The sequence below is a fragment of the Salvia miltiorrhiza genome, chromosome 7 (assembly GCF_028751815.1).
Source record: "Salvia miltiorrhiza cultivar Shanhuang (shh) chromosome 7, IMPLAD_Smil_shh, whole genome shotgun sequence".
Lineage (NCBI taxonomy): Eukaryota > Viridiplantae > Streptophyta > Magnoliopsida > Lamiales > Lamiaceae > Salvia > Salvia miltiorrhiza.
In genome coordinates, this window is record NC_080393.1 from 9,883,452 (window position 1) to 10,024,009 (window position 140,558).

General features: G+C 34.9%; 17 protein-coding genes, 2 long non-coding RNA genes and 2 other non-coding genes across 28 annotated transcripts in view; 10 read left to right on the plus strand and 11 right to left on the minus strand.

The window, feature by feature from the left end:
- Positions 1-10,858: 10,858 nt before the first annotated feature.
- Positions 10,859-12,221, minus strand: LOC130992453 (ethylene-responsive transcription factor TINY-like). Its single transcript, XM_057917090.1, has one exon. The coding sequence runs from the start codon at positions 11,846-11,848 to the stop codon at positions 11,150-11,152; it is 699 nt and encodes a 232-aa protein (XP_057773073.1). The 5' UTR covers positions 11,849-12,221; the 3' UTR covers positions 10,859-11,149.
- Positions 12,222-14,513: 2,292 nt separating this feature from the next.
- Positions 14,514-16,169, minus strand: LOC130993799 (uncharacterized). The gene is made up of 5 exons (XM_057918834.1): positions 15,937-16,169; positions 15,735-15,813; positions 15,299-15,607; positions 15,100-15,207; positions 14,514-15,021 (listed from the first exon to the last, which is right to left on the minus strand). The coding sequence occupies exons 1-5, from the start codon at positions 16,167-16,169 to the stop codon at positions 14,653-14,655; spliced, it is 1,098 nt and encodes a 365-aa protein (XP_057774817.1). The 3' UTR covers positions 14,514-14,652.
- Positions 16,170-16,285: 116 nt separating this feature from the next.
- On the minus strand, positions 16,286-17,354 carry LOC130993800 (uncharacterized). The gene is made up of 3 exons (XM_057918835.1): positions 17,236-17,354; positions 17,066-17,159; positions 16,286-16,987 (listed from the first exon to the last, which is right to left on the minus strand). The coding sequence occupies exons 1-3, from the start codon at positions 17,325-17,327 to the stop codon at positions 16,286-16,288; spliced, it is 888 nt and encodes a 295-aa protein (XP_057774818.1). The 5' UTR covers positions 17,328-17,354.
- A 2,572-nt stretch (positions 17,355-19,926) lies between these two features.
- On the plus strand, positions 19,927-22,947 carry LOC130992454 (uncharacterized). Its single transcript, XM_057917091.1, has 3 exons — positions 19,927-21,967; positions 22,052-22,151; positions 22,237-22,947. The coding sequence occupies exons 1-3, from the start codon at positions 19,932-19,934 to the stop codon at positions 22,945-22,947; spliced, it is 2,847 nt and encodes a 948-aa protein (XP_057773074.1). The 5' UTR covers positions 19,927-19,931.
- Positions 22,948-32,234: 9,287 nt separating this feature from the next.
- LOC130992455 (uncharacterized) lies at positions 32,235-33,383 on the minus strand. The gene is made up of 2 exons (XR_009091292.1): positions 33,172-33,383; positions 32,235-32,551 (listed from the first exon to the last, which is right to left on the minus strand). It is a non-coding gene; the product is annotated as an uncharacterized LOC130992455 (long non-coding RNA).
- Positions 33,384-40,680: 7,297 nt separating this feature from the next.
- Positions 40,681-42,752, plus strand: LOC130992456 (uncharacterized). Its single transcript, XM_057917093.1, has 9 exons — positions 40,681-40,918; positions 41,152-41,228; positions 41,304-41,532; positions 41,615-41,769; positions 41,854-41,899; positions 41,974-42,065; positions 42,172-42,268; positions 42,371-42,427; positions 42,497-42,752. The coding sequence occupies exons 1-9, from the start codon at positions 40,778-40,780 to the stop codon at positions 42,587-42,589; spliced, it is 987 nt and encodes a 328-aa protein (XP_057773076.1). The 5' UTR covers positions 40,681-40,777; the 3' UTR covers positions 42,590-42,752.
- Positions 42,753-44,302: 1,550 nt separating this feature from the next.
- LOC130992458 (uncharacterized) lies at positions 44,303-48,407 on the plus strand. The gene is made up of 14 exons (XM_057917095.1): positions 44,303-44,638; positions 45,018-45,437; positions 45,544-45,632; positions 45,787-45,945; positions 46,044-46,381; positions 46,516-46,634; positions 46,712-46,784; positions 46,851-47,074; positions 47,147-47,203; positions 47,279-47,420; positions 47,489-47,593; positions 47,676-47,846; positions 47,916-47,975; positions 48,066-48,407. Exons 7-14 carry the CDS (start codon positions 46,779-46,781, stop codon positions 48,171-48,173), a joined length of 873 nt encoding a protein of 290 aa, XP_057773078.1. The 5' UTR covers positions 44,303-44,638; positions 45,018-45,437; positions 45,544-45,632; positions 45,787-45,945; positions 46,044-46,381; positions 46,516-46,634; positions 46,712-46,778; the 3' UTR covers positions 48,174-48,407.
- LOC130993801 (uncharacterized) lies at positions 45,123-46,719 on the plus strand. The gene is made up of 7 exons (XM_057918836.1): positions 45,123-45,437; positions 45,544-45,632; positions 45,712-45,945; positions 46,002-46,270; positions 46,332-46,381; positions 46,516-46,634; positions 46,692-46,719. The coding sequence occupies exons 1-7, from the start codon at positions 45,123-45,125 to the stop codon at positions 46,717-46,719; spliced, it is 1,104 nt and encodes a 367-aa protein (XP_057774819.1).
- Positions 48,408-48,931: 524 nt separating the features above from the next.
- On the plus strand, positions 48,932-55,016 carry LOC130992457 (tRNAse Z TRZ4, mitochondrial-like). The gene is made up of 12 exons (XM_057917094.1): positions 48,932-49,506; positions 51,289-51,378; positions 51,785-51,829; positions 51,926-51,980; positions 52,118-52,161; positions 52,239-52,643; positions 52,738-53,006; positions 53,097-53,241; positions 53,346-53,393; positions 53,470-53,834; positions 53,916-54,537; positions 54,658-55,016. Exons 2-12 carry the CDS (start codon positions 51,304-51,306, stop codon positions 54,973-54,975), a joined length of 2,391 nt encoding a protein of 796 aa, XP_057773077.1. The 5' UTR covers positions 48,932-49,506; positions 51,289-51,303; the 3' UTR covers positions 54,976-55,016.
- A 200-nt stretch (positions 55,017-55,216) lies between these two features.
- TRNAN-GUU (transfer RNA asparagine (anticodon GUU)) lies at positions 55,217-55,290 on the plus strand. Its single transcript has one exon. It is a non-coding gene; the product is annotated as a tRNA-Asn (tRNA).
- Positions 55,291-55,442: 152 nt separating this feature from the next.
- LOC130992460 (photosynthetic NDH subunit of subcomplex B 3, chloroplastic) lies at positions 55,443-57,906 on the plus strand. The gene is made up of 6 exons (XM_057917097.1): positions 55,443-55,769; positions 55,839-55,949; positions 56,330-56,386; positions 56,511-56,573; positions 56,709-56,771; positions 57,674-57,906. The coding sequence occupies exons 1-6, from the start codon at positions 55,488-55,490 to the stop codon at positions 57,755-57,757; spliced, it is 660 nt and encodes a 219-aa protein (XP_057773080.1). The 5' UTR covers positions 55,443-55,487; the 3' UTR covers positions 57,758-57,906.
- Positions 57,907-58,376: 470 nt separating this feature from the next.
- Positions 58,377-59,714, minus strand: LOC130992459 (aquaporin TIP2-1). The gene is made up of 3 exons (XM_057917096.1): positions 59,394-59,714; positions 59,052-59,302; positions 58,377-58,931 (listed from the first exon to the last, which is right to left on the minus strand). Exons 1-3 carry the CDS (start codon positions 59,518-59,520, stop codon positions 58,563-58,565), a joined length of 747 nt encoding a protein of 248 aa, XP_057773079.1. The 5' UTR covers positions 59,521-59,714; the 3' UTR covers positions 58,377-58,562.
- Positions 59,715-67,390: 7,676 nt separating this feature from the next.
- On the minus strand, positions 67,391-72,097 carry LOC130992461 (uncharacterized). 2 transcript variants are annotated; one of them, XM_057917098.1, is made up of 14 exons: positions 71,954-72,097; positions 71,778-71,844; positions 71,502-71,643; positions 70,705-70,919; positions 70,355-70,392; positions 70,206-70,285; positions 69,718-69,785; positions 69,095-69,503; positions 68,800-68,930; positions 68,660-68,725; positions 68,298-68,388; positions 68,107-68,171; positions 67,857-67,894; positions 67,391-67,730 (listed from the first exon to the last, which is right to left on the minus strand). In XM_057917098.1, the coding sequence occupies exons 1-14, from the start codon at positions 71,977-71,979 to the stop codon at positions 67,544-67,546; spliced, it is 1,623 nt and encodes a 540-aa protein (XP_057773081.1). In that variant the 5' UTR covers positions 71,980-72,097; the 3' UTR covers positions 67,391-67,543. The 2 variants fall into 2 exon arrangements, with proteins under 2 accessions (XP_057773081.1, XP_057773082.1); XM_057917099.1 differs by having other exon boundaries at positions 68,800-68,912; positions 71,954-72,096.
- Positions 72,098-75,499: 3,402 nt separating this feature from the next.
- On the minus strand, positions 75,500-78,502 carry LOC130992463 (protein JINGUBANG-like). Its single transcript, XM_057917100.1, has 2 exons — positions 77,759-78,502; positions 75,500-76,409 (listed from the first exon to the last, which is right to left on the minus strand). The coding sequence occupies exons 1-2, from the start codon at positions 78,332-78,334 to the stop codon at positions 75,678-75,680; spliced, it is 1,308 nt and encodes a 435-aa protein (XP_057773083.1). The 5' UTR covers positions 78,335-78,502; the 3' UTR covers positions 75,500-75,677.
- Positions 78,503-81,307: 2,805 nt separating this feature from the next.
- LOC130992464 (uncharacterized) lies at positions 81,308-82,306 on the minus strand. The gene is made up of 3 exons (XR_009091293.1): positions 82,018-82,306; positions 81,682-81,724; positions 81,308-81,441 (listed from the first exon to the last, which is right to left on the minus strand). It is a non-coding gene; the product is annotated as an uncharacterized LOC130992464 (long non-coding RNA).
- A 4,569-nt stretch (positions 82,307-86,875) lies between these two features.
- LOC130992465 (uncharacterized) lies at positions 86,876-90,665 on the plus strand. Its single transcript, XM_057917102.1, has 4 exons — positions 86,876-87,280; positions 88,094-88,538; positions 88,686-88,801; positions 90,087-90,665. The coding sequence occupies exons 1-4, from the start codon at positions 86,941-86,943 to the stop codon at positions 90,506-90,508; spliced, it is 1,323 nt and encodes a 440-aa protein (XP_057773085.1). The 5' UTR covers positions 86,876-86,940; the 3' UTR covers positions 90,509-90,665.
- Positions 90,666-91,057: 392 nt separating this feature from the next.
- Positions 91,058-93,518, minus strand: LOC130992466 (auxin-responsive protein IAA27-like). 2 transcript variants are annotated; one of them, XM_057917104.1, is made up of 5 exons: positions 92,681-93,518; positions 91,899-92,125; positions 91,677-91,815; positions 91,434-91,495; positions 91,058-91,340 (listed from the first exon to the last, which is right to left on the minus strand). In XM_057917104.1, the coding sequence occupies exons 1-5, from the start codon at positions 93,139-93,141 to the stop codon at positions 91,303-91,305; spliced, it is 927 nt and encodes a 308-aa protein (XP_057773087.1). In that variant the 5' UTR covers positions 93,142-93,518; the 3' UTR covers positions 91,058-91,302. The 2 variants fall into 2 exon arrangements, with proteins under 2 accessions (XP_057773087.1, XP_057773086.1); XM_057917103.1 differs by having other exon boundaries at positions 91,058-91,495; positions 92,681-93,447.
- Positions 93,519-96,283: 2,765 nt separating this feature from the next.
- LOC130993802 (uncharacterized) lies at positions 96,284-107,938 on the minus strand. The gene is made up of 6 exons (XM_057918838.1): positions 106,816-107,938; positions 106,483-106,671; positions 104,724-106,264; positions 104,316-104,597; positions 103,296-104,239; positions 96,284-96,293 (listed from the first exon to the last, which is right to left on the minus strand). The coding sequence occupies exons 1-6, from the start codon at positions 107,936-107,938 to the stop codon at positions 96,284-96,286; spliced, it is 4,089 nt and encodes a 1,362-aa protein (XP_057774821.1).
- A 4,351-nt stretch (positions 107,939-112,289) lies between these two features.
- TRNAS-CGA (transfer RNA serine (anticodon CGA)) lies at positions 112,290-112,371 on the plus strand. The gene has a single exon. It is a non-coding gene; the product is annotated as a tRNA-Ser (tRNA).
- A 12,134-nt stretch (positions 112,372-124,505) lies between these two features.
- LOC130992467 (transcription factor bHLH68-like) lies at positions 124,506-128,844 on the plus strand. Of its 4 annotated transcripts, none has more exons than XM_057917105.1 (9): positions 124,506-124,989; positions 125,079-125,388; positions 125,741-125,815; positions 126,011-126,076; positions 126,443-126,508; positions 126,631-126,687; positions 127,229-127,270; positions 127,584-127,628; positions 128,507-128,844. In XM_057917105.1, the coding sequence occupies exons 1-9, from the start codon at positions 124,829-124,831 to the stop codon at positions 128,630-128,632; spliced, it is 948 nt and encodes a 315-aa protein (XP_057773088.1). In that variant the 5' UTR covers positions 124,506-124,828; the 3' UTR covers positions 128,633-128,844. The 4 variants fall into 4 exon arrangements, with proteins under 4 accessions (XP_057773088.1, XP_057773090.1, XP_057773089.1 ...); XM_057917107.1 differs by having other exon boundaries at positions 126,631-126,695; positions 128,507-128,611; XM_057917108.1 differs by having other exon boundaries at positions 124,557-124,989; positions 126,631-126,695; positions 127,584-128,844.
- Positions 128,845-135,578: 6,734 nt separating this feature from the next.
- Positions 135,579-140,558, minus strand: part of LOC130992468 (probable CoA ligase CCL8) — a 5,264-nt gene continuing 284 nt past the window's right edge. Inside the window, exons 1-18 of one of the 3 annotated variants that reach the window (XM_057917110.1) lie at positions 140,521-140,558; positions 140,312-140,397; positions 139,635-139,804; positions 139,172-139,345; positions 138,737-138,893; positions 138,566-138,654; positions 138,201-138,272; positions 138,037-138,087; positions 137,812-137,919; positions 137,634-137,732; positions 137,450-137,542; positions 137,276-137,353; positions 137,101-137,199; positions 136,912-137,002; positions 136,540-136,613; positions 136,251-136,430; positions 136,029-136,146; positions 135,579-135,831 (exon numbers count right to left, since the gene is read on the minus strand). The exon at positions 140,521-140,558 is cut by the window's right edge and continues 70 nt beyond it. In XM_057917110.1, coding sequence (XP_057773093.1) covers positions 136,048-136,146; positions 136,251-136,430; positions 136,540-136,613; positions 136,912-137,002; positions 137,101-137,199; positions 137,276-137,353; positions 137,450-137,542; positions 137,634-137,732; positions 137,812-137,919; positions 138,037-138,087; positions 138,201-138,272; positions 138,566-138,654; positions 138,737-138,893; positions 139,172-139,345; positions 139,635-139,784 — 1,614 coding nt within the window. In that variant the 5' untranslated portion in view covers positions 139,785-139,804; positions 140,312-140,397; positions 140,521-140,558 and the 3' untranslated portion in view covers positions 135,579-135,831; positions 136,029-136,047. Of the gene's footprint in view, positions 135,832-136,028; positions 136,147-136,250; positions 136,431-136,539; positions 136,614-136,911; positions 137,003-137,100; positions 137,200-137,275; positions 137,354-137,449; positions 137,543-137,633; positions 137,733-137,811; positions 137,920-138,036; positions 138,088-138,200; positions 138,273-138,565; positions 138,655-138,736; positions 138,894-139,171; positions 139,346-139,634; positions 139,805-140,286; positions 140,398-140,520 lie in introns of those variants that run through there. The other 2 variants (XM_057917109.1, XM_057917111.1) reach the window with 2 other exon arrangements.

The window sequence follows — 140,558 nt, forward strand, 5'->3', positions numbered from 1 at the left end:
TGATAAATTCAATTTGAAAAATGATAATTTCTTGTATGAATTGAATGCAATGAACTCTATATGGAAAAAGAACAAAATTGACATAATTAATATGATACTTTGATCATTTTCATTGATCCATAAAATTAAATAATTTGAGTTTATAATTAACATGTGGAGGAAAGTTCTCCTTGAATCTTTTTCATGACCAATAGTTAAAGCATAATTTATCTGGAAAGGAAGGAATGTACATAAGAAAAGAGAACGAGAATTTCGTTTTTCAAAAGAAGGCTCGACTTATCATTTCCTCTGCTTTCCAAGCAACCCTTTTCTTTTTATTTTAGTATCCATCCAAACAATTGTCCTTTGTATTGCATTTTTAGATTTTGCATATCTTTGTTTGTTTGTTTGTCTTTCTTTTTTTATTTTTTCTTTTCTTTGAGTTGAAAATGAGCGGGCTGATAGAACGAGTGGTATGCGGGTTACTTGAATATGAATTGTGGGCATATATACGGCTATTTAATAGTTGCATAAGCTATACTAATAGTTATTAATAGGGATGTCAATTGGGTCAACCCACCGAGTTTCGGGCCAGCCTTATCGGGTTCTGGGTTAATCGGGCTGGGGATTTTTTCGGATTATAAATCTCCAACCCTAACCCTAAACGTTCGGGTTTCGGGCTAGTCCATCGGGCTAATCAGCTTAAAGGCGTAAAAATAAAATAATCATTTGTACTTTGTTATTTTTAATGATCTAATGTATAATGTATAAAACATACATATAAATCAAAGATATAAATTATATAGCAAGCATTAAATGCAAAAATATGAGATATTGTAAAAAACATCAAGATTACAAAACATATAAAATAAATTGGTAACAATAAAATATTCAATTTTGTTAAAGAAAAAATAATAAAATATCCAACAATAGTTTGAACTCATAGAACCAAATCATCTCAAAAATAAAGAAAAGTGAAATGATGAGACATTATAGTATTAGTTTATCATTTTTTTTTATTTTTATATCTAAATATTCTAAGTTAAGTACTCGGATTTCGGGCTAGCCTATCGGGTTAGTCGGGTCGACCCTATCGGGTGCCGGGCTAATCGGATTGTAACTTTTATTGGGTTGAAAATATTGAACCCTAACCCTTTCGAATGGCGGGTTAATCGGGCCATCCCACGAACTTCGGGCTAGATTGACATCCCTAGTTATTAATTGTTCAAATATTTATTATGAGCATATTTGATACCCGAAAATTCATTGAGCCTTTGTCCATTATGTGGTTAACGGGTACTTGAACACCAAACAATTTGGGATTAATTATGAATTATTCAAAACCGTATTATCACCCCTAAAAATGTGGTTTGTGATTTGTACTCTGTTATGAAATTTTTATAATTATACAAGGTTTATGATTAGATTTTTCGTTTATTTATCGTATCATGTCTTTAAGTGGTAGCATATATGTGTTTTTTAATGTGTAAAAACAGAATGACATGTAAAATTAAAAGGTAACGAAGAAAAGGGGGATCCTTCTGGTAGTTTCAATTACACTATTACAGTATTCCAAAATTTGTTTCTATCAATTTAAGGTGTTACCTTGCTAGTATTAAATTACCCTTGGCCTTAAGAAATGTGAGTAAAAGACAAGTAATATTTCTCAAATTTGTGAGAGTGATTGCCACAAACAACCAAGACGGAAAATGAAATAACACTGATAAGGTCAATTGAGTTTAAGCTTATGTTTTCTATATTTCAAATATTTTGTTTGTCTCGTAAATATTGAAACAGGGGTGGCTCCACCTTTGATTCGTCCCGCTAAATCTCGATACGGTAACAACTATGCATGTCAATTAATGTAGAATTTCAATTCCAATTTAAATTTCAGCAGAGATTCTTAGTATCTTACATAAGTATATATTTTCAATTAGTTACCTTTTTTTTCGTTATATTACAACACCATATTACAAGTAACATTTTTTTATTGTAAATTATTAAAAAATTATGTAAAAATTATAAATGTACCCACTACAACAAATTTAGGCTGTGGGGATGCTCATTTTGGATATCTCACAGGTAGAGATGTCAAAATCGACCCGGCCCGATGGGCCGGCCCAGCTCGCCCGGGTTAGGAGGCGGGCTGGGCTTGAAAAAATAGAGCCCAAAAAAAATCGGGCCTAAAAGCCCGGGGTTTTTGGCCCGTCGGGCTTATCGAGTTTCGGGCTTTTAAGCCCGGGGTTTTCGGGCTTTTTTGGCCCGCCCATTTATTTTATATATATATATATATATATATATATATATATATATACATTAAGGAAACTTTAAAAGACTAAATTATCTCAAGCTGGATTACAAAAACAAAATTTAATTCATGTTTATTTATATTTAACAATGATATGATTTATGATTTTTTTTTTGTGAGAACTATCTTGTCGATTAATAATGCACTAATTAAATACATCATTTGTTATGAATTTTTAATTGCTCCATTTGTGTAGAGCAGCAATGCAACATATGGTGTATTCTAGCTCAAATTTGAGATGTTTGTGCCGAAATTAAGATATAAGAGCCCAAGTTTATTAATTTAAATTTGAGTTAATTTTTTTAATTTAAATTATTTTTTATTATTTTTGTAAAAAAAATAATATTAAAAAAATTATGGGCCGGTTTAGCCCGACCGCCCGATGGCCCGAGAGGGGCTGGGCTGGGCCTAGAATTTTGTAGCCCGATCTAATTTCGGGCCGGCCCGACTCGGCCCGAAAAAATCGAAAGCCCAGTGGGTTCGGGCTGGGCTGGCCCGACCCGTACCATTTGACATCTCTACTCACAGGGTAAGCATCCTACTAGAGCATTTAATGGGACGTTCATTCAAATTTGTCTTATTAGGATCATAGAGGCCTTTTTAAATGTTCCTAATTTGAAACTAAATATATTAAAAATAGCTTTAGAATTAAATTGGATTTTATTAAAAAGAAAGAAAAATCTACGAAAACCCTTGCAAGCACAAAGACGCGGCTAAGGGCCGAGCCTCGTTAAAACCTCTGTCAAGCAAACCCGATGAGAAAATCCTAATAGAGGAAAAAGAGTATTCGTCTAAAGCAGATAGCAAAACAAACAAACCAATTAAAAGAGAGAGATTGGCATGACCCGAGCTTCGAACTAACCATCACCCGGAACAAAGTCATCTCATTTATTAAGTAACAAAACTCAAGCCACTCGTGTGCGTGTGTTGGCTAAGCGGTGCCGGTAAGGGGTTAATGCCTAAGGCCAAAGGTCTTGGGTTCAAGTCCCCTGTGGTGCGGCCATTTAATTTCTTTATCTAATATTGTAAATTTATAAAAAACCCAAACCACTCATTCATTAAACTTAGCTTTAGAAACATTATCATAGAATGGTAAACCTTTCGGTATTCATTTTGAATCAACGAATAAATGTTGCATATTCATGATAAGTCATGGCTCACCCCCATTAAGTCATTAAGAGGGTGTTTGGCTGAGCTTATAAGCTGCTCAAAACAGCTTATAAGATGTTTAAGAGCTTATAAGCTCTTTCAAAGTGTTTGGCAAAATAAGCTCTTAAACAACTTATAAGCTCCCAAAATAAGCCCCAAGAGCTTATAAGCTCCCCAAAAATATAAGTTCCTCTACCCCAACTTATTTTTTTATAATCTCATATGCAACAATCTTTTTACAAATATTTTTCAACTATAATTTATTATTTTCATCATATATCATTCAAATTCATTTTTCTTCGATTTTCTCTCTCTAAAAAAATATTTCTCTCTCTAGCAAAAAAATTATCTCTCTAGCTTATAAGCTCAATTATCCAAACACTTTAATAGCTTATAAGTTCTTAAAAATTACATCTTATAAGCTCTTGAAACATTTTATAAGCTCCAAAAACTTATAATCTCTTTAAAATAAGCTTAGCCAAACACCCTCTAACTCAAGTTGCACACCTCACGGATCATAAAATCTCATGGTATTATTAAGAATAACTCATGGATAAAAAGTTTATCTATAGCACATGTATTACGCATGTGGATAATTGCATGATTTCTCATTAAGCATATTGGAGTATATGTTTTTTTAGATTTATTTCTCATTGTTTTTTCAAGGTATGGATTTATGGTGTTGTCTCATGTGTTTAAGAGAGCTTCCCCCATTTGGTGTATCGTATATAGTAGTAATTATTATTATTTTAATTTATTAAAAGTAGGGTGTCCCTCGAAAGCTTATTGCCAGCATTGTGAGAACGACTGATTGAGAGGTGTACGAATGAACTATTCACATTAAAGAACATTTAAACTATCAATTAATTTATTTATTTTCAATATATATCTCTATCGAGTAGAAGAATATTCTTAATATAGAGTTACTTACCTTACATATTCGGAATTCTAAATCCTATTAAAAAAGCCTACATTTTGTCTACGTCATTATTTTTCATTGGTTTATTATTGTTATTCTTTTCGATCTTTTTCTGACAAATGAAAAAGATAGGGCAATCTAGTAACTATAAGATGATATGATGATGAAAATTCCGAATTTAGTAAGACAGCTTTCTGAAAAATAAATCACTATTTTATTTTTATTTTTCATTAAAATGTTGTGCGGTTTCAACATCAATAATTAAATATAAAGCGTGCGTGTTTGAGTTCGATCTATTTTTTATTTTTTTGCGAGATTCATGATATGTGGATTAAATCAATCCCCATTATAAATAATGTGTTATTATATTTAAATAATAATATAGTACTATAATATATATACATATAGTTCCTAAAAGTAAATTACTAATCCTTCTAAACAAAACGAGGCACCGCATCCTTTTTTACAAAAAAAAAATAATAATAACAAAAAAAATGTGACATATTTTACTGTTGTGTCATCATACTTATTAGATTAAATATAAAAACAGTACAAGTAAATATAAAAAAGTATACGAACGAATGGATATTAAGTGGAGACTGTACAAAATATGAGATGACATTCAAAATTAATTAGTAATGTCGTGTCCAATAGAAGGCCACATGTGTAAGGCTGCATGTGCAAAAAATTAGTGGCGATGACTGTATTTTTTAAATTTGAAATTCGAGATTTTGAGATTGTATTTTTCTATGATTTTGTTTGATTATGGGACTTTCGTATAATGACTCACAAAAAAATCGGATATTTTAACGATTTTATAAGAAATACTTGTCCATAAATGAAGCAATACTTGTCAAGTAATAATATCTTTTAGGGTTAATAGCCAGAAAATACACCAACTATTTTCAGATTTGCATATTGCACATGACCTTTAAAAATAGCCACAGAATACATCACTTTTTAATTTAGTTACAATTTGCACATACGTTGACCATCCCTTAAATTCTAGATGACGTGTCTCCCGGAATTTGCAGACGTGGACGCACCGACGATGAAATAAAACAACGTCGTTTTTGTAAAGCTTTTTTAAATAAAAACAAAAAAACAAAAAAAAAACATGAAATCTGCAAACGTTGTCGTTGACCTCTCTCTCTCTGTGGCCCATCCCTCTCCCCCTGACTCATCTATCTCTTTCTCGACCAGACTTGCCGAAGGCTCCCGCCGCGCTCCCTCTCTCCTCTGCTCTGGCGAGCAACCAGCCGGCGTCACCTTCCCCGTCTTCCCTCTCTCGTCTCTCACACACAGACACCTGAGAACTCACACACACAACGCACCACCTCAGGCCACCGCCTCTCTCTGAATTTGGCGACGACACAGCCACTGGCCATGTCTTCGCCCCTAGATCCCCAATCCAGACGCCACCCCTTCAATTCCGACGATCGCGGTCTGTGGCTTCACGCCACCACTATCGTGCTCTAGCTCCTACCTCCCTCTTCCCTTTGCCACCGGCCATGTCTCCGCCCCTAGATCCCCAATCCAGACGCTATCACCGGAAGAAATGAGAGAGACGCAGCGTCGATGTCCAGATCTGAGACGGAGGTGGTGGTCTGAGGTGGTGCGTATCAAAACTCTAGTGTTTAGTTCCCTTTTTCCCCAAAACTCTAGATCCCCAAATCTGGTGGAGGGCGGCAGATCGTGGGGGAAGAGGAAGTCGTGGTGGCGGGGCGTCAGAGCGGGGCTGCTTCGGTGGCCTCGGATGCTCGGTGGTCGGGAGAGGAAGTCGCAGCTACGGGGCTGCTTCGGGCAAGAGATTGAAGAAGAAGACATTTTTCTTTATTTTTTTTCTCCCTATCAAAACGACGTCGTTTTGAACGCGTGGCTTGCCACTGTGTAATAAATGCCACGCGTAATGCCATGTAGTTTAAAATAATGTCCACGTAATCGCCGGTCAAACATGAGAGTGGTCGAAACTTCTGCCGGGTGCAAATTGCAACTAAGCCAAAAGGTCATGTATTATGGAGCTATTTTTTAAGGTCATGTGCAATATGCAAATCCGAAAATAGTTGGTGTATTTTTCGGCTATTAACCCTATCTTTTAGGTGATGTCTGGTTTGCAGGAATGGAATTAGAAGGAAATAGAACAGATTTTGGAATGGAATGAGAATGAAATGAAATGAAATATAGGATTCCTATGGACCTATGGTTGGTATTTACAAGGAATGAATGGATAGGAATGAAATAAAACTAATATAATAATAATAAAAAATTATTATTATTGTTATTATATTTTTTAGTATTTATTATAATTGTTTTACTATTATTATCATTTATTATTAATTTTACTATTATTATTATTTATTTATTATTATATTAATAATATTAAATTATTTTACTATTATTATTATTATTAAACAAATAAATTTTTAATATAGAGCAATCTCATATCCGTGGGAAAAAATAATATCATCGGGGAGCGGCGGAATGACTAATCCCACATATTCATGGGAATAGGCATTTCATCGGAAATGACGTTTCCCATTACAAAAACAGTACTACCAATCATAAGATTGAGAATGGACATAAGAACCACCATTTCATTCCTGCATACCAGCCATGCCCTTAACGCTTTAGTTTATTGGACATGAATGCTACATTCTTTACAAAAGTAATAAACCCCGAAATGAATTAATATTACTTGATACGTACAGTTATTACGTTATAATTTCTTAGAATAGTAATACTAATATCTTAACATTACTTCAATATTTATTTTCAATTGAGATCTATATTTAATTTATAGATGTAATTAGTGTACATAATTTTATAATTAATGCAACTGAAAAATGATTTAATTAATTACAAATGTAAAATGAGAAGGGAAGCAAAGGAATTGAATCGAGAGGTAAGTGATTATGCAAAGAAAAAGAATATAGCTAAGTAGGAATGTAGGATGTTAACCACTTTCATAAATGGTCATTGACTCGAATGTCACTTCAATTAATAAAATAATACTACAAATTATCGGCAGTGACTAATATGTAAATAGAATAAAAGAGGGTCATCTACAAAGAAAGCCAGAAAGGAAAGTAATTACAAAATGAATTAATATAGGTGAAATGCAAGTAATTAATCATACATGTAATTATCTCAAATTTTCAATTTCTTTCTTGTATAATGATATTCTATCCTACTAAATGAGTACATTTGTAATGTTTACTGGTGCATTCATCATTGTTAAGTTAATTAAATTTGTAAACTAGATACAAGGAAAATGTTGCAAATGTAAATTAATTAATGTATATTTATAAGGACACAATGACATTCCAAAACAAGTCCATTTAATACTAAGCGACCCTTTCTCGCTCACTCTTTAATTTCCCCAAACTCGTCCCCCACTTCTTTTATCACATCATAAAAATAAATATATATTCAATGAAATAATTAAGTTAGTACAAAAATATAGTAATTACACCAAATATCCAATCAAATGAAACCCGCAAAGACTTAATCAAGTCAATAATCTCTTGCAAGAGAGACTTCAACACTTCAACTTTGTTGCTCAGGGGCTAGGCCTCCTCGACCCACCTTACCATAGCCTAACCTCATTTAAGCAATTCAGACATATGATAGTATTGTATATACCAAGGGTTGAGGATTTAAAATTTATATAAGAAAAATGTACACCCTAATATATTTAGATAATTTAAAACCCTTAACATTGCCATAGGCTGCTCATGTACAAATATAATAGAATATGTCAAACAAATGGGCAATAGAAGATCTTAAATGCCATTTAAGAGTTACCCTACTTCACCCCCTCCTAGTTATTTAATTGGCTACCTAGCTATATGATATGTAGAGCATTTAATAATATTATTTAGGGGTGAAACTAGGTTTGAAATTCATAAAATTGCTTAGGAGGAGGTAGACATATATGTGATAGCCAATAAATAAGAGTGTTGAAGAAGTGTCTATATCACCAATAATGTTGACAGATAAACAAAATGTTTACGTGGCGGTAATTGGGAATGCCATGCCCACAATTATCACCCATTAGGCCTACAAATATTATCTTCAACCTCAAAAAATTGACATCTTAGAAATGACTATATTAATTTTTTTAACACTAACTTTTCTTTTGTTTTTAATAATCTAGCTCGTTGAAAAGGCCCCATTAAAAAAATGAGGTGATCTTGGGTACACCCGGGTGTACCGTACAACCGGGTTATACCTTCACTAAAATTTTGATCCATATCCTGATTTGAATCCGTATCTTGACCCAACCCATATAAATAATACTATTATGGATACGGGTCAACCCGGTTGTACGGTACACTCAAGTGTACCCAAGATTTTGTGTAAAAAAATTAACAGCAATTGTTTGTCCATGCGATTGAGTTGCATCCAGGGATCTTAGCTGTCAAGGTTAACTTGCAGATTTTCCATTGGTTGAATTTTATATCAAAATCGATTACTATTAATGCGGCACTAATATTCAAGGAAAATATTTTATTGTCATACGAGGATATATATAGTAGTTAAATGGGAGATATTATTAATTGTCGATAGTATATATAAGGTAAATATAATTGTTGGAACCCAATAATTGTACGTGAAACGCCAACGAGGCCTAGCTTTAATGGCAAAGTGTCTTGGGTTCAATATCGCTTGCGTGCGGTGATATTTTTCCACTTTAGATAATGTTGTATTCTCGTCTACGTGCAATGTCGTATTATTTGGTGTTGAGGTCCCACACGTAGGGTGCGGTGATATTTTTCCACCGTCTACATGCAGGTTGCATAATTGATTATATTCATATATCTCTTATAATTTCAAAAAAAAAGAGATATATAATTTCAAAAAAAAAAATTTAATCGTACGTGAAACTAGTTTGATAATGTTGACTATAATATGCTTCTACACATTCATATATCCCATGATTACAATTGGGTAAATGAAATGAATAAATGTATTACAATTATATTTATTTAATCCGTACTCAATTCAAGCCTCAAATTCAATATATTACTAAATGAAAAAAAAACGCAAACAATTGAAATAACACTCCTATTTAGAGAGTTTTTGGTAGTTTGCATTTGGTAAAGGTAAGATGGATTATATACTTGATTAATCATATTCATAGATGATCAACTTTGTTTCCTTTAATTTTTCTTTTTGTAAAGAGGCAGCTGGTAGTGTAATTCTCTGTGAATGGAATGTGACATTAGGCCTACATTCTTATTTAGTACATCGATCTGATAATTACTGACTACATGCACTTTATGTTACAGTAAATCTATATATGTATATCTAACCTCCTTTTCTTTCTCTTCCTTTTTCTTATCTTGTTTTCTTTAAACAAATTTATTAGTTAGATTCTCCATAAAAATCTATAATACGATATTCTCATATTTCTAGCTAGTTCATGGAATACCTATTTTACTTAATAATAACATAATTATGTTATGATTTTCTAACACTTTTAAATGTGTGTGTGTGTGTGTGAGAGAGAGAGAGAGAGAGGCCACAGAAGATAGAACAATACGTCTGTGTCAAAACAAACGGATCCTAAGAAAATGTCTTAATCTTGTGAAATAATAAACGTTGTGTGCATATAATTTTCTTGTGGCTTATTTCTTACTTATTTTACTTTTCACTGTATTCCAGCAGTCATATATTTTATTTTTGATCATTCTAACTTATTGAATATTGTATAGATAATATATATTACCAATTTACCACCTCAAGAAAAAATATTACCTATAAAAATGGTACAGAAAATGCACCATATATTTTGATATATTGAATAATCTGAATTTGTTGGATTTCCTAAATCAAAAAGTTATGTATTGTAAATCTAAATTATCTTCCAAAATAAACACATTGTGGATAAAACAAAATAAATGAAAGATAAATAATACTTACTCGCGCATGTATAATTAATCTTTTTTACTTTATATTGAAGAGTCTCACTGCTGATTTAATATCTTCAAAGGTATAAAATTTCCAACTTTTAGAAAGGGAGACGTTAGTAAGCACTTTTTTCAACATTATTGAAATAAAAGATGATAGCTATTTTCTTTAATATATAATTACAATCATTATTTATTATTAACGTTTTGCGTGTGAATCTTGTTAAATCAACTGAACTTTTTCCTAAACACGAGTGAGCATTATATATAGAGTATAAGCTAAAAAGTACTAAAGTCTCAATTCATTTACGTTTTAACATTTCAGGATATATTTTATCTGACTAAGATAAGTGTGGTGTGAATGAGAAGATATAGATTTTAAAAAAATATTGAAAAATGTGTATAAAGTGAAGAAAATATTATTCCACCAAAATTGATTTGTTAAGATAATTTTTTTAATATCATATATGACTGAGGGTAAAATTTTATATATATATATATATATATATATATATATATATTCTAAAATAGAAAATTTTAATTTATTGTGAACGAACGAAAATGATAAAAAAATCACATTTATTATGAACGAAAAAAATCACATTTATTATGAACGAAGGGAGTGGTTATATTTACAAAACTCATGTGTAAACTAACCAAACAAATACTTACTAATTATTTATTGAAAAGCAAAAAAAAAGTATACACTCATATTGACAAGGTGACTCTAAACCACTCGAAACTAGAAGAAAAAAAAAAATCAATGACAAAAAGTGGACATAAATTTGGGGGGAGAAAATGAGTAATATGTACAATATAGTGATTTTTAACCATCAAAAAACGAAAGTACAAGTAGAGAAGCACAAGGCACACCTCCTAAATTTAGCTTGTCCACTTGAGAGTCTCAAAGCTGCATGAGATCAAACTCCCACCACCACCGCCATCGCCACCGCCGTCGCCACCTACTTGGTCGTAGAAATAGTCATAAAAGTTGTTATCCGACGCCCACCACGGCGGTTGCAGCCACCCCTCGGCCGAGTCAACCACGGCCAACTCGCCCCCCGACTCGGTCGACTCGTAGCTCCCCTCCAAACTCGGCAACTCAATGATCTCGCCCAGCTCTTCCCCTTCACCGCCGGTGGAGGTCACCGTGGAGGACGACGAGGAGCAAGAGGAGGAGGAGGAAGACGGGCCGAGCTCCTCCATTGCCGCCGCCTTGGCCGCGGCGGCCTGCACGTCGCGGGGCGAGAGCGAGTCGGGCCGGGGCAGCGAGTCGCTGAGTTGGGGGAAGTTGAGGATTGCCGAGTTTCCCTTGATGCACATCGCCGCCACGTCGTGGGCCCTCGCGGCCATCTCCGCCGTGGGGTAAGTTCCCAGCCAAATGCGCGACTTCTTCCGCGGCTGCCGGATTTCGGAGACCCATTTGCCCCAGCTCCGCATTCTCACTCCTCGGTAGACCGGGTGCTTGTTTCCGCTCTCTTTCGCTGCCCTCTTCTTGCTGGGCTTGCTCTTCTTGCCCTCGCCTGACTCGCGAGTCGACTCAGTCATTGTTTCCGCGGCCGAGCGCGGCGGCTCAGTCATTGTTTACTTTTTTATTTATACTTTGATATATGTTAATTAGAATGACAATGGTGGCGGAATATTCTTGATCACATGTAATGGTGGAGTGTGAGGATTGATGAGGGTTTTAAGAAATTTATATAGTGAGGAAAGAAAAGAAAAGAGTGTTAGTTGAGGTGTGATAAGCGTCTAGTTTTGAAGCAAATTTGGGAAACATGATAAAACAAACAAACAAATTATACAGACAAAAAAATATTAAGTGTACGTTGGGGTGTGACAACGACGCCCCTAATTGCAAAATTTTGACAAAATTGTAAGGTCGCATTGCACGCGCGCGCGCGCACACACACTTAGAGAGAGAAAGCGAGAGAGAGAGAGGTGACATCTAAATTACATCACGGAGTTTCCATAAGTTTTGTCCAATTAAAATAATTCACGAGTTTACAAATGATGAAAATTATTACATTTTGATTTGAACTATTTTGAAGTATTCAAATTGATACACATTGACCAATCAGTTTGTTCCATATAGTAACTCCACCTTGCAAGTTTTGCTATTCTTTTTATTCATATTGTCTTTTTGTTCAATTTGCCAAATATTCTAGATAATATTCTTATGATTGTTGGTTGCGCACATAACAAAACAATGATGAACGCATATATAATAAGGGACAGGTGTATAGAAATTGAACCAATCAAGTTATAAATCAGACAGTTCATCCATTAGTTAAGTAAAAACCAATAACAATTTATTGTAGTAGTTGAGTTGAAATACATGATTAAAAAATATATATTTTAATTCACAATGCATTTTATCATTACTTCGTTAATATCTTTAAAAAAGATTTAAAACATTTTTAGATGAGTTGATCACGAGGAAAAGGAAATCACATTTTCTTTTGTAGCGAAGTATATATACAATATGCAAACTTTCGCATATATACTCTTTAATAGGACACTTAAAAATATCCTATTAAAATATTCTCTAATCGATGCGACCTGCTTTTATTACTTATATTAAATTTTTTACTAATAACAATAGACACCTTTATTATTTTTATAAAAGTGTCATTTAAGAAATATAATTTGTATTTAAAAAAAATCATTTTATATCATATTTTATGTGTATAATTTTATTTGTTATTAATAAAAATATTTTGTTTATTAATAAAATTATCATTAATATAATACAACTAAATAGAACGGCGACGAGGCTATGGGCTGCACCATGCGGACTACTACACAAAAGACCAATTATAGTTATATAAATGAATAATGAAATTGCACGCACGTTCATAAGAGCTAATTGGTTTAGTTAAATAAAGGTGGATTAATATTTTGTGAAAGAAACAAATCATACCCGTTTGGTAGGACGGTATTATCAAATAAAATTAATGGGCAATGTAAAAGTAATAAAATAACATGTAACCACTAAGGAGATGAAAATTCGGAGTATCCTAGACCACGTACGTAATATGTCCGTTGAGGTGTCAATTTATATAATTTATATTTGTCCGTTGCAATAACAGCACTATAAGTTTTTCAAATTCAACATGTTTGAATATGACTTATTTCTCCACCAATTTATTACTTGAATTGACACTTTTTAGCTCCTCTTTAGGGCCCTTTTGGTTTTCCTAACAAAGTAATAATTTCATAATTAAAACACATACCACTATATTATGATCTCTAAACACTTAACACACGGTATAAGCATTGTATGATCGACCCCATCTTAATCTGTCAAATTATTTGGCATTGAATTTCTTTTCTTAATTATTGATATTACATCGAAGTATAAGCATTGTATATATATGATCGACCTCACTTCGACCCGTTAGATTATTTTGACATTGAAATTTTTTCTTTTATTAATTATTAGTATTACACTGAATTGTATGACTTACCTCACCTCGACCCATCAGATTATTTGACATTGAAACTTTTTCTTTTGTTAATTATTGATATTACATCGAGGTAAGTAATGTAAAAATTGGTTGGTCTATAGTATATCACTACTTATTATGGTTGAGTAAATCGTGAATGTGAAAATAATATTCTTGAGTTGATATTGGTGCATTTAATTTTCTCATTTTCGCATTAATGTTGTGGATTTTATTCCCGCACTGTACTTAAAACTTTTTTATTGTACGATTTCATTAATTATATATGGCTTAAATTGAGTAGAGGTACTTATTCAATAATTAGATTAGCTGGTTACTAGTTAGTATCTTTTAATTATTATCAAGGAATTGTGTAAAACTCTATGATATACAACTAATTAAAACTAGCTAAATCAGTCCGTCGGTAACACCCAAATTTCCGTCGGTAAATGAAGATTTCGACGGAGTACCGACGTCGACGGCTCGACATTAAAAGACGCGTCGGTAAATAGTACACCGACGGATAAGTAGTCCGTCGTTCATTATCGACGGATCCACGACCGAAAGTCCGTCGCCGACTTCTCAGTCGCCGACGACTGTATCGTCCAGTTTCCGACGGAAAACCGACGGACGAATCCGTCGGTAATAATCGCCGGAGCCGCCGTCCGATCGCTGGAAAAGTATCGACGGAAGATCCGTCGGTATCCTTTTTTAAAAAAATGAAATTATCCAGATTTTGGTTTCACTTGTTATCGACAATTTACACATATTTTCGAAATCAATCTATTTAACAACAATGATAATTTAAATCAAACTAAAGTCTAATGATAACACACATCCAAGTCAATCCTAATAAGTTTTCACATACTACAATCCTAATAAGTTTTCACACACATCCAAGTCTAACATATTACATATCCAAAATAGTAATACACATCAAAGTCAAAGAGGCGGAGGTGGTGAGGGGGGGGGCAATCCCGACTGTGCACAAAAGCGAGTCAAGTACTCGTGTTGTGCTAGTAGGTGTGCCCTGAAGCTCTCACTCTCTTGTCGACGCTCATCTCGCTCCTTCTGCAACTCATTCTGGAGACCAACTATTGTATCGTCATAAGCTGAGGACCGAGCGTGAGATGATCCACTCGAACCATCACTCTTGAGGGTAGATGCCAGACTACCAACACCAAACAACCTCTTCTTCTTATCCAATCCACCTACAGCCTCATGGTATATTTTGGCCATGTCCACCTCTTGTGGCTCAGTAGATCCAACCACCGGCTGACTTTGTTGTTCCCTTAGCTCTTCAATTTTTCTCTACAATTAACAAACAAATTTGCAATTGCATAAGTAACATAAAATGTACTAAACAATCATAAAAGTTATATCACATACCCCAACTGTCTCAGATCTAGGGTCAGTATATGATCCATCTTTGTTCACGTGGAGGACCTCATAAGCGTCATAGAAGCACTGACTGGGATCAACGCCCTTCTTTTTGGCCTTTATATTAAAAATGATTGAAATTTATATTAAGTATAAATATGTGCAAACTATTAAAAACATTTAAATGAAAAATTAAAAAGTTACTTACAATCTCATCGGCAATCTGGAGAGTAGATTTGGAGCCTCCTTTATGCTTCATTTGTCCTGTTCCTGGACCTTCAGGCTCAGACATTCTGCACTTTTTGGCCGTTTCTGATTTCTTAACCATAGCCTCACTCCTCCAGTAACTCAACCAATCAGACCACTCACGCTCATGAATAAATGGTGGCCTTCCCTTCTTCGGATCATCATTTGCCATCTTGATTTCATATACAAAATCTTTATACCTACGAGCCGCGATCTTCATAAAATCCAACTTCACTGCCTGTTCGATACTATCATCCCACATGAAGTGCTTCTGCATTATTTGAAATAAAAAATGAGTAATATAAATATACTCCACTAACTAGTATCAATCTAAAGAATTCAGCAAATTCAAAGCTAAATTAGACTTCACTAAATAAGAAGGGACGTGAATAATATACCTTGAATTCCATAAAATATAAATTCTTCGCATCATCTTGTGTCGCCTTCCAGTTAAAGCCATTAGGGTTCCTAACTTGCCTGAAAATATGAGTACATGCTTGGGCACGTACTCGTATGGGTAGATCTTACTGTTATTAAATAAATAAAATGGTCATTGCAAAAGAAAGAAATAAAGAATATTATCAAATAACACAAACTTACCCCTGAGGTGTAATGGTCAACATAATCCGACCCGTACTCGAGTGGCTGCTGGGCACGGTATCTTCTAATGATGTCGGAGCGGATCCACTACCTCCAGCCAACTGTATCTGGGCAACTGAATCACGAATGCCCCCATCAGACGCTTGTGATGATGCCCCTGAGGATGATGATCGCCCTCTACCATCACCGCGCCCTCGTCTACCACTGTGCCCGTCACTGCTTCCTCTAGCCATCTGTATAAAATTAATAATGAAAGGATTAACAAACAAAAAAAAAAGATATTTGAAAAGATATAATGAAATCACATATAAGACTTGATTAAAACAAAACTTCTACATAAAACCTGACACTAAAAACTATCATCCAAGTTTCTATCTTCTTCATCAGTCAAATATGTGTCTTCTTCGTCTTCCTCATCGGCATCATCAATATCTATCAAACCACCACGAAGATGCACTATTATGGTGTCATCATCTATGTTAGGGTTTGTTGGAGTCATTAAGTCATCTTCTTGAGAAGGTTGGTTCACTACAGTCTCTTCCACTGCATTTGGAACTTCAACTTTCGACCTAGCTTTAATCTTACAAACTTCCCACCAATCCTTCCTATCACTTCTCAAACTTGGGTATGTACAATAATATACTTGAATAGCTTGGTCAGCTAGCACAAATGGTTCATAACCACCATATCTACGTGTATGATTTATTGAAACCAATTTGAATTGAGGATGCACTGATGTCCTACATGGTGATGGATCAAACCATTCACACTTAAAGAGTGTGATCGTCTTCAGTGGTAGACCCATATACTCAAGCTCGCATACCTCCAGCAAACGCCCATAATAGTCGAGTTCACCATTCTCATCTGAACCATAACATTCACCTTTTATGCACACACCACTGTTCATACTAGCCCGATTAGTCCCATGCATCATCGTGTGAAATTTATATCCATTTACATAAAATCCCGGGTAAGTCTTCACCATGACTAGGGGGCCCTTTGCGAGAGCAATTAGAAACTCATTAACCACGTGATTTGCAGGATTTGACACCTATATTATGAGATAAATTAGAATCTAATTATATGATTATGTGTAAATACTAGATGAATAATTTAAGTCTCATATTACATATGATCGGAACCAATCTGAAAATTGGATTTCCATCTGATGGTTAATATCAGCTTCTGAGACGTGTAATGCACGCAATTCAGCCACGAATAACCTAAATTAAACACACCATAAGTTACATAATATTTTATGATTATGAAATGAAAGACAATTTTATTAACTTAACTTACTTGAGATATGTTTGTGTCACTTCTTTGCAATTTAGTAGAACATAAGTATGAGCAGCGTGATACTCTTTTTCATCTAAGTATCTCGTCGTCATTTTTCCAAAGTATTGCTCAGGTTGCTTGAAAACTGAAATTCGATCTGGATGTCCATCAAAGTAGCTAAATGTTTACCTTTCCCATGTTGACATATTGTGCTATATATTGCAATATAGGTAAGAAAATCTCAAATTTTGTTTTACCTAAACGGCCCAATGGTGAATTCTTCAATAAATTTTGACCATTTTACAAACGTTAAAATTATTATTTTTTTAAATCGTATATCACCACTTTAGTATCAGCTAATTCAGCCGGCCGAGTCAAAGGTCAATGGCTGAACTATATATGCGCCAAGCGCTGAGGTAGCTTATCAAGATTATTAAATTAAATAGTACATGGCATCAAAAAATATGGAATTTTTTTAAGCTCAAATTCAACTCATAATCAAATTTTATTTTTTCCTCTGGATTATGCACAAAAGTATCTTCTCAACTCCGATTACAACGAGCATCACAACAACAAAATTATTCTCTAAAAAACTTTATATTCACGCCCGATTATCAACATGTACACTATGTTATTTTTTTGTGTTATTTAAGTTCTAAATTTATTTGTAGTAATTAAAATTTGTAACGTGGATTCAATTTATGCATTAACAATTTAAGTGATTCGAGTGTGTTTTTTCATTAAAATGAAAATAATTTTTGTATCCAAGGAGATGATTTATTAAGTTAATTAACTAGTTAACTTTGCGGCCGAAGCTCTCTATATTGGACGTGTAATCGGGTATACTGTGTTTGGTTAATTCATGCGTAAATTGAGAAATAAAATGAAATATAACAATCCAAAAATACACTGCCAAACTTATTGCTATGGCAGGTCAAAAGGGAAAAAAAAAGGTTATTTCGCTAATACGAAAATATAGTAGTAGTAATTACTAATTAGGTGACATAATGAGATGTCCAAAAAAAGCATTAAATAAGACTACAAGTTAAGTCAAGAGGCGGAGGCCCAGCGACATTTCTTTCTCTACATAGCAATGTGTATATTAACTATTAATTAGTTCATTATGTTATTGTTAGCCCAATTCACTACGAAAGCCTAATTCAATGCATTCAAATTTGTTATGATAAATTGAGAATTAAGATGGAGTATATAAATACCTAAATCTCAACCAACCCCACTAGTTAAATTCTAAATTCTAGATTCATATTTTTAAGAACATCAAAGCCCATAAATTAATTGTGAGAAGGAATTGCATTCTATTTTGGCTATAAAAAGTCTGGAAAAATAATTAATTGTACGTTGAACTCAGCTTGCATGTCGAAAATATCCTTCGTTAATTGCTTTCAGCCATCGATTCGAGTTCCGAAATATTCTTGCAAAGTATTTTGGATCTGTTACGAAGTAGTACTATTTTGTTCTCGATAGTATATTTTCAAGATGTTACACTACAAAAAAACGCGTAATTACCGGCTAAAATTACCGGCGGCAATTTTGCCGTCGGTAATTAACGGCGGCACGGCGGCGGCATTCCAGACGACCCGTGCTTTCGAAATTACCGGCCCGTTACCGACGGCAAACTTGCCGCCGTTAACTAGCGACGGCGACGCCGCCGGTAAGTTTCGAATATATAATAAAACATTAAATTAACACAATTACCGACGGCGTTTACGCCGTCGCTATCTAGCGGCGGCACTTGCCGTCGGTAATGGCCAATATTAGGGCACGCGTAACCTCCTTTTTTCACTTTTGCGCAGAACAATCCCCCCCCCCCCGCCGCTTCGCCCCTGCTGCTGCTGCCTGCTGCTTCCACCAGCCGACCACCGCCGCCGAACCCCGCCGCCGACCGCCGCCGTGCCCAGCCGCCCAGGTAACTCTCTTTCTCTCTCTCTCTCTCTCTCTGTATATATATATATATATAATTTTTAAATTTTGACTTATATTATTAATTTATTTTAGTTCGACGATTTCGTTTCGCCGCTTTCTTCACGACACCCGCCGAAAACCACCACCGTACGCTCTCTTGTTTAATTATTTATTTAATTATTTATGTATTTATATGTTAATTAAATAGATTTATTTGTTATATATAGTTTAATAATTAATTTATAATTGGCTTTGTTTATAAATAAATTATATGTAGCATGAATAATTTTAAATTATATCAATTGAAGCATGATTAATTTTAAATTATATTAATCAATTAGTATATGTTGTTAGTTTAGTTTTAAATTATGAGCATGATTAATTTTAAATTTTATTAATTTTAATCAATATAATTTAGTTTAAGTTGTTTGTTAGAATAATTTATATATGTTGGATAATATTGTGGGATAGATTTAATCAATTTCTTAAGGATCTTCTCCCTTTGGGATAGAAATTGATTATTTCTTAAGGATCTTCTCCCAACAAATGATTGTTTTTAATTTAATTACCATGATTTTTATTGCTTTTATTTGTATTGTATTATTGCTTCGATATTGGGGGGCCGGGTAGACCTAGTATAGGCTTAGTAAATTAGGACCACTATGGTCACTATAGTTGCTGGTAGAGTCGAGCACTTGGTAGTTAGGATAGTGGGGTTATGCTGTCGAAATTTTGTTAGATTTCAAGTAATTTATTATATTTTATTTTGTTTTTTTCAATTAGAATTTGCAAGAATGAGTGATAATCGTACGTGGATGTACGCGAGATACAATGATCGTACCGCATTTGAAACGGGGCTTGAGTTTTTCCTTGAGTGGGCGTTCAATCAAACGGCGTACACAGATGGACAAGGTAACATTAGGTGCCCGTGTAAGAAGTGCAAGAATCAAGCGTATTTAGATGTACCTACGGTCAGAGAACATGTTAGTAGGCGTGGATTTGTCCTGAATTACAAAGTTTGGGTTTGTCACGGGGAAGCACCGCTGTCTATGCCGAGAGAACATGCTATAATGAATGAGGATGATGGATTATACAATAACTACGAAAGGATGGTGCATGACCATGCTGGACCTAGTAATTATCAAGATCCTCCAAATCTGGAGCAGCCGCCCAATAATGACGCTCAACAGATTTATAACATGTTGGATGCAGCGGATACTCCATTGTACGCAGGATGTGACACGTACTCACAATTAAGTTGGATGACTCAATTCATGAGCATAAAGACTGAAAGCCACATGTCAGAGAGGACTTACAATCAGATGTCTTCGATGATGAAAGCTGCTTTACCAGAGGGTAACAACTGTCCAGAAGACTTCTATAGTACGAAAAGAAATCTACGTGGTTTGGGTTTGCCAGTAGAGAAGATCGATTGCTGTGTTAATAACTGCATGTTGTATTGGGGGGAAACTAGTGAGCTACATACTTGTATGTTCTGTGACCAATCACGATATAAGGACAGCTTGCGTGCATCTGGGAGTCGCAGAAAGAAACAAGTGCCCGCTAAACAGATGCACTATTTTCCCTTGACGCCCCGATTGCAGAGATTGTTTGCATCTCCTGCAACTGCTGAACAAATGCGGTGGCATGCGACCTCCACAGACGATGGGATAATGCGCCACCCGGCCGACTCTCCGGCATGGAAACATTTGAATTCAGTCTTTCCTGGATTCGCCGATGAGATTAGAAATGTGAGATTGGGCCTCTCTACAGATGGTTTTGCCCCATTTGCACAATCAGGGCGTCAATATTCTTCTTGGCCAGTTATTGTCACGCCGTATAACCTGCCTCCGTGGTTGTGCATGAAAGAACAATTCATGTTCCTCACAGTCCTCGTGCCTGGCCCATCAAACCCAAAGATGAAGTTGGACGTATTCTTACAGCCATTGATACACGAGTTAAAATCTCTGTGGGAGGTTGGTGTGAACACTTACGACATATCGTTGAAGCAAAATTTTCAGATGCGAGCAGCTCTGATATGGACTATCAGTGATTTTCCAGCGTACGCTATGTTGTCTGGGTGGGGTACAGCTGGGAAATTGGCATGTCCACATTGCATGGAGAATACAGAAGCATTCACTTTGCCGATGAGTGGAAAACAATCGTGGTTTGATAATCATCGGAAGTTCTTACCTCCTAACCATGTGTTTAGGAGAAACAAAACTTCATTCTTGAGGAATAAGACATGCAATGTTGGTCCACCAGAACAAAGATCAGGAATACAAATCTTGAATCAAATCGAGGGGTTAGGCTTCGTGAAGGTTACCGAAGACTTCGATGGCAGGAACGCTCAACTCGCCAAATATCAAGATGTAGGGTGGAAAAAGAAAAGCATATTTTGGGATCTACCCTATTGGAGATATCTTTTGATTCGACATAATCTGGATGTCATGCACATTGAGAAAAATGTGTTTGATAACGTGTTTAATACTGTCCTGAATGTGAAGGGGAAGACAAAAGATACAGAAAAATCTAGAGAAGAATTGAACACCTTCTGCAAGCGGAAAGAGTTGAAGAAAGTGGATGGAACTCGAGGGTATCTGAAAGCATGTTATACGCTTGACAGGGAAGAGAAGAAGATCTTACTCCAATGGATCAAGAGTCTTAAGTTTCCCGATGGGTACGTGTCAAATATTAGTAGATGCGTTGACATGAACGCCCTGAAGATGCACAACATGAATGGCATGCTGCACATGGATGAGCGCGAATGGCATGCTGCACACATGTATATTTTGAGCAATTGTGCAGAGGTTGCAGAGACATATAGCAAGTGAGTATTCTCGTTCAATTTACGTATAAGAAGTGTTCATCATATATAGGTGTTAACATATTTATTTGATTCTTTGTATCCAAGGATCTTCAAGGAGGAAAAACGATATGCAAATCCTTACATGACTGATGCAGAGTTTGAAGTCGCGTTTCACAACGAGTTTATTCTGTGGTTTAACCATTACGTAAGAGACGATAAATTTATGTTAAATATACATTTACTTACTCTAAAATTGGCTAGCAAACTTAAATGATATTTGTGTGAAACAGGTTTGTCGTCCTTGTAACGACGAGTTGAACCCTTATATTAGGTCGCTTGCAGCTGGACCATTAAGGGAGATTGAAACATACTCCGGCTATTTCGTGAATGGCTACAGGTTTCACACAACTGATCATGATAGAGAGAGTGCGACTGTGAACAGTGGCATTTGCATAAAAGGTTCGGTCTATGGTAGTGATAGAGATGTGCTAGACTTTTATGGGCGTCTGCAAGAGGTTTGCGTGCTGGAGTATCCGGGGTATCCAATTAAGCAGACAGTCTTGTTCAACTGTGAATGGTTTGACTTGTCGGCTCAGGGAACTTCTATTGATACAGACTTCAAGTTAGTTTCACTGAACCACACACGAAGATATAAGAAGTATGATCCCTTTGTTTTGGCGAGTCAAGTAGTTCAAGTGTTTCACTGTCCCTATCCCAGTACGAACCAATCAAAGAAAAATTGGTGGTCAGCATGCAAAGTCAACGCAAGATCTAAGGTTGAAGTGTCTACTGCAGCATCTACATCAACATTAGATCAACCATTTCAAGAAGAAGTGGTTACTATTATGCCTACTCACACAAGTGTAGGCATTGAACAACCACTTCTCCTTCATCCCCTCGGTGGAGTCGTTGAGATTGAAGATGACGATGAAGCAAAAGACGATGATTCCCCGTTGACATCTAACGATAGTGATGATGATAGTAGTGATGCTTATGAATAAATGTAAATGCACATTTTGGTTGAATTTGATTGCAAATTTGTTATGTTTGTTAGTTACTGTTAATGTTACGTTTCGCTATATATTTGTTAATTTAATTGTATGCAACAGGCATCATGTCTACCTCTCGAGGTTTCTTGGGATTTGGGAGGCGATCTGGCGTTAATGCGCCAGAAGCTACAGCAGATACATCTGATGGGTCTGGGACGCATATTTCTGGGACTCCCGAGACTCCCAATGCTTCTAGTAGTTCACGGGCTAGAAGGCCTAGGGGCCCTACAGCTGCCGCTATCAGAGAGAGAGAGGTTAAGGCACCTGATGGGAGGACGGTATTTCAGAGGCATCCTGAGACTGGGTAAGTACATTAGTTAAAATTACTGTTTCTCGTACACCATGATTAAGTGACAAAATTACTTGTACACAGTGTTTTGTTGGAGCCCACTGACCTGTCCAAAGCTTGCACGTGCACATTTAATATGTTTGAAAACCCAGGCGGGTACACATGGAAGTTGACGCCCCCGGCGATGAAGGATAAATTTTTTGATGAATTACAGGTACAATTAAATTTATAATACATATAAATATATCATATTAAATTGTTAAAATGTTTGATATTAAATTAATTCTCTTTCTTTCAACAGAAAGAGTTTACGTGGCAGCCCGATGATGAGCATGACGTGAGGATCATGTGGGAGACAAAAGCCCGCAAAAGGTACTCCGACATGATGAGCGACTACAAGACAACTCTCAAGCAGTGTATCAGCCAAGGGAGAGAGATGTCTAGGCCCGTCTGGATGACTCCCGATTTCTGGACTGGACTCCGGGATTACTGGCATCAGCCCGAGGTTGAGGCTGTTTCAACTCGAGCTCGTGCCAATCGGATGTCCGAGCCCGATGGGGAGGGTACAAGGATCAGTAGGCACGTGGGCGGGTCCCAGTCGACTCGTATCCTGCAGCAGTATATGGTATGTAATTAACAAATAATTAAGTATATAAATTAAATTAATATATTGACTAATATAACTTATTTATCTTATATAAATGCATCTACAGAGCTTGGATCCTGGTACTCCCCAGGATGCACCGAACTATGCCACCTTCCTCCGCCTCCACACGTACGCCGACGGAAGTTATACGTCGGAGAGAGATGCTAGAATTGACGTAAGTGTTTAAGTTTATTCAAATATTTAGTGAATGTATTTATTTTCTAACAATTATGCATTGTTATGTATGTATTAGGCCGAGGTTCATCGACTGGCCGCTGCCACAGGACGACAGGAGCGGCTAGACGAGGTGTATTTGGAGGTGGTGCAAATTGATAGGTCACGGATCTACGGCGTCGGGAGTGCCGGGCAGAGTCAGGCTAGTAGGGGGTCTATCCGCAGCACGGGCAGTTCTGTGGTGTCTCAGCAGCTTTATGAGACACGGATCTCCACGCTGGAGGAGCGATTGGCGGCAGAGCAAGCACAACGCCAACAGATAGAGGAGCGCATGGCGGCAGAGCAAGCAGAACGCCAACAGATGCAGGACCGCGTGGCTCAATTGGAGGCGTTTATGAGGATGTATAATGCTCAGCCACCTCCACACCCTGATGCCGATGATGATGATGATGATGCTTAGACTTATGTTTATGTTTTCAAACAAAATTACATTTGCACTTTCTTTTCAAATTTATGTTTTATTGAACTATATATTTCAAGTGCTTTAATTATTAAAACTATAAATGTTTTATATATTTATGGCAAGGATGATGATGATTGCATTTAACATAAACAAATAAATTCAAATCACATTATAATAACCAAATTAAAACACTTTTGGTGTATTAATGTTAAAAAAAAAATTAATTAATTAATTAATTAATTATTAAATATTAATTAAATATTTTACCGACGATAAAAATAAGGACCGAAACGAACTCGCTCACTAATTAACAACATATTTAAGGTATTATCTCCACATATTCAAATATTATAATTATATGAGTGAGTATATAGCATTTAAATGAATTAATAGATGTAGATATATCAATAATACGAGTGTTCTGTACTGGTGATCACTCGAAAAGAATTTCAAAGTTAAGCGTGCTTGACACATAGCACAAGCAAGATGGGTGACCCACTGGGAAGTCGGGTCGCCGACTGGGAAGTTCGTCTAAAGTATGCAATACCGTATAAATACGGAAATAAATTGTGGATATACAATATACAATAAAATAAATAAATAAATAAATAAATAAAAAAAAAAAAACATTACCGTGGGCAAAACGCCGTCGCTAGTTACCGACGGCAATTTCCCCTCGGTAAATACCCGGCCATCCTCCGGCATGATCCACCGGCCGGCGTTAGCTTGTTACCGACGGCGATTCGCCGCTGCTAGTTAGCGGCGGTAATCGCCGTCGGTAGTTTTCCGGCAGGGTCAGCCGGACTCCGGTGGCTCTCTATACCGACGGCAAAATAGCCCTCGGTAACTAGCGGCGGTGTCTGCCACCGCTAATTCTCCGGCTAGGCTCCGCCGTTTAATGGCGACAATTACGGCGGCATCGCCGCCGTTAACTACCGACGGCGGATGTTCGCCGCCGTTATTGTCGTTGCCGATGAACCGTTTAGCGGCGGGAGTTTGCCGCCGTTATCGCCGCCGGTAACACTATTTACCGGCGGACGTCTTTTTTTACCGACGGCATTTAGCCGTCGGTAATCACCGCTTTTTTTGTAGTGTTATCATTATGTGTTTGATAACATGAAATTAATTATAAAAAAATACAAGGAATAATATTTGTAATGATCATGGTTGGATGTTTGAACAACTCAAGATTGGTAAATATCAATCATATAATAATGCAGAGGACAAAGATTAACTAGCAAGGGGAAAAAATTAACTATGGATTTTGGCATGTCTCCCATCTATCTTACATTTGTAAGGTCTACGTAACATCAATTACAGCTCAATTTGGAGAATTCTATATGTTTGTAGCTTCAATGATATTTTATACTTTAGGAGTGAAACTACTATAACATCTATGTGATGCACATGGACTATCGTAATACTTCATGATATATATATATATATATATATATATGAAATACCTTAGAGTAATTTATTTAATTTAATAATTATAAGATATTTTCTATAAATTATATATTACTATCATTATTATTTTATTCGGGAGAGGGAAAGCGGTGGATTTGAACCCTAGACATTGTTGTTCGCAAATAATTAAAAGTTCGCACCGCTTGGATATGTGTGTGTATGTATATATATTGATCACTATTTTGCTAGCAATAAAAACTATAACTAATACAGTGTAATTGACAGCAAGTAGCAAGTATCGTATTCACATGCATGGGCAAAATGATCGAAAACACTATGAATAATCCTAATAAGTATCACTTTAATATCCAGACAGAAGAACATAAATATGATAATTAATGTACTAAAACTAAACTCATCTAAAGCAAATAAATAAAATCAAATAAAAATTAAGGATATAAACGACTAATACTAGGAAATACAATTTCATTAATTAAACCTACACAAATAATCTATAATCCAAATTACCAGTTTACATATTAATGCCGCCTAGGATTGAGGATGAATGTGGTGAATTCAATATGTTTTATTTTATATATATTAATAGATAGATTGAAGAACCTATTTATTTAAAATACACACAAGTTGCCTTTTATTTATGTTTTCAAATGATGAAATTTAATAATCAAATTATTTATGTTATGAATTACTAAAGTTTAATATAAATTCAATGTAGGGACCTATTTATTTTAAATACATCTTACAAGTATTTTTTTTAAATTTTTCGTGGTCATGAAGTTCAATAAGATCAATGTGGGAATGATCATTTATTTTAAACTATTTTCTATTACCAAAATAAATTGAAAAACTTATTAATTTCAAATACATCTAAGTATCATTTTATTTTATTTTACATTATCAAATTTAATTGAAAAACCTATTTATTTCAAATACATTTGAGTATCTTTTTATTTTATATTTTTGAAGTTAAGTATCATTTTATTTAGATTTTCAAATGATGAAGTTTAATAATCATTTTTATATTCTAAATTGTGAAGTTTAATATAAATTCAATATGAGAACTTATTTATTTGAAATACATTTTACAAGTATAATTTTTCCCATGATGAGGTTTAATAGAAGATCAATGTAAGAAAATGGATGGCTAATGTAGGAATGATGATTGAACTTTTTATTTAGTTCTTGAATTGTTGAAGTTTAATATGTTCTCAATGTGGAATAGATAATTTCATGAATATGATAGTTTCAACATGTATTGTTATAATATAATTAATAAATTTTAATACTTTACGTAAGTAAATCAATTTGGACTATAATTAGCGATTGTGTTGAGAATGAGAACGTGTTGGCTGATGTATGATATAATTCTTTAAGTGCATGTTTAGTAGGCCTTGATTAAAAGTTTAGATAGTTAAATAATTTGGGATTATTTATGCATGTGATATCCCAGATTATTGATCAAGAGGATCCGAGATAAAATTTAGACTATTTCTTACTATTTCACTGTTCATATTTGAAAAATAATTTTGCCTCACCCTGATATACTCCCTCCGTCCCATTAATAAAGACATAAGTCTTTTGGGCACGGAGATTAAGGAAAGGTAGATTAGTTGTTAAAGTGTTGTGGCCCACCACTATTAGTGTAGTTGATTAATGTCTTTATTAAACCCCAACTCTCTCTCTCTCATCTGCTCCGACCACCGCCGCCGCCGTCGACCACGATCGTCGATTCCCAACCCCAACCCCAACTCTCTCTCTCTCATCTGCACTGATTGAATCAACCCAGAAACAATTGGACAGATTGGAAATTGCAAATTGAAAAATCGAACCCAGAAATAATTGCAAATCGGAACCCAGAAACAATTGCAAATCAAACCAAGAGATAATCGAACCCACAACAATTCCAAAAAATTTAGCACCAAAATTTGATTCAAAATTAACATCAAATTTGTAATAGCAGTGACGCCGGCCACGGACGTTGGCGGAGGAGGGAGGCAGTGGCAGAATTGGGGCGAGGAGATGGGCGACGATAATGGAGGATTCCAGAACCAAGGCAGAGGGGGTCTTGCCCAAAATCGAACGCTTGCAAACCCTAGCCACTAGAACCAGATCTGTCGGAGAAGAGAAGAGAATGGGTGGCGGCTGTTCGGTCGGAGAAGGCGGCGGCGGCAAACACAGAGGTCGAGAGAGAGATGAGCGAGAGAGACGAGGGAGAACCGAGAGGGGAAGTGAGAGGAGTCGGACAGGGAGAGATGCAAACAAGAAGGAAGGCGGTCGTGGCGCGGCCCCAGAGCCGCCGTCGGCTGGAAAAGGAGAAGCAGGCGGCGGCGGAAAAGGAGAAGAGAGGGGAGGGGCGCCGCGCTGTTCGGCGGGGCTAGGGCTAGGTCTCGGCCCTCTGCCCCGTCAGTGGTCGGAGAGGCGAGGGGTGCTCGGCGGTGGTCGGAGGCTCGCCGGAGAAGCTGGATTGAGAGAGAGACGAGAGAGTGAGAAAGGCGGAGAGCTGGATTGAGAGTGAGAGACGAGAGAGTGAGAGAGGCAAAAGGAAATGTGTCTTTATTAAGGTGCAATTAATTAGTGTATCTGATGCCCTAATTATTTCATTTTTTGGAAATGTGTCTTTATTATTGGGACAGCCCAAAAAGGAAAGTGTGTCTTAATTAGTGGGACGGAGGGAGTAATTAATTTTATCAATATACACTAATTTAACTGTTCTCTGAATTTTCTTTGAAGAGGTTTTAACTATAGACTCGGCCCTTGTAAGCGTCGTCTGGTTTGTAAGGGATAATAGGTTTTTTCTTTTTTCTTTTTTTAATATAAGCGCAATTTAATACTAATAATTAATTTTAACAATATAGTAATTATTATTGTATTATTTATTTTTTTTTATTTTTTTTAATTAATTCGTTTCCTAACGTAAATACCAAATGAATGACGAGAGATGCGTGGGCATATTGTCATGCATGATAAATAGATTTTCAAAATTATTTTGCAATAGATAGTTTGTCCACAACACATTACAGTATTTGATTATTCTAAAAGAATAAATCTGTACCGTATATTTTCAAACACTCCTAAGAAAAACTTATATATATTCTTAATAATAATGCAAAATAAAGCCTAATTAGCTTAGAACAAATTCTGACAGCATTGTTGCTGGCCATTCTATTTCATTTTGTATTTTAGTACATACTACTATAAACTAAGTGACTACATGACCACACATCCGTAAAACCATCTCCAATCAAATAAATTTAGTTTTTTTTTTCTAATAAAATTGTGAAATTATTGTGCAAAAATCTTCATCATCGATCGAATTGTTAGAAAATTAGCTTATTAAAATCTCGAGATTTGATATTGTAAGAAAAATTCATATATTAATAGTAAAATTCAATCAAATTTACATTAATATATGATATATGATGTTACTTACATTTATGATCAAATTCATATATTAATATATGATATTGTAAATCAAATTCATACATTACTTATAATATGAAAATTAGCTTATTAGCTTACAATATCAATCGAAATTTAGAAAATTCAATCTACATCAATAACTTTTTCTGCCTATGCCCTTATATACTCCCTCCGCCCCTAAAATAAGTTCATCTTTTTTCTTTTTGGGACGTTCCTTAAATAAATTATTCTTTCTTTCTTTTCATTTTTGGACAACTACCCCATCACTAATAATACTTTATTTATTCTTACTTTTCACATTTTCATCACTCTCAATACTAATTATAACACTTTTTCACATTTTCACCACTCTCAATACTAATTATTGTAGTGGATAAAATCCGACTGACCAGAGGTCAGCGAAATCCTCGCCAGAGGAATCAGCGAAGTCCTCGCCAGAGGAGTCAGCGAAGTCCTCGCTAGAGGAATCAGCGAAATGATCCCTCTGCTCTGGCAGAGGCGGGATCCCTCTGCTCTGGCAGCGACACGATCCCTCTGCTCTGGCAGAGGGGGGATCCCTCTGCTCTGGCAGCGACATGATTCCTCTGCTCTGGCAGAGGCGCGATCCCTCCACTTTGGCAGCGGCATGATTCCTCTGCTCTGGCAGAGGAGCGATCCCTCTGCTCTGGCAGTGGCGTGATCCCTCCGCTCTGGCAGAGGCGCGACCCCTCCGCTCTGGCAGCGGCACGATCCCTCTGCTCTGGCAGAGGCGCGATAATAAATATTTCAACACGAAAGTATACAAACTGGACTATAAACTTACGAAAACCTAGTCAACGTGGCTGACTAGGTCAAACGAAGGTCACGGCAAGTGAACTCCGAAGAAGTCGGAACTGTTAGGGTTTCAAGGAACATTCCAACAAACCCTAACCCTAGTCATACCTCCGCAGTCCCATAATCTATAAATACTTCCTCACTAACACAATAAAGGGGACGCTGTCATTAACATTCATACTGATACTGATACTTACGATCATTCGCATTTCAACACATTCTCTAGCACTATTCTGCCTCCACGCTCCCAGCCTTAGGTTTTCCGGTGATCAGATCAACCGGGACGACCCAACGGCCCTCGTTCATTGTTCAATCGCCTTCAACTCCGTCGACCAAATCGATCCGATTCACTATTTTATTTACTTTCAATTGCTTTCAATACGATTTTTATTACTATTGTTTACTGACTTGAGCGTCGGAGGCCCTTCCATCGAAACCCCCACCGGTGCTCTTCGGAGGGCTCTAACGTTACTTGTGGTCTCAGGTTGCTAGTGCCTGTCGATCCTGACGTGACTGACGTCACTTCCGTGATTGTTGGATTCATCCCCCACAATTATAACACATTTTTCTTCACTATCAATACACTTTATCATTTTTTCTTAAAACCCGTGCCGTCCCAAAGAGAAACTTATTTCAGGGACGAAGGGATAATAATATACAAAACACAAAATCAAATATCTTGCCTTTATTAATTCTCCAAATTGTGTGTGTGTGTGATTGGCTAGTATTGTAGAGGGATTGTAGGGGTCCAATTGTTAAAACTCTAGTTATGAATTCTCATTGAAAATGTGTCTGCTGCATTATTGGTTGTACCTTCACACTCGCTTTTAATGAATGTACTTTCTCCTATTTTGAGCCGCGTGTCTTTTGCGAAAGTAACAACCAACTCCAACTAACTAGTAGAAGCTCACAAATAATTTTCTTATTGATCGTTTCAATGAGAAAGTATTATAAAACCTATTTTTCCTTTAAATATATGTGTCCCTCGCACAATGATCTATTAGTTTGTTTCTTTTTATTCATTAATAGTGATCTATAAGTTTTATGTCATACACATATCATATTGCGTAGCTCATACGACAAACTCAGTGGCGGAGCCAGGAATTAATTTGGGAGGGGGCTGAATTTACACGGGGATCGGGGGCTACCAACCCCGAGAAACTTTTTTTGGACATTCCGTATATTTAAGACATTATTTTATTAAAAGACAAGTATAATAGTAATAATAAAGAACAACATTTTCATAGATTATATAATTTAAATATATAACAAATTATTTTCTATACATTACAAATTTTTTTAGGACATTCTGTATTTTTAAAGCATTTTTTATTAAAAGACGAGCATAATAGTAATTATAAAGAACAACATTTTCATATACTATATAGTTTCAATATATTACAAATTAATTTCAATACATTACAAACTTTTTTTTTTGTCATTTCGTACATTTTAGGCATTTTTTATTAATAGACAAGCATAATAACAATAATAACGAACAATATTTTCATAAATTATATATTTTCAATAAATTACAAGCTAGAATCAATAATAATAAAAGACAAGCATAATAATAATAATAGCAAACAAATTTTTTTTGGACATTCCATCCATTTTAGGCATTTTCTATTAAAAGACAAGCATAATAGTGATAATAATGTATAATATTTTTATAAATTATATAGTTTTAAATAACACAATTATCCTTAAATTAATTATAAATGGAAGAATATAACAAGCTAATCAACTTTTGTAAAATAAATTTCTTTTATAATATAAACATATATATATATATATTTAACAAAAAAAAAATCTCAAAATTTGGGAGGAGGCTTCAGCCCCCCTGGCTACGCCCCTGGACAAACTACATATTCAAATTAATAGTCTATACCTACATATATCAAGCTCCCGTTGACCAAGTCAATCAGACTCTAGTACATATTTTAACATCATAAGAATCAGGTACAATCGAATGTACTGTTGTCACACCCCAATTCTAGAAGGAATAAATATAATCGAGGTGTGAATAATTCATAGAAATAAACAGGGGAAAAACCTTGTTAAAAACCGAAATAGGATAGAAAGTCGGGCTATGCCCCTTTGGATCACAAGTTTTGTTTCATGCTTCTGACAACCGACATTCATTAGCATAAATTTAGTAGTGACGAGTCTAAGCTCGGTCAGGTATATCATTTGAAATTTAACATGAAGATCTTAAGTTTGGGAAAACAAAAGACTGATATGAGTAATTGCTACAGCGGAAGTCTAACATAGGAATTTATCTCTAGCCTCAGCTCCGTCCCGTCAGCACCAGCCAGCCAACCTGAAAACATTTGAAAGTAATTTTGGGCTAAGTACTAATGTACTTAGTGGGCATGCATTTTCTGAAACATTTCACATATTAATAAAGACAGTTTATCCAATCATACTTGACATGACTTAGAAGGTTTTAAAGTGAAAGAACTTCTAAGCATGTTAAAACATTTCTTTCATTTGTGCGCACATGTCACACTCCCTTTCTGTTACTCGCTGTGATCTCGGACCTTTTAGCCACCGACGGATCCGTTTCTCCCATTTACTTGAACTGAGGGCGTAACCCAGACAAGTTTACTTTTGACCTCGGGACGCTACCCAGGCAGGCCCTTACATTACATGCTTCGGAACACATCCAGCAAGCACCCTTATAACGCCTCTTAGTTAGTGCCCGATGGAGATCAACCCACCGAGTCAGCTAACGAGTGTACACAATTCTCAAATAACGTGTTAGGCCATAAGAGAACCTCAATTGATTCGTTGTGGCGAGCCTTAAACAGAGCAGAGTGCACATAAACATTTTATTGGATAAACAGTTTGCATTTCATTAAATAAATATTTTGCATTTCATTGAAACATTTAGAGCTTAATAACTCAATCATACTTTATACATTTGGAAAGTAAGCCCACCTGTATAGGCAAAGCCTGTCGTTTAACCTTATCTCTGAATCGGAATAGCAGTGCTAATCCTCCTGACGTTCAAAGCCTACAAGAAATCTATTCTTAATAGGTCTCCTTGAATCTAATCTTAAGTCACGGTAAAGTACTTAACATTCTATGATTCACTTAGCCGGGTTTTCAAAATTTATAGAATAAATAATTGAAAACATTTCTCTTGAGTTAAGAACACCAACAATATTCTTACTCATCTTTCTTTTGAAATTGGAATTATAAATAAAACCAATTAAAACATGATGCAATGCATGACTCATTTCATACTTAAGCATAAAAAGTGTTTACTAAAAAAAAAAACACAAGTTCCTAGTTCGTTCTGCCCTGTTTCGTTAACCAGCTCTAGTCTCTACCAGCTCTGGCTATCCCAGCTCTGGCTTCCCAGCTCTGGATTCCAGCTCTGGCATTCAGCCTTTCAGCTCTGGTCATTCAGCTCTGGCCTCCGAGCTCTGACTTCCAGCTCTGGCCTTTTAGCTCTGGCATTCAGCTCTGTCATTCCAGCTCTGACATTCAGCTCTGGTGGTCAGCTCTGGTGGTCAGCTCTGGCGGTCAGCTCTGGCTTTCGAGCTCTGCTCTGCCATCCAGCTCTGCTCTGCCCTCCAGCTCTGCTTTGTCCTCCAGCTCTGCTCTTCACTCCCAACCTCTGAACACCTCACGATTCTCTCTTTCTTAGCCTAACAGTACAGCTCACGCAGATCTCCTCCTTGGCAACGGCGAAGCGCCGTCACCTCTCTCTGTTTCCGGCAACCGCAGCAAGCCACGGCCGCCACCCCCACTCTCCTCTACTCTCGACTTATCCGCCCACACAGCCAACTCCACAACAAGACTCTACCTTTATCTTATCCTTAACAGTTATGATGCTACAATTCTAAAATTCGTATAAACACACAAATACATGAACATGAATATTTGGGTTTAAAGATCGAAAAGTGAAGTGAAGAAGCAAATGAGTTAAAGGTGAAACCTTGGCTTGAATTGCTGGGTGAATCGTTGGCTGCTGTTCTTGAATTCGTTGGGTATTGTTCTTGAAGTTCTCTTCGGTTGGAATGAGAGAGAGAAATGCGTGAATGAGAGAGAGAGTGCAGCGGAGGTGTATTTGAAGAGGGGGAATAGTGAGGCGGTGGAGATGGAGAAAAATATCTAGGAATCAAGATGGGTTGGGCTTTGTCAAGATTGGTTTGGGCTCTCATTTATCAACCAAAGGTAAATAAACATAAGGCCCAAAAGAAAAATAAATCTCAACACACATAAATGCTTGAATGTTTAATTAAATAAATATGCAAAGCATATAAATTTAATTACTAAATTTACAAATGCTTTTATAAATCATTTTTGTTGGAATTAAAATAAATTATTTCTTCTTTTTCCGGCGTGAATCATCTTAATCTAAGTTCAAAAGTATTCTAAACTTAGCTCGAGGAAACGGGGTATTACAACAGTACACCTAATTTAACATTTAGAGAAAAGTTAGGCATATATTGTTGCGGATCCAAGAATTGTAGATATACACGCTAAATTTGTTCGGGGGTGCAGTAGTTTTTGAGCTAATTTTTTGGAACAATTTGTATGGTAAGAAAAATATAATCTTTACGTACATTAAATAGTTCTGATACCATATAAATAAGTTAAGAATATATATTTGATGAGCTAGTTATTTCTATTTTAAAAAAATAATGACAATTACTTTTGACGTGTACTTATCGATTGAAAATGTTGTAAAATCTTCTCTTTAACAATTATTGAGAAAAATATCATTTTCAATGTATACTAAATTGTCATTCCTCCATTCATCTTTCATGCAATTTCGTAAAACACTTTTGATAATCTTCATTGCAGAAAATGCTATCAACAGAAACAATGACTACGAGTAAAATCAATGTCAACTTAATTATTTGATAAAATTATTATAAAACTAAATGAGTATTACTTTTAACTATTTATTGAACATTTTTTTTTATAAATTGTTAATTGCAGAAAATGGAGAATCATACTGCATAAATACTATGGAATTATGGAGTTATTTTTGTGTGTGTATATATATTATGCCCTAGGCCCTTGAATTCGCCACTAGTCATCAATATGCAATTCATTGAATGTTCGGATGTTTTTTAGTCTTAGGGTGCGTTTACTTTAATGATAAAATTTTCATTGGAAAAGAATGGATAAGAAAATATGAGAAAATATTTTTTTTTTCATTTTTTTATCTTTTGTTTATTAGAGATGAAAATATTGAAAAATATTTTCACACCCCTACCCTAGGATAATATTATCCAACATATTCAACATTGGAGAGAAAATAAGTGAAAAGGAGTTGCCCGAGAAAATATTCCATCTTACTCAAAAAAAAAATTCCACCATAGTAAATATATAAAAGGGTTAATAGCCGTAAAATACACGAACTATTTTGAGATTTGCATATTGCACATGACCTTCAAAATTAGCCCCAGAATACATGACTTTTCAATTTAATCGCAATTTGCACCCGCGTTGACTAACACTTTGATCGGTGGTGACGTGGCCGTCGGATTTTGTTGACGTGGACGATTTTCCGATATAGTAAAACGACGTCGTTTTGTCAAGCTCTTTTAAATTAAAAAAAAATAAAAAAATGAAAAAATCCTTTTGTTCCATTGAAAGGGGAACCGCCAGCCACCTTCTTCCCCAGCCAACCCTGAAAGGCGCGGCCTTAATTTCCGACGCCGAGCAACTCCACCGCCACTACTGCTCCGGCTGCTGTACTACGACCACCGCGCTCCTCCAATCGCGCCGCCGAGATTCACCACCCTCTCTTACTTCACAATTTTAAGATTTTCGGGCTAGGGCACATCAGATCTGTGTTTGCTACTATCACCATCGGACCCCCAAATCCGAATTGCAGGGGGGAGAGAAGGAGGCTGCTGCGTCGACGTCGGAGTTGCAGGCGGGGGGGAGAAGGGGTTAGGGTTTCTTCCGATGGAGAGGCAGATGCTCGAAGGGGCGTTGGAGATTTCTTTGATTTTGATGTTTGATTTCTTCAATTCAAAGGGACGGTGGTGGTGGTTATTTGGAGATATGGAGATCTGTGGCGGTGGTTATGGTGGAGGTGAGGCGGCGCGACATTTCTTCGATTCAAAGGGACGGTGGTGGTGGTTATTTGGAAATATGGAGATCTGGAGATCTGTGGCGGTGGTTATGGTGGAGGTGAGGCGGCGCGACAACTTCTCCGGCGCCATCCCCCTCTTCCTCTCGCCCCGCCTCGCCGTCGTCGATCTCGCCGCCATCCCCCTCTTCCTGTGGAGGTGAGGCGGCGCGATTTGGTAAGTTTTGGTTTTTGATGGTTATGGTGGAGGTGAAGGAAAACAGTGCTTGCGGTGGTGGTGGTTATGGTGGAGGTGATGGCTCGCCGGATTCTGGAAATGGTGACGACGGCGTGGCGGACCGCCTAGACCAGGAAGAAGGTCGCCGGAAAAGCAAGGATTTTTAATTTTTTTTTTGAAAATATCAAAACGACGTCGTTTTTCCCACGTGGCTTGCCAGCGTGTAAAAAAAAGCCACGTGGCTGTCCATGTCATCGTCGGTCAAACTTAAGAGTTGCCGGAATTTTCGCTGTGTGCAAATTGCGATTAAATTGAAAAGTCATGTATTCTGTGGCTAATTTTGAAGGTGATGTGCAATATGCAAATCTCAAAATAGTTCGTGTATTTTCCGGCTATTAACCCTATATAAAAATGATGAAAAATGAGTGAAATTATACTTTTTCTCTCTTTTTTTTTGTTATCAAAGTAAACACACCCTCAGAGGCAAAATTGGAACGTTTGAGATTGATATTATTCCTTATACCGCACAATCGCAATTATCTCGTGAAGTTGGCCTCTATTGAGAGCAAAATAATTTGACCTTTTAAAGAAGGGAGAGAGTGAAGTTGGCCTCTCTTGAGTGCAAAATAATTTGACCTTTTAAAGAAGGGTGAGAATTGATTGTAAAGGCAATTGCATTAGGAAATTCACTCATAGCGGAGAATTGGGTCTGATCGGTTCAAATTGTTTCAGTCTGTTGTTGCTTCTTAAAATCATAACTTTGTACACCTCCCAGAGAATATTTTTATCTTGAGAGATTCAGATGGGTTGGTGTTGTGTTTGGTGAGTGGATTCATTTGTGATCCTCTTGGTGGTTGGGGTTGCTGCTTGGGAACTAGCATCTGTTCGAGTTTGGGCGGACTGTTTCCCCTGTCTTTGTTTTTTTTGGTGTGTGGTTGTGCTTTCTTTCAGTTTGTTGATTTCCTTTCCTGCTACTTTATGCGGTATGTTGTTTTTGCAGGCGGTTGGTGGGTCTTTTCGGTGGTTCGTTGGTTTGCCTGCTTGGTGGTTTTTTGCGCTACCTTCACTTTATTTTTTGTGGTGCTCGACCTGACTATTCCATTTTGTTGGTTTGCTCTTCTCTGGGCTGCTCTGGTTTGGTTCCAGTTTCTAGTTTGTGTGGGCCTTTTTCTGTTCACGGACAATGGTTTTTTGTTTTGTCTCTTGTTTTTTTAGACGGGTTCTCTTTTTTCCTCTTTTTTGAGGTTTTTTAAGGCCCGACCTTCAGTTACGCTTGTGCTCCTTTGGGTTTAGGTTTCTTTTTCTTTTAATAAAATTTCTATTTCAACAATTATCATTTTACTATATTGAACGTGGAAGGACTTAAGATTAAAATAATCTCTCATTATATGGTCAACGTCAAACTTCAATAACATGCATTCGATCAAATTGAAATAATCTCATTATTTGATAAATACAAGTGGTTCCATATGTCTATATATATATATATATATATATATATATATCAGAACCGATCACCTACCCACCGTGGGCATGCATAACGTGCCCACCATGATGTGGCAATTGTAATTATAGTGAGATCATTTTAATTAGAGTAAGATTTATTAGTTATCTTTCCTAATTAAAATTGCCACATCAATGGTGGGCACATTATGCTTGCCCACGGTGGGTAGGTGATCGGTTCTGATATATATATATATATATATATATATATATATAGACACACACTAATTGGTTTGATTTTTAAAGAAATATTTTTAGAATGTAATAAGGTGGCTCGTTATCAATAGTAGTCATGTGACAGAGTGAGAGGTGTGCGGCATAGGGAACGTGATATTTGGACCACAAAAATAAAATCATTTATGTATTCTGTTAATTCATTTTTGCATTCTTTTTTTTAGTTTTAGAGTTCCTATATTTCTAAATCTTGGTTGGGAATATAACTTTTGTAAATTTACCAACAATATGGTTATATTTGCATTTTTCTTTTATTAACATAGAATCATAGATACATCATTGTGATTATGGAACATCATTTAAAATATAAATTTTACTTATGAAATTATTAACTATTTTCTCTAGAATATGATTATCAATCATGTATTAAACTTAAACTATACTCAACCTGATTTTTTTTTATTTTTTTGAGAGTACTTAACCTGAATATTTACTCTTTTCTTTTTAGCAATTTTATGGATTTCCAACAATTGGGCCACGTATTATCCTTGACCATATTTAATGAGTAATAATTAATTTAGCAGGCTCATGTCCAATATAACCAATTGTAATTGGGCCTAATAATATAAAGTTAAGCTGATCCATGGATTTGTTGGGCCACGTAGTAAATTTTTAATTATATAGTACTATATTTTAACTTTTTATACTCTCTAAAAAAAGAGAGAAAAAAAAGAGCCTTTGTGTATCTGTAAATTCCAAATTTGTGACGAATGTATTCACAAATTACATATATTGGGTTCGAGTCCATAATGACGTGGTCTTTAATTTTTTATATAATTATTAATTTATCAAAAAATAACTTTAATTTTAATTAGTTTCTTGTAATTGACTCGAATAAATCGTTATAATATTCAAGTCAAAAGTAAAAATATGAGTATCTGGAGATCCGAAACCAAAAGAGTTCATAGATATTAGTCATTAGGTGTCATGGTGCATAACATAGACCATGAAATGATATAGCTAGGAAAGAGACGATTTCACAAACCATTATGCATACTTCAACCAAGAATGAAAAATCTGACAAAATCATTTTTTTTTTAATCCTTTCCCAATCGAATACGGTTGCTTTCACTTCCAATTTTAAACGTGCGGCAGTGGAATTGACGAACAAGCTTATTAATTAATTTGCAAATGAGTTTGTTCACCTAATAATTGTGTGATGAGACAATTAGTAAAGCCTAAACTTCATGTAATTAGTAATATTCATATTGTTTGCAAAGTTTCAAAGTCAGCGTCAGTTGCCCTAAGTTAGGTGGGTAGTTGGACTCATTGAATACTTCTTCTCCCTTGAAAAATTTAGTTGAGATGTACGCACAAATCTGTATCCAACTGAACTCCGAATATTACTAATCGTACAAATTATGTGTCTGTCTTCCTATCAAATCTCATGTCTTATTCTAACAAATTTGTCTGAAGAATAGACAGACACACCCAATACAATGTCGCATGCTTGTTATTGAATATTTTCTTCTAAAATTTACCATGCTTGTAATAGATGAAATAAATAAGACACGAACCATTGTACTAATTCGGTTGAGGATTTTGCAGTTTTTTTTTCAATCTTTTATTTTATAAATAGGAAAAAGCTTTGTTGGATCAGTTGGCAGAAATGTTATTATCGTGCACCGTCAACAACTGCATTTCCCCTAAAACCCACCCCATCAACTTTGCACTTTTTTGCTTTAAGTATATGCATTAAAATATTTACAAATAATTTTATCCTCTTTTCAAGAGAATTATAAAATGGTTGTTTACGTTTATGTCCTTTGATCTCTTACACATTTTAAATATCCTCTTTTTCATAAGGCATAAGCCTTTTTTAAAAAACACCATTAACTATATATCATGACCTTTAATTTTTTTCACTATTTACAAAAAAAAGCTTGTTACAGAAAGCATTCTATCGATAGTTATGTGTGTTATAAAAAATATATTCCATTTTTGCTAAGAATTTAAAATCAAACAACAATACGTCGAAGCAAATAAAGGTATATTTTAACAGGAATGAAATAAATACTTACACTAGATTTCCTGCAATTATTATTATTTTTTTTTGAATTTGCAATTTTAAAATATTAGGATTCATTACATTACATTAAAAATAAAAGGTTCATAAATTAAAGTCTAATTAATAGAAAAATAGATGCTATCCTTTTGTAATTTAGCAAATTCTTTCAAAATTGTACATATCCATGTGCGTAGAAATAAATAAAACCACATAATAATTTATCAAAATACTTTTAAGAGTGTATAAAAATGCATTTACAAAAAAAAAAAAAAGTGCGACGGAAAGGAAAATAACAGTAGAGGGCAAATGCGGCATTTGACGTCCCATATTTGTGATTAAGGTAATAAAAAATGTGAGATTAAAAAAAATAGACTAAGAGCAGAATTAGTCAAGCGAGAGACACACGTGCGCACAAGAATGTGGTGCTGCATATATAGGCTGAACCACTCTCTACTCTCTACGTTACCACTTCCATTTTCTCATAACTGCTTCTCAAAATTCACATTTTCTTCAATAATTTATAATGGAGACCTCCGCCACCGCCGGCGACGGCGTCAGCGCCTGCTACAAGCCACTGCCGCCGCTCTACTTCGCTTTCATGCTCCTCTGGCTTCTCTCCGCCGTCTCTTGGACCTTCAACACCTACAGAAACCGCCACTTTCAGGTAAATATAAATCAATCCTCAACTTTTCCCAGATTTTATTTCATGTAGTCCGAGACTCGTAGATATATTCATTTTTTTAATACTCGTCTTCCGATTTGATCATAAAACAAGTTTTTTTTTTTCTTGAGGTATAGCTCATCTTATAAGAGTTTTAGATGTATTTTATTTAAAAATAAATAAAATAATTCCTGGAGTGTTGATGCAATAATTTGTGTTGCTATTTTGTGGAACAGCCGAATAAATTACAATGGATGCTAGCCTCTGTTCCCTGGATTAAATCCTTGCAACTCTCATTCTCTTTCCTCTTTTGGTAAGCCATATTTTAATTAATTTTACATTATTATTAGTCCCATAAAGGCAGTAAAATTGGGGGTTGCATTTGCAGGTACACATGTTTTTATTCAAATGTGTGCTCATTGTGGATGTCATTTGGTGTGTACATAATGGGAGTGCTGTTCCAAACCTTTGGGTTGATCTCCTTCTTCCTCATCTCCCACGGCTACTGCATCACCTGCCACCGCCTCTCCCTCTCCGAGAGGCGAACCGTCGCCGCCCTCGGCTGTGTCTTCTACTTGACTCTTGTTGGCTACAGAGCTTCTGTACCTTACTTCTCTGTGAGTACGCTCAATTCCCTCTCTACTCGTCTATCAGTATCAACTCCACTCACTTAAGCTTCTTCACTATCTTATCTTGAAGGTCATCCTGCTCTTAAACTATGTGCTCGTCTTCTACATTATATTCAACCACGTCGCGCACAACATAACTGTTCTGCGCGACCAGCTCAGCTTCATCGACAACCAGGATGTCCACGCCATGTACGACGCCGTCTACACAAAGTATATCATGTTCAAGTATGAAGCCTTCTTGCACCTACTACTTTCACACATTACCCACTACAAGTAAAATTATATTCAAATTTTGCTGCTTTTGATCAGGAAATTTCAAGGTGCAATGCATGTTGTGGCTGTATCAGAATTTGCGGTATGTTTTTTAACATTTTTTTAGTGTATTCTTTTTTGTTTGTTTGTTGTGAATGTGCATTTTGGTTTTTACAGATGTTTATTAATTTGGACAATTCGTTGGAGAGTTATTGGATTCGGTTGCTGGTGCGAGAGTGGGCGCAGTTGTTCATCTTCTTGTACATAGGGTAACTATTTTAATTTATTTTAATTTTTGATAATTTTTTATGAGGTATATAATTAATAGGGGAGCAAAATGTAAATATAATTTGAGGGTGTTTGTATTTGATGCAGATGGATCTTTAGGTCTCAACAATTGGTGCCTCGTTTCTCAGTTATGCCCATTTTGAGGTCTAAAGGAGAGGCAATTATACCTCCAATTTACAGCATCGTAAGTCTTGATCATATCTTAATTGATCAAATTAACCTTTTGAATGACTTGGGACAACGTGATTGATCTTGAAAATAATTAATTAATTTATATAATGTGCAGGAAATGGATGCGGAGACGTTTAAAGAATTCAGATGTCACGAGTGGCAGATTGGAGTGGTAAGTAAATGTGAAAATGAAGGTTTGATTTTGAAGAATTTTTGGGTTGATTAGTGTGTGTTTGTGCAGCCAAGTGTGGCGTGCAAGAGAAGCGTCAACATCAAGGATTCTTCATCAGTTCTAGTAGTGATTCAGCATCCGCATTTGCCTAACCACATATGATTAATCCACAACCGTTGGATCTTTGGACAGATCGGATGGTGACTAATTCTTCATTAATTAACTAATTAACCCATGACCTCTAATGTATCTAACCTCTCCAATCTTTGTATATATTTTTCACTTTCACCCCTACAAAAAAGGGTAATACTTCTGATTCGAATCACATATTTTTCTATGCTTTTTTAAGGTATATCGCTGTTTACTCGGATTAAGATTCGAGAAGAAAAAGGACTTTGTTTACTGAAGAGAAAAACAAACAAAAGAGGGATGAAAATATAGCAAAAAAATCGTGCACTTTTATGAACATTTAATCAAATGGGTTTATCCTCTAATAAATTGGATTAATCTACTTTAATCAAGCCCTCTTTAATATGTATGTCCAAAAGTATGCAACCATGATTAATGAGACGGAAATAGCATGCGTTTGAGTTTCAGAATCATTACAGATTGATGTTGGATTTGTGTTTGGGTTTCAGAATCATTAGTGGGACGGAAATATCATGTGTTTGGCCCAGAACTTAATTTGGGCTTTCTTCAAAGCGTGAGAACTGACAATTCATGAGAGAAAAGAGAGGGATTATTGACGAGGATTATATTCATCTATGTGATCTAGTATATTAATATACGCGTAGCTGTAATTAGGTTTGAGGTTGATTGCTTCACGAGAAGAAAGGAGGCATGATTTTAGTGGGGAATAGGTAGGGTCTCCATTCCAATGGCTTCTAATTTATTGAGAAGAAATCAATGTAAGATGATTGACAGTCAAATTTTGGGTGCTTGGGCTAACCTATGGATATATAATTACTTTGTACACTTACAATAAAGTATCTATTCTATATTATCAATTTTCTTTTCAATTATCTATCCTACCACCTCTATTGCCTACCGCCTTCATAGCACAAATCCAATTTACGAAAATTGTGTCTTCGTATTTGTTGTTATTTCCGCACTATCATATTGCCGTTGGCATTGGCAACCACGGTCGTACGGTAGTTTTAAAAGAAATAAATAATACTCACTTTGTTGCATTAATTAATAATGTCTCAATTCTATATATACTGGGATATTCTACTAATAATGCTCCATACAATTTTCAGTAAAAAAATTAACTATCAAAAATATTACTTTCTCCGTCTCAATTAAGTTTATCAAATTATTTTCTGCACAATATTTTAAGTGTATTTGGTAATAAAATAAATAATTGATTAGATGTTTTCTTATATTTATTCCATATAAAAAATTGATCAACTTTATTGGGACATTCCAAAAAGAAATATTGATCAAGTTAATTGGGACGGATGAGATATTAATATTGGGTTTAATTTACTTTATACACTAACTCACTTAAAATAATATTTAAATATATTCCACCAACTCACTTTATACATTAACTATATTTTTTTTAGATCTCCGTGTTCAAAAGTAATGAGATGCAGCGAGTAGTATAAGTACTTCATTGTATTTTATTCATACACTTGGACATAAAATAATACTCAATTTTCTAATAAATTATGATCATCATGATATTTAAAAACAATCGAGTTTTAACGATGATTTTTTTTTTTATCATCGGGATAGACATGAAATCAATTATTTTTTGTTTAGAAGATGATTAATAATTGATTTCAACCCAACTTATTAATAGGAGGGAAATGTCTCATCAATTAAGCAACGGTTTAATTAGTGTCAAGTTTGCTGCATTATGTGTGACAATAAAATGGGAATAGGAGTTAATGATTTGAGCAGCAAAATTTAAGTGCAAGAGTTAAAAGAGACAACGACGGTTGATCAAACTCAAACTTGAGCGCCGTGCTGGCGGGAGCACATTACTATGACTTTTGTTCTTCAACTATATACACCTATCCATTCCATCTTTTTTCAACATCTGTTTTTCATTTTAAAAATCAGAGAAATCATTTTCCTCGTTTCAATGCTTTCGCTGCCAAATCGTAATTGAAAAGGACCACCAACTCCCTTCTTGTTTTCTTCTCTCTTCTCTGTTATCATGGCATTCAACTCCTCCCTACGATCCTCCAACTTCTGCAATCCGTAAGCTCTCTCTCTCTCTCTCTCTCTCTCATATGTAGTATTAAGTCAGATTTAGCAATGAAGATCGGTTGACTATGCTGTTTCAAGAATAGTTTTCTTGTGAAGAATGGTTTCTTTGTTGTTGTCAAGAATCTAATCTTATGCTATTAATAGGAAATCAAGAATTGTAGTTCTGTACATTATATTTTTCCCAGAAAAGGAGAAGATTGATTTAGGGATGATTCTAATTCTTTGGGCTAACAATTTTGATTGAAAATGATGCTTATGTGAATCCGGATTTTTGGAAGAATTTCCAGCACATGGGTTTTTTCAATTTCTTTAGGAATCTTGTGGGGGATTGATATATAAAGTCCATTCCTTTTCTATTTAAATGCTGCAGAAAAGCTGCTTTTTTGGAGGATAGATTACAATCTCAAGTTTAATTCACATTGCGCATCAAAGATTAATAATGTGAAGGAGGTTGAGAGGCATAGGCTAGAGAAGAATGGCCCACCATTGCAGTTTCTCCATGGAGCTTCTTCACAAGCATTTCAGTCGAAATGGATCCCTCCCAGAGCAGTATCTCAGATGGCATCCGTGTCTGGCTCTAGTTTTGAGGATGATTGTTCTGTGTTCGAAACTCAATGTAGCCAAGCGGAGTTCAATCGCGTTAGATTATCTTGTTCGGGTGCTACATGAATCTTCTAGAAGCTTCTCCCTTGCAATGCAGACTCTTGAATTGGCTAGAACCGGATCACCACTTGCAATGGCGTGGAACGGAGTGGATGTGCACGCTTGGCATAAACACATTGCTTATCAGGTGCTGTCTCTGCTCAAATTTTAATCTATGGAAGTAGGAAGTGGAATGCGCTTATTCAGAATCTTGAAGTATTTGGATTGGATTGATTTACATTTTCCTTATCCAGGCTGCAGCTTATGCATTGCTCAAAGCAGCTATGGAAGTGGAACTGTTTCTCTCTCACAATCGCTCCAACAATTCCCCCGTGAATGAGATGTAAGTCGAGGAGGAGTTTGGAAGATTTTGCCTATCTATATGCCCCTTAACTTAGAATAGATTTTGTGGTATATTGCAGTTTTCCATTCATCTGTTCCTCAGGATACGAAGAGCTCGCATATGTCATGACGTTTATTTCTTTGATGTTCGCCAGTCTGTCTCCGAGTATAGACTTACTTCAAGGCCGCATTGAGAGTCAGTTAAACACAAGGGACCCGAAACTGGTACAATGGTTTCGAGTGGTGGAGCTCCCACGCATTGACGGATGCTTTATGCCTTTATTCAAGAAATGGTCAGCAGAATACGCTGGAAGGTCGAATGGAATTCCTAAGGAAAACTGTTGTTGTTGTTGTGAAATTACTTTTGCAGCACCCGAAAGTTGAGTAGAAATCTAACACACAAATTGCTCAGTGGTATTGCAGGAACGATCATGGCCATCACATGCTGTGCCGCTGTTGGAAAGTTGGGTTCTGGTCGGATTTCGTGCTCCTCGTTATCAGATTCAATCGACCAAACACTGATAGAACTTATGACCATGGCAAGCAATTTAGTTTCTCTTGACAAACTGCACTGCTTGGCAACTGAGGCTGGGTTCGAGGAGGATTTCCTGTCTCATTTCGGGAGTAGAGTTCTCCCGAGTAAGAATAGCTGAAGACATAGAATTTTGGATTGGATTGGTTCATAGAAAACTCTCTGTAGCGCTAGAAAGAGAGAGTGTTATCAAGGGCAGACATGATCTTTCCAACAAGGTTCGTTTCCAGCCATTCAAGAATCGCAGTTATACTGGAATAAGTTGGATAAAATGACATCTTTGTTCAAGTTCATTGGCTTTCTTGATCCATAATTTGTTGTATGTTCAATAATGTTGGGTTTCTTTTTTCAGGTTGAAGAGCAAACTTTGGCTACTCTGGCACTGTTTTTGTATCTAGGAAGAGAATCGCGGTTATTCTTGTCGAGGCACAACATAAAGGATACTGATGAACAGATTAATGATTTCATAAGGTATATAGTTGAATCTGTATTTATTCTTCTCATTTGTGACCAAATATATTGAAGTAGAGGAGGTTTTGCTTCTGCAGTTACTTAGAGTGCGGTATCCTCTCTATATATCCAGAATTCTCGACGCTGTCAGTCTATCAGCTCTTGATGGAGGTGAGTTCGCTTTCAAGACATGGCAACGTTACTGTAAACCGGGGCTCAGATTTGCTTATTTGACAGGTGATAATCGATGAGATCAGGTGGCTCGACTTATTTGCTGCGTACGACTGCCAGTTTTTCCAAGAAGGGAGGAGATCTAAGAGCCAGCCGATTCAGGCGGAGAAGGAAATCATCTTATACACAGTTTTCACCATATGCTATGATGTGATCTCGGGATTTGCTCACTACACCAGCTCAACACAGCAAACTCTAGATTCTCGTTTGTTGGAATTCTTGCTAAAGAGGTGATCGGCATTCTACTATTTCTCAGCATTTGTCGTTGTTATTGAAGGCTCATAGTTGATTTCTCTCCTTAGTCAGGGCCTGCTAACAGCATGTCTGGAGGACTACTGGGCTGCTTATGATCGAACGAGGTAAGTTGCGTGTGCCTATCACATTCTTCGAGACATTACTTTGTAACGTTCTCTTCTGTTCATGTTGTTGAGCAGTGACCTCCTAAAGATAGGGGAAAGAAATGTATCCGACTCTGCACCGTCTCTCTTTTTCAAGAGCACGAAGAATGCTTCTTTGATAATGGATGCATTGCAGACAGACAGAGAGAGACACAAGCAAGCATCTCCACAGAAACAGGTAGGATTAGTTGGTGGAAGAGTAATAACATATGTCTCTTGAAATTAAATTATGGTTAATAATGGCAGGCTCCCAGCTCGTCTGGTAATCAAACTGAGACGTCGCTTGATTGTGGTCGGAGGAAACAGAATTTTCTCAGCAAGTCTGCGATGAAGCTTGTGACTGCAAGTGTTGTAAGTCCAAGGATCCCTCTGCATATGGATCTGCTTGTTTCTTTCGGTGTCGGTGCTTTGCAACATGAGTTTTGTCGTGCAGGATGTGTGGATGGGAACTCAGCTGCTCTTCGTAGACGTATCAGATGCTCTGAGATTCACGGTGCAGAGATTATGCGGGCGTAAGGCCACCAAGAGAGAGAGGCAGAAGCTTAATAGGACTCTTTGTGACCTTGCCACTCTTATCCCTGTCACAATACTAATGTTACTTCCTGTAAGCATCTGCAACTATCTCTCTCTTTCCCTCTCTCCCTCACCTCACTCTAAGCTTCTCTCTTATCAGGTTTCTGCAGTAGGGCATGCAGCCATGTTTGCTGCAATCAAGAGATATGTTCCGTGCCTGGTAAACCATACACGGAACCCTTCTTCTCCCTTCTCTTATAACGCACCTCCTTTGTCGTTTGCTTACATGGCTGGCCTTTCCATGGACTAGATTCCTTCTCCCTACTCGGATGAACGGCTGGACTTAGTGAGGCAACTCAAGAGGACGAAGATGGAAGTCGAGCGCGTTAATGTTGAAGAGGCTAACCCTAAAGTTTGATGATCAAGACATACACGGCACAGAGTGAATATTGGTTGGTTTTGTGCAGTGAAAAGCTAACATTTGTTGTATATATGTAGAGCCAATAGTTGAAGGAATACTAGTTTGTTTTTAGGCTTTGTTTCTACAAAGAAATGTATAGGGTAACTAGTTTCCTACCTGTTGCTTTGTATGCCTCATTTTCACTCCCATTCTGCTAACTTGAATCCACATTCTTTATTCTTGGGCTTTCCATTTGATGTGTCTCCTAAGAATTTTTTATGCCTTACATTTAAATATGGTTCCAAAATCATTAGAAAAAGAGGTTCGAAATTGGGTTCCAGACCATAAAATTGGATTTCCTGAAAAAATGCTGGTGAATAGAGGGGGAAAATATCGTCAAATTAACGCTCCTAATCTTTTTATCATCCAAAAGTTGATGTCATATGTATGCTACGATTGTACAACTTTTATGTTTTTAATTGGGCCAATATTACGTTTAATATGTCAATTTTTCAACGATAAAAAATAAAATTAAAGGTGTAAGTTTTAATTTATTGTAAAAATTCGTATATTTATTAACAATTACTCCTTCGAAATCTAATGTTCTTGAAATCAATTTGACAGATAAGAACAGAATAATGACTGTTTTTGCAGGGCAAAGATAGTAAAAAAATAAATAAATGAAAAACACAAGGGAAAAGTTCGAACGAAAAAAAGGAAAAAAACAAGAAAAAAAGTCAGAAACTTTATCCAATCCAGCAGCGATGATAATTTCTGAAAACAATGCAAATTAGAATTGGAGAAACGGTTTCGAGTTTTGAAGGCCTTTTATTTTTTGCCCCTTAAACCCTTCAAAAAATTAATCCAAAAACAATAAATAAGAAGATGTCTCAAACTTCAAACCTCCGCCTCCTCCTCTCTTCCGCCAACCACCGCTGCCGCCAACCTCTCTCCGCCGCCTCCTCTTTTCTCCCACAAAATCTCTCCTCTTCCGGTTCTTTCCCGTTTTCATTCAAAACCCACCTCAGAAATCGCAAAACCCTGCCCCTCTTCGCTACTTTCTCCTCGTATTCAAAGAAACATTATAGTTCAAAAAACGAAAACAACAATTCGCGCCCATTTAGTAGGAACAAAAGTAGTTTAAGAGAGACTGTTAAAAAGATGGATAGTGGTAGTGAAAAAGGCGGTATCTTGGCGATGGAGGAGAGAGAAAGAAGTGCGAAGAGTGCAGCGGAAGCTGCGGGGATTTAATAGGAAGAGGGCTGAAGGAAGGGATGAGAGCGATAGGCCCAAAAAGCTGCAGCTCAAAGTTCGGACGCTCAATCCTGCTAATACCATTTCTTATGTGCAGGTAAAGGCAAATGATTTTGTTTGTTTATTTTATTATATTTTATTTTTATTTGGGTATTTTTTGGGTGGTATTTCTGTCTGTGGCTTGTTAAAGTGCTGTGTTGCTTGGATAAAATGTTCATTGTTTTTGTTCAAATTGATTTTACTGTTTCTGGACTTAATGTTCGTTTCTTGAATTTAATCATCACTTTATTGGAGTGTGAAAATCGAAGGACTCAACATGTTTCCAGATACAGCCTGATTAAATTGTAATTCTGTGTTTCAACGATGATAGTTTTACATGAGGAAATCTTTAGGATCCCGAATATAGTTTAATGCATTGCCAGACTCGAAGCATGGACATGGGGGTGGGGCATCTTTAGACTCTTTTATATTTGCTAAACTAGACCAGGATTTTGTTGTCGGACACTAGAGTTGGAGATGTTTCTTGGGCACCTAATGCCTTTATTCGCAGCTGGCATTTGTGCCTATAAAGGAGTGACCTAGTATCTTGCTGTTGGCTGATTTGAGCTTCACTGGATTTGCTAAATATTGCGAGTTGGGACAGTTTGGCCGTGGTTTTTATCTTCCTGGAGAAGTTGAGAAACTTTTATTCCCGGTTGTTCCCTTATGGGTCCTTTCCTGAATGTTTGAGACTGGCATTATGAAAATTAATAGGGAAACCGAGACAGATGAAGGACTTAATAGAAAGAAAAAAATGTAGGATATTTCTTACGGATTGCTTGGTATGTTATGTGTTATGATTTGATTGCCCTTAACTCTTTTGATGCTTTTTTTTTTTTCCGTGAGACTGAGAACCATGCACAAACACATAATATACATGAACAAGAAATGACCAGATCGTGAACGATTATATTACATGAACAACCACATTAGTTGATTTTCAATCCATTATATGTGTTATATGTAATTGTTCAGGATCTGACCATCTCTTGTTTGTATTTTATGTATTTGTGCATAGTTCTCATTTTTCACGAAAAGATGTGGTTCTCATTGAATCCTATATATATATATATGTCATCCCACGGATCCACACCCCAGCATGGGCATCTCCATGAGAACTAATGTTACACTATTTGAAATAACAGTTCACGAGCTATCTTACACACTAGCTGCTTACATAATTTCCCTCGCTAGGTGCGTAGAACATACTCCCTCCGTTCCATCTCATTTGGCCTAGTTTTTTTCGGCACAGTTATTAAGGAGAGTAAGATTGTAGTGTAAAGTATGGCCACAGTAGTGAAAATTTATTACTCAAATAGGAAACAGGCCAAGTCGGGTGGGACGGCCCTAAAAGGAAACTAGGCCAAGTGAAGTGGGATGGAGGGAGTATCTCACTTTATAAGGGGGCAATTGGCAGCATAAAAGAATAGGTAGCTATGATGTGGGAGAGATTCTCGAAGGGACATTACTGTATATGAAAGGGGTTCGAAAATATCTTCACGTTTTTGGATTTGGAAGGAAGGTGCTCCAGTTTATGTGAGGAAGTTCCTTTTGTGCAAATTGTGAAGGTCCACTAGAGAGCAAAATGGGTTGTGCTCAGATGAGCTAGTCTCGGAGAAAGTAAATTTCTGGTTCTTGTTCAATGCGTTTCAACCTATAGAGGAGATTCCACATCATGGAAGTGCAGTTACTTTTAAGTATACTTCAGCCATACCGTGTTTACTTATGTGTTTCCTTTTTCCGGCACAATTATTTTTAAAAATATGGTATACCTTGTTCAGTGTTTTTCTGTTATATATTATGCTTTTCTATTAAATTAATTTGGTCATTTATCTTGCAGATCCTTGGAACTGGAATGGATACACAAGACACATCCCCAGCAGTTTTACTGTTTTTTGACAAGCAAAGATTTATATTTAATGCTGGAGAAGTGAGCTTACTTAATTTTAGTTAATTTTTTTAGTATGCTACTCCAAGATAATAAATTTTTATGTGGAGGCTCTAGGGATAAAGAAGTCTGGAAGAAACTTAGTGGAAACTGTTGTACTGAGTCTGAATTAGTATTTCACATTATGAGAAATTTAAACCAACATTTTTTGATTTGCTTCTTGTTGCATCTTAATTAGAAGTTGAATTTTCAATAAAAGGCTTTTCCACGAAGGCAATATTTGGGACATGTGTGTACATATATTATGTTTAGGCAATAATTTCTGATATTTGGGACATGTGTGTACATATATTACTGCCTTTAGGGTTTATGAATCTGATATTTGGGACATGTGTGTACATATATTATGTTTAGGCAATAATTTCTGTGCATCTTATACTTTTTCCAGGGACTTCAACGTTTCTGCACCGAGCACAAGATCAAATTGTCGAAGGTATCTTTTGTCTTTTGAATAAACATCCATGTAGTTCGTTATCTTTTTAGCAATTGTGCAGATTGTTATGCTTCTTTATTTGTCAAATTTCTCCAGATTGATCACATATTTCTCTCACGTGTCTGCTCAGAAACTGCTGGTGGACTTCCAGGTATCTACAATATTTCTTTTTTATGTAGTAAATGGCGTTACAGATACATGTGATTCTACACCAAATACTTTCCGTGATAGAATCATAGTAATAAACTATGTTGGTGGAAGTTTAAAATGTTTACTTGTTCACTACAGGTCTCTTATTAACTCTGGCGGGCATGGGGGACGAAGGGATGTCTGTAAGTATTATACTTAGTATACTTATTTATGAATCGTGATTGTGGAAATCTAATTATGAGTATTCTTTGCCCTGAAGGTGAATATGTGGGGTCCCTCAGATTTAAAATATTTACTTGATGCTATGAAATCTTTTATCCCCAATGCTGCCATGGTTCATACGCGTAGCTTTGGGCCATCACCAGGATCACCAAGTAGGGTGCTGCAGAGCTTTGATAATCCTTTTGTTCTCATTGATGATGAAGTGGTCAAAATATCTGCGCTACTCTTGAGACCGAATCATGAAGAAGTCTCGAGTTCTCCAGAATCTGTCACAAATGCGACGAAGCCGGGTGATCTTTCTGTTATTTATATTTGTGAATTGCCAGAGATTAAGGGGAAATTTGACCCTCGAAAGGCTGCTGCTCTTGGATTAAGACCCGGCCCGAAGTTTCGCGAACTGCAACTTGGGAATTCTGTGAAGTCGGATAGTCAAGATATCATGGTAGATATTGCTTGTATCTTTGTTAGTTAGTTTTCTGCTGTGTTAGCCTTCAATGTTCTTCATATCTCATCTCTGTGCCCCTTGTGATATTCAGGTACACCCAAGTGATGTACTGGGTCCGTCTGTTCCTGGTCCCATCGTCCTGCTGGTCGACTGCCCTACATCGTGGCATTTCCGAGATCTCTTGACCCTACAATGCCTTGCCCCGTATTATGTAGATACAGCTAATGAGGTACTAGAAGGTTCCAAGATTGTGAATTGTGTAATTCATCTGACTCCCCTGAGCGTCACTCAGACAGATGATTATCGAACGTGGATGTCAAAATTCGGAGAAGCTCAGCATATAATGGCAGGACACGAGATGTCGGTTTCTCTGAAAATTTTATGTTTCCCGACTTATTAGTTTTTTGTTGCTTTGACTGCTTCTTCGAGCTGATGGATTCGTCTCTCCAGGAAAAATACACAGGTGCCAATTTTGAAAGCAAGTGCTCGACTTGCAGCTCGCCTAAACTATCTAAGTCCTCAATTTTTCCCATCTCCGGGTTTCTGGACACTGCAGAACTCAGGTTTACCATCTGAGCCGCAGGCACCACATAAGGTATGTGTTACTATATTTTCAAAGCATGCGATAATCTCCTAATGAATTATTATATATATGCGTCTCTGCTTTTTACTGGTTATCATATCATGTCTCTATCCCAGGATCTCTTTTTGAAAGACAAACAGATTTCAGCTGAGAATCTTCTCAAGGTATGCAAAATCTCTACGTCGACATTCTTTATTTTCTTTGCTTCAAGATAGCTCTAGAATCTTGTTATTTATGTAGTTTCATATGCGTCCCTACGCGAATCTGGGACTCGACAAATCAAGTATACCAAGTCTATCATCTCATTCCGAGATCATTGAAGAGCTACTATCAGAAATTCCGGAGGCTAGGGACGCCTCCGAGAAAGTGACCCGTTTATGGTCGGACAGCGCGAGTATGACCGAAGAACCATGGTTGCTCGAAGGCGCAGTCCCTAGCTGTCTTGAAGATATAACCAGAGAAGATATGGAGATTGTTCTTCTTGGCACTGGTTCTTCTCAGCCCTCCAAGTATCGAAATGTTAGTTCTATTTTCATCAATCTATTTTCCAAAGGAAGTTTACTCTTAGACTGCGGTGAAGGAACCTTGGGACAGCTAAAGAGAAGGTAACAAAGCAATACTGCAACGCGCCTTTTTTTCTTCCCCAGATCGCCTTTCTCTTACCTCGTGTCGTTGATACGTTGCAGATTCGGTGTCCAAGGTGCTGATGAAGCTATAAGAGGTTTGAAATGCATCTGGATTTCACACATCCATGCCGATCATCACACGGGGCTCGCAAGAATCCTTGCTCTACGACGTGATCTGTTGAAGGGATCGCCGCACGAGCCCGCCATTGTCGTTGGTCCCAGGCAGCTCAAGAGGTTTCTCGACGCCTACCAGAGGCTCGAGGATCTGGACATGCAGTTTCTCGACTGCTATCACACGACAGAAGCTGCATTGGAGGCCTTTGATTCAAATGAAGGAAACCCTACGAATCCCGCCAGCAAGGACGTCGATTCCGCTCTGTTTGCTCGAGGCAGTCGCATGCAGAGCTACTGGAAGAAGCCGCCAAGTCCTTCTCAGAGCGGCGCTGCTGCTCAAATCCTCAAGTCGTTGAAGAAGGCTCTCGAAGAAGCTGGATTAGAAGCACTGGTGAGCTTCCCCGTCGTTCATTGTCCCCAAGCTTATGGCGTCCTGCTGCAAGCCTCAAGCAGGATCAACAGCGTCGGTAAAACCATTCCCGGGTGGAAAGTCGTCTACTCAGGCGACACCAGACCCTGCCCGGAGCTTGTCAAGGCTTCCCACGGCGCGACTGTGCTCATTAACGAGGCAAGTACAGTTCATTAATCTCCAATTAGGGTTGATTAATCTCTAATTAGGGCAGATGCAGCGGAGTCTGCCTCTTAACTATCTTGGTTCACCATTGTTTTATTGACTTGGATTTTGCAGGCGACCTTTGAAGACGGGATGATGGAGGAGGCGGTGGCCCGGAACCACAGCACGACGATGGAGGCAGTGGGAGTCGGGGATTCTGCGGGAGCATATAGGATCATATTGACTCATTTCAGCCAGAGATACCCCAAGATTCCGGTGTTCAACGACGAAACGCACATGCATAAAACGTGCATCGCTTTCGACATGATGAGTGTCAACTTAGCTGATGTTCATGCCCTACCAAGAGTGCTGCCATATCTTAAACTTCTGTTTAAAGATGAAATGATTGTTGATGAATCTGAGGATGTAAGCTTGGCTACTGCAGTTGCCTAACTTTGATATTTTTCTCATTTAATCAAGCCATTATTTATTTATTCTTTTCCCATTTGTTGATTTATTTTCTGCTTTTTTTTTTTTTTTTTCTTGAATATGCTCAATACCCACTTATTAGAACAGGGAACCTTATTGCGTATGATATGAATTATCTAGTTCACTATTATATTATCGGTGATACACGTCTAAGTTGTATATTTTATAAGGGTATTTAGTTTAGCAAACCAATAATAAACGAATAGCTGGAATAGCTCAGTTGGTTAGAGCGTGTGGCTGTTAACCACAAGGTCGGAGGTTCAAGCCCTCCTTCTAGCGAAATTGTAATAATTTTTTTTAAATTAACTTTTTGACATTTATTGCAAATTCATAATAGTATTTTTTTTATATTTAATTTGTTAGTATTTTATAGCTATCCATTTCTTAATTAATAATTATGGTTATTTATGATGAGATTTGAGTCGAAAGCAGCAGATTCTGTTTTACTGGACAAAATTAATGTGAGAAGTGATAAGATGAATGAGCAGCACCATACATTGATCAACTTATCTTACAAACAAACATGCATCTCCTCCCAAACTCTCCCCTCCTTGAAAACCATGGTAATGCTATTGCTTCAACTCAACTCAACCTCCTTATTATTCCCACAATCCCATCATTTCAACATTAAATTGGCATCATCCAGACCGCCTAATCATCTCAATTTCTCTAAACTCAGGGCTCTCCAAACCGTTAGCAATGCCGATTCCACGCCTGAAGACCAAACTCCTCCTCTTGTCAACTTCGCATTTGTCCACGTCAGTCTCTCTTTTATTTAAAAATGACTTCAAAATCAAAATTCATTCGGTTTTTACTTATTTTTGCAGTCGGTTTTGCTGCCGGATGGAACGCCGGACGTGCATTATCGGAAGGCGTGTGGAGGGCAGAAACTGAGGGAGATAATGTTGGATAACAATGTTGAATTGTATGGACCATATGTATGTACACGAGCTTATATTTTTTTTAACTTACAAAAAAATGCAATGAAATTAAGGTACATAGACCAGCTTTCATTCAATTCTCGTTAACAAAACATTATGTCTTTAAATACTACATAGAATTGGATTTTTATAGTTCTGAATTTCTGACAAATTAATATTATTGCGAGTCATCCAAATGTATAGTTTAGTACATTACGAGAATTAGATGTTTTAGCCATGTAGACAATCGACAATAGTATGAAAAGTTAAAATATTTTTTATTCATGTGCAAAATTGAAATTAGAAGGGAGTTCATATATTTAAGTGCTAGTTACCACTTAAAATAAAATACGCGATTGGAGTATGAGATGTCTGACTTTGGTATAATGATGTTGCAGTCTAGGCCTCTGCTCAACTGTGGGGGAGGTGGAACTTGTGCTACATGCATGGTTGAGGTGATCCACTTCACATATATAAATTACAAATAACTGTTGTTGCTAAATTTTTATAAAATCTGGATTTACATGTATGAAAACTTTATAAATTCGGATCTTATTTTTTGTTTTATTGTTAGTATAGGTCGTTCAAGGAAGGGAGTTATTGAACCCTCGAACAGAAAAGGAAAAGGAAAAACTTAAAAAGGTAATCAATTTTCCTTGTTGCTCATCTCGAATTGGACTAATAAATTTTTTATCTAACAACTGATTAATTATCTATAAATGTGTTTAATTTTTATGTGTATTAATAATATCGATATTATTGTATGCGTGATTTCAGAAACCCAAAAATTGGAGACTTGCTTGTCAGGCGATCGTCGGTGAACCAGATTCCAGAGGACTGGTTGGTCATTTACCCATTCTCAATTTGCATATTTTATTTCTCAAGATAGAACCAAAATGTTCATAATTCTCAGGAGTAATTAAGTATAAAAAGTAAAGAATGCAAAATTATTATGATCATATTTTTCTTTAAAAAGGTATATATATTTTGCATGATTGAATATTTTTATGCTTAAATTAACATTTTTTTTTCAATTTCACCATTTTAATAAGATATAGTAAATTACAAAGTTAGCTTAAGTAATAAAATAATCAAATGCATTGTGATATCTCAAAATTTTAATCCATGTTAATAAATAAGGGATTATTAATTTTATTATTTTTATTTATTGAAAGTAATTCTCAAAATTAAAGGCCTCTAATTTTATAAAATGGCAATTCAAATTTGGTATTTGTTTTATTTAGGCGAGAATAGTTATGCAAGATTCTTATAGAGAAGTACATCAAAATAGTTTTATTTTGTTTTATGAAACTACAGTTTATTATAGGGTTATTAGCCTGTAAATACACGAACTTTTTATATTTTCTGAAATTTAACATGACTTTAATTTTTAGCCCACAAATACACGAACTTAGCATTTTTTCTGATTTTTGACATCGACAAGAAAAAATTCTAATTTACTATTAACGTGAAGGCCGGTATACCATGTCATTCACTCTCTAATCAAAATAATGAATCAAATTATTCTATTCAAGTGCATATCTCGTAGTCCACGTCATGTATTCCGGCCTCCACCTCAACAATAAATAGAGTTTTTTCATGTCGATGTCAAAAATCAGAAAAAATGCTAAGTTCGTGTATTTGTGGGCTAAAAATTAAAGTCATGTTAAATTTCAGAAAATATAAAAAGTTCGTGTATTTACAGGCTAATAACCCTTTATTATAATAAACAATTATGGCAGGTTGTGATCCAACAACTTCCAGAATGGAAAGCGCACGAGTGGAAGTATGCAAAAGAAGTTCCTGAAGGCGTTTTTCACATATGAAAAACTTTTTTAGCTCTCTTTTTCCTTTTTCTTTTTTTTTCTTAAATATAGATTTTTTTTTATTTCCAATTTGGGTCTCTAAAACCTGTATTTTTGCTCAGAGATGTGAAGGGAAAAAAAAAAGAATGGAGAAATAGTTGATTTGCAAAGCGGAAGTCATGAGATTATTAAGACATGGACCGCACCAAGGAAATCACATGGCTTGCATTATTTATTTAACACAATTTTCTACACGAAATATTTTATGTACATTTATGGAGAAGTTTAATTATTAGCAAACATAAAGCGGATAGTGCAATGTATGTAACAATATTCCATGTAAATTATTAGCAAACACAGAGCGGAGTACTGTAATTGATAAATTTAGATGCTTGAGAGCTAATCTTGCGAGCTACCTTATCAATACCAATTTTCATTAATCAGACTAATTATTAGTTCTTGCTAAAATAACTTTTTTCCCAACATATAAAAAAAAATCCCTAATTATAAACTAAGCTTTTTTGGGTTCGATGAGTAATAATTCAATATTGGCATTGATTGTTTGTTGCCGCATCTTTCATGATTGAGAATTAAATAAAAACAAAAATAGTAAAAAATACCAAAAGCATTCGTCACAAAATTGGGACCATAAAACCAAATCCATGGAATCATTCGAGAAAGCATGCAATTAACATTTCACCAAGAAATTAAAAGGGATTTTCGACATTCAAAGCAATTCAACAAGTAAAAAAGGAAAAGAGAAATGGATTTTGCATTTTGGTCTTCAAACAAACCGGAACTCAATCATCCAACAAATTGTACAGACTTAGAAATCGGTAGAAAGTGGTGCATGCTCATGGTGCATGAACACATTGCTGTACACCGCCCCGGCCAGGCCGCCGCCGATGAGCGGGCCCACCCAATACACCCAGTTCCCGGCGTAGTCACCGCTCGCCACGGCCGGGCCGAAGGATCGGGCCGGGTTCATGGATCCGCCGGAGAACGGGCCGGCCGCCAAAATATTGGCCCCCACAATGAACCCAATTGCAATTGGCGCAATTGTGCCCAATGAGCCCTTCTTGGGATCTGCTGCGGTGGCGTACACGGTGTACACCAATGCAAACGTGATGATTATCTCCATCACGACTCCTTGGACGGCTCCCACGCCGGCGGCCAACCCGTGAGTTGGGATTGCCTGCATCATTTTCAAACTCCACTTGTAACTTGTCTAGTCTCATCTCTTAGCTAATGAATTGGAATTTCACATTAGTTTATAGTAAGATTTGAGGTGATTATAAATCGGAATTAGACTTACCAAACCGCCGGTAACGACGGAGAGCAAGAAAGAGGCGACAATGGCGCCCAAGAGTTGAGCGATCCAATAGAAGATCCCGGTGAGGATGGTGATCTGCCCGCCGACGGCCAATCCGAAGGTGACGGCGGGGTTGACGTGGCCGCCGGAGATGTTGGCGCCGATGGAAACTGCTACGAAGAGAGCGAATCCGTGGGCGATTGCCACCGCCACCAGCCCCGCCGGGTCGAGGGCGGCATCCGACGTCAACTTATCTGTTTAATTAAACGAAAAAAAAGTCAGGAAATCGGAATAGTAATTTTGCATGGGCGTGCATGCATCAGTGTAGAGTTAATTAATACTAACTGTAAGCGATGGCGGAGCCGACGCCGGCGAAGACGAAGAGCATGGTGGAGATGAACTCAGCGATGTACGCCTTGATTGAGGCGAAGCTGAACGAGTCATCGAATCGGCCGAAAGCGATTCCCGGCATTTTTTTTGTCTTGTGAAGAATAAGAAGAACAAAGAGAGAGAGAGAGAGAGTGAAGAATTGTTTTTGAGGTACAAATTAAGGCACTTTCTATGTCACATTTATATACTAAGAATCCCACATATAGTTTGATTTTTTGGGTGCATTTGTGATATATATAATTATTTTTTAATTCAGTTTCATGATGAGTAGTTGTCTGCATCCTACGTGGAAAATTCTATCTACTATATATGTGATCATATTTTTATATTATATTATATATATATATATATATATATATATATATATATAAATATTGTGAAATGATAAAATGATCATAAGTAAACTGTGATGATTTTCTTTTAATGTGGTCGGTCACAGTTATGATAGTGACTATAACTTGGTCAAAAATTATACATATTGTATTTCACTATGTTATGCAATTACTTAGTTTAATCGCATTATCACCGATATATATTGTGAAATTATAAAATAAAAAAAAAGTGAACTGTGATGATTTTCTTTTAATGTGGCCGGTCACAGTTATGATAGTGACTATAATTGGTCAAAAACTATATATATGTGTTTCATATTATGTCATGCAACTTAGTTTAATTGCATTATCACCAAAAATTTAACAGCATTCACGTTGAATTTAATTAGGATACTAAATTAAATACTAATAGTTACAATTTCTAATCAAAAGGAAATAGTCAAAAGATAAATAGTCTCCATCACTTGGTTTAAGGATCACAGATGCATATGTGCATTCTCCACCATATATTTCACATCTCACATCTAGACTTAATTTTTTTTTAAAGAACATCCCAGTATAAAACTATAAGACTTTAAAGTATCCTCAACATATTTATCTAACATATTTATCAGTTAATTGATAACTATTAATCACGCAATTAATTCTCTTTTCTTGAACGTAACAAATTTTGCTCATAAGCGCGTTTTCATTTTTGGGACGTCCCACTCCAATAGACCCAGTCTAAAATTAGAAATAATTAGGGACTTCCTAATTCTTATTTTCAAAAATAAAAAGTTACAAAAAATAATTATACAGTGGACAATACAATAAAATACTTATTTTTCGTAAAATAAAATTATTTCTTAAAATAAAAAATAAAAGTGGATAATTTTTCTTAAAATAAAATCCTTACAAAAAATAATTATTTTTCATAAAATAATTATTTTTACTAAAATGAGATAAGGGAAGCAAAGGTAATTAACAAAAATTAGAAATGTACTTAAAAGGTTAAAATTGTGTGGACCACACTATTTATATATTAAAAAGTGAATTTCTTAATCTCCGTATCGAAAAGAACTGAGTCTTGGACTAGGACGGGGGAGTATGATCGAGAACACTATCAAGTAATACAAGCATATATGAGTATTTCCGGTTGGTGAAAGCGGGTTGGTGAAAGCGGGTTTTGGGAGGGTCGTGGGTTTGGAGGGTGGAGTGGAGGAGGGAGTTAAGGGAGAGGGAGAAAGGGCTTGAGGAGGATCTCCGATTGGTGATTGCTGATTTTGCTCCTTGTGTAGATGAAACAGACAGATGGAACTGGAATGCGACAACAGATGGATGCTTCACAATCAAGTCGGCATATGAATTTGTGGCAAAAACAAGACAGGACCAACAAGTTTTACCTTTGGAGATGGCAAAGGTTTGGAAGGCCCCAACACCAAATAAAGCCAAGGTGACGGCATGGAGATGTCTTAGAAACAGATTGGCAACATGTGATAATTTGAGTAGAAGAAATGTCCAGATCAGCGTGGAGGAGAGATGGTGTAATGCATGTGTCTCTAGTGAGGAAACGACGGAACACATGTTCCTCCATTGCCCGAAAGCAGCGGCGGTGTGGGACCAGATCTTTCAATGGCTCGACATCAAAACGGCAATTCCGAGAGATATCTTTCAACACTTCATTTCTTTCATTGCGGCTGGAAAAAAGAAGAGAGAAAGAAGACTGCTTAAAGCTTTGTGGGTGGGAACAGTGTGGTTGCTCTGGGAAAGCAGGAATGGTAGTCGTTTTCAGGACAAGGCTTGGGATATTGATAGACTTGTCTTACAGATTAAGGGGAGACTTTGGAGCTGGAACGAGGCCTACAAAATCGTGGAGTTAGGAATTCCTTTTACTTCTTGGTGTTCCAAAGATTTTAAACTTGTTTTATTGTTTTGATTGGCATTCCTGATGCCTTGACCCCTTTTCTTTCAATAAAAATTTTACTTTACTGATCAAAAAAAAAAAAAAAAAAAAATATGAGTATTTCATACTCCCTCCGTCCCAAACGAAATGTCCTATTTTTTTCGGCACGAAAATTAAGAAGTGTGTATAAAGTAGATAAAGTGGGTTGGTGAAAATTATTTAAATATTATGTATAGAGAGAGTGTGTATTGCCAAAAAAGGAAACATGACATTTCGTTTGAGACAGCCCAAAAAGAAAAATAGGACATTTGGTTTGGGACGGAGAAAGTATAATTTATAGACTTGGTCACGTGATCTTTTATTGTATGTATCTCAATGACATTATTACTGTAACATGTAATATACAAATTGCAAAGTACTTATAATTTAAAATAGATATATACAGAAACAGATAAGGATATAGGGTGTGGCAAGTATTTCCAAGTACATCCAATCACAAAAGGAATAGAGGCTTAGCTGTCAAGAACGTGATGCGCTGGAAGTGTCTGGAAAATGTTCAACCTCAATTAAACATGTCCATGTGAAAATAAATAAATAAATAAATAAATAGTAATAATATGTCCATGTGAACCATCCCAATTAAGAGGGTGTTTGGCTGACCTTATAAGCTCTTTAAAACAACTTATAACTTGTTTATTTTATAAGTTCATTCAAAGTGTTTAATAAAATAAGTTCCTTAAGAATTTATAAGTTGTAAAAATAAGTTCTAAGAACTTATAAGCTCCCCAAATAATAACTTATTCCACCCCAACTTATTTTTACATTATCTTATAAGCAACACTCAGTTTTCAAAAATAATTCAATTATAATTTTTTATTTTGATCATATATCATTTAATTTTCATCTCTTTTCGATTTTCTCTTTATAACAAAGATTTTTTCTCTAACTTATAAGTTAAATTACCCAAACACTTTGAAAACTTATAATAAGCTCTAAAAATTACATTTTTATAAACTCTTGAAACATCTTATAATCTCTAAGAGCTTATAAGATCTTTAAAATAAGCTTTAGCCAATGGAAAATGAAATTTGGGGCACTGCCACCCCAACTTATTACATTTTTCTTTTTATGGCAAGGGATCCGCAGTCTTTATCCGAGATTCGTATTATTTTTAGAGCGTTATGATTAAATATTTTTATTTTTTAGACTATAATTTTTTTAGTTACGTTTTTAATGAAAATATAAATTAAATGAAAGTTCAAATTATTGAAATAATTAAGAATTGTTAATCCATATAAATAAATAAGAGATTAATTTTAATACTTTTATCTATGAAGACTAATCATGAAAAGTAAACATTATTTTCATGTATAAATAATCTACAAACTACACGGGAGAGATAGATCGCACCAGGAAAATCTGATGCGACAGGATTGCTATAAAAATGTTTTTACTTTAAACTTATTCACTGTTCATAGATGTATTGTTTGTGAGTAATTCGATTTAAAATGTTGAAAAGATAATAATTTATAACCTTTCTCATATAAATGCATACTTAATTATTGCCTCAAAATAAAATATGCATACTTAATTATTCCAAATTTTATTTACGTAAAATGCTATTTTAATTTGCACATTCTTTTATGACCGTGAACTTTTTTACTATAACAATTAAACAACAAATACAAAGGGGTTAATTGCAAATAAAATTTTACTTTTAAAACATTGGAATAATATCTTAATTCTATTATTTGTGGCAAATTCGTTCACCCTAATTTTTGTATGAATTTGGAGTTGAAATTTAGATATGTATCTTACTTTTAAGGGCTTTTGAAGCCGTTATCTAAATAATTGTCATCTGAAATCAAACTAGGCATATTTTTAAGTAAAATTTTCAGTCAAATTCGAAACCTCATTTCAAATATTTTAAAATTTCCTTTTTAAAATTTTTATATTTAATTTTTTAAATTGTACTCCCTCCGTCCCAAACGAAATGTTCTGGAGTATTTCTTTTCGGCACAGAGATTAATAAATGTGTATAAAGTAGATAAAGTGGATTGGTGAAAATTATTTAAATATTAAGTATAGAGAGAAAGTGTATTGCCAAAAAAGGAAGCAAGACATTTCGTTTGGGACGGAGGGAGTAGTATATTTCTATTTATTTTATATAAAGATTATTAAAAATAATACTCCCCCGTCCACGAAAGAACATCCTATATTTTCTTTTTGGGACGTCCACAAAAAAACTTCCTACATATTTTAGACTATACCCCACCACTTATAATTACTCTTACTTTTCACTTTTCACAACTCTCAATATTAATTATAACACCTTTTCACCACTCTTAATACACTTAATTACCTTTTCTCCACTCTCAATGCACTCAACAATATTTTTTCTTAAAACCCGTGTCACTCCCTCCTAGGAAGTTATTTCATGGACGGAGGGAGTATTATATAATTATTATCAAATAATAGCATATTATATATTTTTATTTTTTCCTTTAACTATAATTATTACTGTCAAATGTACGAAGAACTATTCTAATTCCATTTAAATATCCAATTTTGGCGTACCAAATTAATGATAAAGGAAATGAAAATAAAGAAGGGAAATTGGGGAGAGGGGCCACATAGTGCGCCGACCAACTAATCAAACCACACCTCCTTTTACACTTTCTTTTTTATTAGCAAAAGAAAATTATGTGGATAGGATTGGGGTGGACTATGATATTAATATAGGCGTGAATTACGGGATTTAAATTCTTTTAATTACTAATATAATGTACAATTAAGAAGTGAGAATTATATGTGTAAGACGGATGGATAAGGGAATCTTGATTTGATTAAGGCCGTGGGGTGTTTGGTTCAAATAAAGAATGATGTTATTAATTATCTGGAGATAAGGTGTGAGGTTGGAATTGATGATTAATATATATATATATATATATATATATATATATATATATATATTGTTTTTCTATTATTACTAGTACATTCGCCCGTGCGATGCACGGCGAACATAGTTTTGCATCAAAATTAAACGATGCAGCGTGTGTATCGGTTAAGCGATTAGGGGTTAATGTCTAAAGCCGAAGCTCTTGGGTTCGAGACCCTGTGGCGCGACCTTTAAATTTCTTTATTTAATCATGTTAATTTATCAAAAATAAATAAATTAAATGATATATCAAATAAATAAAAAATAAATATTAAATATAGTTAGAATATAAGTAAATGTAAATTATTTTTTCTTAAAAAAAAATAATCTACATCAATTACTCAGTAAAGATCCTTAATTTTATTTTATAATTTTGAAAAGTATCATTTTTAATTTTCCATCTATTTGTTGGAAAACTTTATTTTCTTCCTTAAAATTATAGAATAAACACATCATTCAAATTAAAAGAAACGAAGAAACAATAAAAAAAAAGAGTTTTCACATCACAATATATAGTTTTAAAACATAAGCTAATCATGCATAAAATTAATTTTTTCTAAGTTAGCTCATTACCTATGCCATCTTATTAGAAAAGCTTCAATTGATAAGTAGGAAAATAAATTATATTATTAGAATTTATTAGAATACTAATAAAAGAGTTGAATAATTATTTGATACCAAATCAAAGATCTTGCATTCATATTTAATTTAAGATATATATATATATATATATATATATATATAGAATATTTTTTATAAATAAAATTTGATTTTTAAAAGAATCATTAAAATATGAAAAAAAAAATATGAGAGAGAGAGAGAATAGAAAATAGAAGACTGCGTCTGATGAAAGAGAGGAGAGAGGAGAGAAAAAATATACTATGAGATATGAGATTTGTTGAGTTTTATAAATATCCTTTGATTTATTCTTTAATTACAATTTTGCCACAAACTGTGTTTTCATATAATAAATAGATTATTTTTTTGGACTATTTTTCTATTAAGTTTTTCAATTGGTATATATTTAAGAAATTATCATTTTATATTTATGTTGAAACACTAATTTGCAATTATAGTAGATAAGAACTATAATTAATAGATATAATTAACAATGAATTGTCATAAATCGGAGCTAGAGGAGCTTAGGCGTCCCATTAGCTTTATTCTTAGCACCCTTTGTAATCAAAATTGTTTTTATTTTAGCTTCTTCAAATTATATTTTTGCATCCGTCATAGTCGGCAAAGATGTAGTAAAATTCAAATTATTCTAAACCTTAAGGGTTGGCAAATTTTATGAGTAGAACTTAAATTCCTTTGTATTGTATTAATTCTTTGTTATAAAATTATATTTTATCTTGTATTCTATTCCATGAGTATAATTTAATAATCTTTGATTCCTTTATACCATAGAATTGTGTGGAAGAAGTGGTTGTGAGCAGCCTATTGAAAGCTCTATTGCAGCAAGGGAGAATTTAGTAAGTGGAAGTGAAATTTGATACTTTTATGTGAAGATATGTATATATTATGTTGTTTGTGTAGTTTTCTAGATTTTTTTTTTTTGGTGCTCATGAAAATTCGTAGTTGTTATTTTCGGTGTGCATTAGGTAAATTCATATTCTTATACAATAATTTGCAAATCACAAGGAATGAGTAAATCACAGTTGAAAAATCAAGTGTAGGCTCAGACTTATAGAGATTTTAGTGTGAAATTCGAATATGTGACATTTGATCTCAAAAAACCACTCAATCGACAATCATTAAGCATCTCAAAATGACATTTTGTATGTTTACTCTTTTAGTTTGAATTATTGGTGCGAAATCTTTAAAGGTCCAAATCAATTCAAACTACAGTTACCTAAAAGATTTTATAATGTCCTCTTAACATCATGCGGAAAAGAAACATGTCGAATTTGAATTAAGTGATCTAAACAACTCAAACAACTATTTTATTGACGTGGCTGTTTTTTTTATTTCTTGGAATAACTAGCTAGGAGAAAATTTAAGTATATGTTTTTTTCTTGTGTCCGCCAATAAATATGATAATAATTTGATATGAGCTCACATCGTGTCTTATTCATCAATATTCATGCTTACTCGATAATCTCCATTCTCCAAAGGGTATATTGTTCTTTTCACCATAAAAGTGAATAAATATTATTTCAAAAACAACCGTGGAATATTATTAATTATGACGACACTTCGCTTTCCAATTCCAACCCTCGAGGAGAAAATTAAAAATAGAATTCTACTTTGGATGCGATCAAATGATGGGGGCAAACGAAAAGCATAATTATGAAAATAAAATTATTATTTTCAGAAGAAAATAAAAGAAAATGATTGTTGGACGGCCATAACTATGCACGATGTCAAAACTTCATAAGATGGTCGGTGTAAAAATATAATTGTGACAATGATTTCATGGGGCCCAATTTAAGTCGGATTTATTTTAATCCAAAGTTTGCTCCGTATGTTAACAAAAGAGACAGCTTCTTCACTCAGAAAATATAGGATGATTTATTTATTTCCTATTCAAATAGTAAACTTTTAAATAAAAATGGCTGTTAGTAAATCAGTAAATATTTTCACGGTTGATTCTCTATCAAACTTTCTAATACTACAGTCACTGTAAAAAATTATTATATTCGAGATGTGATAAATTAAGAAATAAAACATTACACTTAATATACTCTAACAATTGATTGGATGAACGTGTACGATTTACTTATACGTAAAAACTAGCAAACTTTTATGAATAATACAAACAGCAAATTATATACCCGTGCAGTTAATGAGAGGAGAATTACGGTAAATTGCAGTACAAACCACGGTAAATTTGCTTCAGGCTACAGATTTTATTCTTAAAAGGTGAATTACGGTAAATTCAAGAACAGAAATTGTAGTACAAACTAGGGTAAATTTGCTTGGTAACTGTAAAATCTCAAAGGTGAATGGATCAATCTACACGCATGTTTTGGGGGAAAGGAATTGTAGCACAGCAATGATAGTAGCCATTCTCATCGAATGCAAACCTTTGAGATAGATGAGCTTCGCGTATAGCATACTCGCCCCAATCCTCGCTACCATAGAGTTTGAAAATGCCTCTCGCATCAAACGGGTCCACCTTTTTACTTCTCGTCTTTCTGGGTGAGAAAAAAAATGAAAAAAATCGAAGTAGTTAAGCATGCTGAAGATTCAACCTAAATCTGCTTGCAGCGTGATTACAAACACGAAAATGTAATAAACGAATATAAATACAGGAGTTGTACCTTTTCCTGTGACGCGCATTCATAAGGGTGGCGTGCAACTGCATCAAAGGAGACGATTGTTGATAAAGCCAATATAAACTCGAATGATAACATACATGCAGAAAGAGCAGTTTTTACAAGAGAGCATAGGTGTTTGCTTTTGGGAGGAGGGGAGAGAGATGCATAATTTGCAATCAAATAGAATGGAGATGCTTCAAAATACATTTACTGAAGTACTGTGAAAGTGTTGAAGTATCAAAGATGAAGATACCTTCAACTGTTCCGCATCTTTTCCAATGACCAAGCCAGCGTCAACGAATGCATCAATGATGACTTCTAAGAAGGTTCAGGAAAAAGCCAAAAACAATAAATCAAGTAATCTAAAGTCTAAACATGATAAAGAGTCACTAAAGTTGTTAATTTGTGGAGTTAAAGTAAGACGAAAACAGAAGATATGGATACGACAAGCACGCAAAAGTCGTCCCTCGCCACCAATTTCTTCTACGGGAGCATAAAGAACAAAAGCCTTGGCCTTAGAGCCTCTCATGAAGTCCTGCAAGATATATGGAACCAATCCTCAAAGGAGAAACGAGACCAAAATAAATACTCTGAGTACTCTCAAGAAGGACATTTATAAATTCACCAACAAACAAATGTGACTGTGATTGGATTCATTTGTGTGTATCCATAATTTGGGCGAAAAAACAATACAATGCAAAGATACAGCCACCATCTATTTGCGACAATGGTCAAGCAAAGCAAACCAATAACTTGTGTGAAAATAATTGACAATCATTAAAGTTTTAACAAAGATAAAATCTTACCAGTCCCTTAAGTCTGATCAAAACTGGCCGGTTCTCTAAAGCATCCATTACTTTTGATGAGACGCTCTAAAAGGCAGAAAAAAGTTACTGTGAACATAAAAAATAGTCAAGTCAAATTGAGTTGGTTATAAAAATTTCACCTGCAAAACCTCTGTAGCTGTTTTAACCCGCTCCTTATTCCATAGCTTCAGCATGAGAACAGTTAGGTGAAAGGTTGTTGGTTTAATAAATATGGACTTCTCAATTCCCAAATCTGCATGTAAGAGGTGATCTGATCAATGTGGAGGAAGAAACACAGGACGAAATATTTGATGCATGCTGAGTAAGCTTGTATAGTTTTGATAATTTCCACCTCAAAAGGCAAAAACATAAAGAATAAAACCAAGCTCCAACGCGAGGAATTAATAACTCAATCAACAGATAAAATCACTATACCTATCATTTTAGAAGAACTGGTTGCCTTTGACTCTTTAGGAGGGTAACTGACAAGAGGAATGCTCGTTACATTTACCCTGACATGTCTATCAGTACCAACAGCTTTGACTTCAGCAACTACAGGTGTTTCTGTTGGACATTGGTTATTGTTTACATTTTCTTCGATATTAGCATCAGCTTTTTCCACTTTCAATTCAACAGAGACCTTGGGAGCTGTAGAATGATTTTCTTCCTCTTCCTCATCTACAGTATCTCCACCTGTATCATTGTCCTTATTTTTATCTTTATCATCAGCCGTCATTCTAAGTATTGTATTTTGAAAATTGACAAGTTTGTCAAGTAGTCCAGGATGAATAGCCAAAGGAAGCGATACGAAGTGAGAATAGTCAAGTTCTCGACTATTAACAGCCTGTTCGAGAAAAAACACATGTTAGCTACTTAGCTAAATGTCAATGCAGAAGTTAACTCCAAACCAAGACACGAATATAGTGTTTGGCGTTTATCTCAAAACCTCATCAATTACACAAATAAAAACACCCATATTTTTAGAAATAACGCACTACCAGAGTACACTGGTTAACTAGCAGGTGATTTAAGCTTGATAAAAAGTTGAGCTAATCAACCTTATCAATAATAGTTTGGATCTTCTCAGATGCTTGAGTAATACTTTCAGCTGAGTTGCCTTCAAGGACTGAAATGATACACTCGTCAGGCATCACATGAAGGGATAAGACATGATTACTTATTCCATACACCATTCATACTAATTGATCACTAAAATGACAGGGTAGAGCAAGAATTAAGTCGTAAAGAAGAAAATCATTTAAAAAAGATTGAGTCATTAAGGTATGAAAAGCTAGGATTCTAGAGGTGGAAAACAAGACAACAATCAGAATTGGAAGAGCAGATTTTAACTGTAGATAGCAATCATAATATCATGATTCACTCTTGTATGAGGATATGATGATTAGAAAGGAATACGAATATGAAGTTGAACTTAACAGCACTACAGAAAGCTCACAATATTCTTTGGCAGAGATTCTTCTGATGAAGAACTTTAAGGCAGACATAAGCACAACATCAAAAAAAAAAAAAAAAAAAAAGAACTCACCGATCAAATCATCTTTTTTAGACGATGGAAATATAATTTTAACTCCAGTCTCCACCTCAATTTTCTCCTGAGTACTTCCCCTGTCCAGATTGCAAAATAAAGATTATTACAAGTTATTATCAAAACAAGTCTCAAGTGCAGTGCCATACCCTTTCCCTTTGATGAACCGCATTAAGGATGCTCCTATCTGCAGAAATACATAAGATTAGCTAAAACAGAATACCCAGTTAGAAGATCTAATGATACTCCAAGGGGGCGTTTACTTTGAGTGATAAAACAATCCAAACTAATCTACCATTTACTTTGATGGAATGATTAGTTTTGGACTACCTTGACCATCTTATCCTTCAAATACTCAAATCATATGTTTTATCAATCTATCCTATCGCTCAAAGTAAATTCCCCCAAGTCAAATATTCACAGGATTAAGAAAAATAAACTCATGAAAGACCTCATATAATAGATAGATCACAAGATAAACATAAATGAAAGTCCTTGCCTCCACAGATAATGAATGTTTCTTAGGAGGAGCAAAGTTTTCATGTAGTGATTCATCAATCTTGCCACCTTCTGTTACGAGGCCTGTATCTAGACCAACTGGCTCATCCAAGACTCCAATATTACTATTTCCACATTCAGCAATTGAGACAGTCGAAGAAGTACCGTGACACACTTCTTCCTGTCGATTTTGTACCATCACACTTTCACCATCACCTGAAAGCATATGAACTTTTTCATATCCTTCACCAAAATCAACACACAGAGAACCAAGTGACCGTTCCAAAAACAGTTCCCTTCAACCGGTTGCTTACTCAAAATGATAAGACTACTCATACGGATTTCATATCGTCATTCAACAAGTATACACTTAGACTGTTATCCAAATTCTATAAGGGGGCGTTTACTTTTGAGGATTAGCCTAGATAGATAAAAATAGTATAGGCTAATACATTGTTTACTAAGATGGATTCGAACTTTGGGATATGTCAATGCCCTTGATAATTTATATCATTTGAGCTATTTTTGTTTGATTCATATACCATTAAAATGCGGGATAGGTGATATCCTAGTAATGAGGATAAAAATACTCAATCATGTATCTTATCAATCATGAACAATAAACGCCCCTAACAATAAGCTGATACGGCCAATATCATCGTTTTTCACTCAGCACTCTTCACCAAAATCATTCCGATACAGTTACAATTATATTCTGTAATTGTGAAAAACTACTTTAATTTAATGAAAATAATTGAAATTGAAATAAAGAAAAATGCATAGCCACAAAAAGATTACCCTCAGAGCAATCGGGCTGAGAAGACACTGCTCTCCATGTTTGCCTGACATTTTTTTGCTTTTTCCGATCATTCACATTTCCCCTTCCATTTCTAGCATCCATATTCAACTCACAGCTAAAACCATGCCAAAACTTGGGTTTCTGTCACAAATCGTCTCAAATTAAATTAGAACTCAAATGGAGAAAACCTACAAATCTTAAGATAATACAAGTAATTTAAATAATATGCCCAAGTCAAATTTTTATTTTTTAATAATATGCCGCAATTTCCGAACCTGGAAGTCCAGCAAGGGCTTCGATTTTGCATAAGTGTTTGTAGTTTCACGAACGTGAAAGTTCAATCTGCGATAGCATATGAAAATAAAAATATGCGCGCGATCGTAATATACACGCACACGCAAATATTGTAACCTAAACAGTAAAATGGGTAAGCCAAGAATAATTACAGTACCTGAGCAGAGACCTCCATGCTATCATTTCCCGACAACCGGCGGCGGCGGTAGCGACGACGGTGGTAAATTAGTTTGTTTTATTTTTGCGTTTCAAAATAATTATTCCAAGGACATAATTGGGCTTCAATAAGCCCATTTATTCATCTAATTTATGTTGGGCCTACTAAGAGGCCCAGTTTTAATCCATATAAAGTTATGTGTCGAATTTTCTAATTTTCAGTCAATTGGGTCTTTAAATTTTTTATTTTGGATTCTGTCCCCAATTTCTTTTTTAATATTGCTATTAGATTTTTGAATAGTACTCAATAATCAACCCAGTTATAAAGTTTAAGAATCCAATTAAAACAGACAGAAGTTCAAACACCCAATTACAAGGAATGTGAAGCTCCACACACACTTACAATTATATGAATGAGTTCTGGTGTAGTCCATCTTTATTCTATTAACTATAAATGAATTTGGACTATATAGTGTATATATAGATCTTGACTAAATGGACTTTGAGGATTGATTTTTACTTAAAGTAAGCTTCTACCTCTTCTAAAGTTTGTTGCATATGTTTTTGGACCACATTTTTTGGGACATATTTATCCTCCTTGAGCCCCATCCCCCTTACTAGCCTGTGCTACTCAAAGTTAGGCTATTTGTACCATTGAAAACTAGATCATGCCATACTTGTTGGTACCAAACCACCAAAACCCTTTAAAGGTACAACTATCTAAGAACTTAATAATTGTACCAAAAATAAATACCTTTTCAAATGGGGGCAATTAAAGATATATTCTCTCAATCTCTTTCAACTATGAATCTACACTTATGGTAATTGGGAATCTTATCTTCATGAATCTACACTTATGGTAATTGGGAGTCTTATCTTCATTTTAGAAGGGGAGAACAATGAAGCTTTGTGGTGCATTCTCTTTGGTTGTAAAGACAATGAGAATTAAACAAAATTTCATCCTTTAAATTTTTCTTTTCTTTTTTTTCATTGCCTACAAAATAGAATTTGACCCTTACTCATTTCTCCTTTTGACTACAAATGAGAGATAATATTATCACACCAAAAATGGAAGATTAATGTAATCTCTCATTTGTAGTGAAAATGAGGAATGAGTAAGAGTCAAAATTCTATTTTGTAGGAAATGAAGGAAAAGAAATGAATGATTTAAATGGTGAAATTTTGTTTATCCCTCATTTTTTCATGATAAATTTACAACCAAAGATAACGCACCCTTAGAGCATCAACATCGGCGGGTGCGAAGCCGGGATCGATCCTGATCTATCGCACCCGCAACCGATGCCGCACCCAGGTGCAATGGAGGTGGAGCGATGGAACACTCCTGCTGCGAAGGTGGAGCGAAGGGGATGGGTGTGCTACACGCACCCCATTTCCGTAATTAAAAAAAAATTAAAATCTATTGAGTCCGGGCGGGTGCAATACCATTGCTGGACTGGGTGCACGGTTGTTGATGCTCTTAAATCTTAATATCTTGGTATTTAAGGAGATGTTTACTTTGAAAGCTTAGTGTTGATAGATAAAAATAGTAAGGTGGATCTCTTATTTACTTTGATGAGTTGAAACTTTGGGATATTCCAAGACTCTTGATTATTTTTATCATTTAAACTAATTTTGTTTGATTCATATCTCATTAGACCATCTCCAATGATACACCAAATCCTATTTTGGTGTACCAAAACTTCTCCAATGGTACACTAATGGGTTTGGGGCCACCATTTGAATAGTATTACACCAAATTTGGTGTGACACTATTCACTACACCAAAACACTTTATAGAATTTTAAGAATTGCAAACTAACCCCTCTTCTTGCTAGATATTGAGAATCCGTCGAATTGCGAGTGTTGCAGGCAGTATTGAAGAAGACGAAGACGCTCTGTGTTTTCTCGAAACGAAGAAGACGACTTTCTTTAAATTCTGTAGTTTCATGCATTTAATTATAATTTAGGGTTATGTATCTGAATTTATTGGGCTCCTACAATGGGCTCTCAATAATTTACTTGTTTTGTTAATAACGTAGCTTTTTGTTTTGAGGAATGAAAGTTAATTTATTATGTTTTGTTAATTTTGTAGCTTTAAGTGATTAACAATAATAGAGTTTGGTTGTGTATCTAAATTTTCGTAGTTAATTTATTTATTGTGTTAATTTCGTAGCTTTAAATGTTAATTTCGTAGTTAATTTATTTATTGTGTATCTAAATTATTTTAATATGTTAATTTTATTTTAAAGTTTAGCTTTTTTTTGCTTATTTAATAATAATAATAATAATAATAATAATAATAATAATAATAATAATAATAATAGTAATAATAATAATAATAATAAAATTAATTTTTGTATAGTAGTTATTTTAATATGAAATTATTAATCAAAAAAATTGGGGCAAATGTATAATTTAAAAGAAATACATAGGTATGAATGTATGATTGAAGAAGTATAAAAAGCAAGTGGAAAGAGAATATTAAAAGAATATTCTTTTGAGTTTGAGTTTGAGTTTGGTGTAAATGATTGGAGAAGAATTACTGTTGGATGTGACATATACTGTAAAATGAGTTTGAGTTTGGTGTAAATGATTGGAGATGGCCTTAAAAGAATGAGATTGAAGAAATCCTACTATTAAAAATAAAAATATTCAATCATGCATCTTATCAATCGTGTAAAGTACCATTTGACTAAGAAGATGAAATTTTAGATATTTAGGTTTAGAGGTGGAGCATTGTCTCTGTCAGCTATGAGGTGGAGGATCGGGCCCATTTCGGGCCCCCACGCGAGCCATTGATTCCATCTGGTCTATTTCATATGGTTATTTTATATCTATGTATACATTCGAGATTCGGCCCGTTTCTCCATATAATCGAATTGAATGACTTATTTAAGACGTTGTCTACAGATTTCCCAATTGCAAGTTTTAAGTTTTGTTTGAAATTTGATTAACAATTAAATCACATTGGATTTTCAATTTGTTATAATTTTTAATGTTTGTTTTTTCAAAATTTACGTTATTATATTTTAGTATAATTTTAAGATAATTATTTAGGGTTCACTTTTTTAATTAGAGTTTATAATTATTTAATTAAAATTTATTAATATAATATTTTTTATACGGAGTAATAAATAATTATAAAATAACGAAATTAAAAATGGATACGATGGATCATATATGGAACAAATAATTTAATCCGCAATTAAATAAGGAGTAAATAAGAGCACCTCCAACCCAAATTCTTGGTGTCGGAACGAGTTGGCGTGAAGAGGAGGGCGGAACAAAGCTTGGTGTTGAGGCACAAAGGAGAAATGGACTTTTGCGTGAGAAACACGGGCACATAAAAAAAAATCTGGAAGATAACCGTTGGCAGAAAATGGAGGAGAGAAGGGTGGTGAAGAAGAGAACCGTTTGCAGAAAATTTAGTGTATTTAATTTCAAATTTCAAAAATTGTGTGTGTAAAATCAGAATTCATCCAAATTTTATGTATCTTACGGCAATTTTCCCTATCAAAGAGTACCTAAAGCAACATAGGAAAAAACAAAAAGCACAAAACAATCTCAGTTAATCATCATCTTATGTCCGAACTACAACTGGTCACGCTAATCGTATATACACTCTAAATACGAAGAAGAAAAAAAACAAGTATACCCTAATTTGAAATAGAATTAAGTGAAGATAAATAGTGAATAAAACGTTGTCATCCAATCATTGATCGGAGTTAAGTGAGTTGAAAATAATCAGGAGCATTTGACGGCGAAGAATCATGAATCGGAGTGGCAGTATTCCTGACCCGCCACAGCTTGAGCACGCCGTCAAGGCTCCCCGTGCACACGGTGCATCCGTCCTCCCCCGCCTCATCGGAGAGACGGTCGGGGAAGGCGGCGACGCATCTAACGGGCCCACGGTGGCCCTGCAGCACGGCGACGCACGAGTGGAAGCCGTCGGCAGCCTCCCTAACCCAGACCCGGCAGGAGGAGTCGGCGGAGCCGGTGATGAGGTAGGCGCCGACGCTGGCCAAGCACATGACGGCGTGCGTGTGGCCCGGCAGTGCCCCGCCGTACTGCAGCTGGCCCGAGAACCAGCCCTTGAGCCAGTAGTGCACGTAGCCGTCGGTGCAGCCGCCGTAGAGCACACCCCCGTCGGGGGTGAGGGCCAGGGCCTTGACGGGGGAGTGCTTCGTCGGCAGCGTGACCGTGAGCGAGTGGGGGCGGGCCCCGCTGCAGAAGTTGCGGCGCCACACCCTCACGGTGGCGTCGTCGGAGGCCGTGTAGAGCACGCCGTCGTCGGCAAGGGCGATGGCGTTGATGGGCTCCAGGTGGGCCTGGATCGTCTCGATGCATTTGAAGTCGGAGATTCTCCACACTTTTACAGTTTTGTCGAGAGACGCCGAGTACAGAATGTCGTCGGAGGTGTTGATTGCCAGCGATGAAATTGGGCCTAGATGCCTCGACTGCACATAACAAAATTTCCTACTAATTAATCACTGCACCTCAAAAAATGGAGGTATATTATCAATAATTCAATATCACTATTAATAATTGAGGACTAAAATAACGCTAATTGGTTTATGTTGGCATGCATTGAATTAAAAATGCATGCCTTCAATTAAAGAATTAATTCATCGTTTGTGCAAGTTGTAAAAATTGAATTTGACAAGGATCGGAGGATAAGGATACAGAAACCATTAATACTGATCAGTGTCTGTGAGTCCAACAAACTCTTTAATTACAGCCCTTTTTCTTTTTAATAAATGCCAAGCACGCATGAAAATCACAGGGTTTAATTAGGACAACATTTGATTCATTAATTAAACTCCCCTAATTAAACTTGTCACCAAATGCAGAAATTTATTTCAAAGCAACGTGTTTATATTTTATTTTATTCATTAATACACACAATTTGAATTTTGAAATGATGAAGATCAAGAGACAAGTAGAATCTTTATTTTCTTTTGTATGGTTCTTTTATTCCAAAACCGTCTATACATATCTTATTTGTAAATGCATAAGTCATGTCTTCAAATACTTCTTTTAATTCAAGGCCATCAATACATAAGAACCGATCACCTACCCACCGTGGGCAAGCATAACGTGCCCACCATTGATGTGACAATTTTAATTAGGAAAGATAACTAATAAATCTTACTCTAATTAAAATTATCTTACTATAATTACAATTGTCACATCATGGTGGGCACGTTATGCATGCCCACGGTGGATAGGTGATCGGTTCTGATCAACACATATTAGGTATGTATGTAATGGTGTCATTTGTCGCCATAGAAAATAAAAGGTTAAACACTTTTACAAAGAGATTAATTATAAGAAAAAAAATACAATAATGCTATTTGGACAAAATATAGTTAAATACTTTATAAAATAAATTTATTTAAAAATTTTGGTTCAAAATAAAATAGGATTTAACTAGTTTTATTGTTTTCTTTATATTGTAATTTTTTAATAACATTTTTAATTATTATTATTTTTAAAGTACACAAACTACAAATAAAATAACAAAAAAAAATGTTAAAAAATTACGAAAAAACTACAATATGGAGAAAACAATAAAACTAACTAAATCCTTTTAAACTTGAATCAAAATTTATAAATAAATTAATTTTTTAAAAAAATTTAACCTTATTTTTGTCGGGACAAATTTTGTCCAAGCAGCAGTACTCAAAAAAATATTCCAAATGCATGCGACCAGCTTTAAATATTTTTGTCACATTCATTTAGTAACGAGTAACTACTTTACCAGAAATAATTGAAAACCAATTTAATAAGGAAAATAATTAATTACCGTCTTATCATGGCCGGCAATATATCCCCGGAGAAAACTCCCGGGCATGGGGACGGTGGCTATCCGCACGTGCTTGACGACCCCCTCCCACGTGCGGCGCCAAACCCTAATTTTGCAATCGGCGTAGGCGGCGTAAACCCTATCGTTAGAGACCTGCAGCGCCACCACCATGCAGGCCTTGGTCTTGAGGTGGCCGCACTCGGTGAACTCCGGCATCTTCCAGACGCGCACGGCGTTGGCCTGCGAGCCGGTGTAGACGAGGCCGCTGGCGGCGGCGATGCAGAGGATCTGGCCGTCCTTTTTGAGGACGGAGGAGACGCAGCGGTAGGAGGCGGCGTCGGCGTCGAGCTTTGAGGCGGCGACGGAGAGGCGCGGGGTGGATGGCTGGGAGTGGTGGAGGGGGAGGGAGAGGGAGGCGGCGGTGGTGGCGCTCAGGCGGGGAGGGAGGTTGGCGGCGGCGGGGTCGGATCGCGGCGGCTCTTTGGAGGAGGCGCTTCGCGGGAATTTGAGGGTGCGGGCTCTCATGTCGAAGGATGGATTGGGCGGGCCATCCTCTAGGGATGAAGCCGTCTCCATTTATACGGAATGTGGTGTTTGTATGTATGTATCGGCTGCTAGCTCCATAGAGAGAGAGAGAGGGTTATGGGTTTAGGGAGAAGTTAATAAGGGGCCGGAATAAGGTGGTTGAATAATTGTTTGGAGATTGCTGGAGGCATTTACACTTTTCGAGACTAATAGGTAAGCTCCATTGTACACAATTTAAGGCATTAAAATCAAACACAAACAGCAAAAAAATTAATAATACCGACATTGTCTTGCTGTTTGTGGGATTTAATATTCTAAATTCAAAGTTTCGATTATTCAACTCCGAAAATAACTACTATACTTTTTTCATATTGGTATCTAGAATGCTAAAACTCTTAACTTAGTTGTTACGGGGAAAGGCTATTATGAGTCATGACTAGCCATAGTATAGTAAAAAAATTATAAAATTCATATATTTTGTTTTTATGTTTAAAATAAAAATAATATTTAATAAATTTTATTTTTTATACATTGTAGTTTTTTTTATTTAAAAAAAATAAATATAAAAATTTTAAAAATTGACAAAAATAAAATAAAATAAAAAATACAAAGTGTACTAAATAATATAACTAGCTAGCAGCATTGTATATTTTTATCTTAAACAAAATATTTAAATATATTGAGTTTAAAGTTATTACGACCACCCATATTATAGCCAAATAGCATCATTGTTGTTATAAAGTCATTGGTAAAACAATAACAAAAAACAAAAACAAAAAAACTCATTGACAAGAAAATGCATGGATATCACTCAAAAACTAAAGAACTAAACAAAAAGGAAAGAAAAACAAATCACGGGGACTTTTTTTTTGGGCAAATAGCGCTAAAATCCACCAACTTTGGACGAATACTTATTTTTCTCATGACTTTTAAATGTTAGTGTAAAATATATAAAATTTTGATTGAGTCTGATTTTTCCCACGATGAAATCTTCCGACCATATTTTTGATGACTTGTAAGTGACGTCGTTTGATAAAATAGATAAAACAACGTCGTTTTAGTCACTGATTTAATTAATAGCCCTAATTTTCTCCTACTTTTTAGATTTGTTTCTTATTTTACTCTCATTCGCGCATAAACACTGAGAAGTCACTATCTCACTCTTTTCTTGTGGAGCCGTTGGAATTGCTGTAGAAAATCCTTGTTTATTGAAGGTGAATCTTGCTTGTTGTATAGGATACAGTGCAATTTATGAAAAAAATCATACTCAATTGAAAATTTATGTATTTTACATTAACATTTGAAAGTCATGGAAAAAAAATAAGAATTCGCCCAAAGTTGGTGAATTTTGGCGCTATTTGCCCCCTTTTTTATGGGAATCACTGCAAGAAAATGATTTAATGCCCGGGTATTTACGATAGGAAAGTATTCCATCGTTAATTTTTTTAATTTATAAATTAATAAGTTGAAGAAATTAATTTAAAGATCGCATTATGGTGAACTCGAACTCATGACCTTTAATTTTGGACATTAATCATCTATCAATAGGCCAACACACATGCACATTCCATCGTTAAATTTTCAACCGTAACAATAACGTCTCGACGTAATATTTATTTAAATTTTACGAACAGCCACAAACGTGTCATTAAAGATAATTTTATTTATTTAATAAAAATCATCAATAAGGAGTCTCGTGAATAAAAAATTTGTTCTTATTTATTTTTAATACTTAACGAATTTAAGTTTCCATGGTCGAAGCCTCGTAATAAAAGAATATCTAAAGGCCTTGTTTAATTTCTCCTTTTTTAAAACTAAAACCCTATAATTTCCTTGATATAAATTATTCTACTCAGTAGTGGAGTATTATTTACTTGCTATTATCATAGAATAATTAATGCATATTCATTACGAAGTCACTGTTGATTCCGAAAAAGTGGTCGCGATTATTTTTTTTCATATTTACTTATATCTTATTCACGTACACCCTCCTTTAATAAATTAAATTAAATTATGACAACTACCATAATTTGATATACAATATACGACCAATCACTACAAGAATTTAGCACATAGACAACAGATATTTAGTGTTGTCTATATGGGAAATGTCTGTTGTAGAGGCCGGTGTTGTCTATTCTAGGGTGCTCATAGACAACAAATATTATACGTTGTCTATTTAAAGATAGACAACAAACCGAAGGTATTAGACAATATATATTATACGTTGTCTATTTAAAGATAGACAACAAATGGAAGCTAATAGACAACAAAGGTTAGTTGTTGTCTATAGTAATATAGACAACATACCTAGTGATTATAAACAACATTTAATATGTGTTGTCTATTCTATGACAAAATTAAAAAAAAAATCCAATATATTTACATCCCTGTTTATATAATACCAATATATATGACAAAATTAAAATACTTAAATGAATAATCAAACAATACTCATAAACCACTAATAAATATCAAACAATACTTATAAACTCATAATCAAATATTTACATCCATAGTTGTATCCAATCTAATTACGCCTTTATTTATCTACTAAAAAAATTCTAATAAAATCTCCAACTAATTACACCTTCATTCGCCACCAATCATCCAACAAATCAACCATCCAACTCGCTTGAACCTACATGAGCAAAATAAAATACGACAACTTTAAGATATAAAAAGATATAATATGACTATAAAGCTAACATATAATCTTCAATAAACATTGAATATAAGTAATTTCATACCTTTATCACTTTCCACACTAGACTTTGCCTTTCGCTTTTCACGCTCTGAGAAGCAGTTATGGTCGAATCGTAGAGTACTGAGAGTCTCACTCAGACAGCTGCTAAAAATAAATTACGTATATAAGTAATACAGATAATTAAACATCACAAGCAACTTAGAATTTTCCTTTTCTTATGGGGGGTCTTTGGGTTGTACCCAACTCCATTTAAACATACAAAGGTACAACTCCCCTTTTTAGTCACCAAATGACTAATACTGAAAACCATACCCTAGCTGTGAAAGCGAACGATTAATATTCCCTGCTTCCTTCAAGCGTTCTCCAGCTGCACCTGTTTGCTTTTGTCTCTCAGATCTAGCAAGATCAAATAAATTGATTCTGCTCATTTTCAATCGGGTTAAACCATCAGCTGCACTATGTAATAGATATAAGATAAGTTCAAGTTTAACAGAAGATCTCAAGCAACAGGTGATCGATCAATCAAAAGAAACAAAGAGAAAACAAATCATAAATTTTTAGTGTCATGCAGAACCACGAAAAATTCATCATTTCTTCATCAACTCTCAAAAATTCAACTCTACCATGTCATGTGATCAATTAAATTAGCAGAGCTTTTAGAATGATTTACAAATTCAGACACGAAGCATACCTGAGCTATGTTATTGCACAGTAGAAGAATTCATCGGCACACACTGTTCAAAGTACGAACAAATACTTTCAGCAACTCCACATCAATCAAGGGCTGGAATGTAAACAAAAACTTACATAGATATGCGATGATGATGAAACTTACTAAAATATAAATTCAAAATTCAGTCACCAAAGCCTCAATTACACAAAACAAAAGAAATTCAAAATTCAATTCCCTAATTTGAATTTTACAGCATCCACACAACCACAATTACACAAAACAAAATAAATTCAAAATTTGGAGCCCTAATTCGAAATTAGCTATTAGAGCCCTAATTTGAGGCAAAGAATTAACCTTAGGGCGAGGAGCTGGTGGCTGAGGAGGCTAGTCGTCTCCGGTGGCCGTGGCTTCTAATGCCGACAGCGATGGTGGTGGACGGCGAGTTGACGAGCGAAGACGCGGGTGCGGCTGTTTAAGACGAGCAACCGTTCGCCGAAGGGAAGAGACGCCGGGCTGGTGAAGGAGGCAACGGAAGCGGGCAGTAGCGGGCAGTGGTGAGCGGCAGTCGAGACTCGAGCGTGGCAGGCTGCAGCGGCACCGGACGGAAGGGAGGGGGAGCAGTTGATTAAGGAATAGTTTTTGAAATAGCAGTTATCTAGAGTTTAATTATTTTGTTAGTTAAAGGTTATTTATTTATTTTTCAATTGAAATACACAAGTATTTCGTCTCAAAAAAGAAAAGAAATACACAAGTATTTTAAAATTATGTTGTGCTATGTGTTAAACAGAGACAATAGTTTAAGAATATCCCTTGTCTATTATATTAATACACAACATAATTTAAGATATGTTGTCTAAAGGCAGTTATAAACAACAGAATTTAAATTATGTTGTCTATGACCATCTTTTTTAATGGTTATAGACAACAGAATTAGTCATCTTCGTTGTCTATGTAATATTTGACAATACAGTTATTAAAATACGTTGTCTATTTTGTGTTGTCTATGTGCTCAATTCTTGTAGTGAATCTATTCTATGCGTATTAGCTAAATAGTGGTCAAAATTGATTTTCACATTAAATAATGCATTATTTAGGTAAAATAACTATAAAAAATAATTAAATAATGCATTTATATATATACAATAATGCACTCTTGAGATATTTATTTCATATATTACAAATTACAGTAATACATATTCATAGAGTTTATATACTTTATGTTGTTTTGTCATTTAGACTGTACCTGCAATGTTTGGTACGTACATGAGTACATGTTTGCAGTGATATAAATAAGAACCAATCTCCTTATTCATGTGGAATTACTCATCATATATAGTTCTACATAGTATATTGACCCAAAAATTTGTTCAACAATATATGTACGGGCTCTATATTATTGAAGGATAATTATCAGATTATTTGATCAACATTATCCTGGACGAGTTCTTATTAAGTTAGGATTTCTACGTGCTATATTTATATAAAGGGAAGAGAAGAACGAAGATGTGCTGCTCGTTTAATGTTCTCTTGAGTTTTAGAATATTTCGTAATTAAGTCTAACCAGGTCGGTCATATGTTGAGTTTTTGTTTTATCTTGTGAAATCACTTTTTCGTGTGCTTGAGCGATTGTGTTCATGTGTTCGTGATTCATTGTTCTTCACTAAGTAATTGGTGAAATCTTTTGTGAGGGATTAGGTGTTCACGCCTATGAAGTTAGTTGCTATCTAACTTTCAATATTCCATCGTTGGTGAGATATATTTTGGAAAGTTATAGATGCTAAGTAAGATCGGGTCTTATTGTAAGTCCTTATGTAACTTAACTTCAGATAGTGAAACATTTTCCCTGAGTGATGCCTCCTAGACGTAGGTGTTTTAACACCGAACTAGGTAACCATCCTTGGTGTTCTGTTCATTATAGCTTTCGTTACATTCTGTGTTACAGTATCGTCTTATGTACTTACTTTGTCTGTTGCAAGAATATATGTGTGTGTTTAGACAGGTGACAATTTCAATTGGCATCAGAGCAAATTACCTGCTTTATAGGTATTGATCTTGTATTTTTGCCGCCTGCCATGCGCTATTGTTCGGGTGTTCGATGGCTACCCAAAGAGAAGGTGGATATGTTGTTAGACCACCATTACTTGATGTCACTACCTTTGCATACTCAAAGATGAGTATGATTTTGTTTATCAGATCTGTTGATGAGAACGCATGCATGGACTGCTATTGAAGTTGGATGGTCTATTCTTAAAGATGCTGACAACAATGATAACACAAGTGGATTAGTGTTGAGCTTGTTGCTTCAAATGCCATTCGGAAAACACTTAATTTTATTAAAACTGTTGTCACTATGAATGCCTTTACCCCCATCTCAATGTGCACCACAACTAAAGAAGCATGGGACGTGCTTCAAAATGTATATGAAGGGAACTCAAAGGTGAAAGAGCAACTTCTTCAACAACTAGCTGCCAGGTTCGAGAAATTAAAGATGGATGAAGATAAAACTATTAGTGAGTTCCATGTAGGTTACTTGTCATAGCCAATGAAAGTTTCTCGTTGGGAGATAAGATGCCAGAAGAAAAATTTGGTCGCAAAATTATGCAATCTCTTTTAAAAAATTTGATTATAAAGTCACTATCGTTGATGAAGCGAGAGAAATCTCAACTATGAAATTGAAAGAACTCGTTGGTTCATTGAGAAAGTTTGAAATGAGCTTGATCAAGATCTGAAAAAATCGAGAAAAATAAAAGCATTGCTTTTGTTGCTGACTTTGGAAAACAAAATTCTGTCATTGTAGATTCTAAAAAAAATGTCATTCTACCTGATATTCAAGAATACCTGATTGAATCTTAATTCTTGTTCACCAATAACTTTGAAAAAGTTTTCAGTCTGTTCAAGAATGAGCATACTTCATCCTCAGAATCATGTATTCAATGTCATGACTCATGAGTATCATGGATTTGGACACATTCAATCTGAATACGCCAACATGATGAAGAAATCACAAAAACATAACAAGCCTTATAATGTTTCTCATAGTGATAAAGAGACAAACGGTAGTGCAAATGAATCTGAAGAAAAATATGTATTTTTCACTGTTCAACAAGAAAACCCTAAGAAGGAGCTAGTATCTGCAGATGACCTTCTAAAGGAACGTACAAAAAGTGATATAGAAGTTGATGCAGTAGCTCTCACAGCCAGGAAATAGGACGTTCATGCACCTATCACAACCACTGAACCACTGACCGAAGATACATAGGAACTGGATGCAGGTCCTAAACTTGAAAATGTTGTGTTTGTGGATGGTCTCAAGGAGAATCTCATTAGTATCATCCAACTTTGTGACAACAAGATTAATGTCATATTTAAAAAGAATCTATGCTTGGTTAAATGATATACACTCATTTTGCATAATTTTTATGGATTATATTCTTTGCATTGTGTTGGAATTAAGCCTTGCGTGCTGTCTTTTGAATTTAAATTTATATAATTTGTGATGTCACGCTTGTGTATAGTTTTGACTAATTTTATGCAGGAATGAGTGTTTTGGGAGCAATATTATTGAAGGAATATGCCCGAGGGGCGAGAGCATACAGAAAAAGGGCCTAGAATCGAGAAAAAGACGAAGGAATTAGAAAAGGACGAAAAAGCGAGAGGAACGACGATCTCCATTTTGGTCGCCGAAAATAAGAAGGCTTAAAGAACAAAAATGACGATCGTCGTTGCGATCGCCGAATTCTCTTACTCGATTTTGCCCCTAAGATGAAGATCGGCGATCGCTGATCTTGTTAAGGATCAATGAATGATTTCGGTGACCAGATCAGCGATCGTCGTTTCGGTCGCCGAAGTGCCCGCGTTTTAATTTATACTACCTTTGTCCACTATGAGTATACAATTCTTGGTGGACACAACCTTTTAGAAAATACACCATCCGTCCCAGAAAAATGTGATTTTATTATCATATTGGGACGTTTCTGAAGATTGTGGTCTTTGCTTATTTAAAAATTATCCCACAAATTTTTCCTCTCACTCTTTACAAAAATATGTGAGATTCAATCTCAACTCAAACACAACTACCACACTTTTATTTTAAAATCCATGTCATCTCCATTGCACCATAATTTTAAAGGAAAGATAGAGTAGTTCATAGATGTAAAGTATAAATGTGGGTTGTGGTTGAATTGAGTGCGGTGCCGTATAAAAATGAGTTGTTATAGTTAAAAAGAGAAAGTGAGATCATGTCCAAAAAAGGAAAGTAGTATATTTTTTGTGGACGTCAAATCGAGTAATTGTTGGTGGAATGAGATAGTACTCCCTTCGTCCTAATTCAATAGATCATGTTTCCTTATTTGAATGTTCTATTTCAATAGGTTACTTCATAAAATGAAACTAAATACATAACAAATATATCCACATAATCCATTATTTACATCAAATGTCATTGTGGTCCACATATAATTATATCTCTTTTTATTTAAAAATTAATATCTTAATTTTTTTCTACTATTTTCTGATAAAATATATTCTTAAAAAATGATTATTTTAATATTTTATTTTATTATAAGTTATTCATTTCTTAACATTCGTGGCCAAGTCCTATGCCTATTGAATTAAGATACAGAGAATATATGATTAGCACTAGGGCTGTCTAAACGGTTTTGTTCGGTTACCCGAACCCAAAATATGCCTTATTTGGGTATCCGAACACCCGTTTAAAAAGTTAAAATTCAAAAAATCTGCTACTTAGAATGATCGAGCTCTCGTATTCAACAATATAAAGAGCAACTTATCCACTAAACCAAAGCACATTCTTGTACTTTTAATACAACATAATTCTATTTTACCAAAAATTTGTTTTTTTTTTAAATATTATAATTAAGATAGTATATAATAATTTTAATTTTTAAAAAATATATAATAAATTATTAATTAAATATTTATCGGTTATTCGGATTAACCGATACCCGAATTTTTTGAAAAACTAATAACCGAACTCGAATCAATACCTGAAATTATCGCTTATTAGATAATCGAACCGAACGATTCGATTCGGTTATTGGATTATTCAAAATTCGATATCCTAGCTGCTAGCTCTATTAAAAGGGCATAAAAGTCAATTACAGTTCGAGGGGGCAGTTTCGTAGTAACTAATAGTTGAGGGGCAGAAATGAGATATATCCATAAATCAATCGCCTTCAATAAAATCACAGTGCAGCCGAGTGAAGTGGCCAGCTGCAGCGGCACAGGCACACACACAAAGCACGCAGTGAGCGTGAAATGACAACGGCGAACAAAATGCTCGAGAGAGCCCTCTCTATACGGCGGTCACCACACGCCACGGACGACGCTGCGTTCTTTGACGACGGCGCCGGCGACGAGTCCAAGACCCGCAAGCACATATCAATTGCGATGCGGGCCACCAATTTCCTGACCCGAACCGGATATCTTTGGCCCGTTCTCGCCATCGGCCTGCTAATCGTCATTATCCTCTCCGTCATCATCAATTCGCGCGATTTGGTCTGCATCTCGGCTTCCACCTCCGATCACATCTCGCGGTTGAGGTTTTTCGGGTTTGATGCTCTCGAGTCGGATTTCGGATCCCTAGGTGTTCCTTGGTGTAAGTTGCTATCTCTTTAGCGTCGACCAGTTTTTTACTTTTGAGCATTGGGGGTTTAGAAACCGAATGTTCACTGACCTATTTCCAAATCTTAATTGCGATGTTAGGGTAAATAGGTCGTGTTATAATCTATATCTTCAGTAGTTATTGATTATAGCAACTGCCGGTCATTATCTTTGGGCATATCACATCACATCACACTTGGTGAATTGTAATTATGTTAGTTTCTAGAGTATATTTGATTACGTATATGAAGGCTTGTATTTTTGTAGATTGGATGGATAATCACCTAGTATTATTGATAAAATCATGTTTAGGTACTTTAGTAAATGGAAGACTGGGTTCTGAGAATCAATATTCTTTGTTTTGTCATGAAAGCAATAGATTATTTATTTACTTGTGATTTGAGGATTTTATGTTATGTGCAATTGGTTAGTGGAATATTCTGAATTATGAAAAATAACCTGCAATGTTGCTAAAAGCTGTCGTACCATTTTAGTTTTGTGGGGTGGGTTGGGGGGTGGTGGCAGTGCTTTAGCTTTGCTTTCTGGTTGTTTTTCTTGAATATAGTTTGCTGGTATTAGTTACCATATTTGTCTTATTATAGTTATTAAAGCAATCCTATTGTTTAATTATTTGTGTTCAGTTGATAATTACGCATGACTTCCATTGACAAAATTGTATGGTAGAACCGTTTAAAATATTCCCATTTCCCTTGAGCATGATCATGTTACTGATATCTAATTTTGTGATCTTAGAGATAATAAGTTTTGTAGGATTTTGCACTCATATAATAGTTCTCCTTGTCAAAAGGCAGATCGAAACATGGAAAAGATGTAGAATGGACGTCCAAGGATTTGCTGCTTGGTCTTGAAGAGTTCATACCAATATATGAAACCCGGCCCATTAAAAACAACATGTATGGAATGGGTTTCGACCACAGTTTCGGGCTATGGTTTGTCACGAGATGGTTGAAGCCAGACTTAATGATTGAGAGTGGTGCTTTTAAAGGGCATTCGACTTGGGTTTTGAGGCAAGCTTTGCCAGATATACCTATTGTGTCAATTTCACCTCGTCATCCTGAGAAGTACCTTAAGAAGGGACCTGCTTATGTTGATGGAAATTGCACATATTTTGCTGGAAAAGACTTTGTAGATTTTGGAAGCATGGATTGGGGAAAAGTGATGAGGAAATATGGGATCAAAGACCGTAGTCGGGTTCTTGTCTTCTTTGATGACCACCAAAATGAACTGAAGAGGTAAGATCTAAGATGTAGTTTCTTAACAGCAAGGTTATTATAAATAGCCCATTTAGTGAATGTTTGAATTATGTAGTAGAAATTAAAAAGATTAGTCATATAAATTCTAGTAACTCTTTCTATTTTATGCAACTCATTGATAAGCAGATTAAAGCAAGCATTGAAAGCTGGTTTCAAGCATCTAATTTTTGAAGACAACTATGATACTGGAACGGGAGATCATTACTCGCTCAGACAAATATGTGATCAATTCTATATAAGAGGTATGTTTTCTTTCTCTTACAGCTTTGTGGCCTTGACCAAAGTGTATGCCTTTATTCTAGTCAGCTGGCTGTTTAATTGACAAAGAAATATATTGGGTACAACTTTGATAGTATCAGTGAATCTCATGTGCCTTTTCTGGTGCACCAAGTTGTTTTTCTAGTTTCATTTTTATTGTATTTGGTTTCCTGCCTATTTAGATGGGATTAAAATTGACTTCTCAAGTTTATCTACTATGCCATTCCTTCCACTGTGGCTAAATACTTGAAACTAATTACTGCTCTTTAATGCAGTAAGGTTGTTTTTATATGGTGTTTCTGAGGCATCAAAATGTGCAATACCTTTTTGACCTTGCATCAGAAAGTATGAATACCTTCTAGCTTTTCCTTTTCATTCCCTACTATCTTTGTTCTTGTCCTTGACATCAAAATAAAAAATATTAGGTAACTGCTTCAGTTTCTAGATGGTTACTTATTCTGGCACCTATCAAAGGTATTCATACTTTCTGATGCAAGGTCTTTGAATGAAAGTATAGACAGAACAAAAGAGAAGGCATAATGTGAGAATGCAAAAGTGACACTCCCTGACGGCTGACAGAGCTAGGGTAACATTCAAAATGTTTGTTTAAACCTAGTTGATGATGCAACAGAACCAAGGGGAGTAATTGTTTTGATTGTTGTCAAGCTTTTAATAGTTGGAGAGGATCAGTTTTGGTAAATAGTGGATATGCGAAAAGTGAGACTCCCTGTTAAAAGCTGGGAGAACTTTCGAGAGTCTATTCAGTAAATAGAGCCCACAGCAGCAAAGCAAATGTGGTGGTTGTTTTTATTGCTGTCTAGGGGTTAATTAATGGAGAAGATTATTAATCTTGGAATCTAGAGGAGACCTTCTGGACTTATAAATGTCCATCTGAAAAAAAGACAAGAAACCTGCCAAAAACGGAGCTTGCCAATTCTTTCTTTTTTCTTTATCTTTTTTACTGTAAATAGTGTTTGCCTAATTATATTTTCTTTTTCCATACTATTGAACCAAGGTTTCAATAATAGTTCTGTTGAAATGCATTTTGCCCTGTTACATGAATGTTTAATGCAAGTTTTATCTGTTTCACCCCGCATATTTTTATGTGAATAAATCATAAAGTTATACAAGTACGCAAATGTAACTAAAGGGTGACAGCTAAATGTGCGTATGCATTTTGCAAGTGACAGTTAGACTCTTCCTATCAAATACTTGCTTTATTGCATATAGATTGATATGTAACAGTTAGAGTTGCTCTTGCTATTGCAGGTGGGGGGCATAGCTGCTTTAAAGATAGTGATGAAGCTAGAATAAGATTTCGGAGGAGGAAATTCTGGGAGAAAGCAGTTGACATAGACGAGCTATGTGGGCCAGGAGAGGCGTGGTGGGGTGTGAGAGGGCAGATGCGCGACGATTTCAACCACAGTCACAAGGCAATTACATATGGTGAACATTTTCAAAATAGCAGATTTGTGGAGTCGGTTCTGGATGTTTACTGGGAGCTACCCCCAGTCGCTGGCCCTTCACTTACACATCAGACAAGATACGATCCAGCACGTACTGCCACCCCTATTGTAGAAGATGGTAGATACAGTTTGTTCCGGAAGCTTGGCTTATCGCAGCTCGATCCTTCTGTATTTAATGGATACACACAAATGGTATATCTTCAGGTATCTAAATCTGAAACATAATCTCTCGGACACGATAGGTTTTCTGCACTTGTAATTTTGAATTTGTTAATATCCATCTCCATTTTCCTCACTCTTTTTTATGAGTAGTTCCAAAATCATTGTGTTAGGTGGTGTTTCTTTGTCGTACTTTTGAGTATCGAAAGATGTAATTCTATCAGCTGCTTGCTTGTCTTTCTTGTTCATCGGAATTACCATTATTGCCCCTGAACCTCACACTGCATCATTGCAAGAATATTTTTTGTATGACAATTAGGCCTTCTTTGAATGGCTTGCTAAGTTTTGTCTCTGGATCAGAGTCGTCTAAAGTTGTGTAGAATCAAATGGGCATTGTGAAGTTGAATCTGATCCCAACAAAAGTAGGTCTAGTTTTTCCAGTCAGATACGGCAGCTGAAAGAATTATTAGTTCTACTATAATAAAAAAGAAAAGGGTCCCATTTTTGACCTAGTGGGTGAAATTTGCACTATTACTTCTATTATTGTCGGGATTCACCGGTCATTAGATGGAAGAATCACAATCACAAATAGTGATTATATCTTGGTTAAGCAACTAAAGAGATAAAATCACTTGGAATTTAAGAAGACTTAATTTACATACAATTTTGGAAAAACAGACACAAGTGGTACACATTAGTGGCAAAATATTTGGATGGTCTCCAATTTATAGTCCGCAGCACTTCCATTCATGACACACTACAAATCTATTAATAAGGTAAGGTTAAAGCGGAGGGGAAAAAAGAGAGAGAAAACCCTTAGAAATTCCGATATTTTCACTTTTTTGTCATTGCTCTCTGCCCTAATTTTGAGTCTTGCACTTCTGCATGGTTCTTGGAGCTGCACAAGCACAATTGAGAGATAATCAATATATGCATATTTCAATTCTGTAAGATGATGCTTTCACACGTTTGAGAAAGTCATCGGCCATACCTAACCCAATTGCATCGGAGCCTTTCATGATCCTCAGCCTCCTGCATGAATCCGTGAACATCCTGCAATCGAACCCCCAACATAAACACGTCTAGCCATAATAGAAATACCTCATAAAAGTACTCTAAAATGTTTGTAACAGATGCAAGATTGTAGACATTCTGTTGTTTGTTCTTATTGTAGCAACATGTCAAACGAACTCAAAACGTGCAAAGGAACATTTAAAGAAGATAAATTACTCACTCCCACGGAACATCACCAACAAGCATCCAATCACCATCCTTATCTTCATACGTCAGCACGTATTCAGAGCCGTGGAGGAGATCCATCAAGTGGCTCTCGCTAAGATGCTCTTTCGCTGCTAGCCCCTGCCCACATTGTCCTGTCAAAACACGACTAAGAATTAAACCCTATGCTATGGAGCAATGAGAAACCATGATAACGAACATTCTCTATACACCATACCTATGGTGAAACAGCTAAACATCTTCTCTAGAGCAGACGAAATCTCTGCATAGCTGCAGTAAGTTTTGAGATCGATCTTCCTCAAGTATGGAGCACCATCCATGCTGACCTTAACGTATAGGCAGCCCGACCCCGACTTCCCACCAACATCATCCTTCTTGGGTATATTTGTGGCAAGGGTGCTCTTTCGAAAAGATGGAATTGGTGGCCATCCTACTACTTGTGCCCTATCATACATTAAAACATCACTTTTATTCTTAACGAGTCCATCAACACCTTCAATAACATATATAGATATATTCCCTTATCACACATAGGATTCGATTTCCTGTAACAAATTCTCCAAATACAAAATATATATATATATATATATATATATATATATATCTGAAATCCAATCGAAGGCCAAAAACTCATCTTTAAAAGCATGTTAAGTGGAGTAAGTGCACAACGACACAAAAAGGAGGAATCCTCGATCAAATTATGCTCAAGGGCATCCACTGATATGCAAAGAAAAAGCATAGAATAAACCTAAAGAACTCATTTCCAAAATTCTTTTTTTTTTCCAGACATAAAATTTGATAGTATGAGCAATTAAAAACATGAGGCATAAAGAGAACAAAACCAAACCTTATCATGGTCCCAAGCACAGAGTTAAATCACCATCCACACATTTTCACTTGAGATAATCTCAAAAGAAAAACATGCAATCAACAAATTCATAAAACAAAAATAAATAAAAATTGCAGAACAAGAGACATGCATGATGAAGATGAACTCACTTTGAAGCAGGGGCAGTGTTGGCAGCTTCACTCTTACTCTCCGCAACAGGCTTCACAGAAGGAATCTCCTGCTTCACGGAGCTCTCATTCGAACAGTTGAGGCCGCCGTTTTTCATCAAATCAGCCCCAGATTCGCCATTAATGGACAATCCCCATTTTCCAGCACCATTTATAGCATCAGAGAACCCCCTCTTCGCCCCCGAAACGAAACTTTTCACGCACTTGCTCTCATCCTTCAAATCTTTCCCAAAGAGAGAAACCCCAATTCCAATTCCGCCCTTCCTCTCCGGCGCCTCCGACCCCGGCAATCCCAGCCGGAGCTCGGTCTCCTTAAGATTGAAAACACTATTTCTCTCGTCATTCGAGGAAGGAGACGGCGCCGCCGCCATTTTATCAGAGCTTTTCTCCGAGGGCAGGGGCTCCGACAGCCCTATGTAGTCATGCTCTTGAGGTATAGACATCAAAATTTCCCCTCAAATTTGTGAGAGTGGCACAATAAATTGTGGAATTTTGGCGAATTAATTGTTTCAGAGAGTGAGCAAGAGAGAGCTAGAGGAGGAGGATGAGTTTGTAGAGAGGGAGAGAGAGTTGTTCTTGTGCCTCAAAAAAGAGAGGTCTGGTTTTTGTTGATGCAGAAAAGAAGCTTCTTTGGCCTTTCTGTAGCCTTTTTTATTTTTCTTTTTCTCTTTTGGGAGGGAAATAATCATGGCTTTGATATCATAATTGCTTAAAGCTCATAAATGTTTTGGGGGAAATAATATATACTTTTACTCTGCTTTTCTTCAAACACTAATTATATTCTACAAAATAAAATTCTTTGTTATCTCCTCGCTGCTGCTTTTCTCTCCCAAAATTGTATTTACCTTCTTCTTTATTGCATAAATAAATAATATAATAAATCTATGCGGCCACATTGTGGCCACCCACAAATCAGTACAATAAAAAAATTCTTGATTTATTTAATTTATTTTTTAAATAAAAATAGGATTTAGTTATTTTATTATATTCTCTATATTGTACTATTTTTTTATTTTTTTGCATTTTTATTGTTAATTTATTTTTAATAAAAATAAAAAAAGTTATCAAAAAATTGCAAAAAAATAACTACTAATATATAGAATATAATAAAATAACTAAACTTATTTTTATTTAAAAAAAATAAGTTAAGTAAATTAAATTATTTTCTATTTAGGTAAATTGTGGATGGCCACAATGTGGCTGTTTAGCATCATTCTAAATAATATGCATAAGATTCGATTTTTATTTTAAATTGAGCCTTATCAACATATTTATTGATGATATATACAAAATAATATTATTAAGGATGCGTTCACTTTGATGGATGAGAAAATGAGGGAGAACAAAAATTTATGTCTTCAAATATCTCATTTTTTATCTCACATTTTATAAAAAAGAGAAATTCACCATTTTTGCTTCTTTATTTTCACTTCAATGAGGGATAATATTATCCCTCCATTTTTGGTGTGATTATATTATCCCTTCTTGAAGTGAAAATAAGGAAGAAAAATGGTGAACTTCTCTTTTGTGTAAAATGTGGGATAAGAAATGAGACATTTAAAGGCATAAATTTTTGTTATCGTTCAATTTAGAGGGATAAAAAACAAACACACCCTTAAATTATACTCGATATTACACCATACTTGCATAATCTAGTTTTTTTTTTTTTTATATAGGGGAAGGGGAGCGGTGGGGTTTGATCCATAGACATCACTGTTCGTAGACAGAACTTCGCACCGTTTGGTGTCCCCTTAGGGACACTTGCATAATCTCGTTACGCACAAAAAACGATAACTAAAAAAACAAGCACACATATAATTAACTATGCCCCATATGCACTCAAAAAAAAAAGAAAAAACAAAAACTATGCCTCATATAACTCACAGCGTTGGTCCAATAACTTTCCGCGTTGATTGAAAGATATTGTAAGGATGATCTTATTAATTAATGATACAATAATACTATTTGGACAAAATATGTTAGGACAAAAATGATTAAATAGTTTATAAAATAAATTTATTTAAAAGTTTTGATTCAAAATAAAAAAGAATTTAGCTAGTGTTATTATTTTCTCCATATTGTAATTTTTTAATAACTTTTTTAATTTTTATTATTTTTAAAGTACAAAAACTACAAAAAATAACAAAAAAATATAAAAAATGTTAAAAATTACAAAAAAAAAAACTATAATATGGAGAAAATAATAAAACTAACTAAATCCTTTTTAACCTTGAACCAAAATTTTTAAATAAATTGATTTTTGAAACTATTTAACCCTTTCTTTTGTCCGGACAAACTTTGTCCAAATTAACACTACTCTTAATGATAATACCCTTTCCTCATCAAAAAAAAAGAAAAAGAAAGAAACCATGCCCTATATAAAATTCTCAAATTAAAATCAAACAATTCATCATTTACTTTTTCGCCTAAAAAAAATACTAATCCACATCATTTACTTTTAACAATTAAGGTAACAATACTTGATCGCAACAGCTCGAGTATAATATGCAACAAATTTGATAACAATTTGAAAGCAGAGTTTTTAGATTTTTTTTTATTTGAAATCGGAGTTATGTACATATGCAAATCTTGTTCACTTGAAAATGGCTAAATGGTGAATAAATAATTTCGTGACAAGAATTTCAAGTTTGAATTTCACCAACAATTTCACAGGAACATGTGACACTTGATTTATCTAATATGCAATAACCGCAAGTCCCATAAACGCACACCGAAAAATATATAAATATTAAATTGAATTTATTTTTATATGAAATTCTCAAGACGAAGTAAAAGTAGGGTCCTTCGAATGATGTTAACATTTTTTTTATGATGGATCGAATATTTTTTAAAATCAAATGTCGAATCTTATCAATCGTTTTGAGGTTGAATATATGATATCTTATTATTTGAAATTGGTTCACCACTATATGATTCTGTAGACTATCACATGAGAATAAAATTTGGTGAACATTAAAAATGCACATTTTCATTAATTTGCAATGGAAAATATTAAATTTTATAAAAATATTGTGTTTATATTGAAATGAACTAAATTTATCTTCATATTTTGATCATAAGTGTATTTACGAGATTAATGTTTTACACATTTTTAAAATTTTATACCTTTTTAAAGTTATATATTAATTTGACAATTTAATGAGTAATTTGTGAGAAGGTGTAAAAAAGGTTCATAAAGCGTAATACAAACGGCAAAATTGAAGCATAAAGACTATCTCTTCCACGAGGTCATTCGTTCAAGTTTCATTGACTACGTGTGAATTGTATTTTGTTTGAATATTGAATTATATTTTATTTAAATATTGAGTAGTAATAACATGATTATTATTTAATTAATTCATCATCGTAATATATAATTTCATTACACTAGATATTTTCAAAAAAAGGAGCATAAGAAAAGTATAAAGATTTTTGTAAAAAACAAAGCAATTCATTAACATCCAAAGGTGCGCTGATCCTTCACTTAAATTTAAGCATAAAATCAATATTTATAAAAATAACAACTTTTCATTATCATATAAAAGTCAATATTTTCATAAAAACAATCATATTTTTCATTTTCACTTAAGTCTGTCTGAATAAATTGAAGATTGGAGTCATCAGAGATTAAAATAGTGAGTTTATTTTTTCTTTTCTTTTTTTAAGTAACAAAAATGAAAGAAAAACGGGCATTTTTTAACTCAATATAGAAATGATGGCGTTCCCCCTTTATTATGAAAAAAAAAAGAGAGAGGAAATTGATGTAGGTGTTGTAAAAGTGGGGCCAAGAGGGGAGACATGATAATGTGTTTTCCAATCCGGCAAAAAACTAAACTCAGCCGACAAGTCACGCACCATAGTCCTTTTTCCATGATTAAATATAATTACAGAAATTGAAAGCTAAGGTGCGCTGGGGGCAGAGCAAGCGCGCAGGTTAGCCAGAAAATGCCAAACCGCACGGCTTGAACGATAGAGAAAGCAGAGTGAAAAGCAGCGGGGAGCGTAGGATAGCGATTAATCGGTAAAACCAATTTCATGTATATATGAATTTGGCAAAACAAGGGTGCTGGGAAAAATATATTCGAATTTCACACATCTGAGCAGAATCTTTGGAAAATATGTTGTTGAAAGATTTTCATCAGATTCCACCACCCAAAGACAAACATTCTCTCCCTAGTTTCACCACCTTAATTCACCTGTCCAAATCACCATATTAATTTCTATTAATTTTCAAATAAATTTCTTTCATGTTTTGGGCTGCCACTGGGAAAACACCCAACCCAAATCTATTCTTTTAATGCTTTTTTAGAGTTTTGATTTTCTCCTTCTATATATATATATTTTAAAATAATCGTCATAAAAGATAGTATTATTTTAAATATGAATATAAAATTTTTAGTTGTTATATATTCAGACTTTCATATTGTTGATCTTAATGTTTCATCTGTCTCATTACAAATGTTCCATTATTTTTGTGCATGCATATTAAAAAATAATATAATTAGCAGATAAAGTGGATTGATAAAAATTATTTAAATATTAAGTATAAATAAGAAATATGTTATCAAAAAAAAGGAATGTGAAATTTGTAATAGAACATTTCGTTATAAAATAAAAAAATAGGGCATTTGTAATGGAACGAAGAAAGTATATTGTAACAATTTTATTTATAATATTTTTTGAAAGGCACTATCAATATTTATAACCAAGTAGGACGACCGATGTAAGTATATTTCACCACCGAATACCGATGTGATAAGAAAATTTTATTAAAGCATTTTTTTTTTCTTTTTCTTAATAAAAGTTTAGTCGATGTAAATAACTAATTTTCGTTAAATTTCAAATACCTTTAAGATTCTAATCAAAACACATTGTGAATTTTCTTGGCACATTGTTTGTGAATATTCCAAAATATTATCGAAAGGGAAATAAATAAAGGAGGGGATATTTCAAGGTAGTCACATGATGTATGATTATAAATTATATTATGAAGAACAAAAGATATATATATATATATATTTTTATATATACACATAAAAATGGGGATTTATATTAGAAAAAAATAATATTCAATACTCTCTCGGTCTCGTGAAGCTTGAGCATTATTTCTTTTCAAATTGTCCCACGATGCTTCAACACTTTTTTTATATGATTATTATTTTTATTTTTTTCACCTAACACACTTCATATTGAAAAAATAATACCTTAAGATTTTGTTAAAAAAATGTTCAAAATTCATGGGAGAGGGAGGGAGGAAGTAGTAATAAAAACAATAAATCTATAAAAAAACATAAAAATGGGGGAGACAGTATTGAAGAAGACAGAGACTGTTGGAAACGAAACCCTAAAAATAATTTTTGCAACTGCAAAAGGCTGACACAAAAGCTCAAACCAGTATAGAACAATCAACACCACACCCACTGCCCCACTTCCATTTTCTATTTATATTTATATAATTACTATATTAAACACCAGCAGATTACTGTGCCACCCCTCTTTTGTCCCCACCATACCAAAATCTTAGGCAAATCCCTTCTCATTTATTCCTTCTATCTTCAAAATAAAAATATACATATAGTATTTTGTTTTTTTATTAAGAGCTTAATTAATTGTGACGTATTCGGCTATTAGCGAGTTAGGAAACTAGGTTTTGAGCGTGCATTTGCATTGTAGCATCACTACCAAACAAAAAAACTATTTTATTTTTGGAGCTATATATGCATTAACAAATACTTGAATTTTGTTTTTGTCTTTTTTGTTTTTATTTACGTTGTGTAATAATTTGGTTCTTGGATTTTATTTGACTGGATTGAGGCTTTAATTAACCTACGCATCGTGTTTAAATTAGGTCGAGTAATTCCCTCAAATAATAATAATAATAATAATAATAATAATAATATAATTGGACTAATAATGAGTAGTTATTTGATAATAATATAGTAGTACTATTATCAACAAGGTTTGATGCCTCAATTGAACTAAATGAAAAATCAAGAACAACAACATACGAAAAACATGATAATATTAATGTTTAAGTAATATAATTCATTTCCCTTTCTTGGTATTGTTATGATGAATCGATGATACATATGCAGGTATTGATTTGTGTTGTTAGTTGTTACTATTCCGATTCCACGACCTTGGATATGATTTCTATATCTCACTTCACAAAATTATTCGATATTTTGAGTGTCATTATTTCATATTTATCGATAAAATCTAATTTTAAAGGCAAAATTGAAGGATCAAATGCTCTATCTTTAAAAAATAATGGGTTCAAGTCCCACCAGTAATATGTGAATTGTATTTGGATAGAATTTATAATGTGATTTATAATAGTTTAATTGTTCTTCCGATAATTCATTGGTGTAATATACATGACATAATATGGAGTATTCAAACAAAAAAAATCACATATTTTGTATATAAAAAGAATGATATTCTAATCATCATAATTTATCCCAACACTACACAAATTAAAAACAAAAACATACGCCATTTCCAAAGCGCAAAGTAAGTTTAAACACCAAATAATTATTCCGAAAGTCCTTTCTCTAAATCCCAATATTCTAAAATTGGCCAAAATTTCAATCTAATTAAATAGTAGTCCATCAAGTAATTTGGTGCATTGGAAGGAATAGCATTCTTGATTTTATTCCTTATTCAAAGGACCCGTTTGTTGTTTTCCGAGTCTTCTGTAGAAGGCGCTTTTCTGGCTTTTTACTATTGATATGATTCATTGCCGTATAAGTAAATTTTGTTTTACCCTTGCATTTTACTTGCATATCGCACGACCAAACACTGGAGAATATATGTATATAAACATAACAAAACAAAACAAGAAATCAAATTACTAATAATTATGGATCAGACAAAAGATTTAGGAGATGAAGACAGTTTGTACTTTTTCTGTCTCTTCTAACCTTAATTTTGACAGCTAATTTACGCCTTTTTCACAGCGTGTTGCTTCTTTTCCCATTTTTTTACCATGCCTGTATCTACTGTCATTATTGGGTAAATCCCAAAAGCAATCAAGCGTGCGGATGCGATCCAACGGTCCTAGATCAGCCCAGTTTCATCTGAGGGATGAGAGGCTGACACGTCATCATCCGGGGTGGTTGGGAGACAATACGGCGTCGGATAGTTGAGTTGACTACGGTCCACGGGTATAATTAAAGTATTTGACCACACGAAGCTCTTTTAGACAGCCTAATCTTGTGGTACGATTTTAAGAGATTTTCCTCATTCTAATAAATTATTACTAAGTACATTGCTAGTTTTGTTATTCAAATTGTAATTACGTGTTTTGATAAAATTAAATTATAAATACATGTATAGTTTATACTCCCTCCGTCCCACGAATCTTGACACGTTTTTTTTTGGACCGTCCCACGAATATTGATACATTTCCAAATAAAAAATAATTATTATTATCTTCTCTCTCCTACTTTATTACTTTTATTACATTCTCTTTTCCAATTTATCACTTTTATTAACTTTTGTCTCTTACTTTATCATTTTTATATTTTATTAACTACATACTTAAAACACTAATCTATAACTCCTTAATTCCCGTGTCGAAATCAAATGTGTCAAGATTCTTGGGACGGATGGAGTATTTTGTAATAATGAAATTTTGTGTAGTTTATATTTTGTAATGATGAGTATAATGTTGTTGAGATAAGTAATAGAAAATTATGCATATCCGAATAAATAATCCATTCTTTCATGAATATAATAATATAGAAAATTATAATATTGCTCTTAATTCAATTATATAAAGTGAATATTAATTAGTGATAAAAAGCTTCAAGTTCAAATTGCAAATTATTGCACGAAAAATACATATAGTTTATCCAATGCATTATGCCATACATCGAATCGCGTATGTAGATTCCCCTTATCATAAAAAAAAGTAAAACAAATTAAATTTATGAAAATAGAGTGTTTCGTATGTTCTTTCAGTCTCAATCAAACTAGCATGTATTCATTTTTTTATTGTTTTATTTAATTTAATTTATTTTCTTTTTAAATAATTATTTTACACTACACTAAATATTAGTTCACACGCATCATAACACTACAATTTTATCTTTTAATGTAAGAGATCAAATTTTTTATACGACTTAGTTCAAGTGAAAGTATGAATCGATTTAATAATTACTCATTTTCTTTGTGTAAAGTATCATGACAAGATTGACATGCATAAATGTTAGACATATATAGCTGGACAATTTTTCCTTCTCCATTCTTATATACACGATTTATTTGTTTTGAGGTATAAGAAAATGAATAAGCTTTAATATTTTTAATCTTGTAACTCGTTTATTTTAACGTGATAACAAATTCTGGATTAACACCTTTCTCTTGATCAAAGTATAATTTTATATCAATGGATAGTGTGATAATTTTATATTGTCTTGTAAAAAGTGAGATAATTTCATAATAACCTTTTTCCTTGATTATGTGTATTATGTACAATGCAATGTGTGATGCGTTTTTTTTATCAACATTATATAATATGATATACATTTTACATTGATAATGTCCTTTCGATTTTCTCACAAGACAAAAAATAGATGGGCTAAAATTTGCGTCAGAAGGACAATCGAAATGGGGCTTAACAAAGAGCCTATTTGGACTTGAGGTGGTCCACTGTGCACCTGGGTATACCGTACATTCGGGTTGTATCCGACCTAGATCCTGACCCAGTTGAACTATTCTGATAATTTTTTCTTGAAATAACACTAACACTAACACGGAATGACACTAACACTAACACGATCTTGGAATGACACTAACACTATTTTGTTTTACAAATGACACTAATACTATATTGAAATGACACTAACACTACATGTAAATAACATTAACATTTGACATTCGGATAAGATAGTTTAATTGAGTCAAATTCAGGTCAGAATTCGGATCAGGTACGATTCATACATCCGGGTGTACAGGAGATATTGTGTTTGGACTTTATATTATGTCATCCTAAGAAGTATTGTTACGCTGTTTGGATGGCGGTTGAATCAAAAGTTATTATTGATTGTTTAAAGAAGAAGTTAGTTTGTGAGTTGTTTATAATTTTCTAGTTTGAATGTAAACAAAAACTATATTACTATGCGCCTAAAAAAAACTAGTATATTACTGTGATTCTTTTGTGCAATACATGGATGAAGAAATATATAATAGAACAATAAATAAAATTTAATTAGATATAATAAAATATAATTACAGATTACACAGTTGAAATTCAAATTTATTATTTGTAGATAACATAGATTGTTTCGTTGATCAAGAAATTAAGTTTAATTGTCTTACAAATAAATTATATTTAAGCATAATTAATAAGTTATAGCGATTATTTTAAATTTTTTTACAAAATGATGTTATAATGTATTCATGCATCGCCCGGATGAACGGCTAGTTTTTTAAAAATCAAATGAGATTGGAATTTCCTCATTCTAACGGGACCCAAAAGAAGAGTAATGCATAGATTGCACTGTCAACTTTTATTTTTATTTTCAATATCATAATATACACTATTTTTCTTCAAATTCCTTTTAACTTTGGACCTTAGATGGTCGCACATTTCGCCCGTATTCTCGATCAAACTTGACGTGTACTCTCTTTTCGCATAGTATCAATCGTTATATATTGTGTGATCCTTTTTTTTTTTTGGTGGATTATAACTATCTAAATTTTATTACGAATATGACATTTCTTACGTTTAACCAAGACTCGAATTATCACATATTTTTACCATCAACGCCATTATTATTTTTATGATTGATAGTTTATTTAATATTATAAGATATATACTATATGTCTATAAATAAAAATATTTAAAAGAAAAAATGTGAAAAGCGTATGTCATTTTTGCAGTATTGTGTATTGGTAGTCAAAATGAATAACGATCGCACTTTTCTAGTCACTAATTTTTTTTTTTTTTTGATCAGTAAAGTAAAATTTTTATTGAAAGAAAAGGGGTCAAGGCATCAGGAATGCCAATCAAAACAATAAAACAAGTTTAAAATCTTTGGAACACCAAGAAGTAAAAGGAATTCCTAACTCCACGATTTTGTAGGCCTCGTTCCAGCTCCAAAGTCTCCCCTTAATCTGTAAGACAAGTCTATCAATATCCCAAGCCTTGTCCTGAAAACGACTACCATTCCTGCTTTCTCAGAGCAACCACACTGTTCCCACCCACAAAGCTTTAAGCAGTCTTCTTTCTCTCTTCTTTTTTCCAGCCGCAATGAAAGAAATGAAGTGTTGAAAGATATCTCTCGGAATTGCCGTTTTGATGTCGAGCCATTGAAAGATCTGGTCCCACACCGCCGCTGCTTTCGGGCAATGGAGGAACATGTGTTCCGTCGTTTCCTCACTAGAAACACATGCATTACACCATCTCTCCTCCACGCTGATCTGGACATTTCTTCTACTCAAATTATCACATGTTGCCAATCTGTTTCTAAGACATCTCCATGCCGTCACCTTGGCTTTATTTGGTGTTGGGGCCTTCCAAACCTTTGCCATCTCCAAAGGTAAAACTTGTTGGTCCTGTCTTGTTTTTGCCACAAATTCATATGCCGACTTGATTGTGAAGCATCCATCTGTTGTCGCATTCCAGTTCCATCTGTCTGTTTCATCTACACAAGGAGCAAAATCAGCAATCACCAACCGGAGATCCTCCACAAGCCCTTTCTCCCTCTCCCTTAACTCCCTCCTCCACTCCACCCTCCAAACCCACGACCCTCCCTCCCAAAACCCGCTTTCACCAACCAGCCTTTTCTTATCCAGGCTCAAATTAAACAATCTCGGAAACACAAACTTAAGGGGTTTGTCTACCGCCCACACATCCTCCCAGAAGCTGGTCTCAAGTCCATCCCCAATTCTTCGCCTCAAATTATTGATGAACCACCGATCTGTCCTTCCTCCTCCCTTATCCACAATTTTTTGCCACCACCCTTTCTGTCCACCTCTTCCCGCCACCGAACATTCTCCCCCTTCCCCCCACACTAGCTCCCCATAAAGCGATTTGATCACCCTTACCCAAAGAGCTTTCCCCTCCCCCAAAAACCTCCAGAGCCACTTACTTAACAGCACCTGATTGAACCAATCGATATTCCGGAACCCCAGACCTCCTGAATCCTTATTGAGACACAAGGCATTCCACTTAAACCAAGTGATAACCCCCGTCTGTGTACCTCCTCCCCACAAAAATTTTGAGACCAGTGAATTAAGCTCCTTACTCACCGCTTTAGGTATGAAATCGAGGGATAATTGATAGACCGGGATGGATTGCAAAACCGACTTGACTAGAGTAATTCGTCCTGCCAGCGAAAGATGTCTCTTCTTCCAGCTTGCCACTTTGTTTGAAACCTTTTTAACCAAAAACTTCCAATCTCCAACACCATTGCTGCGCCCCCCCACTTTAGTACCCAAGTAGTTACACGGAAAGGATCCGATCTTGCAAGGATCCGATCTTGCACATGAGGAGCGATGCCCATCTCCTCTCAACTGCTTCATCCACTCCCACTGTCAGAAGACAACTTTTGTCGAAATTTACAGCTAAACCCGAGACGAACTGGAAGAGAATCAGGAGTTTTTTCACGCTCTCCAAATTTCTGTCATCTGCCTCCAACAAGAAGATAGTATCGTCCGCGTACTGTAGATGTGAAATGGGCACTTTATCCTTGCCAATCTTCGCCGGAACCAGGTGCTGCCTCTCCGCTGCTCTTTCAATGAACTCGTTGAGGCCTTCTGCCACGATAAGGAAAAGGAAAGGTGACAACGGGTCACCCTGTCTCAAACCTCTCTCCATGTTGAAGTCTCCCGTCGATGACCCGTTCACCAATACACTTGCCGTTCCAGATTCCAGACTCCCTTTAATCCACTTCCTCCAAACTCCGTCAAAGTTAAGTCGATTGAGAAGCATATCCAAGAAATCCCATTGCACAGAGTCGTATGCTTTTGCGAAGTCAATCTTGAAGAAAATACGGCCTACTCTCTTCTTTTTTGCCTCAAAAATAGCTTCATTCAGAATAACCACTCCATCTAGGATGAAACGACCCTTGACAAACGCACTTTGATTATCGGAGATGATCGACCCCATAACCCTCTTCAATCTCTCAGCCAGGATTTTAGCCACAATTTTATACAAGCTGGTGATAAGAGAAATTGGGCGAAAATCATCGAGCGACCCAGCCCCTTCTTTCTTCGGAATCAGAACAATAAAAGAGGCGTTACCACCTTTCGGAATTTTTCCATTTTCGTGAAATTCCTTCAAAAGCTGAAGTAAGTCCTCTTTAACCACATGCCACGCCGCTCTCCAGAATGTGAAGTTAAATCCATCGGGTCCCGGACTCTTATCTCCACAACAGCTCCAAACTGCTTCTTTAATCTCGTCCAGCTCAAAATCCCTTATCAGCCAATGCCTCTCGTCATTTGAAATTTTCCTCCTCATGAAGTCTATAGGGAAATCAGGCATCTGTCGTTCTTTCCTTTTGAAAAAATCTTCAAAATGATTTCTCACTCTTGCTTTAACATCTTCCGGTTTAGATATCCAAGAGTTTTCAAAGAGCATTCCGCCAATCTCGTTTTTAACCCGTCTCCCACGAATTGCCCTATGGAAAAAACCCGAATTAGTGTCTCCCTCTTTGAGCCATTTGAGTTTGGCTTTCTGTTGCAGCATCATCTGTTTATTCTTGAGTTGAAGGGAGAGCAGGGCTTGAATCTCATTTCTCCTGATCACCTCTGATTCTTGAAGACCTCTCTGCTCGTCCACCTTATCCTTCTCTTGAAGTTCCTTCTGAAGTTCTTGGATTTTATTGTCAATCTCACCGAAAGAAGTCCGATTCCACACCTTCAATACCTCTTTGAGTTTCTTCAATTTCTCCTTAACCACAAAAAAGCTCCATCCCCCCACATTATTCACCGTCCAAACCTGTTTGACCATCTCCTCGAACTCCGAATGATTCACCCATGCATTGAGGAACCGAAATGGTCTTGGTCCCCAATCCTCCGATCTTGTAGTGAGAATAATCGGACAGTGATCCGAAATTGAACGTTGAAGTCCTCGTGCCGACGTCCCTTCCCAAGCAGCCAGCCAATTCTCATTAACGAGGAAACGATCAATCTTACTCTTGCACTTTCCATTTGGTTTGTACCAAGTAAACTTCCGGCCTTGAGTTTTAATTTCCTCCAGATCGTTCTCCCGGATAAATTCTTCAAAACTTCTTGCATCAGCCACTCCAAACCCCTCCCCACTGCCCACACGTTCATCCCTCCTCCTAACAGAGTTAAAGTCTCCCAAGATACATACACTCCTATCCGTATTTTGTTCCACAATTGAACTTAAGGCATCCCACAATATCCGCTTATCCCCTGAACCGATTGGTGCGTACACATTGATGATGCAACATAAGATATCACCCTCCTTGTACCTACCATTCACCACTACCGCCCCTGGTAAATCCCACGTACTAGAGGCTTCGAAAACCTCCCTATTCCACAAGCAAACAATTCCTCCAGCCCTTCCCTCCGAATTTCTAATCGCTATATCTGTATAATTAGACCCCCACCAAGATTTACAGAACAAATCCTTAAACACCTCCATCTTTGTCTCCTGTAAGCAACAAAAATCGATCTTCTGCCCTTTCACCAAATCAGTAACATCTCTCTGCTTCGCAACACTCCCCAAGCCCCGAATGTTATAAGATAACAAATTCATTAAACATTCCTCAAAATACTCCCAGCATTTTCACAAGAAAGAAAATTACCTTGCACCTCAATCTGTCGAGCAACATCTTCGTCTGGAATTCGACTTGACAGCCCGATCTTCTTTCCAAAATCCCATATCTGCTGACCTGAAATTTGCTCTCCAACTGTCGTCTCCTGCCCTTCTTCGTTCTCCCCCTCTCTTTCCTGCTCTGCCTCTTCCTCCCCCCTTCCATCAATTGGCTCTAAATCTGAAATGAAATGTTTCCATTTCTCTTTCTCCCTGACTCTATTCTTTTTCTTTTCTCTCCCTTTTTTTCCTTTTGAATTTCGATCCCTTTCCAGAATAGCGCTTGTATTCTCTCCTTGCGCTTGGGTCGACCTTAAAGTATGACCTCCCTCACAAACGCTTCTTCCTGGCCCATCAAGAGAAACATCAGTAAAGCCACCAGTTATGCTTTTTTCCTGTATCTTCTGAGAGTCGACCCAATTCTGTTCCTCTAAAATCTGATTTGGGCTTTGAAAAGCGTGGCAGTCCATCTGCCCATCCTTAACGATTGGTTGACCCTCACCTTCTGCCCCAACCAAATTCAAAAGCATTTTCGATCCTCCCGCCAACACCCCCTCATAATTGGTTTCCTCGACAAACGTGTCTGCAACGGTTTGAATTGAAGGAGACGAAACGTTGATTTCTTGGAGAACCGAAACATCATCACCCCTTTCACCGCTCTCGTTCCGATCTCCGATGGTTGCAGCTGCCGGATCCATGGACTCCTCCCCACTCGTCCATCCTGCATCCGATGCCGAATCCTCTAATTCCGGCTCTCCGATCATGGAAGAGAAAGGGTTCTCGTGAATTTCCTCAATGCGAAACGTGAACCTTGCTCCATTAATACAACACTCCGTCACTTGATCAATGGATCTAAGGCCCGTGGATATTTGAATCAAAGCAACATCCAGTTTTTCTTTTTCTTTCGTCTTCTCATGCATCTTCAACACCCGACCGAACTTTGCAGTTGCCAACTCAAAGAAACGAGGATTCCATGCATGGAGTGGTATCCCGACCCACCTCGTCCACACAACTCGTTGTTGAAACACATCCACAACGTTCCATTTCCTCTTCCATTGAAACCAGAAGTCACTCCATTCATCCATCTCGGTTAAAATTTTTTCTATTGGCGCGTCGCAGACACTACGTATCAACACCAAATTTCCTCCCATCGTCGTCACCTTCAGTTTCCCAGCACATTCGCTATTGATTTCTTCATTAATCTCTTCCCACAAGAATTCATCTTTGATGAAACCCGTGAAGGCTCCATCTAGCCATCGTGTTTCCTCATCCGAAGTTTTAAACTGAAGCAAATCCGAAGATCCTGACTCCCCTTCTTTGGATCCAGTGAGCACCTCCTTAAAAGAAACACCCATCATTCTTTTTGCGGCATGCACGACCTTTGTTTTTTCTGGCTTTCTACCCGCGTCAGATTTGATTCCCTTCCCTTTACTTCCTTGGACCTTCATTTCTCTCTCGAATCTCGGTTTGAACACCCTAATTTTATAGCTCCCAATCCACAACTTATTCAGCTGCTCCAGCAAACCTTCCCTATCTTCAACGTCTTCGAAGCGAACAAAACCGAAAGGCTTCCCTTTTTTGTCTCTCTTTCTTGGACAAAAGATGTCTATCGGTTCTCTCATGGAACCGAACTTTCTCCTCAAAAAATCGAAGCTACAATCTTCTGGAATGTTGTTGAAAAAGAATGTAACTCTTTGTGCTTCATTGTCGTCTCTATCTTTCCAAAGTTTCGAAAACCTTTGAGTCTTTTGGTTCTGCTGCTTCGTCACCATCCCATTGGCTCCGTTACTCCCCGCCCCTCGTCTTCTCACCTCCCTCCAAACCTCCTCTCCCATCTCTTAAATTGGAACTATTCAAAAAGCAGCCTGCCGCATACGTTAGCCACACCTCCGCCGCATCTCCTCTTCGCAAGACTGCCCGAAACCTCAAATCCGGATCCTCGAGCGCGTCTGATTGGAAAACCGGATCCGCGGCGGTTCCGGAGAAGCCCAATCTGGAAATCCGAGGGTCGCCTGAATCTGGAATTCCGAGGGTTGCCTGTATCGGTGATGGTGACTGCCGCAGCTTCGATGTGAAATCGGTGGATCTGCCCGAAACTGAAAATCCGAGGAGATCCGAAGTCCAATCTGCCCAATCAGTGCTTCCTCAACTCAAGTCAATGCAGTCGACTGATGTGAGTAGAAAGGGGCTGGCGGGAAGGTGAAGGAGGCGACAACAGCCGGGGGTGACGGGCGGAAGTCGGTGATGGCAACTGCAGCAGCGGATCTGCAGATGGGAGAAAGGGGCCGGGAGATCGAGTGCGGCCTGCCGCCTGCAGGCTGAGCACGGGGGGACTGCGTCGCCGGTGGGAAGAAGTCAGATCTCTGTTTACTTCTTCTGCTCTTGATAAGTTCTTAGAGAGAAGTCAGATCTGAAACGGGCGGAAGTCGTTGATGGCAAATGCAGCAGCGGATCTGCAGATGGGGGAAAGGGGCTGGGAGATCGGGTGCGGCCTGCCGCCTGCAGGCTGAGCACTGGGGGACTGCGGCTCCGGTGGGAAGACACGCCGGTGCTGGTATACAATTATCAATGGTAGATTGAATTTTTGAACTTACTTTTCTAGTCACTAATATAAATGAACTTTTAAAAAAGACTATGTAAACGAGCTTAACTAGTCAGTTTTCGATTCAAATTACTTAAATCCCTCTAAACTCCCACTTTCCCTTTTTTATTTCCTCTTTCTGATAGATTAAAGTTATTTTACATTATGGGGTTAGTTTGGTTCCTCATGTGGATGCTGATTAATTTGAAAGTTGACCCCAATGAGATATTTGAACCTTTCAAATTGGCTCAATTGAAACCCTTCGTTAAATGGTTTTTTGGTATTGCAGATAAGCGCAAGTTTGCATGTTAGTATATATAAACATTGATTTTATCTAGTGCTTACCGAAAATAGTGGTCGTTGGAATTTCTACGAAAAAAATAAAAGATAAACGTGTAGTACTATACTATTTTCATTTGTATATTAATCTATAATTACATTGCGTTCTCTTTAACTAAAACTTGACATTAATAGAAAACAACATATTTTACATTCTTGATCATCGTAACTTCAGTTTTTTTTTTTTTTTTGAAAATTATAAGAGGTATCTATTATATAATCAAATAAACAACTAGCACGTAGGCGAAATCTCTACACCACACAATGGTGGAAAAACTACTCGCACGTAAGCGGAACCATTACTCACACAAAAATGGGAAGACTACCCACATAAATGTGGAAAAACTATTCGCACGCAAGTGAGATTTAAACCCAAGACCTCTCACAAAGGAAAATCTTTGGGTGTCTAAACTTTGTCACTTGAGTTAAGTCTAGCATCATATTCAAGTCATTGACATTTTAGTCCAAATTCATCCCACATGACTAGAAGCTTCAATTCGATCGTTTGAAGATGGCCTATTAGTAAAGTGAGTATTCTTGTGTGCGTTCTCTTTGGTTGTAAATTTATCATAGAAAAAGGAAGGATAAACAAAATTTCACTCTTTAAATCCTTCATTTCTTTTCCTAGATTTCCTACTTGACCCTTATTCATTCCTCATTTACACTACAATGAAGGGATAATATTATCACACTATTTTTGGAGGGATAATATTATCTCTCCTTTGTAGTGTAAATGGGGAATGAGTAAGGGTCAAGTAGGAAATGTGGAAAAAGAAATGAAGAATTTAAAGGGTGAAATTTTATTTATCCTTTATTTTTCTATGATAAAATTACAACAAAAACAAACGCAGCCTAAATGTATCAAATTTGAATCTCACCAATATTCTATAAGTCGAGCTCGTCGCATCAATTTTTTTAAATTTAATTCACCAATATTCGTGTAGCTATTTATTTCACAATAGCAGATTTGGCCGAATATGCACTTTAAATAGCAACACTATTATCATATCCTCATGAAAGAGAGAGAGAAATAGATAAATTTAAAAAAATATTTCGCTTAACTATTAAAGGTGTGACAAAAGAAGATGGAGAAAATTAGTTGGTGGACACAAACTTAAAGAAATGAATGATTTTAACCTTATCGTTTGTGACCCACAAAATGACTGAAAATTGACAAGACCATATTAGGTGCGCTTTTAGGCACAAAATTTTGCTGCTATCTTAAAATTCTCATCCATTCAAATTCTTGTATAGCAGCACATGTGTTTCGAAATATTAGGAAACCAAGAAAAAAAGAAAAAAAAAAAGGAATACAAAGACGTGTTAGTGGGTATAGCGTTATTCAAATTGCAATCCATGTTTTTTTCGTACGATTTTTATATAAAGTGTTTTAATACGTGTTTAAGGGCACGCGTCAACATTTTACAAATGCAAAAAACATGGATAATTATAATCAACCACTTTTCTTCACATTCTTTGAAAAATATTCTGATTTTTCGTTTTATTTTATTTGAAACGATTTAGCCAAAAAAAAGATACGAATAACTTGCTCGAAACGGGAGTTCAAAACTTCAAATATTAATTATTTATGAGGGCTATGAAACAAAATGTTGAAGGTTTTTTAAGCTTCTGTAAACAGAATTTCATAAGAATATTGGTATATTCTGAAAAGATAATGGGAAGAAATGGAGTGTTGTAAATAATAACATTCCAGTACATATTTTCAGAAAAAAAGCAGAGATGAGCAAAATATTTTCAACCATGGCATGATTGAAAATAATTCATATATAATTAAATTTCTATATAAATAAATTCTGAAGAATATTTTTAGACAATTTCTTTATAAAAAAAACTTCGATATATAAGTTTCCAAAATTATATAATCCCAGTTCGAACTATTCAGAAGAAATCTAAAAGAACAAATTTCAAGATTCTAATGATGCCAAAAATTGCGAGTAATTTTCAAAATAATAATACTTGGAAGTAGGAGTGGAATGGGCACTAAATAAGTTTAAAGCCAATTGGATTGACTTGAGAAATATGGAATTGGCACTTTTTTCTAACATTAAAAAGTCAAGTCATTCGCAGTTCTGTTCAACTTTTGTTGAGCTAGTGCCGTTGCAACTTGTATCAAGTTTTTTTTTAATAATTCAACTTTTTAACATATACTATTATTTATCTATTTCCTATTTCAGTAGTTAAGGGTATAATGGTCCATAAAGTGTTTCGATAATGAAATTTTTGCAAGAAAAAAATTACACTTCAGTTTCCAATTAAATATAGAAAATATTTAAATAGAGAGTGTTGGGATTTGACTTTTTCTCGTCCCCTTCATTTCAACTAGAAATAGAAAATTTGAATATTTTAATATGGAAGCCATTATTAAAATATAAACATATACTAAAATAAAAACATATAACCACTCTATCGCATAATAATGTGCACTTTTTATCTTTTGGGATATTCCAAAAAAGTGTGTAATTTTCTTTTACGGACATCTTCTTCCACTAATAAAAGTGGATCATTTCTTCAATTAATAACACACTCACCTAACAATCATGCACATTTTTATGAAACGGGGGAATATATGTATTTACAACTTAATGATATTATATCAATTTTAAAATGATATTATACCGTTTTTAAGCTGCGAAATTAATAATTGATGTTGTGAAAACGACGATCAAATACCAACAAAAATGTTGCCCCTCTCTTTCTAACTAGAAAACAATAAACAATTTGATTTCCTTTAATCACCAAACAAGAACCTATTCAATAGGTTGGTAAGGCAGATTATTCGTTAAGGACAATATTCACTTTTATCAATTGAATAGTAACGAAAATGTGTAATTAAATTTGTTTTGTCTATATGACAGAAGGTCGATATGTCCGAGTGGTTAAGGAGACAGACTCGAAATCTGTTGGGCTTTGCCTGCGCAGGTTCGAATCCTGCTGTCGACGTTTTTTTTCCCCCAATGTATTCTACTCCCTCCGGCCTCCGCCTCCGCCTCATTAAATGGTAAAATTATCATTTTAGGACATTTATTTTTAGTGATAGAATAGATAAATAAAAATAATTTAAATTAATTTACCATTTATTTCCACGAATGACGAAACTATGCATGATTGCAATTTGTCTTGTGTAATATGTCCACGAAATGGCTTCGTCTATGGTATGAGATGCCAATTAGTATAATGTTTTGGGCCTGGCCTCTGGCTAGGTAGCCCATTTATTATATGGTTTGATTCGGCCCATATTTGTAGAGTAATTCTCGGCCTCAAATAAACCTTGGCTGATCAGGTCAGATTTATCTACCATATTTTCATTCTGCCAGATTATATTTTATTGTCCAATCGGAAACATCCAAGTAGAATATTCTTTATGTTAACATAAATATTTAGGGTTCCCTTCCTCCAATTAAATAAAATTATTTCTCGTTAAGAAAAAGCAATATGAGCACAGAATGATTAGCCTAAATAAATTAAAATGGTATCAATTAATTTATTGTTTATTAAATTGAATTGCATGATAATTTTTATAATTTGAGCTACAATAATCACCCACGCGTTTTTATGCTTATTCAGTAGTGTGCATAATATAGCATGAGGATAAGTAGTCCTATATTGGCACATCGATTTTAATGCAAATTACTTAATATTCATCCAAATTTATCATAAATGGTTAATCAAAATCAAAATTACTAGAAAACCATTCTACTTATAAACTTCTGAGACGTGAAATTTACATCGAATGTTAGACATGACATGACATATAACTTTATTTTATTCTTTCTTGAATGGACGAGTATAAAACTCGTGACACATTAATAATTACTATTTGTCCATAGCCAATTAGGTACTGAGGGGTATGCTATTGCCTTACATGCCAAGTACGTGAAAGGTGAAACAACTACATTTAACAGCACCTATATATGTTGAGTAGAGAGCTCTATTCTTTCCATCAACCTTAGGTAAGGTATAATCAATACTCTATTAATAGAATACATACCAACCATTCATTAATATATATTGCAGAAACAATTCTTATTTTAGAAATCAGGAAACAATTTAGTCCATAAATCTTGATGATTAATGGTGATTAAGATCGAATTTTACGCTAAATAATGCATTTTTATGATAATGCGTCATCAAGATCTACGGTTGATTCGTTACTTTATTGGATGAATTCATGAATATATTTGTATCCATGGATGAGCTAAAATAAAAATTAATTTCAAAATATAAATTAGGAATCATTTTCAATCTTTAGATCATGAAGATTTACAGTGAATTCATCATTTTTTTTTATAAATTACATAATTAAATAAATTACAAATTCATCACATTGTTAAATAAAATCATGGTCTTAGGTTCGAAAACCTCATGGATCGAATTTTTTAATTTTTAAATTATACATTTTCACAACGAATTCATACATATTTCAAAGAGAATTAATGAGAAATCATGGCTTGTAGTTTCTATTTTAAAAGTAATTTATAGTCTAATCTCTCCTTTTGTATTCATATACATATATCTATATAATTTTGTGTGTGCTAACTGCTAAGTGTATTCATATTCATTAATTCAAAGAGAATTAATGAGAATTCATACATATTTCATACATTTTCACAACGAATTCATACATATTTCAAAGAGGGCCTCAGTGTAGCCCGTACTCTCAATAGGTTCCTAAAGAGCATTAAACTTGCCTTGCAGATCCAAGAGGGTTTTATTAAAGTTAGTTAGGCAATTGAGCAAAAAGTGCAACATAACGTTTTAAGGTTAATCCAAATTCGACCTAAAAAAAAAGTTTTTAAAATTCGAAAAATTGACGAATATCAAACAACATAAAGGAATTTATGTCTCTTCATAATGATTCAAGTTTGTTATATTTATTTTTTGTTGTAAAGGGAAGAAAAGGTTCCTCTCTTGACCCCAAATTTTATGAGTGAAAATTAATATTTATATTTCAAAGATAGGGATCCAATGAAAGACGCCCACGCTCCAATTTGATTTTTGATTAGGACAATGATTTTTCTAAAACTAAAGTTCTTGTCTAATCGCACTAAAAAGTTTAGCTAGTAAAAGTATAAAAAACAATCGATCTAGCAACAATTATGTACCAAATAAATATGTATTTTATATTGAAAGCGAAAACCTCGAGAGATAATTCCTGGAGGGATCACTTAGGTATAAAGTTTGAGTGTTGGGTCAATCCATTATTTTTATTACTTTTGTTTCTTTTGGGATATGATTATTGGTCTTATTTTTCTTAATTTCCTCCTTTCGACTTTGGTGCGCGCGGTAGGTCTAGTTTATACGTTGATATTATTAAATTTTTATAAATTACGCTACATTTAAATCCTTCTATTATCATCACTAGTTAATTAGAACTTGAATACATTTAATTAATCGACTTTTGTGAGGAACAAGGTCCAAATCTCGAGAATAAATCAAATTATAGTACATGTATGGTTTTTATAACTTAAATTAGAACCATTGCAACCTTAAATCAATATGTACAATTCCCAGCTGATAATTTTTTAGATTTTATAGTTCACTTTATCTACCCATGTTTGAGGGCAAGTACTTATAATTTAATCTCGAAGAAATTGTGACACATTTCTACTATGTACTCCTTTCGTCTCATAATAATATGCATATTTTAGGACGACACAAAGTTTAAGAAATCCTATAAAATGTAGTGTGGGTGGAGAAATGGTCTCACATTTGATTGTGACATTTAGTGGAGAATTATTACTATAAATGGGTTATGCATGTTTTTATAGGACGGACGAAAAAAGAAAATTATGCATGTTTTTATGGGACGGAGAAAATATATTAATCAATTAAAAGAATATATAATAAATAGGTATTTTTATTCCTTTGCTACAGGTAATTAAATAGGTGTATAATATACACATGACATCATATATAATATGTTATTTGCTTCACAACCCTTAATCCCTTAATGAATACTCACAATTAAATACTATATCAAACTTTATCACACCGTCAAGCAAAATATTTTATAATCTATATAAGTAATAGCTGTAAACATATATAATGATAAATATATATATATATATATATATATATATACTTACAAGATAAAAAATATTATATTATTTTATATTATATTATATTATATTATATTATATAAGATAAAATACATGATACTACTCCCTCCGTCCCAAACGAAATGTCCTGTTTTCCTTTTCGGGCTGTCCCAAACGAAATGTCTTGTTTCCTTTTTTGGCAATACATTCTCTCTCTATACTTAATATTTAAATAATTTCCACCAACCCACTTTATCTACTTTATACACATTTTTTAATCTTCGTGCCGAAAAGAAATAGGACATTTCGTTTGAGACGGAGAGAGTATTTTTACAATAGAGAATGCTATACTAAATAACTTAATGACAAGTAGACAGGTGTGGATGGCTTTAATTGAAAATTATAAAATAATCTTCCAATCCTTTTACAAATTATTATGCCTTATATATAAAAAGCAACACAGTAGATTACCAACAACTTTTTTGTTCTTATTTTAATATATAAGGTCAACTAGAAAACGACTGCCACCAACATAGAAAAATATAAAGCCAAACTTTTCTTCAATTTGCTCTAAACCTAATCTTAATCCATTATGATATTTCAAAATTATTATGATGATTTTTTTTCTTAATTACTTCACAAGTACTCTTAATAATTAAGTAAAAGGCTTTTTAACTCCCGATTCTTACGCTGGACATACACGCTTACAAACACGTGATTTCACTCTGAATTTATCATGAAAAAATATTTACGGTTGTCATAAAATATAAGTAAGAAAAATATAATTGTTTTATATATTATCATAAAATGCATTCTTATACATATAAAAAATTGTATATTTACGTTTTCATACTACAAAATAGTTTTTACCGTATCTCAACTTACATGTGTGTGTGTGCATATATATATATATGTTAATTGGTTACGAAAAGAAACTAGGCCGCTTCAACTCGATTCAACTGGTGCATAATATGAAAAATTGATGTATCAAAAATATGATTAATTGTTCGTCATGAGTGAATAATGTTATTCGACTTGATTTATGCATGTTTGAGAGCTTAATTTGATTCCGATAATAATAATGGATAATTTTGTAGCGCCATGACATGCATAATAATTAAGCTCCACTTGATAGCCGTTTTTGTTAATTTTATCAAAACGGTTAACCTAAAATACGTGCAGAGAGCTCATTGAAATCCATATTCTTCTTAAACTTTCATTACTCAATTGATAACCCACCACTCTTCGATGAAATGTTGCTAGCCCACATGTACTATTATTTAGCATTTAATGGATTAACATGATAATCATTCAAACTTCTTATGAGCAAGATCTGATTAACCATGTTAATATGAAATGTTTGGAAATCATTATAATCTATTGTATATATATAAGGAGAATATGGAAATCCAATAGTTGGAGTCCCTCCGCGACATTCATATGGTGAGGCTCTTAGAGCATCCGCAGTGGGATGACTTGATAGCTTACTTGATAGAAGGGGAGGGATCACAATGAGTAAGAAGACCATAGTGGGATATGACTTGATCTCTTACTTGATCTTTTTAGTTTTGATTTTTGTACTCCCTCCGTCCCATTAAAGTTGGCCACATTCTTTTCGGCATGGAGATTAACAAGGGGATTGTTATATTTTAATTAAGTGTTGTCTATCAAAATTACAGAGCTAATTAAGTCTTTTTCTCACCGGCGACGGCGACGAAATTACAAACCAGAACCCAAATTGCAAAGCAGATCGCAAATGAACAGATCCAAATCACAAGAAATGAACTAAATCAGATCGCAAATGAACATAAATAAATCCCAAATCCTAAATTGCACATCGATCCCAAATTGCAAATTGCAAATCAAATCACAAGAAGTTGGGTCGGATTTGTTCAAGAGAGATCTGAGCAAGGGAGAAGATGAGAGCTTCGTGCCGGACTCGAGAAGGGAGAGAGAAGCAGAGGTAGGTGGCTGTGCCGCCGCCGCCGAAAAAGCAAACGCCCCCGCGTGGGGCGGCGACTGGCTGGGCGGATCTTGGTCTAGGAAAACCACCCCCAAATCGCGGACCTAGGTCTAGGCGTACCACCCCCAAATCGCGCCCAGATCTAGGGCTTGCCACCCCCAAATTGCGACCACCTTCAGGGCTAGGGCTCTCTCTCTTGCTGGAACTACAGAGACGTGGCGGCGGCGCGACTCCGAATTTATGAAGAGTAGTGCAATTTTGTGTATGTATGTGTGCTGTAGGCTAGAAACAGAGGGAGGAAGAAGGAGCCAGAGGGAGATATGCCAGGCTAAGGCGGAGCAACTTCGACCTTGAGGCGACAACGATGCCGGACGTAGCCTCGCTGGCGGCTGAGATAGCCAGATAAGATGGCGGTGAGAAGACCGATTGAGGAAGAGAGTCATAGAGGAGAGAGGAACAGAGGAGAGATGAGATAGGTTTAACTAAGACCTTACTTAAATTTAATTTAATAGGCTTAATTAAGTCTAAATCTTTCCTATTTTGGAAAGTGGCCACTTTTAATGGGACAGACCAAAATAAAAATGTGGCCAACTTTAATGGGACGGGGGGAGTATTTTTCATTTAAATTTAATTGCACAATTTTAAATAACATAATTTACTTAAAAAACAAATTGCATTAATTTTAAAAACCTAAAAATTACATTAAAAAAACCCCTAAAGACATAATTTAAAATTACTTAAAAAAAACTAAAGACATAATTAAAAATTACATAATAAAAACCTATATATCTAGTCTCTGCCGCCTCTTCACCGAGCTATAATCTCTGCTACCCGTTCCTTGTGCCATTCTAACTACTCCGGAGTCATGTCGGAAGTCTTCATGAACATGACCCGATCATCATGGATCTCCCTCTTGAGGAAATTCTTTTGGTTGTACATCTCCATGATTCGGGTGATCTTGCTGTCGGACATATTCAACATCTCCTTGCATTCGGGTGGAGCCTCTGATGCTTGCGATGCCGATGCTTTCCTCTTGCCCTTAGCCGCCCTCGCTGCCGTCTTCGCCGCTTTGTTTCCAATCAGTTGGGAAGACGTGATTTCCTCGCCCGACGCTGAGGTGGTGACGTCGCCCATCTCTGATATCTTTGTCCTCTTGGAGGCATGCACGTCTCCCTCAAGGTACATAGACTTGAACTTCCAGTTGGTTCGGAGCATCTTCCATGCATTCATGTAGGTGAAGGGGCCGGAAGTGCTCCTAGCGGCGAATATAATTTGGATTTTCTGTCGAAGCATGTCGTCAAAATGGCCGGAAGGCCACTTGGCGCATGTCTCCACCCAAATATTTTCCCATAACTTCACCTCTGCACTCACTCTGGCCCAGTGTCCCTTTATTTGTCTATGTTTGAGGTTGGCGCCGATAAGGGGGTTCACCCGGTCGAGAATCCGTTGCCAATAGGCCTCTCCCCTTTGGTTGACACCCCGGATGGCGTCGTTGGTCTCCTCCGTCCAAATTCGGACAATAAGGTCCGTCTCCTCGGGGTGTAGGTATGACGGGGGGTCCTTCCTTCCTTCGGCACCGGCGCCTTCTCTTTGAAGGCCATCGCCTTCCGCCGCTCTCCTTTCTTGGGCTTTGACGCATTGTGGGCGGGATATGCCTCCTCCTTGCCGCTTGAGGGGCTCCTCCTCCAAGTTGAAACCCAAAAAATCGGGATGATAGTCGCAGGAAAGGCCGGGAACCCAATTTGGATCGTAATAGTTGGGATTGTATGGATCCATTTTTGCAAAAATTTCAGAGAGAAGAAGGAAAATGGAGGTAGAAAATATGTTGGTGAATGAAAAAATGGGGGAGGGAGTATATATAGAAGAGAAAAAAAAAAACAAATATTAACAACGGTCGAATGACCGAAAAGAAAAAAAAATTAAAATCGGTCAAAAGAGTCATTTAAAATTAGAATTATATATATATATATATATATATATATATATATATATATAGGGAGAGGTTCAAATAAGAACCACTAAATAAAATTAGAACGGAGAACCATTTTAAGTCATTCGATCATCAAGATCTACGGTGGATGCATCATCTTGGTGGATGAATGCAGATCCTGGGTTCGAATCCTGAAGGGAGCAAAATTTTTATTATTTTCGGATGCATTAAATTTAATAGCGAATGCATTAATTTATATAGCAGATGCATTGATTTTAATGGTTCTTATGTTCTCACGATAAGTGTGGTTCTCATTATAACCACACCCTATATATATATATATATATATATATATATATAGGGGGCCGCTCCAATGAGACCCCCTAATTTTAGTGAGATCTAGGGCACGAGCTGGTACGTTTATTTTATCAATCCTATGGCTGATATTGTATCTGGAGGGTGATTTTTTTTTCGCAGGGTTCGAATCCTGGAGGGAGCAGAATATTTTACATTTTGTTATTCATCAGTATATACTGCATTGTTCATCAGTATATACGGCCCTGTTCATCAGTATATATGTCTTATTCATTATGAATTTTTTAAATTTTATTTTTCATCAGTATATACATCTTGTTCATTAGATATACGTTTTGTTCATTAGTATTATATGTCTTATTCATTGTCCTATTGTTTCACGAAAAATATGGGGTCTCACTGGAGCGCGCCCCTATATATATATATATATATATATATATATATATATATATATATATATATATATATAGGGGGCCACTCCAATGAGACCCCCTAATTTTAGTGAGATCTAGGGCACGATCTGGTGCGTTTATTTTATCAATCCTATGGCTGATATTGTATCTGGATGGTGATTTTTTTTTTCGCAGGGTTCGAATCCTGGAGGGAGCATAATATTTTAAATTTTGTTATTCATCAGTATGTACTGCATTGTTGCATCAGTATATACGGCTCTGTTCATCAGTATATATGTCTTATTCATTACGAATTTTTTAAATTTTATTTTTCATTAGTATATACATATTGTTCATTAGATATACGTTTTGTTCATTAGTATTATATGTCTTATTCATTGTACTCATGTTACACGAAAAATAGGGGGTCTCACTGGAGTGCGCCCCTATATATATATATATATATATATATATATATATATATATATATATAGCGCGTACACACACGCACACGGAAAAACCGAAATCAAGCCTTACCCGAAAAATCAGGTAGGCCTCGAGTAAGGCAGAGCCACAGTGGGCTTACTCGATCTATGGGTGACTCGAGTAACCCCTTCGAGTCACCCACTGTGAATGTTCTTATGTATAAAAACTAAAAAGTGATCAGGTTAGGGTTCAATCTCCGCTGCATTCGACGTGAACGTAATTACACTCGAAAACAAATGAATTTTTCATCTCTTATGAAGTTCTAATCTAAGTGTTGCATTAATCCATCAAAGTGATGTATTCAACGTAAATCTTGGCGATGAATAGGCGGAAAATAAAATTTTATTCTCACGAGAATTAAGGGTTCCTTTGGATCATTTTCTATAACATACATGTATATACTTTTAGAGGTATTTTTTTCGGGTCTACTAGTTTGTGTGACACACGTAAAAGTACTAAATTGAATTAATAATAATTCCTATATATGTAAAAAAAATGGATAAATCTCAGCACAATTTTGAAGAAATTTAGAGATGTTATGCTTTTTTTTAATCTTAAAACCTCTATATATATATATATATATATATATATATATATATATAGGCCAAGGTTCAATGAAGAAGGCCTAAATGTAAGAAAGAAGAGAGAAGTAATCTCATCCGTTGATCTTATCTAATCTAACGGACATGATTTGTTCACGCCATGTTCAACGAATTTTTTCGTTGAACTTATGGGGGGTCGAAACCCAGAACCCCCAAAAATATTGTATATGTTCACGAATGTTCAACGAAAAAATCCGTTGAACATGGCGTGAACAAATCATGTCCGTTAGATTAGATAAGATCAACGGATGAGATTACTTCTCTCTTCTTTCTTACATTTAGGCCTTTCTCATTGAACCTAACCCTATATATATATATATATATATAGGGGAAGGCTAAAATAAGAACGCTTCTTAAAATATAAATTAGGAACCATTTTCAGCCCTTAGATCATCAAGATCTACGGTTGATTCATCACCTTTGTTGGATAAATTCATGGTCCTGAGTTCGAATCCCAAAGGTAGCAAAAAATTATTTTTCGCAATTCATGCCTTTATACAGTTTATTCATGCGTGTTATACATAAAATTCATGCATTTTTGTTGGTTCGTAATTCTTAAAATAAGGGTGGTTTATTGAATAACCGCCCCCTATATATATATATATATATATATATATATATATATATATATATAGGGTTGAGTTCAACAGAGAATTATCTTTTCGAGAGAACGAATAAATCTATATATTTTACGAACAGATCAACATAAGTAATGAACAGACGTATTTAATAAAAATATAGAAAAACTCGCCACCAGCAGGATTCGAACCCGGGGCAAATTGTTGTTCATGCGGTACATTGATCTGTTCATTAAAACTATAGATCTGTTCGTTTTTATTTTGCGAATTCTCTATTCTCCACAATATTTAGCTTCTCTGTTGAACCCTTCTCTCTCTCTCTCTCTATATATATATATATAGGGTTGGGTTCCGGTGGATCCCTATGCTTATAATAGATCCGTAGATCCAAATCTAGACCACACATTTATGACATGTGGCGCATCAAGATGGTGACACGTGGCAAGGTATTTCAAGGCAAAATCTGGAGATGGGTAAAATTGGAATGTAATTTTCGAAATTGAAAAAAAAAATTAGATTTTCTCAAAATAGGTATATTTTAGATGCATAAAGTTTCATACGAGAATGCATGAACTTTCATATAAAAATGCATAAAGTTTCATATAAAAATGCATAAGATTTCACCCCACCCCAACCCCACCCCCCACACCCCTGAACCCCACCCCACCCCAGAACCCCACCCCCACCCACCCCCTACCCCCCACCCCCCCAAAATTTATTTATTTATTTTTTATTTTTTTAAAAACTGATTTTCTGACCACTGACCCACCCCTGCCCCCCACCACCCCCTACAATTTTTTTTTTATTTTTTTATTTTCTCAAAAACTGATTTTCTGACCACTGACCCCCCCACCCCACCCCCCAAATTTTTTTTTTGAAAATCAGTTTTTAAAAAAAAAAAAAAAAAATTGGGGGGGGGTGGGGGTGGGGGTGGGCCAGCAATCAGAAAATCAGTTTTTGGAAAAAAAAATTTGGGGGTGGGGGTGGTGCAGGGGTGGGGTGGCGAAACTACCAGATTTATTAAAATGAAATGCATTTTTTGTATAATTTAATGCATTTTTATGTGAAAACTTTATGCATTTTTGTTTGATTTTATATGCATGTGAAACATGTCTATTTTTGGGGGTGGTAATGGGGAGGGTTGGGGGGTGGTGTGGGCTGGATTGGGGGGTGGTATGGGGTGGGGTGGTGAAAATACCAAAACTGAAAAAATTAAATGCATTTTTCTGTTCAAAGTTATGCATTTCATGTGAAAACTTTATGCATCTTTGTGTGAAACTATATGCATCTAAAATATATCTATTTTGAGAAAATCTAAAAAAATATATATATTTTTTTAATTATTAAATCCGAAAATTACATTCCAATTTTACCCCTCCAGATTTTGCCTTGGAATGCTTGGAAGCTCCTTGCCACGTGTCACCATCTTGATGCGCCACATGTCATAAATGTGTGGTCAAGATTTGGATCTAGGGATCTATTATAAGCATTGGGATCTATATGATATATATATATATATATATATATATATATATATATATATCATTATTAAACTATTCTTAAAAAAGATAATAAATATATGTATTAAATAACCAAATTTATAAGAATACACACTTTTATAATAGGAATATTATTGATGTAACCAATTTTTAATTTAAAAGATAAAACTATTTTATAATAGGTATAGAAATTAAAAAAAAATTCTCACGGGAGTTTTCTAGGAAATCAAGTTATACTAATATTTCTGAAAACAATTATTACTAATAATTTTATTTTGATTTCCTCAAAAAAAAAAAAATATTTTCCCTAGGTAGAGATAACCAAATAACGATGTTTCGTAGAAAGAATAAATTATGTGCCCGAAGTCATAATCTTTTCTTCATATTAGAATATTTTGTCATTTATACTAAGCTAAATCCGTGGGAGTTATCACTATATCTAATTAGCCAATCTGCTTACCATTTAAAGAAAGAAATAGACAATTCATCCCTTCTTATAGAAATCGAACCTAATAAATTAATCAACTCTAGCTAAGTAGTCCTACCCTAGCTAGCTAGAACAAGGTGTTACATTCATTTGCTACTCTAAAATTAATCACTTCATAATGTATATATTAGAGCACTCCCAGCAGATCACCTAAATGCATCACTAACTCTAAATTTAGGCTAAAACAATTGAAAATGAGATAAAAAATGCATCCAGCAGATCCCCTAAATTGGATGGGGCCCACAAAATTTTTTACACCTACCTAAATTCAATCTTAAATTTACACCCACCCTAAATTTATTTTAAACTTATAATTAGTAGGGCCCACACATAATTATTGTTTTTATGTAGAAAATAAGAGATCTGGTGTATGCATTTATAAAATTGAGATCCTAAAATTAAATAGGGAAGCTTTAGGAAGAAATATAAGAACATAATTTTGGGATTTCTGCTGGGAGTGCTCTTAGGGTATAGCACGTACAAATATATACATTAATGTGTGTATTGGTTAATATTGTTATATTATGGTATGAAAAAAAAGGAGAACATAGACAATATATGAAACTCCCCTAACAATAATTAGCTAGTGATACGGCCCCAATTCAAGGAAGTTAAAAGCTCCACAAGCAATTTGTTTTCTGGCCTGAAAACACTCCCCATCATCTTTTTTTGTCGGATATATTATATATATTTTTAAATAAAGCTAAAGCAAGAATAATATTAAAATGGTCATTAATTTCAATGAAAAAAAGAAAGGGGTGTGTGTGTGGTTGTGTGAGAGAGAGAGAGAGAGGTAGAAGAAAGAAATACAAAGGGGTGGGGTTATAATTAATTAATTAAGCAATAACCCCACAAGTATAAAATACTCTATTGTTGATAGAGACACGGCGGTTTGATTTCTTCTACTTCCACTTCTGGGAAACCAAACACAGTTTTGAAAGCTTCAGCCGAGCCTTGTTTTGGTGCGTAAACAAGGAAATATGACAAAGTTTTGAACTTTGCAGAGAGGGAGAGAGAGAGATAGAGGGATATATTTATGTGCAGTTAGATATAATTATATAGTGATTTAGAGAGAGAGAGGAAGGAAATCTTGATTTGGAGTAACAAATGATGGCTGGAAACCCTAATTGGTGGAGCATGAATGGCATGCATCCACAGCTTTCTTCTCAGCTCATCTATGGCGCCTCCAACTCCCCCAACCCTTCTCCTCCCGATCTCCACCACCCCAGCCCGGATTTTCCGGTTAGGTCGTGGAGCCAGCTGCTTCTGTAACTCTCTCTCTCTCTCTACATTCTAATTTAGAGAGTGAATCTCAGCACAGCAGCCTTAATGATATATAGTGATTGTTGATGTGTAGGGGCGGCGAAGGGGAGAGATACGGCGCAGGTCTATTTCAGCAGCAAAAGAAGATTGAGAACTGGGAAGAGCAAGTGTTGAATTTGAACCCATCTTTCACAAGAAATAATATTCCTGTTGGCGATGTGAAGCAAGAGTCCACACACATGAATTACACACATGTAGACGATGAAGAACAATTTCACCCTTGGCCACGTCAGCAACTTGCAGCCTCCTGCGTCACCACCTTGACCAACAACACTGTCTTCAACTTCTCCGCCGCCGCCGCACAAAGTAAGAATCAACACCACAATCAGGACCATTCATCTGAGGTCAGAATATATATAACTTTTTTCTTTTTCTTTTTAAATACATGTACATATACATATATAAGAGAAAAGAGAAAAGAGGAACTAGATGGGAAAGAAAGGTGGAAAAATGAGAATCATTTCTTAGGATAATAATTGATGTTTAAAGTCTCATTATTACTCTATGAAATTAGAAAAAAGATAAAGAAAAAGATAAAGAAAAACAAAGTGATTTGATGTGTTCGCCAAACTGGAACTAATAGTATTAATAAAATTTGAACACTCTTCAAAAAAGAAAAAATAAATGTATTTTTTCTATTTTGATTGTTGAATTTATAATAATTACTAAATTTTATGTAATTTTTTTTGTAAAAAGTGTAACAGCACGAGTACAGGTGGGGTATCAAAGAAGGCTAGGGTTCAACAGTCCTCAGCCCAACCAGCTTTGAAGGTAAAGGAATCTCTCTCTCTTTTTCTCTTTTTCATAAAACTGGCTGCCTTCTTTCTATCTAGCTAAAATATTTTGTATTTTTTTTTCTTCTAATTTGCAGTTGTTGAGATTCTTAAACACACATTTATGGGCTTGATTGCATGAAATTAGTCACGCATCTATATTATTTATATTATCATATTGGGATTGACACAGGTGAGAAAGGAGAAGTTAGGGGATAGAATAACAGCTCTTCACCAACTTGTTTCTCCATTTGGGAAGGTAAATTAAAGAATTTGTGTGAAATGCTTTAATAGTTTAGCTCCCCATTTCTATATATCAGTTCAAATTAACCTTTTGTTCACTGCTATATTTAACATATATATTTCGTTTAATTAACTTACACAACATCATCCTTTTCCCATGCTGGAATTGTGTGATTCTCTCAGGAACTGTCCTTTGAGATATAAGTATGTAGGAGTACATTTTTTATAACATAAAACCCATAAAAGAAAAACAAGATGTAAGAAAAAGAGGAGAGAGAGATAGGCCCCTTTTGTTTACTTTATGATATGATCTGAGCTTGTGTTTTTTGAGATTAAAGAAGAGTTTGAGTTGAGAGTATTGTGGTATGTTTCTCTTTTGCAGACTGACACTGCTTCTGTCTTGTCAGAAGCCATTGGCTACATTAGATTCCTTCAGGGTCAAATTGAGGTTATCTTTTGCTTCCCTTTCTTCTTGCAACACCAGTCATTCAAATCAAATGACCCATGTTGAAGTAATTAAATTAGAAAATCCAAAATTTTGTAGTAATTAGTATTTTGATGTGCATGCAGGCCCTGAGCTCTCCATACATGCGCAATGCAGCAGGAAACACACATCACCAACATTCTGTAAATAAGTACCCATATACACATGCGCATTTTCTTACACATTTTCCCATGCACGACCAAGATTTTTGCACACTCTTCACACAAGTATTGGGAAATGTGAATTCTTTCTAATTTATAAGGATTAATTGCCATTTCAAAAAATTCTTTATTATGGATACCAGCATTAAAATCTGCACTAAAATTACTCAATTAGTTTAGTTTTTTCTTACTTTGCTATCTCACCATTTTCCGGCCAAATGCAATGCTGAAGCGGCAGTTTGAAATGATTGTTATCTCGCTCATTTTGCCATTTTACTAAACAAACACTGATTTGTAATCAATGAATTTGGACAATGACTTCAGACGGTCATGAGTTTAGTATTAAGTTTGGTCGGAAAATATGAGATAGCAGAATGAGAAAAATTAATAGTTCAGTAATTTTAATATGGTATTTTAAAGTTGGTGTGTCAAATATTTTTTTTAGAAGATCGTTAACTTAATTATATACAATAATAATAATTTTATTGTGATCAAGAAATGTAATTATTTTAAATTTTGGCAGGTTCAAGAGAGGAATTGTTTGTTTCCCGAAGAGCCTTCTCAGGTATTTATGCTACCTTTATTGGATCTATCACTTCCTAAAGGAGGCTTTAATAATTTAATTGGTAAAGTGAATTTATTAAGCAAAGTGCTTCGTGTAGAAAACAGGCATTTTCAGCTTTATCTCAAAGTAATTAATTTACTTTTATAATGTTCTTTGTTAATTTCGATACCATGAAAGTAGGATGGTTAAAGTTACAATAGGGACATTTCACATTTCTTCAATTTTTTTCCTGAATTTTGTTTATTGTTATTTTAGGCAATAAATTTAATTTTTAGTTTGTACGTGGTTCACCGTATTCAATGTTTTGTAACAGTTCTTGAATGATATTTCCATGGAAGGAAGAGGAGCTTCTAATCAGGTAACCTCATCACACTATTCATTTTTTTTTCTTTTTTTTAGGTGAAAATTAATCACATATAAGTAGCTAATAACTTGTAAATTTGTCAGTTCGATAATAAATAATAATAAAAATTTGTTTACTACTAATATTCTTTTGGTTGATAAATGGTGATGGAAATTAATTAATGGTAGCTAGTCTGGTAACACTTTAATTTCAGATGCAATGAATGCATGACTAAAGATGTCAAAAGTAGACGAAACTAAATTTTCAAAGAGATCATAAAAGGCAGTTTTAAAACTAACAATTTGCTGGGTAATTAATCATATGGGGAATTAATGGGAAAATTATGGATAATTCCATTAGGATATATTTTGGTACTTAAAGATTGTCTAAATTTATGGTTTTCTTTGCAAAAAAGTTTCAATTCGGAGGAAATTCAAGGAGTTAAGTTCATTATCATAACGGGAAATTGTAGAACAAAATAAAAGAATAATTGACACGCATGCTGTTATGATGGATGACTAAATTAATTTCCATATGCATGCATGCATAATTTTTGTTACATTTCATGGCTTGTATGTATAATGCAAATGCGATATGGTATTAATCAATTGATAGGAAACTTCAAAAATGAATGAAAGAGTAAATACATAAAGTAGTGTAATCGAAATGGTCACTGAAACATCGAGACTGGTGTTGATATTTGTTAATAACAATTAAGCAATAAAAACAACACACATTATGCCATAGTATATAACGTTAAATATTAAAGTGAAAATGTGATAATAATTTCTGTTAATCAGCATATTGTGTATGCGTATGCACGTGGATGTGGAAAATAATAATAGATATTATAGTAATTATTTATTTTGTTGAAAAACAAAAAAAATGTTCAGGATTCACAAGTGAAAGATTTGAGGAGTAGAGGTCTTTGCTTAGTTCCGATTTCATGCACTCAACATGTGGGGAACGAGAATGGTGCCGATTACTGGGCTCCGGCAGCATTCGGCGGCGGCTTTTGATTTTCCGGCCACCGTCTGCTGTAACATCAGAAGCAGTCATTCTCCAAGAACTAAGGCTGACTGCTTATGATGCTACGGCGCCTAAACCTAGCTCTATGTTTATATTATGTGCATGTATAATTAATAGGGGCAGCAAAATTGATTAAATATATTGTTGATGTAATTAACCTAAATAATCTGCTATTATATTTATATGCATGCATGTTGCTTAATTTTGATGTAGCATCTTAATATTTCTCATGATTTCAAGAATTTATTTTGCTATCTAATTTTTATTTCTTGTGTGGACTAGTTGATCAATCACAGCAGTAGTTGGTTATTCTATAGTTAATTATACTCCCTACGATAGCGTTTCCACTACTTTTGTCATTTTAGTCTGTCGACAATATTGTTAATTTCTACAATCATAGTGGGACCTAAAATACACTCACAATAATATCCATGCACCACTATCAATCTTAAAATCCGTACCGTCTACAAAGTGAAAACGATATTGTGGACGGATGGAGTATTATTTATATGTACTCCTGCATGTGTTTAACTTAGTTGGAATATAGAGGATCGTATTGATTCAAATGGAATGGAACTCACGACCAAACATTTTATTTTAAGAGGTTTGGGTGCTCATCAACCTTGTTCTATTGAATTATACGAGGAAATTTTAGAAATAAAATTAAAAACTTATGTTTTGTGAAATGTAAAAACAGTACCATTTGAAGGGAGGAACCTTTTTCTTTTCCTCAAGTTTCATTCTAAATCGTCTCATTTAACGGTTTGGTAGTGAGAAACGAAAGGCCGATCGATCGATTAGAGGGAATTAAGAAGCTAGCTAATGATTATGCTAGTTGACTTTTAATAGTAATTTATTAGTACCCCTTCCGATTATTTTTTAATAGTATTAATACTTTTTAAAAATTAATTAATTTTACATATGGGAAATTAAGTATTTTAGGCTCCCATTCCGATTTCCGAGTGAGAGATTGAAGGATCAAACAACCGATTTTAAAAACAAAACAAAAGGAGTTTTACTTGCTAACTAATTTATAATATATTATACTAGCATTTATCGCCAACACAAAATAAAATATATTCCAACATTTATTAAAATTGCATTAATCATTTCAAAAATATATATTAAGTTGGGTTTGATTTTCAACAACAAATTTGATTGAACATAATAAAGGGAAAGCCAAAAACCTTGTAATTTTTTAAAGGATGCCGAGAAGTCTGAGACATCCCACGACGTCCAAGCTTCTTGAAATGGATTCCCATTAACTTTACGTGATACGAATTTTAATAAATTAAATTGATTGAATGTGTTAATATTGTGACTGGAATAAAGATCCTACTTTTGTTATAAATGAATTGCATAATATATATATATATATATATATATATATATATTAAAAATTAAAATAGGAAATGCATTTAGTGAACGAATCAAAATAGAGATATAAAAATGTATTTGATGAATAATAAGAATAAGAATAGGAGGGAGATACTCCCTAACATTCGAAACCTTAAATCTCGATCCCAAGTAATGTGACATAGTATAAATTATGAAATGAAATAGTGAAAAATGGAGGTGCAAGATCCACCAACTATATATTGAGTTAATTTCTTTCAAAACAGAGTATTGAGTAAATTAGTAGGTAGATGGAATGAGTATGTGTATGCGTGGACAGCGGTGGCAGTGTGAATTTATACCTTTGTTCGTTCTTACCTCATATCTACTATACAATGTTAAAATATAGTACTTACATTACATACTTGCTTCTAATTTGTCTGCTTTGCCTCAATCAAATCTCTCTCCTCTCTCTACCGACAAAAATATACATAACGGAAATTTTAGGATTTTTTGTAATACACGTGGAAGTAATCCCACCATTCAAGATCAAGTATGAGATGAGTTCGATCTAACGAATTATGGAATAGAATTATATCACGTTTGAATAGCACGATATTGTGGGATGTTAATTTATTCACTTTTGGTAAACTAACTTCACGACTCATAACTATTGCCAGTTTTCTATCATACATTTTTTTTAGGGGAGTTTTCTATCATATTTTGATCCATATTTACCCGTCATTCATATATATACTTCATGTAGCACACAAATTATAACAACATAAAATTATATATGGCTTTCGATTATGATTTGTATTTGAATGGAAGAAAAAAGGGGAAATTAGCAATGGAGTATAAAATAAGGTTTCTAGTTTTAAACAAAATCTTAAAACTATAAATTATTTAATATGTTAAGTATAACTTTAAATTATCATAACTTGTCCATTTTAAATTCTTCTTTTACATATCACATATCAAATTAAATACGCATTTTTTATCTTTCATTTAAGACGTATATTATATATTTAATTCAAATCATAATTTAATGAAAACGTGCACTATCTACAAAATGAGTAGAAAAAAAAATTAAAGATAATTATTGATGGAGATTAGTTGAGGGGCTAATTAATGGATGGTTAATCTGATTTCCATCTATTGATTTAAAATTTTGTATATATTATTTTTCTTAATTTATAAAATTGTCACCGAAATTGATTTGAAATTAATTTTAATTGAAGATTCTTTTTTTATTAGAGTATAAAATTGGTAAGTTGTTATTTTCTTTTACAAGTTTCAAGTTTGGTTTGATGTTGACCCAAAATTCAATTTTTGAGACAACTATCCGTAATCCCATGCCCCGATTAACTAAACTAGTGCAATCATAGTATTGTGATTTTACAATAATAACAACAAATGACTATTTCAATTATGAAATTGTTCTCAAATTACAAGGCCAAATTTTAATTAAATTAGTGAAAGTGCAACTACTATGAAAAGCACCAAAATTCTATCATTCTCTGCATCTGAATTTGCACGCGGAACAAATTCTTTAATATCCAAGAAAAGCTCAATACTGGCTGAAATTTAATACTATATAAATATATATTCATATGTGTGTGTGAATTCACTCCCACTTTCTAATTTTACATAACCTTTATCTTTCGTAACCATGGCGTCATAAATTCATCACCTCCACATTCTCATTAAAAATACTTTATAATTTTCTTTTTTACAGTCCACTTGTTTTCCACTTGCAAAAAAGGTTTTATTTTTATTTTATTATGTTATGTTATTTTAAAGACTATATATATACAGTATACTTAGAGCTCGTTAGGTACGGGTGATTATAGTGTCTATTATACCTATGATACTCTAATATCTTATTTGGTAAGAAGTAATACGAAACACACGATACTCTATAAATTAAAATTCGAAAATATTATACTGATTTACGTGATTATGTATATCACTTATGTATATCCTTGATGTAAGCTTGAGTGAGTGGTATCTCTGGTACCAATGAACTCTCCTTTTTATATATAATTTCCTTTTCTGATAAAAAAAAAGGTAGCATACGTGATACAAATTTTAATTATAATTATTATTAACTTTGTATAATCTTAATACATCATATTATATTTTACATATATTTCAATACATTGTATCAAACATGATATTAATATGATATATAATAAAAGACTACTCAATCAAACTTATCATATCTTATCTCATATCGCGTATCAAATGAGTCCTTAATTAATTATAATTGTTTAACTAGGATTTAGTTGGTTGGGGTGGGGATATGTGGCTAAGACAAAGGTCAACACAATCATCAATTCATCAAGTACTAAAATAACATACAAGATGGGCTGTCCCTCTGTTTTTGCTTTTCAAAAGGGCTTTAATCTTTCCTCATTTTTTTATTTTCAATTTTGTTGTTTTGGGAAAAGGAAGAGTGTGACAGCAATGGTTGATGGATTTGGATAAAAGTTAATAATTTTTCACTGTACTTAATTTCTTGTATCGATCAACAATTACACCCCAGCCATTGGATTTCATTTCATCATCAACTGCGTTCCCAACGGCCTATATTTCCCATTACTCTTGAGTGATGGGTCAAATGCATCACTATAATATTTATTTCCTTCGTCTCCAAATAATTAAGTGTCACAGTTGTTTAAAAATCGCATACTAAAAAAATCGTTTAAATTTACTCTTTACTCTTAGACTATTGCATGAAACTTCGAACAACTAAAGAATTTAAATTGAAGATAAAGGTAAAACGGGAAGTCTACTGTCACTTTTCTATAGAATTGTGAAATCAAACACAAATTAGGGGACAAATTTTACTTTCTAATCTATTACTACATTCTAATTAGCAGCATATAGAACATTACTAATGTATTTTTTTTTTTACGGTGAAGTTACTCTATGGGCATGTTTGTTTGTCTGGAAAGTAATGTTACTTGGGAATGTTATTCCTAGAAAAATGATTCCATGATAAATGAATCCAAATAGATTCTTTTTCCTGTGTTTGGAAATACCAAAAATAATTCTTGGGATCCAACTCAAAAAAAATAATTCTTAGGATTCTGAATTTGTATCATTAAATATATACAGAACCGATCACCTACCCATCGTGGGCATGCATAACGTGCCCACTATGATGTGACAATTGTAATTATAGTAAGATAATTTTAATTAGAGTAAGATTTATTAGTTATCTTTCCTAATTAAAATTACCACATCAGTGGTGGGCACGTTATGCTTGCCCACGGTAGGTAGGTGATCAGTTCTGTAAATATATATATATATATATAGGGGCGCGCTCCAATGAGACCCCCTATTTTTCGTGTAACATGAGTACAATGAATAAGACATATAATACTAATGAACAAAACGTATATCTAATGAACAAGATGTATATACTGATGAAAAATATAATTTAAAAAATTCGTAATGAATAAGACATATAAACTGATGAACATGGCCGTATATACTGATGAACAATGCAGTATATACTGATGAATAACAAAATTTAAAATATTCTGCTCCCTCCAGGATTCGAACCCTGCGAAAAAAAATCACCCTCCAGATACAATATCAGCCATAGGATTGATAAAATAAACGCACTAGATCGTGCCCTAGATCTCACTAAAATTAGGGGGTCTCATTGGAGCGGCCCCTATATATATATATATATATATATATATATATATATATATATATATATGCAATTAATCAATATATAAGAGAATTAAATTATAATTTAATATGCATAAAAATTTTCTGTAATCAATTTATTTAATTAGTAACAACAACGTACATTATTAATGTTAATTATAGCATTCATATTTCTAAAATAATAATAATAATAATAATAATAATTCACAATGCAAAATACAAGAATCCTATAATAATTATACATTACTACTTGCTTAAAATAAGTTTTTAATTAATAATAATAATAATAATTAATGACATAAAGTATGGTTTATAATTCTAATAATAAAATCATTTCCTTCTTATAAGTTATTAATTAATTAATTAATTACTTAATTAATTAAATAATAATAATAATAATAATAATAATAATAATAATAATAATAATAATAATAATAATAATAATAATAATAATAATAATAATAATAATAATAATAGTAATAATAATAATAATAATAATAATAATAAATCACAATGCAAAATACAAGAATCCTAAAAATCAGGAAAAAGAATACCTAACAAAAGCTAGGGAATAAGAATACTGGAAAATTGCACTACATTCCTTGTTTTCAGGATTCATTTTACTTTCCCTGATTCATGAAAATTTAACAAAACACAGAAATTTAATATTTTGGAATCAGATTATTTTTCTAGGACATAATCCAAATGGGGCCTATGTGCATTGTTGAAACACACGTTTATTTTACTGATAATTTTGGGGAATTTTCTGATTGCTATACAGATTATGATTTTTTGACGATGGAGTTTTGCTGCTCACCAAAAACATTTATCTCTTACAGTATCCCATTATTTTTAGTTGACAGGTTTACTTTATAATAATTTTAATATTTGGTAACTTGTTCTATCATAAAAATGTAATACTAAAAACAATGTGACAATTACCCCCCGAAAAAAAGTATGACTCGGTACAACGGAGTTCAGCTGCTTCAGCCTAGTTTAGATATTTGAGCAGGCCTATATATTAAATAGTTATAGCCCAAATAAGTTTACATGAAGCTCGTTAGGCCCATTTAACTGTTCTGTTGTTGAGACTTCCTCAAAAAAGAAAAAAAGTTTTATTGTTGAAACTTAGACGTGGATAATGTTTATTTTTTTGTTAACTTCTTATATATTTTAATTATGATATTATTAATATATTTATTAGATGTTTATTAGGTGAACATATTTTTAATAATTAAATTATCGGCATACCATACCGAATTTTATCAATTTTAATTTATCGATTACTTTGGTATACTATGAAACTGTAGTATACCAAAACTTGGTACGGTATACTGAAACAAAGGTATGATAAGGTATAAAAATTTTATACAATGTAACTACAGGTAATGTAAAAGGTATGAAATTTCTTTATAGGTAAAGGTATAAAGTATGATGAATTTAAGAAAGTACATATACTGTACCGTCTCATCTCTACATCATCTTATAGGTAAAACAATAGTATCAATTTAGGGGACCTTTGCATTGCATAATTAATAATATACATGATTAAATATTTTCATCCTCAAGAGTAAAATTTTTCCAATGTCGCCATTTCAATGGGATATGAATCAAACAAAACTAGCTCAAATGATAGAATTAATCAAAGGCATTGAGATATTCCAAAATTTCAATTCATTAAAGTAAACAAATAATTAGCCTTACTATTTTTATCTATCAAAGCTAATCATTTAGGGTGTGCTTACTTTGATGAAAAATGAGAGGAAAAAAAATATATTTTCACCTATTTTTCATCATTTACACATATTTATTATGATGAAAATTTTTCTCCGAATGAGGTGGAATATTTTCTTGGGCAACTCTTTTTTACTCATTTTCTCTTCAATGTTGGATAATATTATCCTAAGATAGTGGTGTGAAAATATTTTTCTCATCTTTTTTTATTCTTTTCCAATAAAAATTTTAGAATCAAATGCACCCTTGGAATACACGTCAATCCTACCGTACTGAAAATCAGGAATATCATAATTGGAAAAAAAAAAAAAATAGTGTTGTAATTGCAACATTTCTAAAAAAGCCACATATAACTTGCAAATTCGGATAAGCACTGGCGTTATTTCCGGCTTGAGACACGCAATAGCAGCATGGGTTAGCCCGTTTGACATCCCTATATTCAATATAAATTATTTTATCAGATACATGCCACTATGTTGTATATAGTCAGGCTAATTTAGCACTTTGAATTTTAACTCAATATAATCTAAAGAAAGTAGAATCCCGCATTGTATGTTTCTGCATCTAAAATATTTTGATAATCCCATTTGCACCAATCAGATCAAACTATGAGATAATTTAAAGTTTCACCTGGAATTTTCTTCCCTTTTCAGCACTGATCAGCCAGCTTTTTCTTGAGCTCCTTCTTGTTCACCTTTCCCATAGCATTGCGAGGCAGCGATTCCCACAGCAACAGACGAGTCGGTATCTGTAAAACCAGCAGCAGTCATAAGCACACAACGATCCCTTTTAGCTTAAGACGTTTATCAAAAGATACAAGAGTGCTCTATTTATCATGTGATCGAATGATACCTTATACGGTGCGAGTTTCTCTTTTGCCCATGTGGACAGTTCTTCAAGAGATAGAGCCGGCTTCAACTCCTCGTCTCGTTTTCTTTTAATCTCTGAATCAGGTATAACGATAGCCGTTACAGCTTCCCCATAGGCTTTGTCGGGCAACCCCAACACACAACACTCTGAAATAGTTGGATGCTGCACCAGTAGAGTTGATTAAGTGTCGAGCGATAAATCTGAGTTGAGAAGAGCATTCTAGAAATTACTGCAACACGTCAGTCTTCAAGAAAAAAGATGAGAAACAAACCTCTAAAAGAACTGCCTCGATTTCTAGAGCAGATAATTTGTAGCCACCAACCTTCATAATATCAGCATTAGTACCTGAATTATGAAACACCATAATTAGGTAATGACTTCTGCCACAAGATTGTAAGCAATTTATTGATTTGGCAATTAATTTCTGCATAGAATAAATTTAAAGAATGCACTGCTAAGCTTGTAAAAGATGAAGAATGTAAGTGCAACTTCTATGTTGCAATTTCCAAAAAAGAAAAGAAAAGAAAGGCGACTCATTATCTGAGCCCCTTTTCAGTATTCACAGCAACCATGGATGCATGTTAAGTCATATCATAGTACAAACCCTTAGAATTGAAAGCTTTGAGAAGTTTAACATGCTTACGTCCCAAGATGACATAGTATCCATCTTCATCGATTCTGGCGGCATCTCCAGTTTTGAAGAAACCACCATCAATAAACGACTCCTTAGTCACCTGGAAACATCTCACAAAGAATTCGAATGAGAAGCTGGGTCCTCTTTTATCTAGGCCCTGTTACATATTTTGAAATACTCGTGAGTAGTTCATAATACCTCGGGCAGCTTCCAATATTCCTTGAACAATGAAGGACTTTTAATGTAAAGCTCGCCAACCTCAGCGTCTGTACTACCATCTTCTGCAAGGATCTTGGCCTATCACAACAAATGCATTTTGAGTATGTTGTTTATTTTAAAGAAATAAGCAAAGCATCACACTCAGACTGCTAACCTGCACACCGGGAAGTGGCTTGCCGACTGTAGCCCCCTTCCGCTTGCCATGTAGGGGATTCGATAGTGCCATGACAAACTAGAAATTTTGAGACATCAATGTAAATCAGGAGTTGTTCATCAGGATCCTCAATTATAATCAACCTCAAGAAGTGATTGTGTAGATAGCACTGACCTCTGTCATGCCGTACCGTTCCAGAAGGCGGTGCCCGGTGATAGATTCCCACTGTTGCATAACTGGAAGAGGGAGAGCAGACGAGCCACACATCTGTCAATCAAGAAAAACACAATGAGTTCAATTACTGGTTTTACTACTTATTTTTTTCATGGTTTCACATCAAAGGGAAAAATTGGCCTACCATGAGACGCAACTTTCTTGCAGCTGTAGCAGAAGCAGTTTGTAGTTCGGGATCCATCGATTCATACCCTTGTATTAAACGTGTGTACATAGTTGGAACCTAGAGAAGTCAAAGGCAGCTAATATAGCATTATCAGAGCGACAATTTTCTACTTGATGCTGTAAAAGGCTCAACTTACTCCGGTGAACACAGTTATAGCACCTTCAGCTTTCGTTTGGTCATCTAGGTGAGATTCTCGCCATCTCTGCCAGATTCCCCTTACACTGAATTTCGGCATGAATTCAACCTTTTACAGAAGAGCATAAAATACATAAGGCATCAACCAACAGAAATTGCATTATGTGATGGAATCAGCAAAAAAGAGGCCTCAAAATTTATAATGATGGAATTTCTAGGGTGTTACCAATGAACCAGCATACAGAGGAGCAAGCAGCGCGTTAAACAGTCCGTGCACATGTATAAAAGAAGTTAAGACCAACAAGGAACACTTGGAAAGCATAACACTTAACAATAACTAGCTGATAAATGGAACATCAAACTAATGGAAGGAAAAACGTATTAATGGATATGATGTAGTGGAAGGCAGTGCAAGAATTGATCGTCGGATGTGTATCCCCAAGCATCTGATAGCATTTGGACCTGAAATCACAGCGATAACCAGAAGTTCTATGTGTTGTAAATGTAAAACGGGATACAAAAGTTCAACTTCAAGTATTTTCAACTTATTAAGATGGATATGATTGGAAGATGGCAAGTTCTGGAAAAGAAAAAAAGAAGTATGTGATAGTAAAATTATGACGGTTATCATGATAAACTCCAGTGAAACAGGAATTCGTGGACATGAGAGAGCACTACATACCAATATGTTCAAGGATCGATAATAGCATACCAAATTGATTTCTCAAGAGGGAAACACGGGGTGCAAGCAATACCTGTGCTAATATACCTTCGTGTGTGTGCACAACTCCTTTAGGCTTTCCTGTCGTGCCACTTGTATAAATGATCAACGCAGGATCATCTCCTATGGTAAGGCACCAAATAAATCACTGAGTTCACTAAATAGCAGGCAGAATAAATCCATATGACCATGAAGGCAAACACACCACTAATCGCCTGAGAAACTTCAGTTTCCTGTGAATTTGTGCGATCAACTCCAGTTGATGAAACAGGAGGAAGGAGAGATAATTGAGAAGACGTCTTGGCTGCAACAGCTTTCATTAGTTCGTGATGATCTTCAGTACTCAGAATCATGGTAATATCCTATATCAACACAAGATCCAGAATATTACTGATCATATGTACACTAAATATCATGTAATTTTGTTTAGTCTTTGGCAAAAAATTTGATTAAAGAACGATGACCACAATGCTATTACAACCCTCTAGTAAATGTGGCCCAGAGCTTAATATATGCATAAAAGTACACAAGGTCAAGAATTGTATACTTCAGCGCTGGAAATATCTAACTTTTAGAATGCCAATCTAGAAAGTGGGCAGAGCTAGCAACATATCAGAATACATGATGAAGATAGACGAACCGCATCATTCATCACATGCAGAAGCTCTGCTTCCGGGTAGCTGAGTGCAAGGGGAACCGCAACACCTCCACTGAACCATGTTCCAAGCACTCCAGCAACAAACTCGGGAGAAGGTTTAGCAACAATTCCAACCCTAGCTCCAGCAAAATGGTTGTTTTTCCCAGGGCTATTGACCTACAAAATAAGCACTTATACATGGTATCATAGTCATTTCACAAACTCCCCACATCAAGAAGAAAAAGAATCGAATTATAGGATTCTGATAATAATTCCCCAAACACATCTGAAAGGCTGTATTCAGAATGTTACTTCCATTGTAAGTAGAACTTTTATCATTTATTCATCAAATGCAAAGAAAGTGACCTTTACAGAAAAAGCATGAAAGATGCATATATTACCGAATTCGGTAAAATCTGCAGCCTAAGGACTGAGTGTACGAGGCAGAAAATACATTTCTACTCACAGTTTTTAAATCAGCACTGGATAACAAGTTAGATATGTTCTTAGCAGATTCAACCAGCTGATGATAAGTATGGCTTTTTTGATCAGATCTTATTGCAATACTATCTGGAGCTGTAGATCCTCTATGGGCAACTTTCTTGACCAGCTCCATGACTATACTATTACGTGTATCTGCAAATTGAGAGCGGAAAAATGAGACAAAAATCTTAAGTTCAAACACCTCAGATACTTCACCAAACAATTCAAGAAACTTATAAGAGATGCTTATCAAAAATCCACATTGAAGATAAAGAATGGCAATTTGTCAAGAATGTAGACAGCAACATGAAGTGACTTATCTTTGTACAAAACCATCCTTATCCCATAATTAGAATCCATTAGTTTATTGAATAAAGAGTTCATGAAAGGTAACCCTGACTAAGCTGAACAACCACAAATTTGTCTATTCATAATTCTCTAAATCAATTCAAGCTCAAGCTAGCCAACTAATCATGACTTGCCAACTAATCATGACACAGGATTCTAGCCAACTCTACATTTCTTCAAGTTCTTACATATCATAAACTCACAACCAAGAAGCGGTAGGTGATCAGAGATTACAAAGCCCTTTCAAAAAAGAAGAAGAATGAAAGACATGCAAATCAATTCAAGACCTCTAAATGCTATAACAACATCCACCTATATCTGAAATCCCTTGCAACTCCAAGCAGCACCTATCTCAACTCCCTCAACCAGAGAAACAAAATCCCACGACACAAAAAGGGCTGAAACAATCAAGAATCAAATAATCCTCTCAATTCTCAATTATGCTTTTGAGGCACAACTATCACTGATCAAATGTGATCCACTATCAAGAAAAGGCTAGATAAAAGGCAGAGAAGGATTACCAGAAGAAAGCAAGCGAGCCTGAGAGGAAAAGTTTGAA

Bases quoted from the DNA above. Each gene is read 5' to 3' on its own strand.
- LOC130992453 (XM_057917090.1), bottom strand. From the start codon at position 11,848: ATGACTGAGCCGCCGCGCTCGGCCGCGGAAACAATGACTGAGTCGACT.
- LOC130993799 (XM_057918834.1), bottom strand. From the start codon at position 16,169: ATGGCTAGAGGAAGCAGTGACGGGCACAGTGGTAGACGAGGGCGCGGT. The intron at 15,608-15,734 runs GTATATTATTCA...CAAATAATGCAG, and splicing joins TATATTTTATGGAATTCAAG to AAGCACTTCATGTGGGATGA. The intron at 15,022-15,099 runs GTATGTGATATA...TGTTAATTGTAG, and splicing joins CTAGATCTGAGACAGTTGGG to AGAAAAATTGAAGAGCTAAG.
- LOC130993800 (XM_057918835.1), bottom strand. From the start codon at position 17,327: ATGACGACGAGATACTTAGATGAAAAAGAGTATCACGCTGCTCATACT. The intron at 17,160-17,235 runs GTAAGTTAAGTT...TGTTTAATTTAG, and splicing joins GTGACACAAACATATCTCAA to GTTATTCGTGGCTGAATTGC. The intron at 16,988-17,065 runs GTAATATGAGAC...CTCATAATATAG, and splicing joins CAGATTGGTTCCGATCATAT to GTGTCAAATCCTGCAAATCA.
- LOC130992454 (XM_057917091.1), top strand. From the start codon at position 19,932: ATGAGTGATAATCGTACGTGGATGTACGCGAGATACAATGATCGTACC. The intron at 21,968-22,051 runs GTGAGTATTCTC...TTTGTATCCAAG, and splicing joins GTTGCAGAGACATATAGCAA to GATCTTCAAGGAGGAAAAAC. The intron at 22,152-22,236 runs GTAAGAGACGAT...TGTGTGAAACAG, and splicing joins TTCTGTGGTTTAACCATTAC to GTTTGTCGTCCTTGTAACGA.
- LOC130992456 (XM_057917093.1), top strand. From the start codon at position 40,778: ATGGAGACCTCCGCCACCGCCGGCGACGGCGTCAGCGCCTGCTACAAG. The intron at 41,770-41,853 runs GTATGAAGCCTT...GCTTTTGATCAG, and splicing joins ACAAAGTATATCATGTTCAA to GAAATTTCAAGGTGCAATGC. The intron at 41,900-41,973 runs GTATGTTTTTTA...TGGTTTTTACAG, and splicing joins TGGCTGTATCAGAATTTGCG to ATGTTTATTAATTTGGACAA.
- LOC130993801 (XM_057918836.1), top strand. From the start codon at position 45,123: ATGGCCCACCATTGCAGTTTCTCCATGGAGCTTCTTCACAAGCATTTC. The intron at 45,438-45,543 runs GTGCTGTCTCTG...TTCCTTATCCAG, and splicing joins ATAAACACATTGCTTATCAG to GCTGCAGCTTATGCATTGCT. The intron at 45,946-46,001 runs GTCGAATGGAAT...TTACTTTTGCAG, and splicing joins TCAGCAGAATACGCTGGAAG to CACCCGAAAGTTGAGTAGAA.
- LOC130992458 (XM_057917095.1), top strand. The intron at 47,075-47,146 runs GTGATCGGCATT...TTCTCTCCTTAG, and splicing joins TTGGAATTCTTGCTAAAGAG to TCAGGGCCTGCTAACAGCAT. The intron at 47,594-47,675 runs GTAAGTCCAAGG...TTTGTCGTGCAG, and splicing joins AGCTTGTGACTGCAAGTGTT to GATGTGTGGATGGGAACTCA.
- LOC130992457 (XM_057917094.1), top strand. From the start codon at position 51,304: ATGGATACACAAGACACATCCCCAGCAGTTTTACTGTTTTTTGACAAG. The intron at 52,644-52,737 runs GTAGATATTGCT...TGTGATATTCAG, and splicing joins CGGATAGTCAAGATATCATG to GTACACCCAAGTGATGTACT. The intron at 53,242-53,345 runs GTATGTGTTACT...TCTCTATCCCAG, and splicing joins AGCCGCAGGCACCACATAAG to GATCTCTTTTTGAAAGACAA.
- LOC130992460 (XM_057917097.1), top strand. From the start codon at position 55,488: ATGAATGAGCAGCACCATACATTGATCAACTTATCTTACAAACAAACA. The intron at 55,950-56,329 runs GTATGTACACGA...ATGATGTTGCAG, and splicing joins TTGAATTGTATGGACCATAT to TCTAGGCCTCTGCTCAACTG. The intron at 56,574-56,708 runs GTAATCAATTTT...GCGTGATTTCAG, and splicing joins AAAAGGAAAAACTTAAAAAG to AAACCCAAAAATTGGAGACT.
- LOC130992459 (XM_057917096.1), bottom strand. From the start codon at position 59,520: ATGCCGGGAATCGCTTTCGGCCGATTCGATGACTCGTTCAGCTTCGCC. The intron at 59,303-59,393 runs GTTAGTATTAAT...TTAATTAAACAG, and splicing joins CGGCTCCGCCATCGCTTACA to ATAAGTTGACGTCGGATGCC. The intron at 58,932-59,051 runs GTAAGTCTAATT...AAAATGATGCAG, and splicing joins CCGTCGTTACCGGCGGTTTG to GCAATCCCAACTCACGGGTT.
- LOC130992461 (XM_057917098.1), bottom strand. From the start codon at position 71,979: ATGATAGCATGGAGGTCTCTGCTCAG. The intron at 70,393-70,704 runs GCAAGGACTTTC...GTATTTCTGCAG, and splicing joins AACATTCATTATCTGTGGAG to ATAGGAGCATCCTTAATGCG. The intron at 67,895-68,106 runs GTATCTTCATCT...CCTTTGATGCAG, and splicing joins AAGATGCGGAACAGTTGAAG to TTGCACGCCACCCTTATGAA.
- LOC130992463 (XM_057917100.1), bottom strand. From the start codon at position 78,334: ATGGAGACGGCTTCATCCCTAGAGGATGGCCCGCCCAATCCATCCTTC. The intron at 76,410-77,758 runs GTAATTAATTAT...TGTTATGTGCAG, and splicing joins TTGCCGGCCATGATAAGACG to TCGAGGCATCTAGGCCCAAT.
- LOC130992465 (XM_057917102.1), top strand. From the start codon at position 86,941: ATGACAACGGCGAACAAAATGCTCGAGAGAGCCCTCTCTATACGGCGG. The intron at 88,539-88,685 runs GTAAGATCTAAG...ATTGATAAGCAG, and splicing joins CACCAAAATGAACTGAAGAG to ATTAAAGCAAGCATTGAAAG. The intron at 88,802-90,086 runs GTATGTTTTCTT...TTGCTATTGCAG, and splicing joins TGATCAATTCTATATAAGAG to GTGGGGGGCATAGCTGCTTT.
- LOC130992466 (XM_057917103.1), bottom strand. From the start codon at position 93,141: ATGTCTATACCTCAAGAGCATGACTACATAGGGCTGTCGGAGCCCCTG. The intron at 92,126-92,680 runs GTGAGTTCATCT...AATGTATGATAG, and splicing joins AACACTGCCCCTGCTTCAAA to GGCACAAGTAGTAGGATGGC. The intron at 91,816-91,898 runs GTATGGTGTATA...GTGTTTTGACAG, and splicing joins GTTTAGCTGTTTCACCATAG to GACAATGTGGGCAGGGGCTA.
- LOC130993802 (XM_057918838.1), bottom strand. From the start codon at position 107,938: ATGAAGGTCCAAGGAAGTAAAGGGAAGGGAATCAAATCTGACGCGGGT. The intron at 106,265-106,482 runs GTAATTTTCTTT...CTAATTATACAG, and splicing joins TCGACAGATTGAGGTGCAAG to ATATAGCGATTAGAAATTCG. The intron at 104,240-104,315 runs GTGAAAAAACTC...GTCTTCTGACAG, and splicing joins ATGACAGAAATTTGGAGAGC to TGGGAGTGGATGAAGCAGTT.
- LOC130992467 (XM_057917105.1), top strand. From the start codon at position 124,829: ATGATGGCTGGAAACCCTAATTGGTGGAGCATGAATGGCATGCATCCA. The intron at 126,509-126,630 runs GTTATCTTTTGC...ATGTGCATGCAG, and splicing joins TCCTTCAGGGTCAAATTGAG to GCCCTGAGCTCTCCATACAT. The intron at 126,688-127,228 runs GTAAATAAGTAC...AAATTTTGGCAG, and splicing joins ACACACATCACCAACATTCT to GTTCAAGAGAGGAATTGTTT.